Source organism: Ranitomeya variabilis, chromosome 4, assembly GCF_051348905.1.
Source record: "Ranitomeya variabilis isolate aRanVar5 chromosome 4, aRanVar5.hap1, whole genome shotgun sequence".
In the NCBI taxonomy this organism is placed as follows: Eukaryota; Metazoa; Chordata; class Amphibia; order Anura; family Dendrobatidae; genus Ranitomeya; species Ranitomeya variabilis.
In genome coordinates this window covers 252,049,883-252,194,061 of record NC_135235.1, presented here as the reverse complement: position 1 = coordinate 252,194,061, position 144,179 = coordinate 252,049,883, and the positions used below count along the sequence as shown (strand labels likewise).

General features: G+C 45.5%; 2 protein-coding genes and 1 long non-coding RNA gene across 15 annotated transcripts; 2 read left to right on the top strand and 1 right to left on the bottom strand.

Annotated features, from left to right (window-relative positions):
* The first annotated feature begins 38,261 nt into the window (after positions 1-38,261).
* Positions 38,262-80,444, top strand: CRTAM (cytotoxic and regulatory T cell molecule). 9 transcript variants are annotated; one of them, XM_077249486.1, is made up of 13 exons: positions 38,262-38,349; positions 43,315-43,452; positions 50,575-50,727; positions 51,374-51,517; positions 53,616-53,774; positions 54,460-54,510; positions 60,205-60,291; positions 62,677-62,751; positions 62,838-62,906; positions 63,271-63,360; positions 70,035-70,166; positions 75,736-75,828; positions 80,289-80,444. In XM_077249486.1, exons 1-13 carry the CDS (start codon positions 38,298-38,300, stop codon positions 80,345-80,347), a joined length of 1,302 nt encoding a protein of 433 aa, XP_077105601.1. In that variant the 5' UTR covers positions 38,262-38,297; the 3' UTR covers positions 80,348-80,444. The 9 variants fall into 9 exon arrangements, with proteins under 9 accessions (XP_077105601.1, XP_077105598.1, XP_077105599.1 ...); XM_077249483.1 differs by having other exon boundaries at positions 63,268-63,360; XM_077249484.1 differs by having other exon boundaries at positions 62,838-62,909; positions 63,268-63,360; positions 80,292-80,444.
* LOC143764176 (uncharacterized) lies at positions 40,037-80,963 on the bottom strand. Of its 2 annotated transcripts, none has more exons than XR_013213076.1 (5): positions 80,879-80,963; positions 57,181-57,350; positions 55,160-55,300; positions 43,243-43,338; positions 40,037-41,201 (listed from the first exon to the last, which is right to left on the bottom strand). It is a non-coding gene; the product is annotated as an uncharacterized LOC143764176 (long non-coding RNA). The 2 variants fall into 2 exon arrangements; XR_013213077.1 differs by having other exon boundaries at positions 55,160-55,243.
* A 100-nt stretch (positions 80,964-81,063) lies between these two features.
* JHY (junctional cadherin complex regulator) lies at positions 81,064-127,370 on the top strand. Of its 4 annotated transcripts, none has more exons than XM_077249480.1 (8): positions 81,064-81,118; positions 84,380-84,660; positions 102,049-102,511; positions 106,870-107,246; positions 108,368-108,578; positions 118,762-118,836; positions 125,967-126,086; positions 126,296-127,370. In XM_077249480.1, exons 2-8 carry the CDS (start codon positions 84,410-84,412, stop codon positions 126,494-126,496), a joined length of 1,698 nt encoding a protein of 565 aa, XP_077105595.1. In that variant the 5' UTR covers positions 81,064-81,118; positions 84,380-84,409; the 3' UTR covers positions 126,497-127,370. The 4 variants fall into 4 exon arrangements, with proteins under 4 accessions (XP_077105595.1, XP_077105596.1, XP_077105593.1 ...); XM_077249481.1 differs by lacking the exon at positions 81,064-81,118 and adding an exon at positions 81,132-81,289 and having other exon boundaries at positions 84,385-84,660; XM_077249478.1 differs by lacking the exon at positions 81,064-81,118 and adding an exon at positions 81,132-81,289.
* Positions 127,371-144,179: the final 16,809 nt, after the last annotated feature.

Here is a 144,179-nt window from a genome sequence, read left to right as displayed (position 1 = left end):
TGAAAATGGGTGATTTGAGTACTTTGATGCCAGTTTTGATGCCCAGAACCCATTTGTGCCAGGCTGTATTGACATGCATTTCATGTGGGGCATCATTAGGTATGTTAATCAGGTGTTAAATCAGTGGCACAAAGGCATTTAACCTCTTAAAAATAGCTGTTACTTATTCAAATCTGTGAAAATGGGTGATTTGTCCACTTTGATGCCAGTTTTGATGCCCAGAACCCATTTGTGCCAGGCTGGAGTGACATGGATTTCATGTGGGGCATCATTAAATATGTAAATCAGGTGTTAAATCAGTGGCACAAAGGCATTTAACCCCTTAAAAATAGCTGTTACTTATTCAAATCTGTGAAAATGGGTGATTTGCCCACTTTGATGCCAGTTTTGATGCCCCGAACCGATTTGTGCCAGGCTGGAGTGACATGGATTTCATGTGGGGCATCAGTAGGTATGTAAATCAGGTGTTAAATCAGTGGCACAAAGGCATTTAACCCCTTAAAAATAGCTGTTACTTATTCAAATCTGTGAAAATGTACGATTTGCCCACTTTGATGCCAGTTCTGATGCCCAGAACCCATTTGTGCCAGGCTGCAGTGACATGGATTTCATGTGGGGCATCAGTAGGTATGTAAATCAGGTGTTAGATCAGTGGCACAAAGCTATTTAACCCCTTAAAAATAGCTGTTACTTATTCAAATCTGTGAAAATGGGTGATTTGCCCACTTTGATGCCAGTTTTGATGCCCCGAACCGATTTGTGCCAGGCTGCAGTGACTTGGATTTCATGTGGGGCATCAGTAGTTATGTAAATCAGGTGTTAGATCAGTGGCACAAAGCTATTTAACCCCTTAAAAATAGCTGTTACATATTCAAATCTGTGAAAATGGGCGATTTGCCCCCTTTGATGCCAGTTTTGATGCCCAGAACCCATTTGTGCCAGGCTGAAGTGATTTGACTTTGATGTGGGGCATCACTAGGTATGTAAATCAGGTGTTAGATTAGTGGCACAAAGGCATTTAACCCCTTAAAAATTGCTGTTACTTATTCAAATCTGTGAAAATGTACGATTTGCCCACTTTGATGCCAGTTCTGATGCCCAGAACCCATTTGTGCCAGGCTGGAGTGACATGTATTTCATGTGGGGCATCAGTAGGTATGTAAATCAGGTGTTAGATCAGTGGCACAAAGCTATTTAACCCCTTAAAAATAGCTGTTACTTATTCAAATCTGTGAAAATGGGTGATTTGCCCACTTTGATGCCAGTTTTGATGCCCCGAACCGATTTGTGCCAGGCTGCAGTGACTTGGATTTCATGTGGGGCATCAGTAGTTATGTAAATCAGGTGTTAGATCAGTGGCACAAAGCTATTTAACCCCTTAAAAATAGCTGTTACTTATTCAAATCTGTGAAAATGGGCGATTTGCCCCCTTTGATGCCAGTTTTGATGCCCAGAACCCATTTGTGCCAGGCTGAAGTGATTTGACTTTGATGTGGGGCATCACTAGGTATGTAAATCAGGTGTTAGATTAGTGGCACAAAGGCATTTAACCCCTTAAAAATTGCTGTTACTTATTCAAATCTGTGAAAATGTGCTATTTGCCCCCTTTGATGCCAGTTCTGATGCCCAGAACCCATTTGTGCCAGGCTGGATTGACTTGGATTTCATGTGGGGCATCAGTAGGTATGTAAATCAGGTGTTAGATCAGTGGCACAAAGGCATTTAACCCCTTAAAAATAGCTGTTACTTATTCAAATCAGTGAAAATGGGCGATTTGCCCCATTTGATGCCAGTTTTGATGCCCAGAACACATTTGTGCCAGGCTGGAGTGACATGGATTTCATGTGGGGCATCAGTAGGTATGTAAATCAGGTGTTTAATAAGTGGCACAAAGGCATTTAACCCCTTAAAAATAGCTATTACTTATTCGCATGTGTGAAAATTGGTTCTCTGCCCACTTTGATGCCAGTTCTGATGCCCAGTACCCATTTGTGCCAGGCTGCAGTGACATGGATTTCATGTGGGGCATCAGTAGGTATGTAAATCAGGTGTTAGATCAGTGGCACAAAGCTATTTAACCCCTTAAAAATAGCTGTTACTTATTCAAATCTGTGAAAATGGGTGATTTGCCCACTTTGATGCCAGTTTTGATGCCCCGAACCGATTTGTGCCAGGCTGCAGTGACTTGGATTTCATGTGGAGCATCAGTAGTTATGTAAATCAGGTGTTAGATCAGTGGCACAAAGCTATTTAACCCCTTAAAAATAGCTGTTACTTATTCAAATCTGTGAAAATGGGCAATTTGCCCCCTTTGATGCCAGTTTTGATGCCCAGAACCCATTTGTGCCAGGCTGAAGTGATTTGACTTTGATGTGGAGCATCAGTAGGTATGTAAATCAGGTGTTAGATTAGTGGCACAAAGGCATTTAACCCCTTAAAAATTGCTGTTACTTATTCAAATCTGTGAAAATGTACGATTTGCCCACTTTGATGCCAGTTCTGATGCCCAGAACCCATTTGTGCCAGGCTGCAGTGACATGGATTTTATGTGGGGCATCAGTAGGTATGTAAATCAGGTGTTAGATCAGTGGCACAAAGGCATTTAACCCCTCAAAAATAGCTGTTACTTATTCAAATCTGTGAAAATGGGCGATTTGACCATTTTGATGCCAGTTCTGATGCCCAGAACCCATTTGTGCCAGGCTGGAGTGACATGTATTTCATGTGGGGCATCAGTAGGTATGTAAATCAGGTGTTAGATCAGTGGCACAAAGCTATTTAACCCCTTAAAAATAGCTGTTACTTATTCAAATCTGTGAAAATGGGTGATTTGCCCACTTTGATGCCAGTTTTGATGCCCCGAACCGATTTGTGCCAGGCTGCAGTGACTTGGATTTCATGTGGGGCATCAGTAGTTATGTAAATCAGGTGTTAGATCAGTGGCACAAAGCTATTTAACCCCTTAAAAATAGCTGTTACTTATTCAAATCTGTGAAAATGGGCGAATTGCCCCCTTTGATGCCAGTTTTGATGCCCAGAACCCATTTGTGCCAGGCTGAAGTGATTTGACTTTGATGTGGGGCATCACTAGGTATGTAAATCAGGTGTTAGATTAGTGGCACAAAGGCATTTAACCCCTTAAAAATTGCTGTTACTTATTCAAATCTGTGAAAATGTGCTATTTGCCCCCTTTGATGCCAGTTCTGATGCCCAGAACCCATTTGTGCCAGGCTGAGGTGACATGGATTTCATGTGGGGCATCAGTAGGTATGTAAATCAGGTGTTAGATCAGTGGCACAAAGGCATTTAACCCCTCAAAAATAGCTGTTACTTATTCAAATCTGTGAAAATGGGCGATTTGACCATTTTGATGCCAGTTCTGATGCCCAGAACCCATTTGTGCCAGGCTGGAGTGACATGTATTTCATGTGGGGCATCAGTAGGTATGTAAATCAGGTGTTAGATCAGTGGCACAAAGCTATTTAACCCCTTAAAAATAGCTGTTACTTATTCAAATCTGTGAAAATGGGTGATTTGCCCACTTTGATGCCAGTTTTGATGCCCCGAACCGATTTGTGCCAGGCTGCAGTGACTTGGATTTCATGTGGGGCATCGGTAGTTATGTAAATCAGGTGTTAGATCAGTGGCACAAAGCTATTTAACCCCTTAAAAATAGCTGTTACTTATTCAAATCTGTGAAAATGGGCGATTTGCCCCCTTTGATGCCAGTTTTGATGCCCAGAACCCATTTGTGCCAGGCTGAAGTGATTTGACTTTGATGTGGGGCATCACTAGGTATGTAAATCAGGTGTTAGATTAGTGGCACAAAGGCATTTAACCCCTTAAAAATTGCTGTTACTTATTCAAATCTGTGAAAATGTGCTATTTGCCCCCTTTGATGCCAGTTCTGATGCCCAGAACCCATTTGTGCCAGGCTGAAGTGACATGGATTTCATGTGGGGCATCAGTAGGTATGTAAATCAGGTGTTAGATCAGTGGCACAAAGCTATTTAACCCCTTAAAAATAGCTGTTACTTATTCAAATCTGTGAAAATGGGTGATTTGCCCACTTTGATGCCAGTTCTGATGCCCAGAACCCATTTGTGCCAGGCTGGAGTGACATGTATTTCATGTGGGGCATCAGTAGGTATGTAAATCAGGTGTTAGATCAGTGGCACAAAGCTATTTAACCCCTTAAAAATAGCTGTTACTTATTCAAATCTGTGAAAATGGGTGATTTGCCCACTTTGATGCCAGTTTTGATGCCCCGAACCGATTTGTGCCAGGCTGCAGTGACTTGGATTTCATGTGGGGCATCAGTAGTTATGTAAATCAGGTGTTAGATCAGTGGCACAAAGCTATTTAACCCCTTAAAAATAGCTGTTACTTATTCAAATCTGTGAAAATGGGCGATTTGCCCCCTTTGATGCCAGTTTTGATGCCCAGAACCCATTTGTGCCAGGCTGAAGTGATTTGACTTTGATGTGGGGCATCACTAGGTATGTAAATCAGGTGTTAGATTAGTGGCACAAAGGCATTTAACCCCTTAAAAATTGCTGTTACTTATTCAAATCTGTGAAAATGTGCTATTTGCCCCCTTTGATGCCAGTTCTGATGCCCAGAACCCATTTGTGCCAGGCTGAAGTGACATGGATTTCATGTGGGGCATCAGTAGGTATGTAAATCAGGTGTTAGATCAGTGGCACAAAGCTATTTAACCCCTTAAAAATAGCTGTTACTTATTCAAATCTGTGAAAATGGGTGATTTGCCCACTTTGATGCCAGTTTTGATGCCCCGAACCGATTTGTGCCAGGCTGCAGTGACTTGGATTTCATGTGGGGCATCAGTAGTTATGTAAATCAGGTGTTAGATCAGTGGCACAAAGCTATTTAACCCCTTAAAAATAGCTGTTACTTATTCAAATCTGTGAAAATGGGCGATTTGCCCCCTTTGATGCCAGTTTTGATGCCCAGAACCCATTTGTGCCAGGCTGAAGTGATTTGACTTTGATGTGGGGCATCACTAGGTATGTAAATCAGGTGTTAGATTAGTGGCACAAAGGCATTTAACCCCTTAAAAATTGCTGTTACTTATTCAAATCTGTGAAAATGTGCTATTTGCCCCCTTTGATGCCAGTTCTGATGCCCAGAACCCATTTGTGCCAGGCTGAAGTGACATGGATTTCATGTGGGGCATCAGTAGGTATGTAAATCAGGTGTTAGATCAGTGGCACAAAGCTATTTAACCCCTTAAAAATAGCTGTTACTTATTCAAATCTGTGAAAATGGGCGATTTGCCCCCTTTGATGCCAGTTTTGATGCCCAGAACCCATTTGTGCCAGGCTGAAGTGATTTGACTTTGATGTGGGGCATCACTAGGTATGTAAATCAGGTGTTAGATTAGTGGCACAAAGGCATTTAACCCCTTAAAAATTGCTGTTACTTATTCAAATCAGTGAAAATGGGCGATTTGCCCCATTTGATGCCAGTTTTGATGCCCAGAACACATTTGTGCCAGGCTGGAGTGACATGGATTTCATGTGGGGCATCAGTAGGTATGTAAGTCAGGTGTTTAATAAGTGGCACAAAGGCATTTAACCCCTTAAAAATAGCTGTTACTTATTCGCATGTGTGAAAATTGGTTCTCTGCCCACTTTGATGCCAGTTCTGATGCCCAGTACCCATTTGTGCCAGGCTGGATTGACAGGAACTTGATGTGTGGCATCACAAGGTATGCAAGTCAGGTGTCAGATCAGTGGCACAAAGCCATTTAACACCTTTAATACCATACCTCAGTGCCCACTTTGATGCCCATTTTTGTGCCAGCCTTCTAATATTTTTATCTGTTTTTAAGTGTATTCACAAGAGGGCACATGACCGCATAATATTATATACTTAGAATGGTTTATTTTTATTGAAAAACCTGAAAAAAACAGAAAATAAAAAATAGCCGAATAAGAAACTGCTGAATAAGAAACCAACTTCAGCCCGAATAAGAAACTGCTGAATAAGAAACCAACTTCAGCATCGTGCAGACTCCTGTGTGAGCCTTACCTCTCCTCCTCACTGGTCTCCAGTTACCCTCCCCCCGTGCTCAGGGCCCTCGGCTGTGGACATTGTTCTACCTCAGGCCTTGTACAGTGGCGGGGTGAGGAGGGTTCTCACTTATGATTTTCATAAGAGGTGTTACATGGACATGTTGAATGAGATGTAGGATTTATTTCACCTCTCCCCCCATTATTTGTTATCTGTGTGGAATTACCTCAGTTTATAGCTATTCACTTCTTAGCAGTTGAGCTTATTGATTTCCTATTTTCGTGGTTCTCCCCTATGGGTCTCTCTGCTTTTTTAAAAAACTTGTGTTTTTTGCCATTTAATAATAATTGTTAATAAAGTTTCATTCATTTTTTTAACGTTTATCGTGGAGCTCTTCATAATTTCTGGTATTACTAGGTACCATAATGCGTGGCTATGTTTGATTTGAAATGCTATTACTATAAGTTAGTGGACACCTTGCTAATTTATCATATGAACAATGGCCTATGTCTCGACCCGCCCAAAAAAAACAAAACGGTGTCATCACAAACGGCAAAGGAGAAATACCGGAAACGGGCGGCAGAGAAGGCCTGGAGACAGGTGGCAGAGAAGTACCAGAAACGGGTGGCGGAGAAGGCCTGGAAACAGGCGGCAGAGAAGTACCAGAAACGGGCGTCGGAGAAGGCCTGGAGACAGGCGGCAGAGAAGTACCAGAAACGGGCGGCGGAGAAGGCCTGGAGACAGGCGGCAGAGAAGTACCAGAAACGGGCGGCGGAGAAGGCCTGGAGACAGGCGGCAGAGAAGTACCAGAAACGGGCGGTGGAGAAGGCCTGGAGACAGGCGGCAGAGAAGTACCAGAAACGGGCGGCGGAGACAGGCGGCAGAGAAGTACCACAAACGGGCAGCGGAGAAGGCCTGGAGACAGGCGGCAGAGAAGTACCAGAAACGGGCAGCGGAGAAGGCCTGGAGACAGGCGGCAGAGAAGTACCAGAAACGGGCAGCGGAGAAGGCCTGGAGACAGGCGGCAGAGAAGGCCTCGAGACAGGCGGCAGAGAAGTACCAGAAACGGGCAGAGGAAAAGGCCTGGAGACAGACGGCAGAGAAGTACCAGAAACGGGCAGCGGAGAAGGCCTGGAGACAGGCGGCAGAGAAGTACCAGAAACGGGCAGCGGAGAAGGCCTGGAGACAGGCGGCAGAGAAGTACCAGAAACGGGCAGCGGAGAAGGCCTGGAGACAGGCGGCAGAGAAGACCTGGAGACAGGCGGCAGAGAAGTACCAGAAACGGGCAGAGGAGAAGGCCTGGAGACAGGCGGCAGAGAAGTACCAGAAACGGGCAGCGGAGAAGGCCTGGAGACAGGCGGCAGAGAAGTACCAGAAACGGGCAGAGTAGAAGGCCTGGAGACAGGCAGCAGAGAAGGCCTGGAGACAGGCGGCAGAGAAGTACCAGAAACGGGCAGAGGAGAAGGCCTGGAGACAGACGGCAGAGAAGTACCAGAAACGGGCAGCGGAGAAGGACTGGAGACAGGCGGCAGAGAAGGCCTGGAGACAGGCGGCAGAGAAGTACCAGAAACGGGCAGAGGAGAAGACCTGGAGACAGACGGCAGAGAAGTACCAGAAACGGGCAGAGGAGAAGACCTGGAGACAGACGGCAGAGAAGTACCAGAAACGGGCAGCAGAGAAGGCCTGGAGACAGGTGGCAGAGAAGTACCAGAAACGGGTGGCGGCGAGGGCCTGGAGACAGGTGGCAGAGAAGTACCAGAAACGGGTGGCGGCGAGGGCCTGGAGACAGGCGGTCTTACATGGCTGTTATTTTTTTGTTGACAAATTGGAAAACCAAACTGATGAAGTCGAGTGCTGCACCTATGGCTTACTATACAAGCACAACAGCCCGGCCGCCTATGTGAGCGCCGAGATGTCCGAAGACCCTGAATATATGGAATATCACCTGCATGACTGCAGGTCATAACATAAGGGGGCTCAGTGTACTCTTTGGCTTATTCACGAGAGCCCACCTGCCGTGACAGAGCACCTTTCTCTAGTAGGACCCTAAACCTAATATTTATCAATGTTTCCGCTTTCGGGCAAGATCAGTGCTGGATCACACTCACCTTCTTTTCTATCACCTTCTAGCTCGGGAGGCAAAAGTTTGACCCATATTAGGTTCAGGCTCCATCCATTGACTCCTCGCCTTGTTGTGGCCGGCGGGCTCTCCTGAATTTGCTAATCTGCACCCAACCTTTATTTTATAGTTATATTTTGTATAGTAGTGATGCAGATCATAGTCGTTATATTCGGTGTTTGCAGACATCTCGGCGCTGCCAGAGGCGGCTGTGTTGTTTGGATTGTGCGTTGTGCAGTCACATCCTCTTGCACCTGTTCACACTTGCTTTTATTCTGTGCTGGTCAGGGTTTTACTCTTTAGATCTTAGTATAAGAGATCAGCGGCATTTCCTGTGACAGATGTGAGGCAATGTACAGCAGCGGTGACGGGTCCTTCCCATCGGGCCCCTATTCTGTCTCCTGCCATAATAGTCATGGCGGCCGTTGTCGGCAGGAGTCAGAATGATGACTTGTTTTCACCGTTCTGGAGAGGAAAGTGACGCATAAAACTTTTCTGACCTTCATTTGTTGTCAGTGTCCACGCTAAGCCGCGACCAGATCCTACTGTTGTGGTATTACACCCTGACTGCGGCACCCCCGGGGGAAAGAACAGTGACATAACAGCAGTATTTATAGCAATCACACATTGATACATTGTGTACGGTATATAGTGGCCCGTACTGCGGTATCAGCACATGCACTATACAGCAATGCACACCAGCAGGCGGAACAGGATCCGGCCGCCATTATCAATCTATTGCTATCCACATATTGTGAGAACAGGCAGATTACCGCAGCTGTGAGAGAAAGGAGTCAGGACCCACAGAGCATCGCAGCTATGATAGAAAGTGTCAGGACATGCAGAGCATCGCAGCTATGATAGAAAGGTGTCAGGACACGCAGAGCATTGAAACTATAATCAATAGGTGCCAGGACACACAGAGCATTGCAGCTATGATAGAAAGGTGTCAGGAAACGCAGTTATGATAGAAAGGTGTCAGGACACGAAGAGCATTGCAACTATGATCAAAAGGTGTCAGGACACACAGAACGTCACAGCTATGATAGAAAGGAGTCAGGACCCACAGAGCATCGCAGCTGTTATAGAAAGGTGCCAGGAAACACAGAGCATCGCAGCTGTGATAGAAAGGTGTCAGGAAACGCAGAGCATCGCAGCTGTTATAGAAAGGTGCCAGGAAACACAGAGCATCACAGCTATGATAGAAAGGTCTCACAAAAAATTTTTTTGCCCTCAGTGTACTATCCCTTAGCCGGGGAGACAAGTACCACTAAATATGCAATACATAAATAACTTTTTTTGGTTATTCTACTGAATAGTAAAACTCCCAAACAGGTGGTACTTCAGGAATAAAATATTTTTTATTTCAACAAAAGTTTAAAACCTAATGAACATTTAACATCAATAAAACAAAAAAAGTGCAGTTCCGTTAAAAGAGGGACTGAACAACCATAGGTAAGCCAACAATATTTTCTAATGCCGTGGTAGAATGGTGTGCACAATGGTTTAAACTGCATTAAGAGTAAATTGACTGTCTGTTCTAATACAAAAAAAGGGATAATCCCCTTAACCTATGCTGACAATGTAATAAACCTATGTCTAACATGTAGACTAAAGAAATAGCAAATGCTGTAAGCTTAGGTGAGATGTTTTAGCTGATTGCTGGAACAGTTTGTTTGAAAGGCAGATAAACAATAACCAATTGCCAAATAAACTAAATAAACTAAGCACTTTACCAGGGCACTGTGATATGGCTTAACCTCGGCGTCCCTCTGCCTCTACGCACGTTTCACAGTCCGCTTCTTCAGGAGGCGCCATATCACATTGCCCTGGTAAAGTGCTAAAGGTACCGTCACATTAAGCGACGCTGCAGCGATAGCGACAGCGATGCCGATCGCTGCAGCGTCGCTGTTTGGTCGCTGGAGAGCTGTCACACAGACCGCTCTCCAGCGACCAACGATGCCGAGGTCCCCGGGTAACCAGGGTAAGCATCGGGTTGCTAAGGGCAGGGCCGCGCTTAGTAACCCGATGTTTACCCTGGTTACCAGCGTAAAAGTTAAAAAAACAAACAGTACATACTCACCAGCGCGTCCCTCAGCCTCTGCTTCCTGACACTGACTGAGCTCCGGCCCTAACAGCACAGCGGTGACGTCACCGCTGTGCTTTCACTTTCAGTTTAGGGCCGGCGCTCAGTCAGTGTCAGGAAGCAGAGGCTGAGGGACGCGCTGGTGAGTATGTACTGTTTGTTTTTTTAACTTTTACGCTGGTAACCAGGGTAAACATCGGGTTACTAAGCGCGGCCCTGCGCTTAGTAACCCGATGTTTACCCTGGTTACCAGTGTAAAATATCGCTGGTATCCTTGCTTTTGCTGTCAAACACGGCGATACACGGCGACCTAGCGACCAAATAAAGTGCAGACCTTCTAGCAGCGACCAGCAATTTCACAGCGGGATCCAGATCGCTGCTGCGTGTCAAATACAGCGATATCGCTATCCAGGTCGCTGCAACGTCACGGATCGCTGGCGATATCGCCTAGTGTGACGGTACCTTTAGTTTATTTAGTTTATTTGGCAATTGGTTATTGGTTATTGTTTATCTGCCTTTCAAACAAACTGTTCCAGCAATCAGCTAAAACATCTCACCTAAGCTTACAGCATTTGCTATTTCTTTAGTCTACATGTTAGACATAGGTTTATTACATTGTCAGCATAGGTTAAGGGGATTATCCCTTTTTTTGTATTAGAACAGACAGTCAATTTACTCTTAATGCAGTTTAAACCATTGTGCACACCATTCTACCACGGCATTAGAAAATATTGTTGGCTTACCTATGGTTGTTCAGTCCCTCTTTTAACGGAACTGCACTTTTTTTGTTTTATTGATGTTAAATGTTCATTAGGTTTTAAACTTTTGTTGAAATAAAAAATATTTTATTCCTGAAGTACCACCTGTTTGGGAGTTTTACTATTCAGTAGAATAACCAAAAAAAGTTATTTATGATAGAAAGGTGTCAGGACATGCAGAGCATTGCAGTTATGATAGAAAGATGTCAGGACCCAGAGAGCATCGCAACTATGATCAAAAGGAGTCAGGACTCGCATAGCATCTCAGCTATGATAGAAAGTGTCAGGACACGCAGAGCATTGAAACTATAATCAATACACTGTGTTCCAAATTATTATGCAAAGAATATTTCCTCATATTTTCTCTAAATTACCTATCTGAATTGCAGTCATTGCTATTTTCCAGTCATCTACTATTCTAGTATAATTGCAATGTTTTGGAACAAACTGCCTATGAAAACAGTATCCTTTAAAAAAAAAAAAATAAATAAAAAAAAACACTCAAAATGCATGTTCCAAATTATTATGCACAGCAGTTTTCAACCTTTTTTTTATTTTGAACAAAAAAATGGTCAATTGTGAAGTTACAAGCATTATCAGCTTATTACTAGGTGATGTTACATTTGCACATAGGACCCCTTGTTCGAAAGAAGCTTCTGAACTCTCTCGTCCATTGAATTTGTCAGTTTTTGGATGGTTTCTGCTTCAATTGTTTTGCATGTGGACAGAATACCCTCCCAGAGCTATTGCTTAGATGTGAACTGCCTCCCGCCATCATAGACACTCCTTTTGATGATGCTCCAGAGGTTCTCAATGGGGTTGAGGTCAGGGGAAGATGGTGGCCACACCATAAGTTTGTCCTCTTTTATCCCCATAGCAGCCAGAGATGCAGATGTGTTTTTTGCAGCATGAGACGGTGCATTATCATGCATGAAAATGATCTTGCTGCAGAAAGCACGGTTCTTCCTCTTGAACCATGGCAGGAAGTGTTGTTTTAGAAACTCCACATAGATTATGGAGTTCATCTTTACTCCTTCAGGGATCATAAAGGGGCCGACAACCTCTCCCCCAATGATTCCAGCCCAAAACATTACTCCACCTCCTCCTTGTTGGCGCCTTAGCCGTGTTTTCATGGGGTGTCCATCAACCAGCCATCCTCCACTCCATCCATCCATCTGGACCATTGAGCGTTGCACAGCACTCATCGGTGAACAAAACAGTTTGGAAGTCAGTCTTCATGTATTGTTTGGCCCACTGGAGCCGTTTCTGCTTGTGTGCAGTGGATAGAGGTGGTCGACAGGATGGCTTAGGGTACTGTCACACAGTGGCACTTTGATCGCTACGACGGTACGATCTGTGACGTTCCAGCGATATCCATACGATATCGCTGTGTCTGACACGCAGCAGCGATCAGGGACCCTGCTGAGAATCGTACGTCGTAGCAGATCGTTTGGAACTTTATTTCGTCGCTGGATCTCCCGCTGTCATCGCTGGATCGTTGTGTGTGACAGCGATCCAGCGATGCGTTCGCTTGTAACCAGGGTAAACATCGGGTTACTAAGCGCAGGGCCACGCTTAGTAACCCGATGTTTACCCTGGTTACCAGCGTAAAAGTAAAAAAAAACAAAAACGTACATACTCACATTCCGGTGTCCTTCAGGTCCCTTGCAGTCTGCTTCCCTCTCTGACTGACTCCCAGCCGTAAGGCAGTACAGAGCACAGCGGTGACGTCACCGCTGTGATCTGCTTTCACTTTACGGCTGACTCAGTCAGAGCGGGAAGCAGACTGCAAGGGACCTGAAGGACACCGGAATGTGAGTATGTACGGTTTTGTTTTTTTTTACTTTTACGCTGGTAACCAGGGTAAACATCGGGTTACTAAGCGCGGCCCTGCGCTTAGTAACCCGATGTTTACCCTGGTTACCCGGGGCCTTCGGCATCGTTGGTCGCTTGAGAGCGGTCTGTGTGACAGCTCCCCAGCGACCACACAACGACTTACCAACGATCACGGCCAGGTCGTATCGCTGGTCGTGATCGTTGGAAAGTTGCAGAGTGTGACAGTACCCTAACGCACAGCTGCAAACCTCTGAAGGACCCTGCATCTTGTTGTTCTGGGGACGTTGGAGGCACCAGCAGCTTCAAAAACTTGTCTTCTGCTATGACAAGGCATTTTTGCAGCTGCTCTTTTAACCTTACGCAATTGCCTGTTGGAAAGAGTCCTCAATTTTTCCTTATCAGCACACACACGTGTGTCCTGGGAATCAGCTACATACTTCTTGATTGTGCGATGATCACGATGAAGTGTCTTGGCAATGTTGATTGTAGTCATGCCTTGACCTAAATACTCCACAATTTGTTGCTTCTCAGCAGCCGACACATCCTTTTTCTTTCCCATTTTGGCAAAAAATGTAGGCTGCTTAATAATGTGGAACAGCCTTCTTAAGTAGTCTTGCCTTTATTTGGACACACCTGCCAAACTAATTTGCACAGGTATCTGCAATTGCTTTCAGTGATATAAAGATCCCTGATACACATCACCATCAATGAGTTTAAATGACAAACAAAAAAATTCTAACCTTATCACTCCTAAACTCTTTGTGCATAATAATTTGGAACACAGTGTAGGTGTCAGGACACACAGAGCATCGCAGCTGTTATAGAAAAGGTGTCAGGAAAAGCAGAGCATCGCAGTTATGATACAAAGGTGTCAGGACACGCAGAGCATTGCAAGTATGATCAAAAGGTGTCAGGACACACAGAGCATCGCAGCTATGATAGAAAGGAGTCAGGACCCACAGAGCATCGCAGCTGTTATAGAAAGGTGTCAGGAAACGCAGAGCATCGCAGCTGTGATAGAAAGGTGTCAGGAAACGCAGAGCATCGCAGCTGTGATAGAAAGGTGTCAAGACACACAGAGCATCGCAGTTATGATAGAAAGGTGTCAGGACACACAGAGCATCGCAGTTATGATAGAAAGATGTCAGGACCCAGAGAGCATCGCAACTATGATGAAAAGGAGTCAGGACTTGCATAGCATCGCAGCTATGATAGAAAGTGTCAGGACACGCAGAGCATTGAAACTATAATCTATAGGTGTCAGGACGCACAGAGCATCGCAGCTATGATAGAAAGGTGTCAGGACCCGCAGAGCATCGCAGTTATGATAGAAAGGTGTCAGGACATGCAGAGCATTGCAACTATGATCAAAAGATGTCAGGACACACAGAGCATCGCAACTATGATAGAAAGGAGTCAGGACCTGCAGAGCATCGCAGCTGTGATAGAAAGGTGTCAGGACACGCAGAGTATCACAGCTATGATAGAAAGGTGTCAGGAAACGCAGAGCATTGCAGCGATGACAGAAAGGAGTCAGGACCCACAGAGCATCGCAGCTACGATAGAAAGGTGTCAGGACCCGCAGAGCATCACAGCTGTGATAGAAAGGTGTCAGGACACGCAGAGCTTCGCAGTTATGATAGAAAGGTGTCAGGACCCAGAGAGCATCGCAACTATGATGAAATGGAGTCAGGACCCGCATAGCATCGCAGCTGTTATAGAAAGGTGCCAGGAAACGCAGAGCATCGCAGCTATGATAGAAAGGTGTCAGGACACGCAGAGCATCGCAGCTGTGATAGAAAGGTGTCAGGACACGCAGAGCATTACAGCTGTGATAGAAAGGTGTCAGGAAACGCAGAGCATCACAGCTATGATAGAAAGGTGTCAGGAAATGCAGAGCATTGCAGCTATGATAGAAAGGAGTCAGGACCCACAGAGCATCTCAGCTATGATACAAAGGTGTCAGGACCCGCAGAGCATCGCAGTTATGATAGAAAGGTGTCAGGACATGCAGAGCATTGCAACTATGATCAAAAGATGTCAGGACACACAGAGCATCGCAACTATGATAGAAAGGAGTCAGGACCTGCAGAGCATCGCAGCTGTGATAGAAAGGTGTCAGGACCCGCAGAGCATCGCAGTTATGATAGAAAGATGTCAGGACCCAGAGAGCATCACAACTATGATCAAAAGGAGTCAGGACTCGCATTGCATCGCAGCTATGATAGAAATTGTCAGGACACGCAGAGCATTAAAACTATAATCAATAGGTGTCAGGACACACAGAGCATCGCAGCTATGATAGAAAGGTGTCAGGACCCGCAGAGCATCACAGCTGTGATAGAAAGGTGTCAGGACACGCAGAGCATCGCAGCTATGATAGAAAGTGTCAGGACACGCAGAGAATTGCAACTATGATCAAAAGGTGTCAGGACACACAGAGCATCGCAGCTATGATAGAAAGGAGTCAGGACCCGCAGAGCATCACAGCTGTGATAGAAAGGTGTCAGGACACCAGAGCATTGCAGCTATGATAGAAATGTGTCACAACATAGCTGTCTAGTGACCTGGGACCAGGGGCTCCTTTTGTGGCCCTAACCCTAGGGGGCGCACTAACTCACGGTGTTCCCCGAAATACTTCAGATGGCGAAGATGCCGGGGCCTCCGCCCTATCTCTTTAGTTAGCCCCATCTGTCAGCTTCCCTCACCCGGGGAAGAGGGGGTGCTACTGTGCACAGCAGTACACCAACCTGACACACAGGGCATGAAAGACAAGGGGAAAACTGAAAACACACACACAGAAAATATTCACTCACATGTAACAGAGGAAACCACCAGGTTGTGCAGAAAGAGAGCAAAACAGGGAAGGATAAGGAATTACCTAGTGTACAAACCAGAAAACAGTCGCTTCTAACTCCTCCAGCTCTCCTTCTCAAAATCAAATTCCCCCACTCCTATGTCTTGCAGCAATTGCTAACTCAGACGAGGACTTGGTAATCGAGCCCAGATTTTATAGGGGAAAGGAGTGGATAACCGAGCACAGCTGCATGCATTTCCAACATGGCCGATTAACCCCTGTTCTGCTGGAAGAAATAAACACGTTTAATACACTGGAGAAGTTCTTCTCAGCGGTAAAGTAAGAGCAACCAGCCGTTGCGGTCTTCTGGCTCCTCTCTGTCGAGGTACCCCTGTGACAGTACCCCTTCTTCTGCGAGGGACCTCTGGAACCTCAGGGCCAGGTTTATCCAGGTGTGCCACATGAAAGGCCCAAACCAGTCTGGCCGCATGGACATCAGAAGGTGGTACCCTCATCCTCTCCTCAGGACCGTACCCCCCTTCCAATGTGCCATATATAGAAGCGACCTACGAACAAGATGAGAGTCTAAGACCTTTGAAATCTTGAACTCCAGATTACCATAGATAATGACAGGAGAAAGTGGTAGAGGCGAAGGTACTGCAGATGCCACATACTTCTTGAGAAGTGAACAATGAAAAACATTATGGATTCTAAAGATAGGTGGTAGAGCAAGCCAGAATGCTACTGGATTGACAACGGCTAAGATCTTAAGGAGCAATAAACCTGGGACCCAGTTTCTAAGACAGAACCTTCAGCTTAATGTTCCTTGAGTACAGTCATACCAAGTCACCAACACACAGGTCCGGACCCACCACACGTCTCCGATCAGCCACACTCATATTTGTAACCCATCTTTTGCAAATTATTAATAACCCCCTGCCATATAAAAGAAGGAGAAGAAGAAAACCGTTCCTCCTTCGGTGAACCAAAAGGGCGATCACCATTGAAAGAACTAACCTGCGGATGAAACCCATATGTCTTACCAGTTGATTCCTAACGACGATTATTTACCACAAATTCAGCCAACAGTAAGTAGGTAACCCAGTTCTCCTGATTCTCAGACACAGAACATCCGAGATACGTCTCTTGTTAACCTGTTCAGTCTGCCCGTTAGACTGCGGGTGAAAAGCAGTAGAAAAAAAACAAATGGATCCCCAGACGGGTGCAAAACGCTCCAAAATTTGGAGATAAACTGCACCCCAAATAAGAAACAATATCGGTCGGGATCCACGTAATCTAATCATTTCCCTGACGAAAATTTGTGCCAGGGATTAGGCGTTAAGCAAAGCTGGTAAAGCGATAAAATAAGACATTTTACTGAACCTGTCCACCACCACCAAGATTACAGTGTTCCCTGCTGACACGGGTAGGTCTGTAATAAAATTGACCAACAAATGAGTCCAAGGTCTGCTGGGAATCTCCAGTGGTTGGAGAATCCCTGACGGATGAGTATGAGAGGTGTTAGAACACACACAGAGTAGATCCATGTTGGTTTTATTCCCAGGATCTCCAGCCAACACTATCATGATGTTCACTGAGGACTCAAGTCGGAGACTGACTGGAACGAATAGTTTAGAAAGTGGACAGGTAGCAGGGGCATCCCCCTGAGCGTCAACAACCTCTCTTTCAAGATTGGAGCATATAGATGCCATCACCACCCCTTTTTGAAGAATAGGAACAGGTCTGCATTTTTCTCCTCCCCCCGGAAAGCAACGTGACAAGGCATTCGCCTTAAAGGCAACCTGTCACCCCCAAAATCGAAGGTGAGCTAAGCCCACCAGCATTAGGGGCTTATCTACAGCATTCTGTAATGCTGTAGATAAGCCCCTGATGTATCCTGAAAGATGAGAAAAAGAGGTTAGATTATACTCACCCAGGGGCGGTCCCGGTACGATGGGTGTCGCGGTCCGGGGCCTCCCATCTTCTTACGATGACGTCCTCTTCTTGTCTACACGCTGCGGCTCCGGCGCAGGCGTACTTTGGCTGCCCTGTTGAGGGCAGAGCAAAGTACTGCAGTGCGCAGGCACCGGGAAAGGTCAGAGAGGCCCAGCGCCTGCGCACTGCAGTACTTTGCTCTGCTCTCAACAGGGCAGACAAACTATGCCTGCGCCGGAGCGGGAAGACAAGAAGAGGACGTCATCGTAAGAAGATGGGAGGCCCCGGACCGGACCACGATGCCTATCGGACCGGACCGCAGCGGGAACGCCCTTGGGTGAGTATAATCTAACCTCTTTTTCTCATCTTTCAGGATACATCGGGGGCTTATCTACAGCATTACAGAATGCTATAAATAACACAATTTTCAGATTCATATTTGCGACAGCCATTCGTCACAACACAATCCTATTTTCTTCCTTAAATCTGCCATATCATATTCAAGAGAATTCTCTTGAATATGATTACAGAATGCTGTAGATAAGCCCCAGATTGCTGGTGGGTTTAGCTCACCTTCAATTTTGGGGGTGACCGGTTCCCTTTAATGTTTTTGTTCCCTGGCCTAAAAGTAACAAAAAAGTTAAACCTGGTAAAGAACAATGCCCATCTTGCCTGTCGTGGTGTAAGACGTTTTGCAAATTCTAAGTATACCAGATTTTTATGAACCGTGCTTACCATAACTCGGTGAACCGCTCCATCCAAAACATGATGCCACTCCTCAAAAGCCCATTTGATGGCTAAGAGTTCCCTGCTACCAATGTCAATTTCTCTGAGCTGGTGACAGTTTCTTAGAAAAGTAAGCATAAGGTTTCCATTTACCAGGAGACACACCCTGCGATAATACAGCCCCCACTCCCACCTCAGACACATTGACCTCCACAATGAAAGGCTGAGAGGGGTCAGGCTGTACAAGAATCGGCGCAGAAGTAAAACACCTTTTCAATGTGTCAAACGCCTCCCTGGCAGGACTAGACCACTTGGAGAAGTCCATCCCCTTCCTGGTCATATCTGTAAGAGATTTGGCCAGTACCGAAAAATTATTTATGAACTTACGGTAGTAGTTGGCGAAACCCAAAATTATTTGTAACTCCTTCAAATCCTCCGAATGATTCCAATCCAATAAAGCCTGGACTTTCACCAGATCCATGCGAAAACAGGTGGCAGACAATACATATCCAAGGAAAGGGATCTCCTCATCCGACAACATACACTTCCTGGGTTTGACATAAACCTTATTGTCTCAGAGTATCTGTAAGACCTGCCTGACATGTACTTGGTGTGACTCAAGGTCAGGTGAATAAATTAATATGTTATCCAGATAGATAACCATTAATCTGCCTACCAGGTGACTAAAGATGTAATTTATAAAGTGCTGGAAGATGGCGGGCGCGAAAGTCAGCCCAAAAGGCATCACAAGATTCTCATAGTGTCCTTCAGGCGTATTCAACGCTGTTTTCCACTCATCCCCCAATTTAGTGTGGATGAGGTTATACGTCCCCCTAAGGTCCATCGTAGAGAACCATTTTGCCTCTACAATCTGGTTAAAGAGGTCAGGAATGAGAGGGAGCAGATACAGATCACAGATAATGATCGTATGGAGTTCCTGGATTTCTAGGCAAGAGCATAACCCCCCATCTTTTTTCTTAACAAAAAAGAACCAAGTGGCAATGGTGGAAGAGGATGGTCTGATATGACCCTTAAACAGACTTTCCGTAATATAGTCCTTCATGGCCTGTCTCTCTGGACCTGAGATGTTATAGAGTCTGCTCTTTGGCAGCTTGGCATCAGGAACGAGATTAATGGCACAATCATATGGACAATTGGGGGGCGGAGAGTTCTTGACTCCCCTGCTCAGAGAACACTTCCCCAAAATCCGACAGGTAGCTAGGCACAGACTGGGTATCCACCCTAGCCAAGGAAGTCCCAGCACCACAGGTGAGGGCAGATCCTCTAGCACATAACAGTCTAACACCTCACCTGAAGCCACAAGTCATAGACAACTTGAGGCTGGCAAAAAAAATTGTGTCCTACCTACTGAGGTGATAAGTACACCCGGGTAGCCAACCTCCCTGCAACCCAGGCGTACTAATTTTTCCAGCGGTTGTTTAAATAGAGGTCAGGAAGGACATGTGTCCACTGTGAAGAGCGGAACAAAAATGGTTATCTCAATAAACCAAAAAGAATTTGTGATCAATATTGACCTGTCCATTCAAGGACATTTTAGCTATAGTGTGAAATCCTATTTTTTGTTTGTGAAACTGCCACTTAGGCGAAACTGTACTGTTTTGTTTGTTGTGAAACTATCACATAGCCGAAACTGTTTTTTTTGTCTTCTCTTTTCTCTCTTTGTTTAAACAAGCAAAACTTGTATAACCACTGAAACTACCTGTACAACTATATAAAGAGGGGATAGCACCTTGAAGGCAGGCGTGCATTCAGAGGCTTCCCATTGATATACTATACGAGACGTGTCTTGTGTATTATTTCTGGTGATTCCCCACTTCCAAAGGCTGCTCCGACTGAGTGTGGTCCCGACATTTCCTGGCGCCTGAACAGGGACCCGAGGTCTGTGTACTCCTTCAAGAACACCGGCAGAATACGAACAAAAAGAGAATCTGGGATAATGGACGGCAGATGAATAAAAACCTGGCCAGGTAAGAGACACTGTTAGATCTCTTATATCTGCCCTGCACTGTCCGTAAGATTTTCTGTGTCGTGTCCTTTAGCGGGTAGTTCTAGTAGAGGAGGATACCTATAGCTCGGGTTCTTGAACTACTTAGGAATTGACCACCTCACGGAGTACGGCATTGAATGAGAGTGAATGTGAATAGAAGGTGTGTGGAAGTTGGGAATAGCCCTATAAGCCGCCCAGGGTGTTGAAACAGAAGAAGTGACTGTCCCACTGGGCAACGTGGTTGCGTCCTTTCGGGGAGACCTCCGCGCCTATGTTCAATCTCTGATCCTGTCTTTGACGAAAACCTGGTGACGGATAAGTGTATGATAGTATGAGCCCAGGACAGATAAATTAGCCTGGGACAAGATACGTTGTATTTTGATCCTCTGTCTGGTTGCATTTGTGTTGTTTGCTATAGGTGTAGGAATCAGGATTTTCTTACATCAACACGGTACGCAGAAGCCGTTAAACATCCTAGCTCCTTAGGAAGAAGGTAACGAGGTATTCTCATACCCAAACGCCACCTAGGGCAAGAAAAGAAAAAAGCTCAGGATAAGAAAATGGGGAATAAGCAAACAAAGTCGGAACCAGAAGAATTAGATATCTATACTATCATAAAGGAGAGAAGTGGTGAAGATGCCACTAAGGGGCTGAGAAAGATTTTTAGTAAGTTTGGAGTTACTAAGGCAGAAGCCTTTAGTAGAAAAAAATGGGAAGGAATTCAGGAAAAAAAAAAAGGCATAATCAGAGACAAGAAATGGATAGATCAGATCCAAGCGTTGATTGATGTCTCTAGGGTAGCAGAAAAAGAGGGATGGACATATAATCAACAGAATAAAAAGTGGTGTATTAGACCCGCAGGCTATGGAGAAAAACAAAATGTGGAATATAAGAACACCCCACCCCCATACCTTAACCCACATGCCCCATCTTTTCTCCAAACACCACCTCAAAGTTTAGCCGGACCAGGAGGATGGGTATGTCCGCACTGTGGACAACAAAATCCAGACTGGAGAAATGATTGCCTAGCCTGTGGTACACCTAGACATGGCGCTGTACTTGCCCCTGTTAGGGTAGTACCAAGACCCTTTAGGGAACCTGGTGCTGACGGAGTAATGGGAACTAGATATCACCAAACTCGACAATATTTCCCTTGGTCCCCCGCTGAAGGCATGTCTCTCTTGCATAACGCACCAGATCCCACCCAGTGTCCAGTTAGATTTGCACAATATATACAGCAAATTATGCAGACTCACGCTGGAGTTTGGGCAGATGGAGAAGAATTATGTAGAATGAAAATGACTCCTGGACTCTTCCAGGAGCTATTAGCAAATCTACAGGTACATAAGCCCCAGGCAGGAGATGGTGCCTTACAAACGATAGAATCAGGTACGCAATTTGTAGATCACTTAATGGTTTTCATGAGGGAAAAACAGAGGCAGAGAGGAACAACGGGAGTGGTGGCTCAGAAATCTGGACAATCAGTAGACGAATATTATCTAAGTGTAGAAAATAATTTCAGAGATGAAGGCATGGATCTAACCGCTTCAGGAATGATGAGGTTAGTTACAAAAACCTTTATAGATGGATTGTCTCCAAAAGTGAAGGAAAAGCTTAAGGCCGCAACCCCTGATTGGAGAACCTTGGAAGACCCACACCTGGCTAGACAGAAAGCTGTAGGGATAGAAATGGACTTAAGAGAAAATTCTAAGCCAGTAAGAATTGCACAGGCTAATACTGGCTCTGCTAATCAAAAGTTTACTTGTCATTACTGTAAGAAGCCAGGACATTTCCAAAGGGAATGTAGGAAGAGAAAAGCAGATATAGATTCAGGAACCTTTGTACCCAAAAATAGGATAAATAACCCAGCGCCTGATCAAACAGACAGCTCAGAATGACTGAAGGTTATGCAGGTCTCTCTTCCTTCTAGAAGACCAATAATACAAGTTGAGGTTGAAGGTAAAAATGTACCTTTTCTGATAGATACGGGAGCAACATCCTCCATTTTAAATCAAGACTTTTTACCATATCCTGACAATATATCCTCAAAGGTAACATATGCAGAAGGGTATGATGGTAAAATTCAGGCTCATCAGTGTCTCCTATACTGTTAGAAACTGCCCCGGGAACTATTTTACCTCAGCTTAGGCAATACCCCATCAGCGCCCAGCAAGAACTGGCGATTTCTCAACAAATTCAGGATTATGTGTTACAAGGTGTTTTGGTAGAAATCAGGTCACCCACCAATACACCCTTATATCCTGTTAAAAAGAAAGTTTCCTCCAAAGAAACTATGGTGAAATATCGCATGGTGCACGACCTACGGGAAATCAATAAGGTTTTGGCACCGGTCACCCCTGTGGTACCGAATCCTCATACCTTACTGTCTCAAATTCCCAGCACTGCTGCATATTTTACGGTAATTGACTTATCAAACGCATTTTTTTCTGTGCCACTACATAAGAACTGTTGGCATTTGTTTGCCTTTACATTCAAGGGTAAACAATTAGCATGGACAAGATTGCCACAAGGTATGGTACACTCACCAACTTTGTACTCTGAAGCAATGCAGACCGTGCTGAAAAATTTCACCCCAGAACCAGGAGTAGTCATTCTACAGTATGTAGATGACTTACTTATTTGTTGCCCTGATGAGCAGACGGCAGTTACCTCAACTGTTAATTTCTTAATTTTCCTAGCGCAAGAAGGCTGTAAAGTAAATAGACAGAAACTCCAGGCTTGTCAACAAACAGTCGTGTTCTTAGGTCACTGCATATCACAGGGCATCAGACACCTCACACCTCAACGTACGGAAGCCATACGTAACATGCTTGAACCCAGGAATCACAAACAGCTGCGTGCTTTCCTGGGTATTGTTTCACACTGTAGACAGTGGATCATACATGCAAGTCAACTCATGCAGTCTTTATATGACTGTATTGCCAACACGCCATATTCACTCAGTGAAGAGGCTAAACAGTCATTTTCCTCTTTGAAAACAGCACTGGTATCAGCTCCGGCCTTGGGACTCCCAGACTACACTAAACCTTTTCAATTGATGGCAGCTGAGATATCCTCACATGCTACAGGGGTGCTCACACAAAAACATGGAAACAAACAGAGACCTGTGGCATACATATCAGCTCATCTGGACCCTGTAGCTAGAGCCGCACCTTCTTGTGTGAGGGTACCGTCACACAGTACCATTTTAATCGCTACGACGGCACGATCCGTGACGTCGCAGCGATCGTATGATTATCGCTCCAGCGTCGTAGACTGCAGTCACACGTTGCAATCACGGCGCTGGAGCGATGCCGAAGTCCCCGGTAACCAGGGTAAACATCGGGTAACTAAGCGCAGGGCCGCGCTTAGTAACCCGATGTTTACCGTGGTTACCAGCGTAAACGTAAAAAAAACAAACAGTGCATACTTACATTCCGGTGTCTGTCCCCCGGCGTTCTGCTTCTCTCCACTGTGTAAGCGCCATAGCCGGAAAGCACAGCGGTGACGTCAGACGTCACCGCTGTGCTCGCTTTCCAGCTGGCAGACGCTCACACAGTGGAGAGAAGCTGAGACGCCGGGGACAGACACCGGAATGTAAGTATGCACTGTTTGTTTTTTTTACGTTTACGCTGGTAACCACGGTAAACATCGGGTTACTAAGCGCGGCCCTGCGCTTAGTTACCCGATGTTTACCCTGGTTACAAGCGAACACATCGCTGGATCGCTGTCACACACAACGATCCAGCGATGTCAGCGGGTGATCAAGCGACGAAAGAAAGTTCCATACGATCTGCTACGACGTACGATTCTCAGCAGGATCCCTGATCGCTGCTGCGTGTCAGACACTGCGATATCGTAACGATATCGCTAGAACGTCACGAATCGTACCGTCGTAGCGATCAAAATGGTACTGTGTGACGGTACCCTAAGAGTAGTAGCCGCAATTTCACTGTTATTAGATAAAGCTTCTGAGATTGTTCTTGATCACCCACTTCTAGTTCAGACCACTCATGATGTACATGGCATTCTTAACCAGGTCCAACCTAAACATATTTCAATGGCCAGACACCTCCGTCTCCAATGTTCCCTACTACTGCCGCCCAACATTTCCTTTGCCAGGGTTCAGACTCTTAATCTCGCGTCTTTGCTCCCTTTAGAGTCTGAGGGGGGTACCATACCTGAGGAAACTGCACTCTCCAACTCCTTTGACCCATCAGAGTCAATGCATGATTGTGTACAATTAATGGAACAAGAGACTCAGGGTTTACGTAATGTACGTGACAAGCCACTCTGTAATGCTACATTTGAACTTTTCATAGATGGCAGTAGATATGCAGATATGAATGGACAATTTCATACAGGTTATGCGGTAGTAACTCAGCATGAAGTGCTGAAAGCAGAACCTCTCCCTGCTAATCAGTCTGCACAAGAAGCAGAACTTACGGCATTAGTTGAAGCTCTAAAAATAGCCAAAGATCAGACAGCAAACATATACACTGATTCTAGATATGCACATGGCATTATTTTCGATTTTGGCGTAATATGGAGAGCCAGAGGTTATATGACTGCTTCAGGCCAACCTGTTAAACATGCCTCCCTCATTAGACAGATTCTGGAGGCAGCACAAGAAACTAAAGAAATAGCGGTGATAAAGGTAGCTGCACATGTGAGACTCGACACCAAGGAAGCCAGGGGTAACGATAAAGCCGACAAAGCAGCAAAACAGGCAGCACGTAAACCCTTACATCATGCCCACACACTAGATAGCTCTGAAGATGATGAGGAGAGATTGAAGGAAGCTCAGAAACAGGTAGACGACGAAGAACGAGGGCAGTGGCAGAAAAAAGGGGCAGAAGATCAGCAAGGATTATGGAAAAAAGGAACTTTGTTATGTTTACCCAGAGCCTGGTACCCCGCAGTGGCGAGTGACCTCCACCTACCTACGCATGTATCGGCAAACGGTATGACGCTCAAGGTAAAAGAAAGGTGGTTGGCTCCAGGCTTTGGTAATTTCGCTCGGAACATGTGTGCTGCATGCGCTATATGCCTGGCACACAATCCAGGTCAGACCATTAAAACCCCAACCAAGCATCATGTAAGACCACTGTATCCCTTTCAAAGACTCCAGATCGACTACATCCAGCTTCCTAGGTACAATGGATACGAATATGTGCTTGTGTGTGTGGACATGTTCTCAGGGTGGCCAGAGGCTTATCCAGTTCGTAAAGCCTCAGCAAAAACTACTGCCATTAAAATAGCACATGAACTGATACCCCGTTACGGCATGCCTGAGGTGATCGAGTCAGATAGGGGTACCCATTTTACTGGAGAAATATTCCAGAATGTTATGAAAATGTTGGGAGTAGAAAACCAGTTTCACACTCCGTATCACCCACAGAGTTCAGGTAAAGTGGAAAGATTAAATGGAACAATAAAATTAAAAATCCAGAAGGCCATGGCAGAAACAGGAAAGCCTTGGACCGAGTGTCTACCACTTTCCCTGTATTCCATCCGAAACGCCCCAAGGGGGAAGGCTAAGCTGTCACCACATGAGATTCTTTTTGGTAGAGCAGCAAATTTGGGTTGTTATTTTCCACAACAACTGATGTTGAATACTGAGACTTTAACTGCTTATGTACAAGAATTACAAAAACGTTTAACTAAAGTGCATTCGCAAGTTTTTGCTTCCCTTCCAGATCCAGAAAATCTCGAAGGAGGCCACAAGTTGGAACCTGGTGATCAAATCTACGTGAAAAGACACACCAGAAAGACTCTGGAACCGAGATTTGACGGACCTTTCCAAGTCCTGTTAACAACTCCAACAGCAGTCAAGCTTGAAGGAAAGGCATCATGGATACATGCAAGCCATTGCAAAAAAGCAGTATAAGACTCATGATATTGATGTTAATAATGTTAACCTCAACGGAATGCATGTATGTGGGAATCCCGCAGCCGGGTACTGTAGCCCCTTGGGACAAAAACCCTCTTGGTGTATGCTTCAGAATGTATCTAGTTTTGTGGATTTGGCTCACAGATTGGTATTGCAGCACTCAGCTTTGTGGGATCTGCCTGAGGGTACATTTTGGATATGCGGAGAAGGAGCATATAAATGGCTTCCCGTAGGTATAAAGGGTACTTGTACATTAGGACGCCTAACCCCGGCTACTTTCATAATTTCGAACAAACAAGTGAATATGCAAGCCGTGCCCAAGCACACACTGTATAAAAGAGCTGCAGATAACTCACCACATCCCTCGGGGAGGCCACATATAGTACAAATGGGAATTCCCAACAAAATTGCTAGTACCATTTTTATTTATCCTATGTTAACACAGATGTGGGATAAATTAGTTAGAGCCACGGATTATCTAGATGACCAGATTTGGGATATATTGGACATATTAAATACTAGTATAGCTGTACAGAATCAGCTTATAATAGTCACTAACCAACATACCCTGGTATTGGATTACCTAACTGCCTCACAAGGGGGTATGTGTCAAATCATCGGACCCACCTGCTGTCATTATATAGACCCGAATAGTACTATGAGTATGAGATTTAAATTAGAAGACGTACAACGACTCAGGGATCAGTATGACAAAGACAATGACCAAAATAAGGATAGCTGGTGGTCAGATACCTTTTCTTTTCTTAACCCGGCCAATTGGTTCAGGGGGATCGGTGGGTGGGTTACCGGGATTATGCAAAGCCTAATACATACAGTTATAGTTATTGTAATTATATATGTATTATTCAAGGTTGTACTCAAGGGTATCTCGGTATGCACAAATAAATTTTGTGTAATGGATGCGAGAATATAAAGTTGTTTTTTTTTTGTAATATCACAAAAAGAATGACTAAAATAATCGTCTATATGACAATGTTTTGAATGGAATATGTCAAAGGGGGGATTGTGAAGAGCGGAACAAAAATGGTTATCTCAATAAACCAAAAAGAATTTGTGATCAATATTGACCTGTCCATTCAAGGACATTTTAGCTATAGTGTGAAATCCTATTTTTTGTTTGTGAAACTGCCACTTAGGCGAAACTGTACTGTTTTGTTTGTTGTGAAACTATCACATAGCCAAAACTGGTTTTTTTGTCTTCTCTTTTCTCTCTTTGTTTAAACAAGCAAAACTTGTATAACCACTGAAACTACCTGTACAACTATATAAAGAGGGGATAGCACCTTGAAGGCAGGCGTGCATTCAGAGGCTTCCCAGTGATATACTATACGAGACGTGTCTTGTGTATTATTTCTGGTGATTCCCCACTTCCAAAGGCTGCTCCGACTGAGTGTGGTCCCGACAGACATGTGTCCACAAAGTGGCCCTTTTTACCATAACAGAAACACTTCCCCCTTATGCCGGACTACAGACTATTTACCAGAGTGAGGTGCCACCCCAACCTGCATGGGTTCCTCAGTAGGCTCAGTGCTGACCTCCCTCGACCCCGGACCGCCCACACACAGCGCTTACTCCCTATGTCTCTGGCGAAGATGGCGATCAACCCGGATCACCAAAGACATGGCTGCCTCACAGGAGTCTCATACAGAGTTAAGGCATCCTTCACCCTTACTGTAAGCCCCTCACAGAACTGACTACGGAGTGCGGGGTCTTTCCACTTGGTGTCCGTGGCCCACCTCCAGAACTCAGAGCAATATTCTTCCGCCGGCCGGTCTCGTTGCTGAAGTTGGTGCAGTGTGGATTCTGCTACAGAGACGCGATCGGGGTCATCTATATATATAATTGTCTAAGGGGTACTTCCGTCTGTCTGTCCCGGATATTCATTGGTCAAGGCCTCTGTCTGGCATAAAATCCAAGTCGCTGATTGGTCGCGCCAGCTGCCTGTCATGGCTGCCGCGACCAATCAGCGACGGACACAGTCTGATTAGTCCCTCCCTACTCCCCTGCAGTCACTGCCCGCTGCCCGCATACTCCCCTCCGGTCTCCCCCCGCAGACCCCGGCAGTGCCAGTCTCCTGCCCGCAAACAGCTCAGGTGGTGGGCTCCACACTCCCACCAGCCTTGCACACAGCCTTCAGCCTCCCAGGACCGTCCCCTGCTTACCGTCACCCTGTACTTGAGAGCAAAGCCCTGCACGGTGTCCCTAGGGCAGACCGGGTGCTCTATGTACTTCTCGGCCCAGGGCGCCGTCACGCTGGCCGCGGCTGTAGCACCGGCCACAGTCCCGCCATCTTCTGCGGAGGAATACACGCTCCGGTAACGGTAAGAGCACTACATGTGCTGAACTGGAGCCTCCACTGCCAGCAGCCACCGGCAGGGGGCGCTCCTCTCATCCAGCACGGGGAAGTGCGGCCGTGTTATCCCGGGACCCCCGGTGTGGAGCACGTGTCCCAGGAACGCTCCGCCCCTGGCGGCATCTCCAGGCTGCACGGTATGCACGGCAGACATGCTGCGACCTCAGGACACAGTAGCATTCATCTTATTTACTCTATCAGTGTTGTTAGTATTTTATGGGCAGTATACTACGTGTGTGTGCTGTATACTACGTGTCTGTGCGGTATACTACGTCACTGGGCAATATACTATGTGGCTGGGCAATATACTACGTCACTGGGCAATATACTATGTGGCTGGGCAATATACTACGTAGCTGGGCAATATACTACGTGGCTGGGCAATATACTACATCACTGGGCAATATACTATGTGACTGGGCAATATACTACGTAGCTGGGCAATATACTACGTGACTGGGCAATATACTACGTGACTGGGCAATATACTACGTAGCTGGGCAATATACTACGTGGCTGGGCAATATAGTACGTGGCTGCCCAATATACTACGTGGCTGCCCAATATACTACGTGGCTGCCCAATATACTACGTGGCTGCCCAATATACTACGTGGCTGCCCAATATACTACGTGGCTGGGCAATATAGTACGTGGCTAGGCAATATAATATGTGGCTGCCCAATATACTATGTGGCTGGGCAATATACTACGTGGACATGCATATTCTAGAATACCGGATGAGTTAGAATTGGGCCACCATCTAGTCTTATATAAAAGCACAGTAGCAGAAAAAATTCCTCCACCATCTGAAGAGACACAGAGTCAGATGGGAGAGAACAAGCCCATGCTTGGCGTCCCCCTGGAGGAGCGAGATTACTATCCCCACACATTGCTCCTCTGTACCTGAGGAAACTGGACGTAACCTGGAGTACAGTTTACATTCCTACCAGAACACAGTAAACTTGTCACGGCCCCCGGAGAACCTGTCAGGCAACGCGACCTTGGGCTCCACAATAGTTTGCCTGAGAGACGAGATTCCCACACCAGATGTATCAAGGTGCTGCAAAACAACCGTGCGTAAATCCGCCACCTCCAGACTGAGCTGCCGCAGTTGCTCTGTCAGAGCAGAGATAGGATCCATCATGGATCAGAGGAAATTGATTGCGGTCAGAGTTAATGTCAAAATTTGACTGGCGAGTGATCTGGGACCAGCGGGCACCTTTCCTGGCCCTAACACTAGGGGGCGCCCTAGCTGGCCCTGTTCCCCTGGATATTTCAGATGGTGAAAACGCTGGGGCCTCCGCCCTTGCCTTATCTCCTAAATTAGCCCTTTGTCTGTCCCCTCCTCCACCCAGGGAAGAAGGGGGCACTACTGTGCACAACAGTACACCAACCCGACAAACGGGGCAACAAAGAAAGGGGAAACTGAAAATTACATACACACTAAATATTCACTCACATATAACAGAGGTATTCACCAAGGTGTGCAGGAAGGGGAAGAAACCAAAATAGGGAAAGATAAGGGATAACCAAGTGTAGAAACCAAGCAACAGTCTCTTCTAACTCCTCCAGCTCTCCTTCTCATACCAACTCCTCTCCCTCCTATTGTCATGCAGCAAGAGCTAACTCTGACAAGGACTTGGTAATCAAGCCTAGATTTTATAGGGAAAAGGAGTGGCTAACCGAGCACAGCTGAGAACAGGGATTTCCAACATGGCCTATTAACCCCTGTTCTGCTGGAAGAAATAAATATTTAAAGGGGTTGTCCACTACTTTCAATTCACCCCCCAATGTATCCCCCCAGGGCCCCTGATGAATTGTGCAAATACCTTCCGTTGCCGTTTTCGCCTGTGAGCGGCGCTATGCTGGCGGCTGAGTCCAGGTCACATGACCCCCAGGCTGCAGCCACCGCTTATTTCCGCCGACGTCATGTCAATTTCCAGACTCTGGAAATTGACGTGACGTCATGAGCAGGCGTGACCCAGCCTCCACAGTCAGCAGTCACTCATCAAGAGTGACTGGGCTGTGGGCGGGGCTGGGGGCTGCAGGGCTGTGCTGGGGGCGGGCGGGACTAGGCAAGGATGTGCGGGCGGGGCTAGGCAGGGATGATTGTGCGGGTGCCGGGGGTCTGCGTGCCGGCGCCGGTATGTGCGGGCCGGCGCCGGGATGTGCGGGCGGTGCTGGGGTCTGCTGCGGGGCGGTGCAGTGGTGGTGGCGGCGGGGGTGTCTCTGTGTGCAGGCTTTGTCCGATGGGACTACAAGTCCCATCGGGCTCTGCCTGCTACAGTGACAGTAAGTGTCACATTAGCCAATGATGGGACAATAGTAGTCCCATCATCCGGCTAATGTGTTGAATGTAAAAAACCAAAAAACAAAAACACATACACATATACAGTACATACATACAACACACACCATGTGACATGTAACATGTGACATCATGAGACAACATGCAACATACGACATGCAATGACATGCGACATGTGACAACATGCAACATGCACCATGCGACAACATGCGACATGCAACATACGACATGCAATGACATGCGACATGCACCATGCGATGACATGCGATATGTGACAACATGCGACGACATGCACCATGCGATGACATGCGACAACATGTGGCGACATGCAACATACGACATGCAACGACATGTGACATGCACCATGTGATGACATGTGACAACATGCGACAACATGCACCATGCGGTGACATGCACCATGCGGTGACATGCACCATGCGACGACATGCACCATGCGACGACATGCACCATGCGACGACATGCACCATGCGACGACATGCACCATGCGACGACATGCAACATGCGACGACATGCAACAACATGCAACATGCGATGACATGCGAGATGCAGCATGCAATGACATGTGACATGCGATGACATGCGACGACATGCAACATGTGACATGCAACGACATGCGATGACATGCACCATGCGGTGACATGCACCATGCGGTGACATGCACCATGCGACGACATGCAACATGCGACGACATGCAACATGCGACGACATGCACCATGCGCCGACATGCAACATGTGACATGCGACATGCAACATGCGATGACATGCAGCATGCACCATGTGACATGCAACATGTAGCGACATGCAACATGTAACGACATGCACCATGCGACAACATGCACCAACATGCACCATGCGACGACATGCACCATGCGACGACATGCAACATGCGACATATGCCATGCAACATGCGATGACATGCAGCATGCAATGACATGCAACGACATGCAACATGTGACATGCGGCGACATGCAACATGCGTTGACATGCAGCATGCGACATGCAATGACATGCGACGACATGCAACATGTGACATGCAACATGCCACATACAGTACATACATACAGTACATACATACAACATACATACAGACATACAGTACATATAACAGAGTACATACTCACCATCACTTGTCACCTTGATCCCCGAAGCCAGTGTCATCTGTAAAAAGTATTAAAATAATAAACAAACACTATACTCCCTGATCCGCAGAAATCCAATTAAAACGAGTGTCCCTCGACGATCTCCTGTGGAGAGCAGGAGCATCAGCTGATGAGACCGCTCTCCAGGGGCTCCAAGAATACAATGATGGAAGGTATCCTTCCACAATGTATTCCTCACAATGTATTCCTTCGCCCCTGTGAGAAAATAGTCCCTAGTCTCACTTTATGCCATTGCTGTGTGAGAAATTTTCCCAGGCAGCAATTGCCATAAAGTGAGACTTTGTCCTAAGGTAACCTCTCAGTGATGCACTGCAGGAGCCATTGTCTCCTGTCAGTGTGTCACTGAGGGTCCTATAGAGCAGTGACATCACCCGATGTCACTGTTCTATAGGGGAGATCGTTGTGGGACACTCGTTATTAATTGGACTACGGCGGACAGGTAGTATATGGTTTATTATTTTACTTTTTTGCAGGCGCTGAAGTATGGTAAGTATGGTTAAATGAAGAATATTAAAATACTTTTTTCCTAATGTGTGTGTTTTATTAACCCTTTATTACTATTGGATTAATAATGGATAGGCGTCTTATTGACGCCTCTCCGTTATTAACCCGGCTTAATGTCACCTTACAATAGCAAGGTGACATTAACCCCTTATTACCCCATATCCCACCGCTACACGGGAGTGGGAAGAGAGGGGCTAAGTGCCGGATTTAGCACATCTTACAGGTGCGCCATTTTCGGGGCGGCTGCGGACTGGTATTTGTAGCCGGGGGGAACAATATCCATGGCCCCTCTCTAGGCTATGAAAATCAGCCCGCAGCTGTCTGCGTAGCCTTTCTGGCTATAAAATATAGGGGGACCCCACGTCATTTTTTTGGGGGGGTCCCCCTATTTTAATAGCCAGTAAAGGCTACGCAGACAGCTGCGGGCTGATATTCATAGCAGGCTACAAATATTGGCCCCCGGGTCCGTCGCTATGCGTCGGGCCAACGTACTGACGCACGTTGTGAAATTTTGAAGTCTGGGGAGGAGGGGGCGCAGTTTTGGCAGCGCATGCGCGGTAGAAAATGGCGGACGCAACAGACAAAAAACGTTCACTTGAACGTTTTTTCGTGCCAACGGTCCGCCAAAACACGACGGATCCATTGCACGAGGGATGCGACGTGTGGCCATCCATCGCGATCCGTCGCTAATACAAGTCTATGGGTAAAAAACGCTTCCTGCAAGCACATTTGCAGGATCCGTTTTTTTCCCAAAAAGACGGATTGCGACGGATTGTTAAAAATGCAAGTGTGAAAGTAGCCTAAGAAACATCGACCTTTCTATTATATATCTATGGATATATCCATCTATAGATATATTTATAGATAGATATATCTATAGATACATAGATGTATCTATCCATATATCTGGCTGCTTCCACACATCAGATTTTTGCCGTCAGGCACAATCCGGCGAGTTTTGTAAAAAAACGATCCATTTTTTGCCGCCGGATCCGTTTTTTTCTCATAGAGTTGTATTAGCGCCGGATTGCGCCTGATGGCCACACGTTTCATCCGTTTTTTGCCAGATCCGTCAAAAAAGCTGTTTCTGCCGGACGGAAAACACATACAGAGGAACGTTTTTTCTGTCCGGCAAAAAACGTATGAAACTGAGATGTGAAATGATGAATCCGGCCTCTGAATCCGTTTTTTCATGCATGTTTCCATTCAAATCATGCACATTTTCCGTTTATTTATGTCCAAAAACTGCATCAAAACCGAGCAAAAACCGCACCAAAAGCAGCATCAAAACTGCACCAAAAACTGCATCAAAACTGCACCAAAAACTGCATCAAAACCTGGTGCAGTTTTGGTGCGGTTTTGGTGCGGTTTTGATGCAGTTCTTGGTGTGGTTTTGATGCAGATTTTGGTGCGGTTTTGATGGAGTTTTTGGTGCATTTTTGAAAGCTAAATAAAGATGTATTATTGAACAAAAAAAAAAAAAGATTTGTGATGTCATTATTGTCCAACATCCTCTTTTACATTTGTCCAACCCACACTCCATTACACACACAGATAGACATATAGATGATAGATGAAATGGATAGACAGATCTACATATAGATAGATCTATAGATGCATACATCTATCTATTCCTATATCTATCTATAGATATATCTGGATAGATATATCTATTGATAGATGTATGGATAGCGTAGGGTGTGTGACCACTGTCCAGATTACATCCAAATTAGCTGCAGATTGGATGCTGCGTACTTGTAGTCCCATCGGATGATGCCTGCACACACACCCCAAAAGACCCCCCGCACAGCCCCGCACACACCCGAACAGCCAGGCACCCACCCGAAAAGCCCCGCACACACCCGAACAGTCCCGCACACAGCCGAACAGCCCCGCACAAACACGTACAGTCCCGCACACATCCGAACAGCCCCCAGACCCAGCACACACATACACGCACATAGTCACTGCCCACATTCTGCCCACACACTTCCCTCCTCCCAAACTGCAGCGTTTCTCAGACCCACATCCGCAGCAAAACTGCAGATCTTTTTACATCTGCGGTTTTGCTGCGGATGTGCCCGACTCAATTAAAGTCTAAGGGTATGTCTCCACGTTCAGGATTGCATCAGTCTTTGGTCAGGATTTTATGCAAGTAAAATCCTGACCAAAACTGCACCTGAGGTCACTGGCAGGTCACCTGTGGTGTACCTGCGTGTTTTGCTCATAGTAGCAACATGCAGCGTTTTGAAAAAACGCACAACGCATGCGTTTTCGCGGCAAAAACGCATGCGTTTTTAAACGCATAGTGGAGTCTGGATTTCATAAAATCCCATCCACTATGCTGTAACATCTGGACGCTGCGTTTTTGACGCAGCAGAAAAACGCAGCGTCAAAAACGCAGCGTTTCCTGAACGTGGAAACATACCCTAAGGGTGCAGAAACGCTGCAGTTCCGCACAAAAGAAGTGACATGCTGCGAGAAAAAAAAGCTGTGTTTCGGTGCGGCTTTTTCCGCAGCATGTGCACAACAAGTCTGCGGCTCCCATAGACTTACATTGGTTGTGCACTACACTGCGGATTTGATGCAATTCTGTGCGGCAAAAAACGCTGCGGATCTGCAATTAAATCCGCAACGTGTGCACACAGCCTTAGCATTTAGTGAACCTAGCAAAAAAGCCAAGCAAAAAACAAGTGTGGGATTGCACTTTATTTGCAATTTCATTGCACTTTGAATTTTTTTCATATTTTCTGTTACACGACATGCTAAAACCAATGATGTCGTTCAAAAGTAGAACTTGTCCCGCAAAAAATACAGGTCCTTCTCAAAAAATTAGCATATAGTGTTAAATTTCATTATTTACCATAATGTAATGATTACAATTAAACTTTCATATATTATAGATTCATTATCCACCAACTGAAATTTGTCAGGTCTTTTATTGTTTTAATACTGATGATTTTGGCATACAACTCCTGATAACCCAAAAAACCTGTCTCAATAAATTAGCATATCAAGAAAAGGTTCTCTAAATGACCTATTACCCTAATCTTCTGAATCAACTAATTAACTCTAAACACATGCAAAAGATACCCGAGGCTTTTAAAAACTCCCTGCCTGGTTCATTACTCAAAACCCCCATCATGGGTAAGACTAGCGACCTGACAGATGTCAAGAAGGCCATCATTGACACCCTCAAGCAAGAGGGTAAGACCCAGAAAGAAATTTCTCAACAAATAGGCTGTTCCCAGAGTGCTGTATCAAGGCACCTCAATGGTAAGTCTGTTGGAAGGAAACAATGTGGCAGAAAACGCTGTACAACGAGAAGAGGTGACCGGACCCTGAGGAAGATTGTGGAGAAGGACCGATTCCAGACCTTGGGGAACCTGAGGAAGCAGTGGACTGAGTCTGCCGTGTGCAGGAAATGGGCTACAGGTGCCGCATTCCCCAGGTAAAGCCACTTTTGAACCATAAACAGCGGCAGAAGCGCCTGACCTGGGCTACAGAGAAGCAGCACTGGACTGTTGCTAAGTGGTCCCAAGTACTTTTTTCTGATGAAAGCAAATTTTGCATGTCATTCGGAAATCAAGGTGCCAGAGTCTGGAGGAAGACTGGGGAGAAGGAAATGCCAAAATGCCTGAAGTCCAGTGTCAAGTACCCACAGTCAGTGATGGTGTGGGGTGCCATGTCAGCTGCTGGTGTTGGTCCACTGTGTTTCATCAAGGGCAGGGTCAATGCAGCTAGCTATCAGGAGATTTTGGAGCACTTCATGCTTCCCTCGGCTGAAATGCTTTATGGAGATGAAGATTTCATTTTTCAGCACGACCTGGCACCTGCTCACAGTGCCAAAACCACTGGTAAATGGTTTACTGACCATGGTATTACTGTGCTCAATTGGCCTGCCAACTCTCCTGACCTGAACCCCATAGAGAATCTGTGGGATATTGTGAAGAGAAAGTTGAGAGACGCAAGACCCAACACTCTGGATGAGCTTAAGGCCGCTATTGAAGCATCCTGGGCCTCTATAACATCTCAGCAGTGTCACAGGCTGATTGCCTCCATGCCACGCCGCATTGAAGCAGTCATTTCTGCCAAAGGATTCCCGACCAAGTATTGAGTGCATAACTGAACATTATTATTTGATGTTTTTTTTGTTTGGTATTAAAAAACACTTTTATTTGATTGGTCGGGTGAAATATGCTAATTTATTGAGACAGGTTTTTTGGGTTATCAGGAGTTGTAGGCCAAAATCATCAGTATTAAAACAATAAAAGACCTGACAAATTTCAGTTGGTGGATAATGAATCTATAATATATGAAAGTTTAATTGTAATCATTACATTATGGTAAATAATGAAATTTAACACTATATGCTAATTTTTTGAGAAGGACCTGTAAGCCCTCACATGGTCATATTGACGGAAACATTATGGCCCTGGAAAGAAGGGGAGCGATAAACGAAAAAAGCTCCAGGGGTGAAGGGGTTTAGAAACATGGATATGGACATATCTATGGAAATAGACATATAGATATATCTGTATGTATTCATCTATCTATCTATCTATCTATCTATCTATCTATTTGTTATCTATCTATCTATCCATCTATCTATCTATCCATCTATCCGTGTGTAATGGAGTGTGGGTTGGACAAATGTAAAAGAGGAGGTCGGCCAGAAATGACATCACAAATCTTTTTGAAGATAGAGGAGGGAGAGGAGGGAGGGGTTGGGGTGTGTTTTGGAGTGGGTGTGCCTGGTGCACAGTTACAGGCGAGTGAAATGCATCATGGAACTTGTAGTATCAGAGCACAGTAAGTCAGGAGAAAGGAAGTTGTCGATTAACCCCATGAGAGCTGGATCCAGCACTAAAGATGTGCTGCTACAGCATGATAAAAGGTAATATTGCTAAAATAAACACAGTAGATGTTTTCAGTGGCACATAATAGCAAGATTTATGGAAAAAAAAAAAAGTTATAGTAGTGGACAACTTTCTTTAATAAACCGGAGAAGTGCTTCTCTCAGCGGCAGAGTAGGAGCAACCAGACGCTGCGGTCTTCTGGCTCCGCTCCACTGCGGTAACCCCATGACAAAAGGTGTCAGAACCTACAGAGCTTCGCAGTTATGTAGATAGAAAGGTGTCAGGACCCGCAGAATATCGCAGCTATGATAGAAAGGCATTAGAGTATGCAGAGCATTGCAGCTTACTGTGTATGGGGCTGTGAAGCTGCAGAGTAGTCAGTGCCCATAGTGACTCCTGTCAATCACAGAAAGCATTCGCAATGGAGATGTTACGTCAGAACTGGACCATGAAGCAATGGAAGAAGGCGGCCTGGCACCAGGTAACACTAAGGGTAGAAGACAAAGCCCCAACATGTCAGTGGGATTCTGGCTTCAGCAGGATAATGTTTCCGGTTGCAGTATATGATGCCCTTATACATGACCGGCTGTGCAGGCAGTACATGTACTTTGTGTATGGCGAGTCCATGGCCCGGTGGGAGGACAGGACACGGTTTGCTGTAGCTTTGCAGGATGACTGTATTCCGCAGGTACATACAGTAGTGTCGTTGTGGTGAGGCGCTCTACACCGCAAACTGTAACTTTCTCACAGTGGAAAGAACCGAGTGACATAGACCCGGCCTGTGATCATTTCCGCGCCCCCATAAGCCGCATATGTCACATATACTCTGCCAGTGCACAGGAAGCCGCACCAGAGAGAAGCCCTGAGCCAGACTGATGATTGTGGTGGCCGCTCTCCATGCCCTGCTGATAATGAGCCAAGTGAAAGGTAAGAAACCCAGAGTTGGGCCACACAAGACGGGGGTCCGACATACAGACAGACCGGAAAACACGGACGAGCAAGGTTCAAAGAGCTGATAATTTAGACCAGGGTATTACTAATGTCACCTGCAGTCCTATGTAACGCCACAGATAACACAGTGATAACTCTCTGAGTACAGATATTGTAGTAGGTGTCACCTGCAGTCCTACGTAACACCACAGATAACACAGTGATATCTCTGAGTAAAGAATGTAGTAGATGCCACCTGCAGTCCTATGTAACACCTTGGAGTTGGTGTCCCCATCATCATAGGCTTTGCTTTTCTCTTATACCTGAGAAAACTTTGAACCAATACAGCGCAATAGAGTCTTATGCGCTGAAAATGGGGTGTCAAAAAAGATGGACACACTCTCCTGGTTGGGTAACGGGCATGTAAAACAGCTGCTGCAAGGATACCGGTCAAGAGATAGACAAGTATACAAGGAAAAAGGCTGGAGGTATCGACCATGTGCTGCTGATGACGGACTCCGATGTATGGATTAATAACCTTTATTAGGCAGGTTTTAAATGTTAACGCATTTCGAGGTCACGCAGGTTTTTGTCCTGATGAAGGGGCCCTGTGTGACCTCGAAACCCGTTAACATTTAAAACCTCCCTAATAAATGTTATTAATCTATACATCGGGGGCCGTCATCAGCAGCGCATGGTTGATAGCGCCAGCCTTTTTCCCATTTCTCTTATACCTGACATTATCCGTTAATCACTCGCCGCTCGGTCTTAGACGCGGTCTCTCACATTGGGGAACATCTTACATGTTAATATGACGGCTGCGCTCAGCATGTCGTTGTTATCTGCAGCAATCGGGCACAGGACAATGAGCTGCCAATAATGGTGATTTTAGTTCCGACATGAACTATTCCATTACTCGGCCATTGAGCAATTGTGAGTTTGTTGCCGATTTCTGTCTTATTTACACAAGGCAAAAATCAACAAACCGCCATTCCCGATTATCGGGTCCAATGCGCCTGTACACACTCAGCTCGGCTATTCCTTCCATGGTGGAACATTCGTCACCCACTGGATGCAAATACTCAGTTCGTCTAAATATAAATAAATATAAATTCTAATAGATCTTTAATCTCCAACAATCATCTCCTTTCCGATAGCGGCCACAATCATCAAGATCAGATACACAGCCGCCATTTATCACATCACCCTCCTGCAAGAAAAAATATATTTGTATTCAGATTTAAGCAGAAAAGACAGAAGTCCAGATACCTGCGGCTGTCGCCCATCAGGAGGATGCGTTCTACAGTACAAGCACAGTGGATTTATAGGAATCTCCTGACCACTGCACTTCTATGCAACGCTGCGTACCCTCCCCGCGGTGCGGGATTACGAGCCGCAGCATGTCAATTATTATTATTATAATTATCTGCAGCGCACACGCTTGTCTCCTGTCTGTATTCTCCCCAATAAACTGTCATTAGAAGCGGGAAATCTGTATAGTCCCAAAACACAAGTGTGTAATGTAGAATGCTGCATCCAGAACACTACTATGAAGACACGGGAGAGCGGGTGCCCTGGTCCACTGGCCCGAGACCACAGGGACCATCCCACCGAACACCCAATATCCTTTCACTGTGTGCATAACACTACTTAGACAACACAGGGTGAAGGTAACACAGTGCGGCAATGCTTTATTGAACCACAAAACAGGTAGATAGCACATAGAACAGTCCCAGAAAATTACAGACTCATCCTTCTGCTGACTCACCGGGATAAGAGCAGCTGTGACTTCAGAGCTTCCAGGGCCGACTACCCCACCTGTGGCACGCACACAGCGAGGAGGTAACGACAAGCTTAGGAAGATGACAGTCCATTCAGGTAGAAGAACATCTCCATGGAGCCAGGTGAACGGCAGGTCCCAATCCTGACTGCCCCAAATGTATCCATTCTTCTGCGATGGTCAAAGGAACAGATCTGCATTCTTTCAGCTGGGGCCGTGGTCCCCTAAGCTGTCATCCTGTAGAATGTCAAATCTGTGTCCCTCGTGATGGAGCCATGATGTCCTGTAGAGGGTCCCTGACTGAGGTTTTGTAAAGAGTCTCTGGTCCTTTCGATCTCTTGTTACAGAGGGAGGCATACCTCCTTTATATAGTTCACAACGGTTGTCCTTCAAGCCATCACCCAGAGGTCAAGAGGAAGATGTGAGGAGATTTACTTGCATTGATTGAGTATTTAATCAATTTGCATAGTTTTTACTCCTCCGTTTTGCAAGTCAACAAGCCACTGGTTTCCAAACAAAGGTCAATCAATATATTATCGAACATCTATTGTTCAATTACCCTGCGTCTCTGTCATCCAGGTTAACAACATAATAGGTTGCAACAAATGTCAACTTAAAAGTCAATATTACAGGCTCATATGAGCAATAGTCTGTGTTTTCTTGAACCAATCAAAGAAAAACACATAAATTCAAGTCATCATATAGATAACAGTCTATGCCCACTGGCTTACTGAAAATAGATGTCTGGATAATTAAGATTAAATGCTGTGTTTTCACAGCTACTATTCCTGATCGTGGGCAGGAGGCATTATAATTGTACGAAAACATTGTAACAAAGTATCAGGAAGGTCGGAGATAGAGAGAGAGCTAGAGAGGCAGAGAGAGAGGTGAAGGGAAAGAGAGCGAGTGAGAGCGCTGAGCTGCTCTTGTGTTACTAGAGGATTATTCATTATACGACTAGCAATTATATAAGAGTCTAATAACAGATAGATTTTCCAGCCGATTGTTGATCTTGTATTTCGCATCATTAAAGTTGGCACTCACAATAAATCCAAGCATGACGTGGTTCCTATGCGTTTGAGAGAAAAAAAAAAGTAATTAATCATGGATAAGGTTTATAACAACATATCCTGTTTAGGTAGAAAAGCCTTCCGCCTCTTCATCCTCCTCCTCCTCTCCCCCGTGCACTTACAATTGCTCACTTTGCCTTTTTACCCAGATAATTCATCTTTTCTCTGCTCTTTGTAGAAACAGGAAGTCTCTTGTCCCTGCATTCATCATTCCCCTCTTCACCTCCTGACCCAGCTGCCCCCTTCCCCACTTCGGGCTTCGGGACTTTGCAATGACTGAGGACTCATACAGGGAAAATCGACCTCCTGTTTGTACATAGAGCTTAGAAGAATTCAGCTCCTCAGTTATTAATCATGTGATGTCATAGAACTAATGGAAAAGAGAAGAATCATCTGGATAGAAAGGAAAAATGAGCAATTGTAAGTGTACAGCGCTGTATAATATGATGACTGCAATATACTAGGAGGATAAAAATAAAAACTTTGATGGGAAAAGGAGGAGGAAGAGGACAATGACAGTGAGGAGGGCTTCTTTATTCACATATATTAGCAGCACTTGTGGAAACACATCCAGAGGAAAGGAACAACAAAAAAATATATATAAAAATAAAAACACAGAAGCACAGGAAATAAATTGTGATGAAAATACTACGACAAAATAAAGTTATCATATTATCATCACATTTAGCAAAGAAGCAAGCACAGAAGCAATGTATGTTTAGAAATCTTGAAAGCCCTCTGCAAACTCCTGACACTTCAGGTGCAGTCAGTGACATCACTAGTCCCCAGCTTCTCTGCGGTATCAGTAATATCACTGCTCCTGACTACTCTGCGGTATCAGTAATATCACTGATCCTGACTACTCTGCGGTATCAGTAATATCACTGATCCTGACTACTCTGCGGTATCAGTAATATCACTGCTCCTGACTACTCTGCGGTATCAGTAATATCACTGATCCTGACTACTCTGCGGTATCAGTAATATCACTGCTCCTGAGTACGCTGCGGTATCGGTAATATCACTTATCCTGACTACTCTGCGGTATCGGTAATATCACTGCTCCTGACTACTCTGCGGTATCGGTAATATCACTGCTCCTGACTTCTCTGCGGTATCAGTAATATCACTGCTCCTGACCACTCTGCGGTATCGGTAATATCACTGCTCCTGACTACTCGGCGGTATCCGTAATATCACTGCTCCTGACTACTCTGCGGTATCAGTAATATCACTGCTCCTGACTACTCTGCGGTATCAATAATATCACTGCTCCTGACTACTCTGCGGTATCGGTAATATCACTGCTCCTGACTACTCGGCGGTATCCGTAATATCACTGCTCCTGACTACTCTGCGGTATCAGTAATATCACTGCTCCTGACTACTCTGTGGTATCAATAATATCACTGCTCCTGACTACTCTGCGGTATCAGTAATATCACTGCTCCTGACTACTCTGCGGTATCAGTAATATCACTGCTCCTGACTACTCTGCGGTATCAGTAATATCACTGCTCCTGACTACTCTGCGGTATCAGTAATATCACTGCTCCTGACTTCTCTGCGGTATCAGTAATATCACTGCTCCTGACTTCTCTGCGGTATCAGTAATATCACTGCTCCTGACTACTCTGCGGTATCAGTAAGATCACTGCTCCTGACTACTCTGCGGTATCCGTAATATCACTGCTCCTGACTACTCTGCGGTATCAGTAATATCACTGCTCCTGACTACTCTGCGGTATCAGTAAGATCACTGCTCCTGACTACTCTGCGGTATCCGTAATATCACTGCTCCTGACTTCTCTGTGCTGTCAGTGATGTCACTCGTTTTTCTCTCTATGGTGTCAGTGATGTCACAGTTTCTGCACTTCTCTGCGTTATCAGTGAGGTCACAATTTCTGCATTATCAGTGATGTCACAGTTTCTGCACTTTTCTGCATCATCAGTGATGTCATTAATTTCTAATATTTCTCACAATATGGGAAATTCATCTTTATCATCACACGAAGCCCAGGTCTGGAGCCGTGTACTCACCACTCGCTGAGCTTAGAGGGGGCTGCACATCCTGTGTACAATGTGGGGGATTCATGACCACATTTCTTACAGCGGAATCTCACACTTCACGTCTGTCTGTGGAGGAAGGAAGAGACGTCATCCTGAGATGTGCATTTCCGAAGTGCAATGGCTCAGACATACAGTGGGTGACACCGAGGGGCTACACCAGTTACTTTAATGGAGAGAAAGGTAAGAAATCTGCTGTTAATATGTAAGTGTCCACATACTGCATATTCCTATATACGGATGGCGTAGAATATAAAACACAGTGTACTCCACCTGCAGAAATCCCCAAATTCCTACTGCCACTCCCTATCGCTAATGTATTGCTTCATGCTTTACACTGCAGTACTGCTCCATAAAGTCTGAGCTAAAAATCAATGTTTCCAGCTTACCTAAATTCTCTATTGAAATCTGAAGCAGGCAGAAAATTCTCCCACTAAGTCCCCATGGGATCAGGCATCGGCCTGGTCACTCCCAGGATTTATATTGCAGCCCTGCTTTCAGGTCTGCGGAAGCCAAAGCTGTCAATCAAGGAAGAGGATGGCGATGGAGGGAAAGCGGGCAGGTGGAAAGGTGTAGTTACATGTTGGGCTGCACCATGATGCACCAAGCGCCCGCTCTTTGTTTGAACAGTCATTCCGTGCTGACTTTTTAAACCAAATCCCTTTAAGCCCCCCATTTAATTGCCTTTCCATTTTTGCCAACAAATCTACGGCCCAGATTTATCAAATCATTTTTGCAAGAATTATAGCATAAAACTGTTAGAAAACTAGCATAAAGTTTTGTGCAACTTATAGTTGAGCAAAATCGTTGTAACTTTTGATGACTTTACACCGGACCCGGTGCAGAGCCGGCAAATCAGGACATGAACGCAGCATCAGCTACTACAGAATAGTATTCAGTCCCGGACAGGAACACGGATCATTCTGAGTGAGAAGCAAAACACTAATCCTGAGCAATCGGCCATATAATCCTCGATGGTGTTATATCAGGTTCACATGAGCGAATCAGAAATCAGTCTCATCCAGAAAGGTCAGGAGATTTCTTTCTCGTCCTCCGTGTACGATACATTTTTTTATTGACGGTTTCTGATGTTACAGAATTGCAATGTGTCCGTTACAGTCGGATGCCGAACTGTGTCTCCGTGCGGCTTCTGATTTTTTTTGCTCTCCCATAGACTTCAATGGGTGAGTCTCATCCGATTTATGGAAGAATCTCGTAAATGCTGCCATTTTGTTCACACGCAGATTCGGTCCGTGAATAATCTCACTCATCTGCCCTGCCCCTTGTATAACATGGGTCCAAGTAAGTTGTGTTTTTGAACAGACAGCTCTCAGACCAAAAATATGGTTGTGTGAACGAGCCCTTTACAAACAGGCCATTTCCTGCCAATCATTAATACAATCTCCCCACATAACAGCAGACGCTCAGTCTGAACGAGACCTTGATATGCCTTCGCTTTTCTTTTTGGCTACAATAACCTCAGACTGCTCACGGACCAGTTATTGACTTGTGTTGTTCAGATGAGAGTTTGATCGCCCGGACTGAGGATCCGCGTGAGAACAAAGAATCGTGCCAAATAAAAATGTATAATAATAATAATCTATATATATAATTGTCTAAGGGTTTAATTGTCTGTCTGTCCTGGAAATCCCACGTCTCTGATTGGTCGAGGCCGCCAGGCCTCGACCAATCAGCGACGGGCACAGTCTGCCACGAATTCTGGAATCATCATTGTGTTATACTGCGTGTGTGGGCTGTTATATACTACGTGAGCTGTGTTATACGCTACGTGGGCTGTTATAAACTACGTGGCTGTGTTATATGCTATGTGGGCTGTTGTACACTCCGTGGGCTGTGCTATATACTTCCTGGGCTGTGCTATTTACTACGTGGGCTGTTATATACTACGTGGCTGTGCTATATACTACGTGGCCGGCCGCGAACAATCAGCGACAGGCGCAGTCTGCCACGAATTCTGGAATCATAATTGTGTTATACTGCGTGTGTGGGCTGTTATATACTACGTGAGCTGTGTTATACGCTACGTGGGCTGTTATAAACTACGTGGCTGTGTTATATGCTATGTGGGCTGTTGTACACTCCGTGGGCTGTGCTATATACTTCCTGGGCTGTGCTATTTACTACGTGGGCTGTTATATACTACGTGGCTGTGCTATATACTACGTGGCCGGCCGCGAACAATCAGCGACAGGCGCAGTCTGGCCGCGAATGGGCACGGGATTTGAACCACGCTTCGCTTATTGGTCGCGGTTGGCCGAATCCTGTGTATTCAATGTATTATTCTAAAGTCTTCATAAATAAGCTACATACATATTCTAGAATACCCAATGCATTAGAATGGCCAGCCGGCCTCGACCAATCAGCGACGGGCATTGTCCTCCACTGCTGTTAAGTGCCGCCATTGTGTTGTCTAAGGGTCTAATTGTCTGTCTGTCTCGGAAATCCCGCCTTGCTGATTGGTCGAGGCCAGCCAGCCTCGACCAATCACCGACGGGCACAGTCTGCCACGAATTCTGGAATCATCATTGTCCTCCACTGCTGTCAAGTGCCGCCATTGTGTAGGGTGTGTGCCTGCGTCTCCCTGTATGGGCGGCATCTCCCTGTGTTTCTATCTTAGAATGGGTCGTAAACGAAAATACGCCAATGAGGATGACAGAAAAGCAGCAGCAGCAGCAAGAAAACGACAACATCGGGAACAGGAGACACCACAACAAACTGCCGCCAGACAAGCCCAGGATGTGGAATCTCACAGACAACGTCGCCAACAGGAGACACCACAACAAACTGTTGTACGACAGGAACAACATAATCGCCAAATTCATAAATAACGAATGCTCTACCAACTAAGGCACGACCAGGACAATATTCAACAACTTGCACATTACGTAACAGACAATGAAAGTACAATTCATGACCATTACTGTGGGGATATGAATGCAGTTTGCTCTAAATGCGACTCTCTGAATTTCATTGATGAAAATGGAAATCCAAGTCGCTGATTGGTCGTGGCAAAACGCCCACGACCATTGCCACGACCAATCAGCGACGGGCACAGTCCAGCGGCAAAATGGCCGCTCTTTCCTCACCGCAGTCAGTGCCCGCTCCATACTCCCCTCCAGTAAGCCCTCACACAGGGTTAATGCCAGCTTTACCGGAGCGCGGTGTAACGCAGCTATTAACCCTGTGTGACCAACTTTTTACTATTGATGCTGCGTATGCAGCATCAATAGTAAACAGATCTAATGTTACAAATAAGAATAATAATAAAAAAAGGTTATTCTCACCCTCCGACGTCGCGGCTGTCCTCAGCAGTGCAAGCAGCAGGTTCCGGTGCCAAGGATGCTATGTGAGAAGGACCTTCCATGACGCCACGGTCATGTGACCGCGACATCATCACAGGTCCTGCGCTCATACCAAGCCTGGGACCGGAAGCTGCCGCGTGCAGCGCACACAGGCACTAGGACTTCAAGGGGCCTTCGGAAGGTGAGTATGTTTATTTTTTATTTTGTCTTTTTTAACCACACATATAGTGCCCACATTGCTATATACTACGTGGGCTGTGTTACATACTGCATCTCTGTGCCATATACTAACGTGGCTATGTTATATACTGCATGGCTGCTATATACTGCGTGGGCTGTTATACATTACGTGGCCAGTGTTATATACTGTGGGGGCTGTGCTATATACTGCGTGGCTGCTATATACTGCGTGGGCTGTGCTATATATTACGTGGCCAGTGTTATATACTACGTCGCCGATGTTATATACTGCGTGGCTGCTATATACTGCGTGGGCTGTGTTATATAGTACGTGGGCTGTGTTATATACTGCGTGGCCACTGTTATATACTGCGCGGCCTGTATTAATGCATCGGGTATTCTACAATATGTATATATGTATATAGCAGCCACATAGTATATAGCACAGGCCATGTAGTATTTGTCTGCTATATACTACATGGCTCCTATATACTACGTGGCCTGTGCTATATACTATGTGGCTGCTATATACATATATACATATTGTAGAATACCCGATGCGTTAATACAGGCCGCGCAGTATATAACAGTGGCCACGCAAGTGTAACGCACTCCGGTTACGCAGCTATTAACCCTGTGTGACCACGTTTTTACTATTGATGCTGCGTATGCTGCATCAATAGTAAAACGATCTAATGTTACAATGTTACTAATGTTACAAATAATAATAATAATAAATAAAAAATAATAAATAATAATTAAAAAAAAAAAGTTATTCACACCCTCCGACGTCGCGTCCTGTCCGCCGGCAGGTTCCGGTGCTAAGGATGCTATGGGAGAAGGACCTGCCATGACGTCACAGTCATGTGACCGCGACGTCATCACAGGGCCTGCACGTGAAGGACCTGCCATTACGTCACGGTCATGTGACCGCGACGTCATCACAGGTCCTGCGCTGATAGTCATACCAACCCTGGGACCGGAAGCTGCCGCGTGCACCGTACACAGGAGCCAGGACTATGGTGAGTATATGTTTATTTTTTATTTTATTTCACTGACCAATATACTACATTACTGGGCAATATACTACGTGGCTGACCAATATACTACATACTATGTGGCTGTGCAATATACTACGTGGCTGGGCAATATACTATGTGGCTGGGCAATATACTATGTGGCTGGGCAATATACTACGTGGCTGGGCAATATACTACGTGGCTGGGCAATATACTACGTGGCTGGGCAAAATACTACGTGGCTGGGCAATATACTACGTGGCTGGGCAATATACTACGTGGCTGGGCAATATACTACGTGAACATGCATATTCTAGAATATCCGATGTGTTAGAATCGGGCCACCATCTAGTCTACTATATAATTGTCTAAGGGGCACTTCCGTCTTCTGTCAAGGATATTCATTGGTCGCGGCCAGCCAGTAGGCGTAGAAAAAAGGGCAGGGGAGGCCAGGAAGTATGCAGAGTGAGTCCCCGCCCACTCCGTACAGGCCCGGCCAGAATCGCTGCAAAGGGGGCGGAGTCACCATGAGGGGGCGGAGCCAGCCGGGATCATGGGCGCTGTTGGGCCTACCGCGGCCAAAAGCCGAGGACTAAATTAGCGGCCACGGTCAGTGATGACGGCCGCAGTCATTGATGACGGCCGCGACAGCAGGAAACAGCGCAGCACATGCGGCGGTGACAGCTGCGAACGGAAGGTGAGAATATACTACGTGGCTGGGCAATATACTACGTGGCTGGGCAATATACTACGTGGCTGAGCAATATATACTACGTGGCTGTGCTATATACTATATGGGCTGGGCAATATACTACATGGCTGGGCAATATACTACATGGCTGTGCTATATACTACGTGGCTGTGCTATATACTACGTAGCTGGGCAATATACTACGTGGCTGGGCAATATACTACGTGGCTGGGCAATATACTACATGGCTGGACAATATACTATGTGGGCTGGGCAATATACTACGTGGACATGCATATTCTAGAACACCTGATGCGTTAGAATCGGGCCACCATCTAGTAATAATAATAATCCTCTATTCTCTTCCATTTTACTGATCAAAGTTAACTACTCGTCTAAAGTTGCACACATAAAGTTTCCGGCACGGATTATCCGAATCACATCTGTGTTTTATTGGAAACATTGCATTTAATAACAGGAAACCATTTGGTCTTGTTCATGTTATTAGCTGTTAATGTATAAGAACAGAAGCCGTACGGATTTATAAAGCCGCCGTGCGGGTGACACGGATGATATACACATGACAATACGGACAAAGGTGTTTTATCAGTTTGTTTGCATCCAGCCCTATAACATCTCCTTCCACTGAAGATCAGAAAACCCAACTATCAGCTCCCACACTTCAAAAAAGAGCAGATCGGGTACGTCACCGCTGCCTCCACAATCTGCACGCCCCTCTATACATACGGGGGGATTTAACAAACTCTGTGCACAGGAGGATGCAGTCCAGGGCAGCTCATACTGCACTACAGACAGGGGCACAAACAGGCACCGCTCCCATCACTTATGTGGCAGAATACCTATGAAGCTCACCTGGCCGGTTCCTGCCCCCCAAGGATATGTACAATAAACAAGAAGCAAGGAGACCCTAGTGGACATACATCCGGATCACATGCACCAAACCATATAGCTATTGTGTCACCAAGGGTTACATATCTGCCACATTTCTAATGATATAAAATGATGCCGGTTTTATTATGGACAAGTGTCCCCGCTATATAGAGCAACCATGCATCAGAAAAGGGCAGTCATATATATCAAATATCAAGAGTGAAATCTCTTACCCATGGAGGAGTCAATGGTGCCAGGGACCCTGGATATCCCCATGCATGGTTTGGTGCATGTGATCCGGATGTATGTCCACTAGGGTCTCCTTGCTTCTTGTTTATTGTACATTGTACATTGGTTTTTAACTATTCTCTTGTTATAATAAATATTGTTTCTATTTAATTCTTGTATTGAACTCCATTTTTTTCTATAAATTATTCAGTATCTGGAGTATACATTACTGTCCTTATATATACATGGGTGGAGACTTATTTTCGTCCCCAAGCACACATCTTGTCAATGTGATCCATGTTATTTCTGTGGGTGTGTTCTCACCCCCAAGGATATGACAGGCCTTTCCCGCTGCAGGAGTAATACGTCACTATTAACACTGCAGAAGAAATGTGACAGCGCTGCACTTCCACATTGTAGGGCTCTGATCAGACATTGGAAATCCTCCGGGGCATCTAGTGCTGACATCTGTGACTGCAGAATACAGGAGCCGCTGCTGCTCCACCCGCCAGAGAGAGGGAGGAGCAGGTCTCTGCCTTACTTTGCACAGTTGTGCCCCTCCGCCATTTATAAGACTTCGGTTTTACTTGTAAGTACAGTAGAGACATACAGGAGTTGTTAACCCCCCCACACTTTTTTACTAATTGGGATCACCAGATGCCGCCACTTGCAAACTACCCCCTCAGGCACTGGCCTAGTGGTTACAATGAATCTGTACATTTATATATACACATGAATTACATTAAGTTTATTTGCCATGCTGTGGCCATGTCAAGTTTTTGAGCAATCAAAAGCTGAAAATACACGTTGGCATGACTGACATGTAACAAAACCCTCACATCATGGGCGTCACAGTTTATGTAGAGAACATCCTGATGCGTAAAACTTCATCTACAAACTCAGACTTCTGCTCCTCTATTTTCAGGTTCCTCACATTATATCAATGTTCTTATTAGTTTCCTTATTGTTATAGTTTTAAAAGACAGAAGACACCAGTTAGTCGGATCCTCGCAGACGACGCTGATAATCCGTCTGTCCAACGTGACGAGGGCAGATGAGGGGGTGTACTCCTGCCTGTGTTATAGCGCCCCCCTGCAGGCCAGGACAGTGCGGCTCTCAGTGTTGGGTAAGTGCAGCTGTCACAATGATACAAGAGAACACATTTCCCCCTTGGCCGCAGACTGAAAGCACGCAAGTCACTTGTGACAGCACATTTCAAAACATGAAACAAAACTTTCCTAAAAAATAAGTTCTGTAAATAAAAGCCACAAAGGAACATCTGAACTTCCAAAATCATGAAGTCACTGACGGAAGAGACAGAGCTCCTGAAGAATGATGCTGGCGGAAAGTACCGCACATCATTACCAGGGGAAATACGGAGAGATTTCACACAACACCTAACCCCTTCACAACATATGACGCACTTATATTTGCTGGTAAGGAAAATCGTCCTCAATTGTAGACTTTTTTTTTTTATAAATATCAAGGTCGCCGCAACTTTGTCCAAGTTTTTAGTTATGGCCTCTGTGTATTTGAGTTTGACATCACTGCTCCAGTGTTTTATCCTCTCTGCCTCTGCCAATAGGAACAATGGAGAGAATCGTCATAGCAACAATCAGTTGTAGAATGTTACAAAGCAAAACAAAGTAACAAGTGACGAGTGCAGGATTCTGTATGTGACAAGAAACTGACCATGATCTATTGTGATCTATTATCATGATCTATTATCTATTGTCCGGCCGTCAGTGTAACGGGCTGTGGTTCCTTTCTAGCTGCTCCATCTTCACCCTCCATAGAAGTCGTCAGGATTCCTGGGAAAGGACGGAAGGAGAAATATCTTCTTACCTGCTCCACATCAGGCGGGCGGCCGTGCCCCAGACTCACCTGGCTGATCCATGACCACACAGAAGTGCCTGGTGAGACCCCCTCAAATCATTCACTATGCCAGTGCCCCATAACAATGTTCCCCAGCTCCGCTAATCTCACCCACGGTGCCCCAATAACCATGTGCCACTGCTCCGCTAATCTCATCCACAGTGCCCCATAACAATGTTCCCCAGCTCCGCTAATCTCATCCACAGTGCCCCAATAACCATGTGCCACTGCTCCGCTAATCTCATCCACAGTGCCCCCATAACAATGTTCCCCAGCTCCGCTAATCTCATCCACAGTACCCCAATAACCATGTGCCACTGCTCCGCTAATCTCATCCACAGTGCCCCCATAACAATGTGCCACAGCACCACTAATCTCATCTACAGTGCCTCCATAACAATGTACCTCAGCACCGCTAATCTCATCCACAGTGCCCCCATAACAATGTGCCACAGCACCACTAATCTCATCTACAGTGCCCCCATAACAATGTTCCCCAGCTCCGCTAATCTCATCCACAGTGCCCCCATAACAATGTTCCCCAGCTCCGCTAATCTCATCCACAGTGCCCCAATAACCATGTGCCACTGCTCCGCTAATCTCATCCACAGTGCCTCCATAACAATGTACCTCAGCACCGCTAATCTCATCTACAGTGCCTCCATAACAATGTGCCACAGCTCCGCTAATCTCATCCAGTGCCCCATAACAACGTGCCACAGCACCACTAATCTCATCCACAGTGCCCCCATAACAATGTGCCACAGCTCCACTAATCTCATCCACAATGCCCCCATAATAATGTGCCACAGTACCAATAATCTCATCCACAGTGCCCCATAACAATGTGCCACAGCACCACTAATCTCATCCACAGTGCCCCCATAACAATGTGCCACAGCACCACTAATCTCATCCACAGTGCCCCCATAACAATGTGCCACAGCACCGCTAATTTCATCCACAGTGCCCCCATAACAATGTACCTCAGCACTGCTAATCTCATCCACAGTGCCCCATAACCATGTGCCACAGCTCCACTAATCTCATCCACAGTGCCCCCATAACAATGTGCCACAGCACCACTAATCTCATCCACAGTGCCCCCATAACAATGTGCCAAAGCACCGCTAATCTCATCCACAGTGCCCCCATAACAATGTGCCTCAGCACCGCTAATCTCATCCACAGTGACCCCATAACAATGTGCCACAGCTCCACTAATCTCATCCACAGTGCCTCCATAACAATGTGCCACAGCACCACTAATCTCATCCACAGTGCCCCCATAACAATGTGCCACAGCACCGCTAATCTCATCCACAGTGCCCCCATAACAATGTACCTCAGCACCGCTAATCTCATCCAGTGCCCCATAACCATGTGCCACAGCTCCACTATTCTCATCCACAGTGCCCCCATAACAATGTGCCTCAGCACCGCTAATCTCATCCACAGTGACCCCATAACAATGTGCCACAGCTCCACTAATCTCATCCACAGTGCCTCCATAACTGTGCCACAGCACCACTAATCTCATCCACAGTGCCTCCATAACAATGTACCTCAGCACCGCTAATCTCATCCACAGTGCCTCCATAACAATGTGCCACAGCTCCGCTAATCTCATCCACAGTGTTCCCATAACAATGTGCCACAGCTCCACTAATCTCATCCACAGTGCCCCCATAATGTGCCACAGCTCCGCTAATCTCATCCACAGTGCTCCCATAACAATGTGCCTCAGCACCACTAATCTCATCCACAGTGCCCCCATAACAATGTGCCACAGCACCACTAATCTCATCCACAGTGCCCCCATAACAATGTGCCACAGCACCACTAATCTCATCCACAGTGCCCCCATAACAATGTGCCACAGCTCCGCTAATCTCATCCACAGTGCCTCCATAACAATGTGCCTCAGCACCACTAATCTCATCCACAGTGCCTCCATAACAATGTGCCACAGCTCCGCTGATCTCATCTTCGGGGGAGATGGGGGCTGTGTAGACAATCTCTCGAGTTTTCTGCCATTGCTCTGTTATAGACCGGATGTGAACAGTTTTGCACCACTTTCCATTCCCCATGAGGCGGTTCCTGGACGTCGTCTCCAGCTCTTCCTCTTGCTTTCTGCAGGTCATCACACTCACAGGCTGGAGCATGGCGGGCGATGCACAGCGATCAGCACCCTGCGGGTCACTGCGGCGTCCCATACATCGGAGGTGAGATGTGTCGTGAGACACAAGACGCTGAGTCCAGGAAACCTCACAGCGTCCTACAGATTCCACACATCATGTAAGTAAAGGACGGGACCAGAATCTACAGCACACAGCGTGCGCCCCCCTGACGCTCTCGTGCCCACCTATGGAGAATATACTCTGTATTGTAAGCACAGCCTCCTCCTGGGGATTCACCAAAAAATATCTGCATCAGATACATAAACCAAAATAAGTCATTGGACATTCAATTCCTCGCCACATTCAAGATCTCTGCTGCCTGTCAATGAAAGGGCGGCATCAATCCCAGGGCGGCATCAATCTCAGGGCGGCATCATTCCCAGGGCGGCATCAACCCCAGAGCGGCATCAACCCCAGGGCGGCATCAATTCCAGGGCGGCATCAATCCCAGGGCGGCATCAATCCCAGGGCGGCATCAATCCCAGGGCGGCATCAATCCCAGGGCGGCATCAATCCCAGGGAGGCATCAATCCCAGGGCGGCATCAATCCCAGGGAGGCATCAATCCCAGGGCGGCATCAATCCCAGGGCGGCATGAATCCCAGGGCGGCATCAATACCAGAGCGGCATTAATCCCAGGGAGGCATCAATCCCAGAACGGCCTCTCACAGCACAATAAATCCTCCCGTTCTTGTGGATACAGAGGAGATCTGTTTTCTTTTTTCTTTTGTATTCTCTGTTCATTTTTTTCTTATTTTATTCTGATTGGAATTTTAAGACTTTTCTTATAAATTGTCATTACAGCAACAGACACAGAAGCGCACGTCACTGACAGCAGCCGTCACCTCCCATCAGGTAAGGTAATGGGGACATCCACCTCCATCATGTCACACAAAGTGTCCAGGGAAGTCTGCAATCACTTTCCGAATTACCGTAGTTCATTAAATGTTCTGTTCTCTGGTCAGGAAGAAAGTGAACGTCACATTGCGGAAAATTTCCTCTTACCAGAAAGCCGTGACATTGTGAGACCTTAGGTTACAGGAGGTGTGACTGGCGATGTAACTGGTGAAGTGACTGGCAAAGTGACTGGATGTGTGGAAGAGGATGTGACTGGCGGTGTGGCAGGCGGTGTTACTGGCGGTGTGGCAGATGATGTGACTGGCGGTGTGGCAGGCGGTGTGACTGGCGGTGTGACAGGCAATGTGACTGGCGGTGTCACTGGTGGTGTGGCAGATGATGTGACTGGCAGTGTGGCAGGTGATGTAACTGGCGGTGTGACTGGCGAAGCGACTGGAGGTGTGGCAGACGGTGTGACTGGAGGTGTGACTGGCGATGTGGCAGATGATGTGACTGGCGGTGTGGCAGGCGGTGTGACTGGCGGTGTGGCAGATGATGTGACTGGCGGTGTGGCAGGTGGTGTAACTGGCAGTGTGACAGGCAATGTGCAGATTAAATTTTCACATCAGCTCCATGAAAGGTTACAAAACTCCCCTATAATAATTACCAGCCTTTTCGCGTTCATTTCAGTGTTATTTCTCTTTGTAGCTCGTATATAAAATATTTTGAGCAGTTTAGTTTTCATTTCCGTCTGGTAGGAAAAAAGAAAGCGCACGTCACTTCCATAATGCGAAGTCCACACTGAGCACTATCAGGAAATAGGAAGAATTTCTTATTATTTCAATTACACATACAGCGTTCTCAGCTGCAGATTCCTCTGCCTGCATGTGCCTGTGTGCAATTTCACCTTCCCCCTCTCTCCCCCCTGCTAGATAGCTGTAATGTGAGACCAGTGTGCCAGCATCCTTCACTGAGCAGTTTATGGATTTAAGCTGGGAAAGGCAGCCATAGTACCATGTGCTCTTTTGTTACTGCAGAAACTTAAAGGGAACCTGTCACCCCCAAAATCGATGGTGAGGTAAGCCCACCATCATCAGGGGCTTATCTACAGCATTCTGTACGGCTGTAAATAAGCCCCTGATGTTACCTAAAAGAGGAGAAAAAGAGGTTAGATTATACTCACCCAGGGGCGGTTCCACTGCGGTCTGGGTCCGATGGGTGTCTCAGGTCCGGTCCGGAGCCTCCCATCTTCATTCCTGCGGCGCAGGCGTACTTTGTCTGCCCTGTTGAGGGCAGAGCAAAGTACTGCAGTGCGCAGGCGCCGGGACAGGTCAAAGAGGCCCGGCGCCTGTGCACTGCAGTACTTTGCTCTGCCCACAACAGGGCAGACAAAGTACGCCTGCGCCGCAGCAGCGGCGTGAAGACCAGAAGAGGACGTCATGGAATGAAGATGGGAGGCTCCGGACCACGACGCCCATCATACCCGGACCGCAGCGGGACCGCCCCTGGGTGAATATAATCTAACCTCTTTTTCTCCTCTTTTAGGTAACATCGGGGGCTTATCTACAGCATTACAGAATGCTGTAGATAAGCCCCTGATGACAGTGAGCTTACCTCACCATCGATTTTGGGGGTGACAGGTTCCCTTTAATAGTAAAGCATAACTCGACCCCAATTAGTGACAGAGATATGAAAGTTATATATTTTGTATGTGCGACAATAGGGCTACACGCCACTGCGTTTTCTGAGTGCAGCGCCTCGCAGGGACCAAGAGACGGATTGCAGTTTAAGCGAGTCATATCTACCTCGTGTTTACACTTAAAGGAACCCCCATGACGTCGGGAGCATCATGATCATTGTGTCGTCTTTCTACGAGGTTCAAACGCCAAGATATGTGGGATGATGGTTTTTCATATACTCAAGAAAGAGGAGTGCAGTCCATAGGTCTGCCCACCCCGTGAGGTCATCCAGGGGGAGAGACCCTTAGTTTGGGGCAAAGGTATAAAACTCCGAGGCCCAGACAAGGGGGTGTCTTGCCGGGGGATTCCCCCCCCCCCCCCCCCCCCGGCCACCACACGGCGTACCATTGAGTGATATGAAAGAACCGTAAGTCGATGGTCACCGTTAATCCCTCTTTATTTGTAATAGTCTGTACATACTGTACGATACTTGTCTTCTTTTATAATATCCTTTTACCCTTTTGTAAACACTGCCTACCTTTTTGGATTAAAATATGTAAAATTACTAGCTTAGTTTCTCCTTGCTCTATAACGTACTGTCACGTCTTCTGAAGTGAATTTCGCTACTAATTTGGGCTGGCTCTGGACCCGTTATTAAGGAATCTGAGCTGGTGGCAGCGGATTTGTCCTGTGCGTTTGAGAGGCTTTGTAGCGATGGACGGCGTTGATAATTATTGTTCCCGCCTGAGTGGGAGTAGTTATATCGCCCTCGCTGCAGTGTGCCCATTAGCCAGTACAAGGTAAAGCAGCCTTTCTGGTGACTAATTATCCTAGGTGCAGTACCCTGTCTGACCTAAGGGTAAGGGGGGGGCGCCAGGGAGATGCAAGTTCCAAACCGGAACTGTGAAATGGGATATAGATAAATCCCCTTCAGAAAGACCTGGGCAATCAAACAACCCCGGTTCATGACATATTAGTGTGAGCGGCGGGGATGATAAAGATATCCTACCTGGGATCCGTGACAAGCACTTTCCAATCAGAAGGTTGCAGGTAATAAAACTGTCAATGACGTGAGGTTAGCTCAGCTCTTGGATCCTCCAGGAGCATGGAAATCCATCTTGATCACACGTGGACATAGAAGAAACAGTAGATGTTCCCGCTCCAGAGAAAAAAAGTTGTCTGTCAAACAGGAGGAATAGAGCTGGAGTGACAGAGGCTTCAGATCTACCATAGGCCTTCAACCTCATTTATATATGTATATTGGCGCAAATAATTTGGGGAGTGAAATCCTGCTGACAGATTACCTTTAAAGGGAATTTAGCCACAATTATAATGTGTGTATTTTTCATGTAATATTTCATTTTCACATTTGTGACTTCTCTGCCTGCACTTGTGTCCAGCAGTTATGTCTTAGGTTGCAGTACCTGTGACTGACACCAGGTGGTGCCAGGCTGTTAGCAGACCACAGCCCAGTTCATTTCTATGTTCTACAAAACGAAAGTAGGGAGCAGCAAGACTGATGATGAGGATGATGATGAGGATTAATGGCAGAGCAAGTGCTTCTCTAAGACATTACCACACAGGATAGGATTAGATACATGGCTCAGCAGTCAGTATCACACAGGAGAGGATTAGGTACACGGCTCAGCAAACAGTATCACACATGACAGGATCAGATACAGTGCAGCAGACTGTATCATACAGGATAGGATGAGATACATGGTTCAGCAGACAGTATCACACATGATAGGATTAGATACACAGCTCAGCAGACAGTATCACACAGGAGAGGATTAGGTACACGGCTCAGCAGACAGTATCACACATGATAGGATCAGATACAGCGCAGCAGACTGTATCATACAGGATAGGATTAGATACATGGTTCAGCAGACAGTATCACAAAGGATAGGATTAATACACGGCTCAACAGTCAGTATCACACATGATAGGATTAGATACACAGCTCAGCAGACAGTATCACACAGGAGAGTAGTAGATACACAGCTCAGCAGACAGTATCACACAGGAGAGTAGTAGATACACAGCTCAGCAGACAGTATCACTCATAGGATTAGATACAGGGCCCAGCAGACAGTATCACCCAGGACAGGATTAGATACATGGCTCAGCAGACAGTATCACACAGGAGAGAATTAGATACACAGCTCAGCAAAGAGTATCACACATAGGATTAGATACACATCTCAGCAGACAGTATCATAAATAAGAATAGATACACGGCTCAGCAGACATTAGCCAGCAGGCTTAGATACATTTGATCATCAGTTCTCCGTCTACATTTCTGCTCCTGGTTGTCCCTGATGATATGAAGCCCCCTGTATGTGAGGAGTTGACCAGCGGAGCGCAGTCTATGAGAAATCCGCCATTACGTCGGGTTACAATGGGGTTTGCTTTCATAGATTGTGGTAATTGCCTCCAGGCTCCGTATTCTCTGCACTCCTGGGTCACAATGGGTTAATGCGCAGTTCGGTGGTCCGGCTGCACCCCCATCATTCTGCTCTCTGAGTCAGGGGGGCTGCAGACATGTCCGCGGTCAGAGCGGGGCGCCGGGTACAGCATTAGTGATAATGGTATTGGCGGCACAGTCGTCTCGTACATTTATAGAGTGAATTGCTTTCATTTTCTGTAAATGTGCTGAATGCCAGCTGGTGGGGCCCAAACCTCCTGGAAACAATCAATGGCAGAACGAGAGCTGAACACCTAGAGCGCTGAACCCAGCCCGCTCCACGCCACGGAAATCAATAGCGAGAGCGTTTAGTGCCTCCAGAAACAGCTCCCGGGATCTGGCCGTTCACATCGGCCATTTTAGTCAAGAAATATCCCCCCAGACGCAGGTTAGGCTTTGTGTCAGAGAAGCCGCTGACAACATGGAGGTTTATCAGAGCCGCAGCGATCGTCCCAGAACAAAATGCAGCGACATTTCATCCCATTATCAATGATAAACCAGTCAGCAGGCAACAAACAAATCAGCGCAGAAAACCGTAATGAGGTCCGGTCATGGCGGCCGACAATCCGGTGAGATTTCACCACAATCGATGGCAAAGCCGTTAACGCTCCTCGGTCCGGACCTGTGGGGTCAGTGGAACTTTCCTGTACGAATTGTAATCAAGTAATCAACGATCGAAAAACACATCATGAAATGTAACAAAGCAAAATACAGCAAACCCCCGAAATCGCCCCAATTCCGATCACCGTGGTCCGAAATCTCATTCATCGACTCGGGTTTTGCATCTTTTCACTAATGTCCAATGTGAACCTGTTCTTAAAGTGACCTTGTCAGGAGCCTCGTGCGCTCAGTGGAAGCCCAGCGACCGGCAATGGCGCCCCTGGTGGCCGGGCACATTAATACATCATTGATCCATTATGGGCATTCGGAGGTCCCACCTGCACATTTCTGCGCTGGCTGAGCTTTCTCTTCCTCCTTTTCCTCTTGTACTTTCCAGATATTTAACCGCCATATTATTCTCTTTTGCATTTACTCTGAGAGCTTAAAGTTCAATTAAATTAATTTGTCATAAAGCAGAATCTGCCTTTCATGTGCGTCACCTTTACTATGTGCCAGACGGGGACTTGAATGCGTCTAGACCGGGCAGATAAAAGCGCCTCGCCTCTGATGGCAGCCCACAAATGGCTGAATGCATCCGGTAATTGCTCAGTTGAAGCAAATAATTAGTAAATTAATTGAAAGTAATTTTGGCGGATCACAGAGCCGTGCACTGCCAGCGTGACGTACAGAGCGATCGGCAGGAAATACTGCTGGCGAGAAGTCACAAATGTGTCGTCACCGTGGATCATCACGAGTGTCCTTACTTCCTCCGCAGATTCCACTTTGTCCTGATCCACAGTTACATCCCTGTCTTATGCTCCAGCCACATAAGAAGCTGCAGCAGAGCTCACATTCCCAGCATTCTCTGCTTGCTCAGTGTCTGCAATCTGTGAACTTGCTTGATGTAGGAAACCTTAACTTCCATGCCTCATTATATGTATGTATATAATTATTGTATTGTAGCTGCTGTCACATGGACGCCAACTAGAGAGGAATCCACAACCCATGATGTGAACACATCAGAAAGAAAGAGAGAGGATGGAACCAGAGGTGAGGGATCCACACTAAGACCATCAACTCTCAGGGTTCTACCAACTCCCCTCTTGCTCCACTTCCCTTTTTCCTCTTCTCCTGTTTCTCCAGCTCATCTATTCTTCCTCTTCTCATTTTGCTCCCGTCTCCTTTCCTCCCACGCTTTCTCCTCTTCCTTTCCTCTTGCTCCTCTTCCTCACCTTCTGCTCCTCCCCTGCTTTTTTCTTCCCTGTTGTTGCTCCCCCACATCCTCCCCTCTTCCTCCTTCTTCTGTTCTTTCCCCCTTTCTTCTTGCTGTTCCTTTTTCTTCTACTCTTATTTCTATTTTTCTTCCTTTTTTTTTCTTCTCTTGATCCCTTTACTTTTTTCTATTCCTCATCTTTCCTATTTTGCTCCTCCTCCTCCACTTTTGCTATTCCTCCTTGTTTCTTGCTCCCTCTTTTACACTGTTGCTTCCAGTTCTCACCTTTTGCTCCTCCTCATCACCTCTTTCGTCTTTTCCATTGTTGCTCATCCTTTTCTTCACCTCTTGCCCCTCCTTTTTCATTGTTGCTCCTCATCTCTTGATCCCGCGCTTCCTTTCTTCCTCCTCCTCATCATGTCTTGCACCTTCTCTTCCATTGTTGCTCCTCCTCACCTCTTGCTCATCCTTTTCCATTTTTGCTGCTATTCCTCACCTCTTGCCCTTCCTTTTCTATAGTTGCTCCTCCTCTTTATTCTCCTCATCACATCTTACGCCTCCTTTTCCATTATTGCTCCTCCTCCTTCTTTCTTGATCCTCCTCTTCCATTTTTGCTCCTCTTCCTCATCTCTTTCCTCTCCTTTTCCATTGATGTTCCTCCTCATCTCTTGTTCCTCTTCTTCCATTCTTCATCCTCCTCACATCTTGGGTCTCTTTTTCCATTGTTGCTCTTCTTCTTCCATTGTGGCTCCTCCTCCCTCTTTCTTGCTGCTCCTCTTCCTCACCTCTTGCCCCTCCTTATCAATTGTTGCTCATCCTCTTCCTTTCTTCTTCCTCCTATGTCTTACCCCTCGTTTTCCATTGTTTCTCCTCCTTGCTCTTTCTTGCTCCTCCTTTTCCATTTTTGCTCCTCTTGCTCATGTCTTTCCCCTCCTTTTCTACTGTTGTTGCTCCTCCTCCATCTTTCTTGTCCCTCTTCTTTCGTTCTTCCTCATCACATCGGGTCTCCTTTTCCATTGTTGCTCTTCCTTGCTTTTTCTTGCTCCTCCTCTTCCATTTTTGCTCCTCTTGCTCATGTCTTTCCCCTCCTTTTCCACTGTTGCTCCTTGTCCATCTTTTTGTCCCTCTTCTTTCATTTTTCCTCCTTATCACATTGTGTCTCCTTTTCCATTGTTGATCCTACTATTTAATTGTTGCTTCTCCTCCTTCTTTCTTGCCCCCTCACCTCTTGCTGCTACTCTTCCTGTTATTTCTCATCCTGTCTTGCATCTCCTTTTCCATTGTTGCTCCTCCTCCATCTTTCTTGCTCCGCTTCTTCCATTCTTCATCCTCCTAATCACATCTTGCATTTCTTTTTCCATTCTTGCTCCTTCTCACCTTGAGCTGATCCTCTTCCTTTGTTCCTTCTCCTCAAGTATTCTCTTTTTCCATTGTGGCTCCTCATCCCTCTTTCTTGCTCCTCCTCACTGTGCTGCTCCTCTTCCTTACCTCTTGCCCCTCCTTTTCTATTGTTGCTCATCCTCTTCCCTTCTTCCTCCTTATCACGTCTTACGCCTCCTTTTCCATTGTTGTTTCTCCTTACTCTTTCTTGCTCCTCCTCTTCCTCATGTCTTTCCCCTCCTTTTCCACTGTTGCTCCTTGTCCATCTTTCTTGTCCCTCTTCTTTCATTCTTCCTCATCAGTGTCTCCTTTTCAATTGTTGCTCCTCCTTCCTTTCTTGATCCTCCTCTTCTAATTTTGATCCTCCTCATCTTTCCCCCCTCTTCCTTTGTTGCTCCTCCTCCTTCTCTTGCTTGCTTTTTTGCACCTCTTGCTGCTACTCTTCCTTTGTTTCTTCTCCTCATCATGTCTTGCATCTCCTTTTCCATTTTTGCTCCTCCTCTTCCATTTTTTGCTCTACCTCATCTTTTCCTCTCCTCTTCTTTTGTTGCTCATACTCACCTCTTGCTGCTCCAATTCCTTTGTTTCTTCTCATCATGTCTTGCCTCTCCTTTTCCATTGTTGCTCCTTCTCCCTCTTTCTTGCGCCTCCTCACCTTTGCCCCTTCTATTCCTTTGTTGCTCCTCTTGCTTCCTTCACCACTTTCTGGATCACCTTCTCCTATTATCACCTTCTCACCTTCAACTCTAACATGAGCAGAACATTACAATCGTCATTTCATCTCATCTTCTGATTTTTTTTTTTTAATACTTCACTTTTTGCTATTTTGTGGGTTTCTCCAGTACAAGGATCCTCGTCACCTGCAGATACACCTGGTGTAAACCCGACAAATGCACCTGATGAGATGCCATCCTCAGGTATAATCAAGTCAATAATTGAGATTTTCTGACGATTATTGTCCGACAATTGGCCCTGTAACTTCATACTTTATGACATTTTATAGGAAACACCACAGCCACAGAGAGCACAGAGAGAAACGCGTCAGGCGCAGCCGATGGCAGTGTGACCGGAGGTAGTGTGCAGGATGTGGCCCCCTACACTGCAGACACATGGGGGCTTTCATCACCTAGTTAGATTAGAGTCTACATAAGCTGAGACTTTAGATTCAATTCACGGCAGCACAGAGTGCTTCAGCAGTGGTATAGCAAGAAGAAATGCATGTGATGATGCTTGTGAGGACCCAGATTGTACGTTATGGGCAGCCATGATGTGAGGAGCCAGAAAGGAGACAAGTGGGAGGAGCAGAGGCCACAGCAGCACAGAGGATTTCCAGAGTCGTATGTTCCTGTAGGAGGCACCGTCCATTATGGAGGGAGGCTCATTTTCTGCACGTTCTCTGCATTCATCTTTTCTGATTTTTTCATCTTTTTTAGAAGTTGTGACATTTACTTCATTCTCAGAGGGATTTTTCTTGTTCATTACTGATGTCACGCCAACCAGAAATACGACTGACATCACAAAGAACGGTAGGTGGGCAGAACCAGAACACAATGGTGGGGCCTCACCTAGGTCTATCTGCCTCTGGGAAAGCTGTGTGACTACCAGTATGACTGTCCCCAAAATGAGTCATGCAGGGCCGGACTGGCCATCTGGCAATTCTGGCAAATGCCAGAAGGGCCTGTCTGGTTGTGGGCCGCCTTGTTTGTTACATTGTTAACAGAATCGGTGTTCTCAAGTCGCTGCCTCCATTACTTATCTCAGCATGCCACGGGAATCTTTAGAAATATGGTCTTGTATTAAATCTTGCTTTCCTCCATCGAGTTTAATATTAGTAATATATCCCATCTGCTGCTTGGGGATAGGGACAGCACGGGCCTGTGTGATTTCAAATGCCAGGGCTGAATTTCAGTCCCAGTCCGTACCTGGAGTCATGTATGCAGGTACGGACTGGGGATGAAATTCAGCCCTGGCATTTGAAATCACAGAGGCCCATGGTGTCCCCGTCTTTAATAACCAGATGGGATATATTACTAATATTACCCTGGATGGAGGAAAGGAAGATTTACTACAAGACCAATATTTCTAATTATACCCATGGCATGCTGACCCACGGCATGCTGAGGTAAGTGATGGAGTGACCGGCTTTGTACTCCGTCACAAATGATAACAGTATGTGTTGTGATTTTGCTTTTTGCTCCCTCTAGTGGTCATTAGTGATTTGACTCTGGAGCGTCTGTCTTTTCCTTTATCCTCACCTGGGCCGTTAGTTCAGGGGCGTTGCTATATAAGCTCCCTGGACCTTCAGTTCAATGCCTGGCATCGTTGAAATCAGAGCTAATCTGTTGTGCTCTTGTCCTCTGATCCTGGTTCCTGTTTTTCAAGCTAAGTCTGCTTCTTTGCTTTTGCTTTTGTTTTGTTTGGTATTTTTGTCCAGCTTGTTCCTATCTGTATCCTGACCTTTGCTGGAAGCTCTAGGGGGCTGGTGTTCTCCCCCCGGACCGTTAGACGGTTCGGGGGTTCTTGAATCTCCAGCGTGGATTTTTATAGGGTTTTTGTTGACCAGAAAAGTTATCTTGCTATATTCTGCTATTAGTAAGCTGGCCTCTCTTTGCTGAACCTGGTTCATTTCTGTGTTTGTCATTTCCTCTTACCTCACCGTTATTATTTGTGGGGGGCTTGTATCTTGCTTTGGGGTCCCTTTCTCTGGAGGCAAGAGAGGTCTTTGTTTTCTTCTCCTAGGGGTAGTTAGATTCTCCGGCTGGCGCGAGTCATCTAGCGATCACCGTAGGCATGATCCCAGGCTACTTCTAGTGTTGGCGTTAGGAGTAGCTATTTGGTCAACCCAGTTACCACAGCCCTATGAGCTGGATTTTTGTGTCTTGCAGACTTACACGTTCCTCTGAGACCCTGTCCACTGGGGTCATAACAGTATGCCAGGCCAGTATTAAATGTTTAATGCATTGCAGAAGTGGGATTATAAGAAAGAAAATTTTGAGGTTTTTTTTCCCTCTCTCATTTTTTTTTTTTTTTTTTCTTTTCCCCTTTACCTCAGAGTGGCTTAAGCTTGCTGCAGACATGAATGTCCAGACCTTGATTACAAGTGTGGACCAGCTTGCCGCTCGTGTGCAGGGTATACAAGATTATGTTACCAGAAATCCTAGGTCTGAACCCAAGATTCCGATTCCTGAACTGTTTTCAGGAGACCGATTTAAGTTTAGGAATTTCAGGAATAATTGTAAATTATTTTTGTCCCTGAAACCTTGTTCGTCTGGAGACTCTGCTCAACAAGTAAAAATTGTTATTTCATTCTTACGGGGTGACCCTCAGGATTGGGCTTTTTCGTTGGCGCCAGGAGATCCGGCATTGGCTGATATTGATGCGTTTTTTCTGGCGCTCGGTTTACTTTATGAGGAACCCAATCTTGAGATTCAGGCAGAGAAAGCCTTGCTGGCTATGTCTCAGGGCCAGGACGAGGCTGAGGTGTATTGCCAAAAATTTCGGAAATGGTCCGTACTGACACATTGGAACGAGTGTGCACTGGCCGCTAATTTTAGAAATGGCCTTTCTGAGGCCATTAAGAATGTTATGGTGGGTTTTCCCATTCCCACAGGTCTGAATGATACCATGTCCCTGGCTATTCAAATTGACCGGCGGTTGCGGGAGCGCAAAACCGCAAATTCCCTCATGTTGTTGTCTGAACAGACACCTGATGTGATGCAATGTGATAGAAAAACCGCAAATTCCCTCATGGTGTTGTCTGAACGGACACCTGATTTGATGCAATGTGATAGAATCCTGACTAGAAATGAGAGGAAAATTCATAGACGCCGGAATGGCTTGTGCTACTACTGTGGTGATTCTACACATGTTATCTCAGCATGCTCTAAACGTATATCTAAGGTTGTTAGTCCTGTCACCGTTGGTAATTTGCATCCTAAGTTTATTCTGTCTGTAACTTTGATTTGCTCACTGTCATCTTATCCTGTCATGGCGTTTGTAGATTCAGGTGCTGCCCTGAGTCTTATGGATCTCTCATTTGCTAAGCGCTGTGGTTTTATTCTTGAACCATTAGAAAATCCTATCCCTCTTAGGGGTATTGATGCTACGCCATTGGCAGAAAATGAGCCGCAGTATTGGACACAGGTTACCATGTGCATGACTCCTGAACACCGCGAGGTGATACGTTTTCTCGTTCTACATAAAATGCATGATTTGGTTGTTTTGGGGCTGCCATGGTTACAGACCCATAATCCAGTCCTTGACTGGAAGGCTATGTCAGTGTCTAGTTGGGGCTGTCGTGGTATTCATGAGGATTCCCTGCCTGTGTCTATTGCTTCTTCTACGCCTTCGGAAGTTCCGGAGTACTTGTCTGATTATCAGGATGTCTTTAGCGAGTCCAGGTCCAGTGCATTGCCTCCTCATAGGGAATGTGACTGTGCAATAGATTTGATTCCAGGCAGTAAATTTCCTAAGGGAAGACTGTTTAATCTGTCGATACCTGAACATACCGCTATGCGTTCATATATCAAGGAGTCTCTGGAGAAAGGACACATCCGTCCGTCTTCTTCCCCTCTTGGTGCGGGATTCTTTTTTGTGGCTAAAAAGGACGGATCTTTGAGGCCTTGTATTGACTATCGGCTTTTAAATAAGATCACTGTCAAATTTCAGTATCCTTTGCCGCTGTTGTCTGACTTGTTTGCCCGGATTAAAGGTGCCAAGTGGTTTACCAAGATAGACCTTCGTGGTGCGTACAACCTTGTGCGCATTAAGCAAGGGGATGAATGGAAAACCGCATTCAATACGCCCGAAGGTCATTTTGAGTACTTGGTGATGCCTTTTGGGCTCTCTAATGCCCCTTCAGTTTTTCAGTCCTTTATGCATGACATTTTCCGGAACTATCTGGATAAATTTCTGATCGTTTATCTGGATGATATTCTGGTTTTTTCTGATAATTGGGACTCGCATGTGGAGCAGGTCAGGATGGTCTTTAAAATTTTGCGTGAAAATTCTTTGTTTGTCAAGGGCTCAAAGTGTCTTTTTGGTGTACAGAAGGTTCCCTTTTTGGGGTTCATTTTTTCCCCTTCTGCTGTGGAGATGGACCCAGTCAAGGTCCGAGCTATTCTTGATTGGACTCAGCCCTCGTCAGTTAAGAGTCTTCAGAAGTTCTTGGGTTTCGCTAACTTCTACCGTCGTTTTATCGCTAACTTTTCTAGCATTGTGAAACCTTTGACGGATATGACCAAGAAGGGCTCCGATGTGGTTAATTGGGCTCCTGCTGCCGTGGAGGCTTTCCAGGAGTTGAAACGTCGGTTTACTTCGGCGCCTGTTTTGTGCCAGCCTGATGTCTCGCTTCCCTTTCAAGTTGAGGTGGATGCTTCAGAGATTGGAGCAGGGGCCGTTTTGTCGCAGAGAGGCCCTGGTTGCTCTGTTATGAGACCTTGCGCCTTTTTCTCTAGGAAGTTTTCGCCTGCGGAGCGAAATTATGATGTGGGCAATCGGGAGTTGTTGGCCATGAAATGGGCATTTGAGGAGTGGCGTCATTGGCTCGAGGGTGCTAAGCATCGTGTGGTGGTCTTGACTGATCACAAAAATCTGATGTATCTCGAGTCTGCTAAACGCCTGAATCCTAGACAGGCCCGCTGGTCATTGTTTTTCTCCCGTTTTGACTTTGTTGTCTCGTATTTACCAGGTTCAAAGAATGTGAAGGCCGATGCTCTTTCCAGGAGCTTTGTGCCTGATGCTCCTGGAGTCGCTGAACCTGTTGGTATTCTTAAGGATGGTATTATCTTGTCAGCTATTTCTCCAGATCTGCGACGTGTGTTGCAGAGATTTCAGGCTGATAGGCCTGATTCTTGTCCACCTGACAGACTGTTTGTGCCTGATAAGTGGACCAGCAGAGTCATTTCCGAGGTTCATTCCTCGGTGTTGGCAGGTCACCCAGGAATTTTTGGCACCAGAGATCTGGTGGCCAGATCCTTTTGGTGGCCTTCCTTGTCTAGGGATGTGCGGTCATTTGTACAGTCCTGTGGGACTTGTGCTCGAGCTAAGCCTTGCTGTTCTCGTGCCAGCGGGTTGCTCTTGCCCTTGCCTGTCCCTAAGAGACCTTGGACACATATCTCCATGGATTTCATTTCTGATCTTCCGGTGTCTCAGGGCATGTCTGTTATCTGGGTGATATGTGATCGCTTCTCCAAGATGGTCCATTTGGTTCCTTTGCCTAAGCTGCCTTCCTCTTCCGATCTGGTTCCTGTGTTTTTCCAGAACGTGGTTCGTTTGCACGGCATCCCTGAGAATATTGTGTCAGACAGAGGATCCCAGTTCGTTTCCAGATTCTGGCGATCCTTTTGTAGTAGGATGGGCATTGACTTGTCGTTTTCGTCTGCTTTCCATCCTCAGACTAATGGACAGACGGAGCGAACTAATCAGACTTTGGAGGCTTATTTGAGGTGTTTTGTCTCTGCTGATCAGGACGATTGGGTGACCTTCTTGCCGTTAGCTGAGTTTGCCCTTAATAATCGGGCTAGTTCCGCCACCTTGGTTTCGCCGTTTTTCTGCAACTCTGGTTTCCACCCTCGTTTTTCTTCGGGTCATGTGGAACCTTCTGACTGCCCTGGAGTGGATTCTGTGGTGAATAGGTTGCAGCGGATCTGGAATCTTGTGGTGGACAACTTGAAGTTGTCACAGGAGAGGGCTCAGCGCTTTGCCAACCGCCGCCGCGGTGTGGGTCCCCGACTACGTGTTGGGGATTTGGTGTGGCTTTCTTCCCGCTTTGTTCCTATGAAGGTTTCCTCTCCCAAATTTAAACCTCGTTTTATTGGTCCTTACAAGATATTGGAAATTCTTAATCCTGTATCCTTTCGCCTGGATCTTCCTGTGTCGTTTGCTATCCACAACGTGTTTCATAGGTCCTTGTTGCGGCGGTACGTTGTGCCTGTGGTTCCTTCTGCTGAGCCTCCTGCTCCGGTGTTGGTTGAGGGCGAGTTGGAGTACGTGGTGGAGAAGATCTTGGATTCTCGTCTCTCCAAGCGGAGGCTTCAGTACCTGGTCAAGTGGAAGGGCTATGGTCAGGAAGATAATTCCTGGGTGGTCGCCTCTGATGTTCATGCGGCCGATTTAGTTCGTGCCTTTCATGCCGCTCATCCTGATCGCCCTGGTGGTCGTGGTGAGGGTTCGGTGACCCCTCACTAAGGGGGGGGTACTGTTGTGATTTTGCTTTTTGCTCCCTCTAGTGGTCATTAGTGATTTGACTCTGGAGCGTCTGTCTTTTCCTTTATCCTCACCTGGGCCGTTAGTTCAGGGGCGTTGCTATATAAGCTCCCTGGACCTTCAGTTCAATGCCTGGCATCGTTGAAATCAGAGCTAATCTGTTGTGCTCTTGTCCTCTGATCCTGGTTCCTGTTTTTCAAGCTAAGTCTGCTTCTTTGCTTTTGCTTTTGTTTTGTTTGGTATTTTTGTCCAGCTTGTTCCTATCTGTATCCTGACCTTTGCTGGAAGCTCTAGGGGGCTGGTGTTCTCCCCCCGGACCGTTAGACGGTTCGGGGGTTCTTGAATCTCCAGCGTGGATTTTTATAGGGTTTTTGTTGACCAGATAAGTTATCTTGCTATATTCTGCTATTAGTAAGCTGGCCTCTCTTTGCTGAACCTGGTTCATTTCTGTGTTTGTCATTTCCTCTTACCTCACCGTTATTATTTGTGGGGGGCTTGTATCTTGCTTTGGGGTCCCTTTCTCTGGAGGCAAGAGAGGTCTTTGTTTTCTTCTCCTAGGGGTAGTTAGATTCTCCGGCTGGCGCGAGTCATCTAGCGATCACCGTAGGCATGATCCCCGGCTACTTCTAGTGTTGGCGTTAGGAGTAGCTATTTGGTCAACCCAGTTACCACAGCCCTATGAGCTGGATTTTTGTATCTTGCAGACTTACACGTTCCTCTGAGACCCTGTCCACTGGGGTCATAACAAGTATGGGTGCATTGAGAACATTGATTCTGTTAACAATGTAGCACACAAGGCAGCCCACAACCAGACCAGCCCTTCTGGCATTTTCCAGAATTGCCAAATGGCCAGTCCGGCCCTGCGTGTATGGACACAAGAGGTGACACCACAAATATCAGTTTGCATAGTAACAGCCTCAGTGCTATATCGGAGCGCCCCCATCCCCCCAGGAGAGGTGCTGCAGGGGCTCAGACTTCTGCCCTTGTTTTTCAGATGTGGAGTCCAGGAGGGAATCTCACCGCAACCTGGTCCTGGTCCTCGTGTCTCTCATGCTTTGCTTCTTGCTGATCATTGTGCACCTATTCCTGCTAAAGCTCAGAAAAGCCCATTACTCCTGGAAGAAAGGTGAGGGACCCTCGGAGTGGTCACCCACGACAGACTTGGGTGTCTCCTAGACCTACAGAATAAAGGGGGCACCTACAGCAAGGGTATTACTAATAATTACAGCGCCACCTGCTGGTAGAAAGTGGGGATTCAGATTACTGGGCTGCCTGCAAGTATATGGAGTCTTCATATTATTCATTGTGCTTGATTATATCACACCATGACATTCAGCAGCAGTTTGTAGACATTATCACTGTCCCCAATGGAAAAAAAGATGATGTGTAAATGATCCCTAGCATTGTGTGAAATGTGGGAGGAAACTGGAGTAGAAAGAAAGGCCCTAACAAACAAGCCACACTGCACTCCCCACACACACTGCACCCCTACTGCATTCCCACGCACCCCCACTGCATTCCCACTGCACCTCTACTGCACCCCCAGTGCAACCCCACTGTAACCGTACCGCATTCCCACTGCACCTCCAATAAACCCATAATGCATTCCCACAGCACCCCCACTGCATTCCCACAGCACCCCTACTGCATTCCCACCACACCCCTACTGCATTCCCACAGCACCCCTACTGCATTCCCACCGCACCCCCAAATGACCGTCATTTCATAGAAACTTTAATTTTTGTTGGTATTTTCTTCTTTGGGTCATTACTAATGTCGCCCTTGATGTCCTACGCAGGTGAATAACTAACAGGAGAAAATAGGTGACAAATATTCAGCGCAATTTTTCTTATTCATAAAAGTCAGCACAGGGCAGGAATATTATTTTTGCCAAACTTTAAAGTGTTTTCCCCCAAATCTTACGTTATCCACTATCTGTAGGAGATAACCTGCTGATAACTGTGGATCCGCACTAGAGGTTTCCAGAACAGCACTCTATGGGAGTGCTCCGCACAGTCCTGACTTGAGTGGACCAGAGGTGCGCATGTCCGGGCTCTGCTCCGTTCACCATCTACGGAGAACTATATGGGCTTGTAGGAATGGAGAGGAAGGCAGGGAGTCTCAATGCAGGCAGTCCGAATTGGGAGAGGTGGCAGGATGATGCCGGAGGGTGCCGATCCTGCGGGTGAACACAGCACTGAGTAACAGGAAGGGGAGGATTTCATTTCAGTACTCCATCCAGGTAAAATCAAATGAGTTTATATAGTCCATAATTAAAACAAAATAAACCACAAAAAAACAATGACGCGTTTTTGGCGCGATAAGCGCCCTTAGTCATAGGATTTCAGAAAGTGAATGGGGAAAGTTATATATAGAGGACGAGATCCAATCACGGTGTAATCATTAGTTAATTGAAAACAGCAGGTGATAACATACTTACGGACAATTTAACATGCAGTACGCCATTAATACATGTAAAATAGCCAATTTGAAGCGGGACTGTGATTTTTAAGTAAACTAGGGGATAACATGTTACCAAGGGCGAGTCCCCTTTTGGCAACACACCTGCAACCTTGGTTGGTAATGGCGCGTAAAATGTTGACAGGCATGTCAGTGATGACAGGCAAATATCTGCGGATGATGCTACTTAATATATTAAATTGGGGTCTATAGGGAGTCGAGAAAGTTACATTAGATTGGGTGTCGCTCCCGCGCGGTGCTTGTGTAGTAGGACATAGGGGAAATCTGGGTCTGCTAGAAATAGTCCTGAGAGCCCAGTGATTTCATGATTGATATAGCCCCCATCAATGAGGCGTTTGCTGATAGTCACACTTTCCTCCATGAATGATTTATTGGTGGAGCAAATATGCTTGTCTCAATTCAGCTCACTATAGAGTACTGCTCGAATGGTATGATGAGGGTGTGAACTAGAATGGTGGAAAACCGAGGTGATGGATGGCTGTAACGACTAAACGATGGGGAACGGTGGGATAAAGGTTCACCACATCGCAGGTTGTGAACCAGCAGCCATCATTCTCTCCTATTCTGGAACAACAAAACTCTTTGTATGCACTCACAAAGATGACCTTTCACATGTTGCGTTTTTTGGGTTGGAAAAAGTGGAACCTCCGAGAAAAGGATAATTGGCAGAGAATTTTAATGCTGAGGGATGCTTTTTGGATCTTACATTTGGATACTAAATTCCAGGACGGAATTAATTTAAAACCCGATCTATTTTACATGTATTAATTGTGAATTGCATATTAACATACTGACGAACAAGTTATCACCTGCTGTTTTAAATTAACCCCTTTCCGACATCGGGCGTAATGGTATGCCGATGTCGGACTCCCTCCCTTTGATGTGTGCCCCGGCGGTGAGCCCACATCTTTCCCAGCACATGTCAGCTGTTTTGAACAGCTGACATGTGCCCGAAACAGCCGCGGGTGGAATCGCAATCCACCCGCGGCAAGTAACCTGTTAAATGCTGCTGTCAAAACGCCAACAGCGGCATATAACATGCACTACTGGCAATCGCGACGGAAATTCTCTCATCGGTGACCCCTGTCATGTGATCGCGGGTCACCGATGAGTTGGCATGAGGTCTCCAATGAGTTGGCATGAGGTCTCCAGGAGACCTCTATGGTTGTCACTACCGGATTGCCAAGAGCGCCTCCCAGTGGTCGGTACTCATAGCAAGTGAGGTATTCTGTTACATACAGGTGATCTGATCTTCGCCTGTATGTAGCTGAGCCGATCAGGTTATGGCAGCTTCTAATCTCCAACGCAAACTATTGAAGCATGCCAAAAGTGAAAGTGTTTTAAAAATATTAAAAAAAATATAAAAGTTCAAATCACCCCACTTTCACCCCATTCAAAATAAAACAATAATAAAAAAAATCTAGCACAAATATTTGGTATCGCCGTGTTCAGAATCGCCCGATCAATGAAAAAAAAGGATTAACCTCATCACTAAACGGCGCAGTGAGAAAAAAAAAAAGTAAAAACACCAGAACTATGTTTTTTTGTTCGCCATGACACTGCACTAAAATGCAAAAACGGGCGATCAAAAGAATCTATCTGCACCAAAATGGTATTATTAAAAACGTCAGCTCAGCGCACAAAAAATAAGCCCTCACCCAACCCCAGATCACGAAAAATGGAGAGGCTACGTGTATTGGGAAATGGAGCAATACTTATTTTTTTTCTTTTAACCAAGTTTGGAAAAAAATTGCATTACCTAGTTTAAAAAGAACCCAGACATGTTTGGTGTCTATGAACTCGTAATGACCTGGAGAATCGTAATGGCCGGTCGCTTTTAGCATTCAGTGAACCTAGTAAAAAAGCAAAACAAAAAACAGCTGTGGGATTGCACATTTTTTGCAATTTCACCGCACTTGGATTTTTTTCCCGTTTTCGAGGACACGATATGGTAAAACCAATCATGTCGTTCAAAAGTACAACTCGTCCCGCAAACAACAAGCCCTCATATTGACGTAAAAATAAAAAAGTTATGGCTCTGGGAAGAAGGGGAACAAAAAATGAAAACGCAAAACCGAAAATAGCTCCGGTCATGAAGGGGTTAGTTAATGATTACACTGTAATTGGATCTTGTCCTCTGTATATAACTTTCCCCATTCACCTTCTTTATAAGCTTGTACTCGGCTTTCTCCATCAGTCCCACAGATAATGAACGGAGCGCTGTTTTCAGGGTTACGGAGTCACATTCTGGGAATCACTGGGAATCCCAGAGGTTGAACTCCAAGCTATACCCTAGGCTATGGATGGAGGATAATTTGCCATTTTGGGAAAAACCCCTTTATATACCATAAGACCCAGACCAAACCACAACATTAATTTATACCCCAAACTGATCAATGAGATCTCAGACCAGATATAGAAATAAATTCACACGCAATTCAGATGAAGAAAAAAAATAATTTTTTAACACACTGCTCCCTACATTCCCTTTTTTACAGACTGATCCCTATGCCCTATATTTCTCACACAGACTGCTCCCTACATTCGCCTTTTTTACAGACTTATCCATATGTCCTATATTTCTTACACAGACTGCTCCTTATGATCCCTTTTTCAGAAGACTGTGTGAGAAATAAAGGTCATAGAGAGAAGACTGTAGAAAAAGGGGGGAATGTAGGGAGCAGTCTGTAAGAAATATAGGGCACAGGGAGCAGTCTAAAAAAAGGGGAATGTAGGGAGCAGTCTGTGAGAAATATAGGGCACAAGGAGCAGTCTGTAAAAAAAAGGGGGAATGTAGGGAGCACTGTGCAAGAAATTTAGGGCACAGAGAGCAGTCTGTAAAAAGAGGGGGAATGTAGGGAGCAGTCTGTAAGAAATATAGGGCATAGGGAACAGTCTCTAAAAAAAGGAGAAATGTAGGAAGCAGTCTGCTCCCTATGCCTACATTTCTTACAGACTGTTTGCTACATTCCCTTTTCTGCAGATTGCTCCCTATGCCTTATAGTTCTCACAGACTGCTCCCTACAGTCCTCTTTATTACAGACTGCTCCCTATGCTCTATATTTCTTACAGACTGCTCCCTACATTTCCATTTTCTGTAGATTGCTCCCTATATTTGTCACACACACTGCTCCCTACATTCCCCTTTTTCTACAGACTGCTCCCTGTGCCCTATATTTCTCAGACTGCTACCTACATTCCCATTTTCTGTAGACTGCTCCATATGCCCTATATTTCTCACAGACTGCTCCCTACATTCCCCCTTTTTCTACAGACTGCTCCCTATGTCTTATAATTCTCACACAGACTGCTCCCTACATTCCCCTCTTTTTCTGTAGACTGCTCCCTATGCCGCTCGCTTCTCGCAGCAGCTGGGGTTTCGCCTCGCCTATTGGAGAACTTGCAAATTTTTTGATTATTGTAACTAATAAGACTAATAATATAAGTAGAAGATTATTAGGAAACAACGAATGATCCCAAATAATATGACTACTAATTATTATATTTTGGCATTTTATATTTTGGTTACTATTTATTTCTTGCTTCTTTCCTCCCCTACATTTGCCCTTGTATTGCCCTTAGTCGCATTAATTGCCATTATCTTCTGTGGCAGCGCTCTCCTCCACTTGACAACATTTTGTTAATTTTCAAGGACGTATTTTCTGCCTTGAAATTTAAAATAAAGAATCTTTTTCTATTTCTCGAATTGCTCATTTAATGGCCTACAATATTTTGTGAGGTGGAGTAATGAACGATGCGAGGCGGCATCACCCAGCGCCCGGCCCCACTAATGGGATTCTAATTAATTAATGGACGAGACCTGTTTATATTTCCACCTTTTAAGGGACAAAACTTTCGATTTAATCCACCAACCTGACACAATCAGCAAACGAGGCGAGTTTGTGGGAATGAATGAGACATGGAGCCCGGGCTGCAGCTGGTAATTCTATGCCCTGGCCGTGTCTGTGCGGCTCGCTCTGCGCACACCTGCTGCTCGCTATTCTTCAGGCTGCTGCACACAATAGTCTGATGACAAGTTGTTCCCTTCCATGAAATTATCCACAGGCTTTGTGGCCGGCAGGTTTTGTGGCCTTTGCCTTTTCTGTGTCTTTAACGAGGTGGAACGTTCCGCAGAAAACGTTCCGTGATGAAGGTTTAGAAACTTTACTGTATCTCAATGACTCATATTCTTTGTTATTGTATCTTTTGTCCAGAAAATGAAACATCGGATCAGACGCTAGAGAGCACAAAGTCCAGATCTAATAACGAGGAGACGTCGAGTCAGAGCAGGAACGCCGCTGCGCCAGGTCAGGAACGAGCTCTGGTTACTCCAGTTTACAGTGGGGGAAAAAAAGTATTTAGTCAGCCACCAATTGTGAAAGTTCTCCCACTTAAAAAAATTAGAGAGGCCTGTAAACAGGTAAACTACAACTATGAGATTCAAAATGAGAAAACAAATCCAGAAAATCACCTTGTCTGATTTGGGAAGATTTATTTTGCAAATTATGGTGGAAAATAAGTATTTGGTCACCTAAAAACATGCTGGATTTCTAGCTCTCTCAGACCTGCAAATTGCCTCTGCTGAAAAAAAGAGGACTTAACTCTATAGCGCCACCTATTGGAAGTAGCGATCCTACAAGTCACAATCAACCCTTTAACGAGTCGTGCAATATGACTTAGGATAAAAGCCAAATCAGTATCTCAATTCGCAGACACGGTGTTTCAGGCTGTTGGCCCTCGTCAGTGCGAAGTCATCTCTCAGACCTATAACTTCTTCTTTAAGAGGCTCCTCTGTCCTCCACTCATTACAAGTAGTAATGGCGCCTGTTTGACCTTGTTGTCAGTATAAAAGACGCCTGTCCACAACCTCAAACAGTCACAATCCAAACTCCACCATGGTGAAGACCAAAGAGTTGTCGAAGGACACCAGAAACAAAATTGTAGCCCTGCACCAGGCTGGGAAGACTGAATCTGCAGTAGTCAAGCAGCTTGGTGTGATGAAATCAACTGTGGGAGCAATAATAAGAAAATGGAAGACATTCAAGACCACTGATAATCTCCCTCGATCTGTGGCTCCACGCAAGATCTCACCCCGTGGGGTCAAAATGATCACAAAAACGGTTAGCAAAAATCCCAGAACCACACAGGGGGATCTAGTGAATGACCTGCATACAGCTGGGACCACTGTAACAAAGGCTATCATCAGTATGGCTGGTTTCACACTAGCATTCGGCAGGGCTGCGGATGGCAGCCTTCTTCCTCCGTTAAGCCTCGCCCACTTCCGCACCTCTTCCTTCAGCTCCGCCTACGTTTGCCTGCGTCCTGCGTACCCCATCTTTAACATTGGGTACGCAGGCCATACGGATGCGTGCGGATGCCTCCGCATGCGTCATCTTGACGCTGCGCTGATCTGCGTCAAACGCAATGTTGGATTTTGTTGCGGTCGGCGCAGCTTCAAAACGACGCATGCGGAGGCATCCGCACACATCCGCAAGGCCTGCGCACCCAATGTTAAAGATGGGGTACGCAGGACGAATGCAGAGGCGGAGCTGAAGAATGTAGGCGGAGCTGAAGAAAGAGGTGTGGCAGTGGGAGGAGCTTCACGGAGGAAGAAGACTGCCATCCGCAGCCCTGCCGAACGCTAGTGTGAAACTAGTATAACACACTATGCCGCCAGGGACTCAGATCCTGCAGTGCCAGATGTGTGCCCCTGCATAAGCCAGTACGGGCCGAGCAGAAGTTTGCTAGAGAGCATTTGGATTATCCAGAAGAGTATTGGGAGAATGTCATATGGTCTGATGAAACCAAAGTTGAACTGTTTGGTAGAAACAAAACTTGTGTTTGGAGGAGACAAAATGCTGAGTTGCAAAGATCCAAAGAACACCATACCTACTGTGAAGCATGGGGGTGGCAACATCATGCTTTGGGGCAGTTTTTCTGCAAAAGGGACCTGGAAGACTGATCCATGTACATGAAAGAATGAATGGGGCCATGTATCATAAGATTTTGACTGCAAACCTCCTTCCATCAGCAAGGGCATTGAAGATGAAACGTGGATGGGTCTTTCGGCATAATGATCCCAAGCACACCGTCAGGGCAACGAAGAAGTAGCTTCGTAAGAAGCATATGAAGGTCCTGGAGTGGCCTAGCCAGTCTCTAGATCTCAACGCCATAGAAAACCTTTGGAGGGAGTCGAAAGTCCATGTTGCCCAGCGACAGGCCCAAAACATCACTGCTCTAGAGGAGATCTGCATGGAGGAATGGGGAAACATACCACCAACAGTGTGTGCCAACCTTGTGAAGACTTACGGAAAACGTTTGACCTCCGTCATTGCCAACAAAGGATATATAAAAAAAAAAAAAATATGGAGACGAACTTTTGTTAATGACCAAATACTTATTATCCACCATAATTTGCAAAAGAAATCTTACCAAATCAGACAAGGTGATTTTCTGGATTTGTTTTCTCATTGTGACTCTCATAGTTGTGGTCTACCTATGAGGTCAATTACAGGCCGCTCATTTTATTAAGTGGAAGAACTTGCATAATTGGTGGCTGACTAAATACTTTTTTCCCCACTGTATATCATTCTGTAACTGTCTATTGTACTGTTTATGCCAATTCCTCACTAATATTGTTAACATCCCCAATCTCACTCACAGCTGAGGGTTTGTCACAACTGTGTTAATTCTAGACCAGGGGTGGGCAATTTATTTTCATGAGACACATGAGAGACCTTGACTGATATGGAGGACGAACCAATAGTCTGAAATTAATTCCGCTTAATATTAACCTATTATTTTATATTAATATTAATTGAATCACTTAATATTGAGTAGTATTAAGTATCTTGACACCCCCCTATATACAGTATGAGCCACCACATAGCCTCCCTATATACAGTATGACCCACCACATAGCCTCCCTATAAACAGTATTAACCCTCAAAGCCCACTATATACAGTATGAGATAACACATAGCCCTCTATGTACACCATGAGCCTCACATAGCCTTCATATATTCAGTATTAGCCCTCACAAAGCCCCCTATATACAGTATGAGCCCTTATATAGGCCCCATATACAGTATGAGCCCCCACATAACCTTCAATATACAGTATGATCCCTCGTATAGCCCCTATATACAGTATGAGCCTCACATAGCCTCCCTATATACAGTATTAAGCCTCACAAAGCCCCCTATATACAGTATAAGCCCTTATATAGGCCCCATATACAGTATGAGCCCCCACATAACCTTCAATATACAGTATGATCCCTCGTATAGCCCCTATATACAGTATGAGCCTCACATAGCCTCCCTATATACAGTATTAAGCCTCACAAAGCCCCCTATATACAGTATAAGCCCTTATATAGGCCCCATATACAGTATGAGCCCCCACATAACCTTCAATATACAGTATAATCCCTCGTATAGCCCCTATATACAGTATGAGCCACCACATAACCTCCCTATATACAGTATTAACCCTCACAAAGCCCCTATATACAGTATGAGCCCTTATATAGGCCGCATATACAGTATGAGCCCCCACATAACCTTCAATATACAGTATGATCCCTCGTATAGCCCCTATACACAGTATGAGATAACACATAGCCCCCTATCTACACCATGAGCCTCACATAGCTCCCTATGTACACCATGAGCCTCACATAGCCCCCTATGTACACCATGAGCCTCACATAGCCTCCTATGTACACCATGAGCCTCACATAGCTCCCTATGTACACCATGAGCCTCACATAGCCCCCTATGTACACCATGAGCCTCACATAGCCCCCTATGTACACCATGAGCCTCACATAGCCTCCCTATATTCAGTATAAGCCCTCACTACTCGCCTCGCTCCTGTTCCCGCCGGGCTCTGCTCTGGTCCCCAGTGCACTGACTCTCTTCTCAGCAGACGCGACTTAGTGACGTTATCTCGTCTGATGTCTCAGTCGCACACACTGATTGGTGGAAGAAGTGAGCTGGCGTCCGCCTCCTCCACCGAGGTATTCACTGTCATCTGCATCCTGAGGACGTGGAGGGCATGGTGTCGGTTGTGGGCCGCTGCTTTCAGCCCTTTTGCTGCACTTTGTCCTGGTTTGGTCTAGACAATGCTCTGTGAGCTAAAAACAGAAACAGCACCCTTGCTTCCTGATAGTTTGTTACAATGTTTCAGTGCAGAACATAATGTATAAGTCTGGAGTCCATTGCGTTTTCCTCACGACATTGTCTTGGGCAGTGTGTATCCCAAGTTCCAGTCCTCACGGCCCCTACAGATCAGGTTTTCAGGACTTCCTCAATATCGCAAAGGTGATAGAGTTATCACCAAGACATCAGAAATTGTGCACTACTAAGGAAATCCTGAAAATAGGATCTGTTGGAGCCATGAGGACTGGGGTTTGGGAAACATTGGAGTGAGAAACGTTAGGACTGTACAGTGTTTTAGCCTTTGGATATGTTTAAGAATGTTTCCATTCACTGACTAGAAGCCGAGATCTTGAAAACGGTAAGAAATAGAACCCACTAGAAGGCCGTAGATTTTCAGACAGGGAGGTTTTTTTTCGCCTCCCTCCTGTTTTATTTACCAATATCCAATGTTTCTTGGGTTGAAGATTAAATTCTTAACTTAGTAATTGGGAATTAAGACTACATTAAAATGAAATGCGGCTCAGCAGGCGACTGTTGTGTCTCCAGCTCGGCTCTGCCGAATCAGAGGGAACGGAAATCTGACATCTTTGTATCGTCCACAGCAGAAAACACCAAGCACAAAATCCCTGGGATCCAGTACAACACGCAGGTATCTCTATGAGGCAGCCGCACCCCAATGTGGAGATCTCCTGTACAGCTGCGGTCTACGTGTCTTATATGTTACATGTATGGAATGAGAATAAAGTATTTATACAGAACAGTATTTGTGGACTCTGTATTTCTGAGGTTATAAAAACTAAGAAAAAGGAGCACATACTCTGAGGCACAGAGGACGGCCGCCTGTGAGAATACGTCAAGATCTTCACGGTGTTACATGCAACAAAGTCACCACCGTTCTGCTGACCCCATAACTGCAGAGTCCAGACCTCCTCCGGTATCAGCACAAACATTGGGCCCCCGCAGCCGTACATCACCAAGCACAATGACAAGAGCCATATATATTCACATGCAGAGGTAAATGACACAGATTTTACCCTGATATTTGCCCCTCTACCTGCAGGAATACAATCCTGCCCATCCACCACCACCTCTCATCCCTATACACCAGATATAATAAATGTATACATGGACACTTCTATTATTGACACTCCTGCACAGGGCGGGTACATTGTGCTGCACACGCTTCATTTACCGTCATACGATGCTTTATCTGTACATCCTAGAATATCACATTGTACGCACTTGTTCACACAACACTGCACATACCCCGATATGACTATGAAATATGAATGAATGAAGAGTGAAGACGCCATATACCTCTGTGACGTGATGACGTATGGATACGGCTGCAGGTCACATGATCCGCATTCTCCTATGGCTGCTGCTGTGGAAACTTCTCTCCTTTAGTTGGCTGATTGTACATGTGTGCCAGGTATATACGGCCATTACCACTCTATGCACAGTAGGGGGCAGCATTGCCCGGCTCCCTCCCTGCTCTGAGGATGAGACCGGCAATTCTGTTCCAGGCAGTTTGTTGTCTTTTCGGTTGTTATGGAAACATCAATAGCACAAAGCAGAGCAGCCCAGGAAGCAGCAGGATAAGGTGAGGAGTTAGTCTGGGCAATATAATGATAGGACATGGGGCTATATGATAGGACATAGTTACATTGTTACTGGTCACACTGCAGACCCCAGCACTGGTTACATAGCCCTCCACTATCACATACACCGTGTATCACACATCACTGCCGCCCTCCACTATCACATACACCGTGTATCACACATCACTACCTCCCTCCACTATCACATACACCGTGTATCACACATCACTGCCGCCCTCCACTATCACATACACCGTGTATCACACATCACTGCCGCCCTCCACTATCACATACACCGTGTATCACACATCATTACCGCCCTCCACTATCACATACACCGTGTATCACACATCACTGCCACCCTCCACTATCACATACACCGTGTATCACACATCATTACCGCCCTCCACTATCACATACACCGTGTATCACACATCACTGCCACCCTCCACTATCACATACACCGTGTATCACACATCACTGCCACCCTCCACTATCACAAACACCGTGTATCACACATCACTGCCGCCCTCCACTATCACATACACCGTGTATCACACATCATTACCGCCCTCCACTATCACATACACTGTGTATCACACATCATTACCGCCCTCCACTATCACATACACCGTGTATCACACATCATTACCGCCCTCCACTATCACATACACTGTGTATCACACATCATTACCGCCCTCCACTATCACATACACCGTGTATCACACATCACTGCCGCCCTCCACTATCACATACACCGTGTATCACACATCATTACCGCCCTCCACTATCACATACACCGTGTATCACACATCATTACCGCCCTCCACTATCACATACACACCGTGTATCACACATCATTACCGCCCTCCACTATCACATACACCGTGTATCACACATCATTACCGCCCTCCACTATCACATACACCGTGTATCACACATCATTACCGCCCTCCACTATCACATACACCGTGTATCACACATCATTACCGCCCTCCACTATCACATACACCGTGTATCACACATCACTGCCGCCCTCCACTATCACATACACCGTGTATCACACATCATTACCGCCCTCCACTATCACATACACCGTGTATCACACATCATTACCGCCCTCCACTATCACATACACCGTGTATCACACATCATTACCGCCCTCCACTATCACATACACCGTGTATCACACATCATTACCGCCCTCCACTATCACATACACCGTGTATCACACATCAATGCCGCCCTCCACTATCACATACACCGTGTATCACACATCATTACCGCCCTCCACTATCACATACACCGTGTATCACACATCATTACCACCCTCCACTATCACATACACCGTGTATCACACATCACTGCCGCCCTCCACTATCACATACACCGTGTATCACACATCATTACTGCCCTCCACTATCACATACACCCTGTATCACATATCACTACCTTCCTCCACTATCACATACACCGTGTATCACACATCATTACCACCCTCCACTATCACATACACCGTGTATCACACATCACTGCCGCCCTCCACTATCACATACACCGTGTATCACACTTCATTACTGCCCTCCACTATCACATACACCGTGTATCACACATCACTGCCGCCCTCCACTATCACATACACCGTGTATCACACTTCATTACTGCCCTCCACTATCACATACACCGTGTATCACACATCACTGCCGCCCTCCACTATCACATACACCGTGTATCACACATCATTACCACCCTCCACTATCACATACACCGTGTATCACACATCACTGCCGCCCTCCACTATCACATACACCGTGTATCACACATCATTACTGCCCTCCACTATCACATACACCGTGTATCACACATCATTACTGCCCTCCACTATCACATACACCGTGTATCACACATCATTACCGCCCTCCACTATCACATACACCGTGTATCACACATCATTACCGCCCTCCACTATCACATACACCGTGTATCACACATCATTACTGCCCTCCACTATCACATACACAGTGTATCACACATCATTACCGCCCTCCACTATCACATACAGCGTGTATCACACATCATTACCACCCTCCACTATCACATACACCGTGTATCACACATCATTACCGTTCTCCATAGAGAATCATCGATTTCATGAGGGAGACGATGTCCTCACATATTTCTTATACTGCTGAAGTAAAATGAAAGCTGAGCTCTCATTAGTTGCTCTGATGTGCTTGTATGAAAACTGACCACTGATTGGTTGTTGTGGTAAAATAAAATTGAGCTGTGATTGGTTGCTATGGGTAACATGGTTTTGATGGCTAAAGCCCAATACTCATCACCTTGTACAGACCACACGAGGGGCTGGGGGCCGAGTTGTGGAGTCTGGGGAGCCCAGTCCAGAGCAGGGGCCACGAAGCGAGGAGACTGGGCCCTTCTTGTCTGTCATGTGAAAATATGTAATGGTAAGCATGATCAGTGTTATTCTCTCAGTTATTCCTCAGTGGTTTTTATGTTAGGCTGATGGCCGCATATATAATGTCCATATAATAATGGAACATCCGTTACATCCAATATGGCTGACAGGACAAGGATACAGTGTGCTCACTCCCAGCCCCGGAGTGTCTCCTTATGTGACGGGGCCATTCCTGCCTCCTTATGTGACGGGGCCGTTCCTGCCTCCTTATGTGACGGGGCCGTTCCTGCCTCCTTATGTGACGGGGCCGTTCCTGCCTCCTTATGTGACGGGGCCGTTCCTGCCTCCTTATGTGACGGGGCCGTTCCTGCCTCCTTATGTGACGGGGCCGTTCCTGCCTCCTTATGTGACGGGGCCGTTCCTGCCTCCTTATGTGACGGGGCCGTTCCTGCCTCCTTATGTGACGGGGCCGTTCCTGCCTCCTTATGTGACGGGGCCGTTCCTGCCTCCTTGTGTGACGGGGCCGTTCCTGCCTCCTTGTGTGACGGGGCCGTTCCTGCCTCCTTGTGTGACGGGGCCGTTCCTGCCTTCTTATGTGACGGGGCCGTTCCTGCCTCCTTATGTGACGGGGCCGTTCCTGCCTGTTACAGCTATTTACGGTTTATGTTTTCCCCAGTCCAGGGTGTAGTGATTTCTGACAACTCTGATGGAGGCTGACAACGCTGTGCGACCCCCTCATGGCCGTGTGAACACCGCCGCTGACCTGGATCCGATCCTCAGCTCCGATAGTCTGGAGGACAGTGATACAGACAGCGCAAGTGAGGAGAGATGGTACCAGAGCGACCTCCAGAACCGCATACACCGGAACCACGGGATTATCTTCCAAGGCACGGAGGAGCCGCATGTGAAAGGAGGAACCACTGAGGACCAAGGAGAGGGAGCGGCGGCCATCAGCAGGTAACACTGTCACATGACCGGCCAAAGAGTGGTTAATGGTAAATGCGCTGCAGATCTGCAGAGAGATGTATATGTGAAATGTTCTGCAGATTGCATAATGTAATAATATACAGAATACAGCAATATGCACCTGCATAAATGGATCAATGATCTGCAGATCTCTACAAAATGACTGAGGCTACGTTCACACGATCCTTTTTTCACTGCGGATTTTTCAGGTCCTTTTTCGGGAAAATCCGCAGTGAAAAACGGCGGTGCTTCTCTCTGCGGTTTTGTGTCCTTTTTCTACTGCGGATTCCACTGCGGGTTTCCAACTGCAGTTTCCTATTGGTGCTGTTGGAAACCCGCAGCGGAATCCGCAGAAAGAATTGACATGGTACTTCTTTTTTCTGCAGGCAAATCCGCGCGGATTTGCCTGCGAAAAAAAGGATCGTCGGCACAGCGGATTTTGTTTTCCATAGGGTAACATTGTACTGTACCCTGCATGGAAAACTGCTGCGGATCCGCAGCTGCAATTCCGCTGCGGATCCGCAGCAAAAACCGCATCGTGTGAACATAGCCTGATAGTCCACAGAATAGAGTAATGTGCACTTGCTGGAGGTAGATGGAGAGGAGCAATGCTCTGCAGATCGTTACCGAGGTCACTAATGTAATAATCTGCAGCATAGAGTAATGTCCACCTGCTGGAGGTAGATGGAGAGGAGCAATGCTCTGCAGATTGTTACTGAGACATTAATGTAATAATCTGCAGAATAGAGTAATGTCCACCTGCTGGAGGTAGATGGAGAGGAGCAATGCTCTGCTGATCCTTACCGAGGTCACTACTGTAATAATCTGCAGAATAGAGTGATGTCCACCTGCTGGATGTAGATGGAGAGGAGCAATGCTCTGCTGATCCTACCGAGGTCACTAATGTAATAATCTGCAGAATAGAGTAATGTGCACCTGTTGGCTGTAGATGGAGAGGAGCAATGCTCTGCAGATCGTTATCGAGGTCACTAATGTAATAATCTGCAGAATAGGGTAATGTCCACCTGCTGGAGGTAGATGGAGAGGTGCAATGCTCTGCAGATTCTTACCGAGGTCATTAATGTAGTAATCTGCAGAATAGAGTAATGTCCACCTGCTAGAGGGAAATAGAGAGGAGCAATACTCTGCAGATCCCTACTGAGGTCACTAATGTAATAATCTGCAGAATAGAGTAATGTCCACCTGTTGGAGGTAGATGGAGAGGAGCAATGCTCTGCAGATCCTTACTGAGGTCACTAATGTAATAATCTGCAGAATAGAGTAATGTCTACCTGGCTGGATGTAGATGGAGAGGAGCAATGCTCTGCAGATCCTTACCGAGGTCAGTAATGTAATAATCTGCAGAACAGAGTAATGTCCACCTGTTGGATCTAGATGGAGAGGAGGAATGCTCTGCAGATCCTTACCGAGGTCACTAATGTAATAATCTGCAAAATAGAGTAATGTCCACCTGTTGGATGTAGATGGAGAGGAGCAATGCTCTGCTGATCCTTACCGAGGTCACTAATGTAATAATCTGCAGAACAGAGTAATGTCCACCCCTGAAGTAGATGGAGAGGAGCAATGCTCTGCTGATCCTACCGAGGTCACTAATGTAATAATTGGCAGAATAGAGTAATGTGCACCTGTTGGATGTAGATGGAGAGGAGCAATGCTCTGCAGATCGTTACCGAGGTCAGTAATGTAATAATCTGCAGAATAATGTCCACCTGTTGGATGTAGATGGAGAGGAGCAATGCTCTGCAGATCCTTACCGAGGTCACTAATGTAATAATCTGCAGAATATGGTAATGTCCACCTGCTGGAGGTAGATGGAGAGGTGCAATGCTCTGCAGATTCTTACCGAGGTCATTAATGTAATAATCTGCAGAGTAGAGTAATGTGCACCTGTTGGATGTAGATGGAGAGGTGCAATGCTCTGCAGATTGTTACTGATACATTAATGTAATAACTTGGGTTTTACGCATTGCATAGTTCTGAACCGGAGACTTTTCTTAAGAATTTGATAGCACTAAACATCAGAGAAGAATTTTTTTTGCAGAAAGCCATAGAGGAAATAGATAAATAAATCCTCCCCCGGCTGAATGGCTTCTGCAGAATGGATTTTACTTCCACTGAGCTGAAATCCTTGCACTATGGAAGCGCTGAATAGACCCCTATAAAAGACGTAGCCTGAAAGACCCCCGCAGGGCAGCATTGCTCTCATGAAAACTAATGGAAGGGGATAATAAAAATATCGGCAGGACGCTCGGCTCGCAATGATCACTTACACGTCCATTTTCTCTGCCTGTAGAGCTATTACATAATCCATGAAAAACCGAATACAGGACATTAATCACATATTCTGTACTAAGCGATGTTAGCTGCCAGGTATTAAAATAGCAAATGGAGGAGACACTTGGCACATGATCCACAAACTAAGGAGGCACTCAGCCCGTGATCTACAAATTTGGGCAGACATGAATGGAGGAGGCACTCGGCACATGATCCTCAAACGGAGGAGACACACAGCGCGTGATCCACAAATGGAGAAGACAGCCTGTGTGTGTGATCCACAAATGGGAAACACACCCGGCGCGTGATCCACAAATGGCGGAATCAGCCTGTGTAGTGTCCACAAATGGTGTAGGCATTTGGCGCATGACCACGAATGGAGGAGGTGCTCGGTGCATAATCCACAAGTGGTGGCAACACCAGGCGCATGAGCCACAAATGGAGAAGGCATCCACAAATTGAGACGCGTGGCGTGTGACACTCAAAACTACTACCGTATATGAAAAACTAATAGAACCATTACCATAGTATCTAAAAAAAATATTGCTGCTTACAAAATCTATAAAATATTAGGGTACAATAAAGGCACCATTTAAGGGCCAATATTATTGCCACCCAAAAAAAATCTATCCATCTCCAAAGACGGCCCTGCTTTGGCTCATTAGTATACAGTAATAGTATAGTATTGATGCAAGTGTTGTGTACTGCAGATATATCAAAGTATTCCCCTGCTCTGAAACTGGAAGCTGTTTTGAAAGATTGTTTTATCATCAAAGACACCATAAATATTCAGATTATTGATATGATTGCAGTTATCTGTCATATATGCAAATTATCAACTGTAAACTCTTTTATTGGTCAAGTATCAACAGGACTTTAGGGTACAGTAATGGGGCCTATCACTACCCTATTCAATAGTAAAATGATTACGAAGATCAGCCAAATTATTTTTACGAGGTTTCTAAAATGAGAGATCAAATTAAAACCTGTTGTAGTGAAAACTTAATAAATATTGCTGCTTTGCAGAGGAAATCAGAATGTATCTGTTGGAGGGAAGAAATGTAATTATTTTTTATATTAAAATGTATAGTTTCGGTTAAATGCATGTGTCTCTATAGGGGGCAGCAAAGTAATAATCCCCTGAGTCTATCACAATGTGCTGTATCTATTATGGAGAAAAGTTCAATAATTTTCATATCCCCAGAGAGGTCTGTAATGTAATAAACTGGAGAATATGCTGTACTTCTGAATAAAACCGATCCAACCAACTTCATCAATTAATTAATAAACCAGTCCATAAATAAGAAGCTCAATGGCAGCCAGATTAAATAGTCATTGTTGTTTCAACTTTGCTTAAATCAGTAGTACGGTCACATTTGTGTTTGGACATGCTACTGCAACTTCTGCCCCGGTGCTAGGTGGCGCTGCACTAAAACATAATTTACTGCTGGTTGACGGTGGGCAGTTTACTTCAGTCAAACCTGGTTACTCTGATCCATTGGTCCTGTTTCTCTACTTTGTATATTCCATTTTCTATCTCCGATATTGTGGGGGTTTTTAATTTGTTCCTGACGTGATTTCTTGGTATCAACCTCATGTAACAATCCTTCTTGTCTCCAGCTTTCTCCATCAGTTAGCATCTGACTCATTGATCATTGCCCTGGAATCCCTGTGTAAGTCCTGAGGGTGAAGGCCGGGGCAACCCCAGGGATCTGGTAAACGGAGTGGCTTCTGCTAAGCCTGTCGGTGGAAGCCCCTTTAAAGCTGCCAGGTTTCCACAAACAGTGCATCTGTGATAAGTTCAAGTGAATATGAAAATATTCAGAAAAACCTCTTCTTTGTCCACTTATGAGCAACTCTTCCCCCTCCAACCTTCTGACCTCACCATCCAATCAAAAAAAATGCTAAAAGCCCTTCTGCTCAAGATGAGGTAGATATCAGCACACTGAGGTATGAAATTACAGATGCTTATTAACATCTACAGAGAGGGAGGGGGTAACACAGTGAGAGAGGGAGCCAGATACTCACACAGATGGTGCAGTTGCTCTTATGTATTTCACCTCAGAGCTGGATTCACAGCTACATTTCTTGGTACTGCCGTTTAATGTCCTCCATGGTGCTGCTTCTCGTAAGTGTTTTCTCTCAACCAAGTGCAAGACTTACAAATGTATTGCCCATTGCCGCTATATAATGCCTTCCATGCTGCTGCAGCTTTCTAAGAGCTTTATCTCATTTCAGTGCTTGATTCACAGATACACAGCTCTGTACTGGTGTATAATATCCTTCATGCTGCTGCTGCTTCTGAACATGTGCTACAGGAAATCAGGAGCCCCCATGACTGTGTGTGCTGTGTATGGAGACATGATAGCCGCTAGTTCCCACCCACCAGCTCAGAGACAACTGAAAATTAGAGGTAGAGTCTGCAGAAGGAAAAACTGATGAAAATGCAGAATACAATTTATATTACGGCCAAAAATAGGGTTATTCTTCACGTACACAGAGGGCGGCTTTTTCAGAAGTCACCTGGAATAACAGGTATATCTTAAAATTCTATTTGCATATCACAATAGGTGTAATTTTTCCTAATCTTTAGTCATAAAAACGTTCATAAATTGTTATTTTTTGTATTATAATGGTTGTTAAGATTCATCAGACCATTAGTAGCTGGGAGGCGATCACATGGCGGCTTTTTACTGTCATGAGTGATATACATTACCATAATAAAGGCTGTTTGTTTGGAGATATTTTTAGAACATATTTTACATGTAAATCTGGACGGTTTTATCCTTCTCCAGTGCGGACGACCCACCGAGCCGAGTGCTCCCCGCACATAAAGAGGTGATTGTGCCTTTGTAATTCGTGATATGTGGGGTGGGGCGTCACTGCGGAGAGCTCAATGCTTTTTATTTTAATGGCTGCGAAACAAAAATGTTTTCTGCAGAAAACTCCTAATCTACACGTCGTAAATAGAAATGAGTAAATGCGGAACATATGGAGAGCAATTAGCGTCCTCCAAGGTAAATTGCAGAGGGCAATGATGAATATTGAAGAGATGATTCAATTTAGTGATTAGTATGGCAGGCTGTTAAGAAAAGATGGGGAACGCTAATTATTACCTCGCCGCCATTCTACTAATAATTTAAATAGGCAATTGTTTCCAATTTACCGACTATTAAAAGTGCATGAAAATGAGGAACCGCGAGACATAGATGTGAAAGCAGAGATTGCATGTCTTTACTGAGCAGCTTGTGTGCAATGTTACCGGGAGATATATATATATATATATATATATATATATATATATATATCGGCTGTATATATATCTGTGTCATGTACCGGGGCTGTATATATAGCAATGCAATGTATCGGGGCTTTATATATAGCAGTGTGATGTATCGGGCTGTATATATAGAGGTGTGATTTACCAGGCTGTATATATAGAGGTGTGATGTACCAGGCTGTATATACAGGTGTGATGTACCGGTCTGTATATATAGAGGTGTGATGTACCGGGGCTGTATATATAGAGGTGTGATGTACTGAGGCTGTATATATAGAGGTGTGATGTACCGGTTTGTATATATAGAGGTGTGATGTACCGGGCTGTATATATAGAGGTGTGATGTACCGGGCTGTATATATAGAGGTGTGATGTACCGGGATGTATATATAGAGGTGTGATGTACCGGGCTGTATATACAGAGGGGTGATGTACCGGGCTGTTAATACAGAGGGGTGATGTACCGGGCTGTATATACAGAGGGGTGATGTACTGAGGCTGTTAATACAGAGGTGTGATCTACCGGGCTGTATATATAGAGGTGTGATGTACCAGGCTGTATATACAGGTGTGATGTACCGGGCTGTATATATAGAGGTGTGATGTACTGAGGCTGTATATATAGAGGTGTGATGTACCGGGCTGTATATACAGAGGGGTGATGTACCGGGCTGTATATACAGAGGTGTGATGTACCAGGCTGTATATACAGAGGGGTGATGTACCGGGGCTGTATATATAGAGGTGTGATGTACCGGGCTGTATATACAGAGGGGTGATGTACCAGGCTGTATATACAGAGGGGTGATGTACCAGGCTGTATATATAGAGGTGTGATGTACCAGGCTGTATATACAGAGGGGTGATGTACCGGGCTGTATATACAGAGGTGTGATGTATCGGGCTGTATATACAGAGGTGTGATGTACCGGGCTGTATATACAGAGGGGTGATGTACCGGGCTGTATATACAGAGGGGTGATGTACCGGGCTGTATATACAGAGATGTGATGTACCAGGCTGTATATACAGAGGGGTGATGTACCGGGGCTGTATATACAGAGGGGTGATGTACCGGGGCTGTATATACAGAGGGGTGATGTACCAGGCTGTATATATAGAGGTGTGATGTACCGGGCTGTATATACAGAGGTGTGATGTACCAGGCTGTATATACAGAGGGGTGATGTATCGGGCTGTATATACAGAGGTGTGATGTACCGGGCTGTATATACAGAGGGGTGATGTACCGGGGCTGTATATACAGAGGTGTGATGTACCAGGCTGTATATATAGAGGTGTGATGTACCGGGCTGTATATACAGAGGTGTGATGTACCAGGCTGTATATACAGAGGGGTGATGTATCGGGCTGTATATACAGAGGTGTGATGTACCAGGCTGTATATACAGAGGGGTGATGTATCGGGCTGTATATACAGAGGTGTGATGTACCAGGCTGTATATACAGAGGGGTGATGTACCGGGCTGTATATACAGAGGTGTGATGTACCGGGCTGTATATACAGAGGTGTGATGTACCAGGCTGTATATACAGAGGGGTGATGTACCGGGCTGTATATACAGAGGGGTGATGTACCAGGCTGTATATACAGAGGGGTGATGTACCGGGCTGTATATACAGAGGTGTGATGTACCAGGCTGTATATACAGAGGGGTGATGTATCGGGCTGTATATACAGAGGTGTGATGTACCAGGCTGTATATACAGAGGGGTGATGTATCGGGCTGTATATACAGAGGTGTGATGTACCAGGCTGTATATACAGAGGGGTGATGTACCGGGCTGTATATACAGAGGTGTGATGTACCGGGCTGTATATACAGAGGTGTGATGTACCAGGCTGTATATACAGAGGGGTGATGTACCGGGCTGTATATACAGAGGGGTGATGTACCAGGCTGTATATACAGAGGGGTGATGTACCGGGCTGTATATACAGAGGGGTGATGTACCAGGCTGTATATACAGAGGGGTGATGTACCGGGGCTGTATATACAGAGGTGTGATGTACCAGGCTGTATATATAGAGGTGTGATGTACCGGGCTGTATATACAGAGGTGTGATGTACCGGGCTGTATACATAGAACACCGGTGCTGTATACTACATGTTGCAGCTGTCATTTTCTGCCAGTCACGTCCAGTGCCAGTCTCAGACTGATGGTGCCCTCTGTGCTTTCTGTTTCTGCCCCAGTTGTGGATTACCATATCCTGTCCACGTGATGTTGCGCCCAGCAGACACTGCTAACCTATTGGCCACATAAGTCTCCCAGTCAGAGGCCTAATATCACTTTCTAATAACTTTGCATAGGTCAATAGATTCAGGAAATGATAAGCTCTTGTGCAGGCGGATAATCCGCAGCTGATCTGCGCCCACGCCGTCGCCCCGACACATCCGGTGACTCCAATAAACTGCATATTGTATGAGCCTCGTGGCTGGTACGGTGACTGCAGCGCATCAAGATAACTAATAACTAGGAGGAATGACAGCGCACCCCATAAACATGGATGTCTCATGCCAAACACACAAGGATTAAATGTCGCTAAATGTTTTAATAGGATTCTTCAATAGTTTGGCGAAGAATGGGCAGACTTGCGCCCGAGGAGCATCTGGCAGCGTTGCCTTGCAAGTGTTTACATTCATTTACTGCGGCTCTTGAAAATGATTCTTGTGGACGAGCGGCAGATGCTCCAGTGAAGCCATCTGTAATCTCGCCCCCATCTCCTTCACAGTAACATTTCCTCCATCTCCATCCCAAATCGGCAATGTATCCACTGCTGTGACAGGTTAACAATGTAACGGATCCTTAGCGAGGCTGCTCTGTCATCAGTGAGCCTCCCACAGACACTGAGCAAGGAAAGTTGTCGCCCGCCCAATGGATCAATGGATGGACCCCAAAAGGGTTAAAAGGGGGTGTGGCCAAACATTTAAAAAATTGTCACAAATGTATCATCATACTCTATCTCCTAGCAACCAGCTACAGGGGTGGAACTTAAAACTTCTGGGACCTAAGGTTTCAAGAAATTTTGTACCTGACAATATTACCCTTTCCTGCTATGTGGCCGGTCCAGATACCAGTGTAATCCCTGCACCCCATATAATAGCATCTCTATCAGAAAGGCGGAGCCCAGATAAGGAGGCAGCAGTCATAGTTAGCTGGTTCTAGCTCAGTTCTTCACCATTTTTAAGATCTCTGTTTGCTGTTAAAGGGAATCTTTCAGTAGGGACCACCCTCCTTAAGATGTGTATATGGGCTTGTAGAATATAGAAAGTTGAATAACATGATGCCTTGATATTTGATGTCTTATTCCAAAGTAATCCATGTTTTTCTTAATATGCAAATGAGGTCTTAAGATCTATCGTCAGGGGAATAGATCTCCCTGAGATTCCACCTCCAGAGCTTATCTATATATATAATTGTCTAAGGGTTTTTCTGTCTGTCTGTCTGTCTGTCCTGGAAATCCCGCGTCTCTGATTGGTCGAGGCTTTCTACAGTATAAACCGATGTGGATTTCTCTTTAATATATGTACTAGATCACCTTAATAGAGCCATGGATTTATTATGATGTACTTTGCTGTAGTTTGTTCCGATCATTCTCCTGGACACTTAGTCTTTCTGATATTGCTTGGCCTTGTTGTTGTTTTTATATTTTAATGACAAATAAAGATTTATACATAGCTCATTGTTACTGTATATGGTTCTCTTCTTGTGGCTAAATTGATTTAAGCCCGCTTTGGATTATATACAGTTGTTTGAAGTGCCATAGAAGTTTAATAAGGACAGTTCTTGGTGTTTGGAGTAATGTCCCACAATGGTAAGACCCTCTTTAATTTGAAATAAGCCCTGGAGACGCAGTCGTAGGAAGATATATGTTCCACCCATAGATCGTAACAGCTCATTTACATATTTTTATTTTTATTTTTTAAATTAATTTGTTTGGAACAAGACAACAGATTAAATATACCAAAGTGTCTTTTAATTCAATTTCCTATGACTTGCAAGCCCATATACACGGCTTAGGGGCAAAGCCTCCTGCTCCATAATAGTTTGCTACAATGTATCAGTGGAGGTAAAATGTATCAGTCTAGGGTCTACACAGAGAATGGTCCAGTCTGGAAACTATTGTATTAAACCCTGAGTGCAAGTATTAGGTCAGGATCGGTTTTCTGCTTCTGCAGTAAGGTATTGACTGAGAATTAAAGTTTATTGGAAAGTTGTGGAACTTTTCACTTTAAGGTGATGGATATGGTGTTATATACTAATAATGTAGGAACACTCCTCCGGGTTGTAGGGAAAGTCTGTGTAGGGTCAGATGTAGAGACCTACGGGGTCACATCTTCCCGGTAGTGGCGCTTGTCAGTAACCCATGTAATGAATAATAATCACCTGATCATCTGTGATGCCAAGCTACACGCACAGCGAGCACAGGCAATAAAAGGGTAAAATCTATAAGATTATTCAGAAAAAAACGCATTTCTGACTGGAACAGTTTGAGGTGTGAAAATTCAATATCCCTCGCGTTGCATTAAAACCATTTCTTTACTTTAATTAAACGATCATTTCCTTAATGGCAGCGGCTGCAGACAGGCTTATAGCACTCACATTACACGAGCGGACCATTAGAAAGTGAGACGCAGCCCCACGCCTTTCCCTGGAGGAAGGAAATTAATTATTATTATTATAGTCTGAGATTCAGCATCAGAGGCGCTCTATCTAGTTGGTATGATCCAGCTCCCTGACGCTGGGGGACCCTACAAAATCGGCGCAGTCTTCTCCTGACATACTCTGTGCTGCTGGGAGGCCTGCTCCTCATACACATTGTGGAAAATGAGTATTGGATACTCTGCTGATTTTGCCAGTTTTCCCCCCTACAAAGAATGGACAGGTCTGTAGTTTTTATCGTAGGTACACTTCACCTGTGAGAGACAGAATCTAAACATAAGAAACAGAAAATCACATTGTGTGATTTTTAGATAATGAATTTGCATTTTGTTGCATAAAATAAGTATTTGATACCAGGGCTGCCACTAGGAATTTCAGGGCCCCGTACTGGCAACATTTTCAGGACCCCTTGAGATTCCGTCCAGGCTCCGCCTCCACCCCTCACATCTTCCACAGTCCCACCGCCCTCTTGGAAAAACTCCACTTCTGCACCACGTCCTCCCCAATCACACATTAACAGTTCCCATCACCAGATCACATACATAGCCAGCAGCTTTTGTTTTGGCCAAAAGATTTTTTAACCTGCCACCACAACAAGGTAGACTCTTTTTGGCCTGGCCCTACTCTAGCCTATTAAACATTTCTTAGAATACAAAAAACAAACTACAATAAATCAGAATCCTAGAAAACACCAACAAAACCAAGGAAACAACAAGCATCCCTAAAATATAACCTTTAATAGAAAAAGTTAAAAAGAGTAAAATACTCTATTTTACTTAATAATGCTACAAGTTTGGGAAGATAAATTATAAATTATGTACCTCTTGGACCCTGTAGGGTATTACAATATACCCTGCCTAACAGTGGAGGTTGGCACCCTAATTTACGGCGGTAGGCGCCCCCACTCCTCGACGACTCACCCTTTACATCCCTGAAAAACCCTGCAGTACAGGAATACTGGTGAGCCCTATAACTCTTCCCTATAGTCACACCTGCCTGGCAGTGGAGGTCGACACCCTAAGTTTTAGCGGTAGGTGCCCACACTCATCGGTGGCTGACCCTGGGGTCCCTTAGAATCCCTGCAATGGAGATAAAGAATAGAAGTGTCCCAAATACACCCTGGTACCCGTAAAAGGAAGAAGAAAAAATCAAAACAAAGAAAAGAACACACAGAATCACAAAATAGTAATAATTCAGATGTCTCTCAAAAGGGTAATAATCACCAGAAAAAACTAATAGATCACTCAATGATTTGATCCAAAATAAATAAACGGGTAGACAGAATGCAAAAAATGTTTGTCCCAGCAAAATATGTCACAGCATACGAGTCCATAATGTGAAGGCACAATCGTCCAATCACAAGTAAAGAAGCAATGTTGTAATACATGCACCCATCCATTTGCTATGGTGTCCCATCCTGTTCACATAAACAGCCAAATACAGGGATAAGGTAATAAATCATGCGCTAATTAGCGTCTGTTATACCATCACAGGATGTGACAAGTTTATAAGAAATTGTTTCAATAATAGTAGCCATATACAGGTTTTCCAGATACAAAGAAATCAATTAAATGCAAAATACCACAGCACAAAAAACATATGATGGAAAGACACAATCGTCTTTTTCAATGAAGAAACAATGCAACATCTCAAATCTGTACTCATCTATTTGTGTGGTGTCCCGTCTTGTTATCCACAAAACCCAGATGTAAAGATAGTCTGATAAATAAGGCGATGATCAATGTCTTTTAAAAAGTCCCCAAGTAATGCCCAACGCGTTTTCCCCCCCATTGGGGATGAAGGGGGTTCATCAGGGGTTCAGCAGCCACGCATATGACAGCTCTTTCATCATACTACAAAAAAGTGATATGTCACTGTGTAGTTGTGCAGCATGTAAAAGGAATAAATAGGTGGAGTAGAGCAGTAGATGCAAGACCTGCAAGAAAAAAAATTAGGATACTAATAAATAGATATAATGTCTATAGTGTCAGTGTACAAATAATACAGAGATCACCGGTGACATTGCACATTGTATACATGTCACGGGGATACTGGGTAGACTACAGCTGATTACCCGGGCCCCTGCAATATCCCTCAGGCTAGGGAAACCCTGTCTGTCCCTCTCCCAGAGTTTACACTGATGGTGTGCATGTCTGGGCCGCCAGGCCTCTCCCTGATTCCTGCTTCAGAACTAAGCTGAAACCTCCACCCACCACCCAGTGATAAGACCTCACACCAACCCCTACAGAAAGCACAGACAGGGAAAACTAAAAATGCAACACGCCGCATACACACAGGAAAACACTATAATGTGCACAGGGCAAAACAATACAAATATAGGAAGGAGAAATATGACAAAGGATAATACACCACCAGATACAATATTTCCTCTCCCAAGACCACCACTCCGAACCGAGATCACCAGGCACAAGACACAAGCTATAATCGGCGACGCCCAAAGCCCAGCAAAACTATTTAAAGGCAGTGGGCGTGACCCAGCCTTCAACCCGAGTACCAGCCAGATTAACCCCGGATAATCTGGATCAAATCTAACCGGCGCCACTGAGCATATAGTGGACGAATGAGGAATTACCGCTGTCTGTCGGACGCCCTAGTGTGAACAGCGTCCGACATGACAATACAGGTGCTTTGTATATAGTGTAACTGTACAGGTAATACCGGCATCACCAGTGACATATGTAGGAGCTCTGTATATAGTTGTTGTGAATTCCGCTCTTGGGCTCCCTCCGGTGGTTGTAAGTAGCACTTTTGTGAATTCTGCTCTTGGGCTCCCTCCTGTGGTTTTGAGTGGTATAGCTGCTTCTTGGATTTAGCATCAGCAGCTGCTTCCACTGATCGTCTTTCTGGCTCGGCTATTTTAGTCTGGCCTTATCCCTCAATCAATGCCAGTTGTCAATTGTTCCTGCTTGGAGCCACTGCTCTTTTGGATTTCCCTGACACTCTGTCCAGTTCAGCAAAGATAAGTCCTTGCTTGTCCTTTTGCAGTCCACTTGTTGTGGACTTATTTGTTCAGCACATTCTATGTTTTGCTCATTTGTCCAGCTTATCAGTATGGATCTATTCAGCTAAGCTGGAAGCTCTGGGCTGCAGATTTTGCCCTCCGCACCTTTAGTCAGGTGTGGAGATTTTTGCATATCTCTGCGGTGGACTTTTTCTAGTTTTTCTCAGGAGTAAGTGGAACCTGTACTGGCCGCAAACCCTAAACTGACACCGCAACTAGAAGTAGCCGTGGGGTGTACCTAACACATCCTAGACACCTCGACACAGCCGGAGGACTAAATACCCCTATAGATGGAAATGGGAATTCTATCTTGCCTCAGAGCAGAACCCCAAAGGATAGGCAGCCCCCCACAAATATTGACTGTGAGTATTAGAGGAAAAGACACTCGCAGGCAGAAATCAGGATTTAGCAAAAGAGGCCAAGCTAGCTAAATAGGAAAGGATAGGACAGAATACTAAGTGGTCAGTATTAAAACCCTAAAAATATCCACAGCAGATAATACAAAAATTCCACCATCTAACTAAAGACATGGAATTTATATCTGCTTCTCCTGAGAATCCAACTTGACTGAAAATATCCAAACACAGTCTAAGCTGGACAAGAAAAAACCATGAATTGCACTGAATTGTAAAGCACACAGCATGTGTGCTGTAGAAACAAAAACCAGACACTTATCTTTGCTGATTTGGCAGCAGGGCAGGAGGAAGCAGACAGAGATGCAAAACCTCCAAGAACAATGGACAACTGGCAAGGGCTAATGAATCCTGCACACCTAAATATCCCAGTCAGAGCTGCAATCAGCAGGGACACCTGCCCAGGATTGCAACCCAGGGACAACTGCATCACTATCAACAACCATCGGAGGGAACCCAAGAGCAGAATTCACAACAAGGAGCTCTGTATACAGTGTCAGTGTAAAGGTAATACAGGGATCACCAGTGACATTATACACATGAACTCTGTATACAGTGTCAGTGTACAGGTAAAACAGTGATCACACTTGACATTACACACAGGAGCTCTGTATACAGTGTCAGTGTAACGGTAATACAGGGATCACCAGTGACATTATACACAGGAACGCTGTATATAGTGTCAGTGTAAAGGTAATACAGGGATCACCAGTGACATTATACATAGGAGCTCTGTATATAGTGTCAGTGTACAGGTAAAACAGTGATCACCGGTACATACACAGGAGCTCTGTATATAGTGTCAGTGTACAGGTAATACAGTGATTACCAGTGACATTATACACAGGAGCTCTGTATACAGTGTCAGTGTACAGGTAAAACAGTGATCACCGGTACATACACAGGAGCTCTGTATATAGTGTCAGTGTACAGGTAATACAGTGATCACCAGTGACATTATACACAGGAGCTCTGTATACAGTGTCAGTGTACAGGTAAAACAGTGATCACACTTGACATTACACACAGGAGCTCTGTATACAGTATCAGTGTAAAGGTAATAGTGATCCCCAGTGACATTATACACAGGAGCTCTGTATACAGTGTCAGTGTAAAGGTAATACAGGGATCACCAGTGACATTATACATAAGAGCTCTGTATATAGTGTCAGTGTAACGGTAATACAGGGATCACCAGTGACATTATACATAGGAGCTCTGTATATAGTGGCAGTGTACAGGTAATACAGGGATCATCAGTGACATTATACACAGGAGCTCTGTATATAGTGTCAGTGTACAGGTAAAACAGTGATCACCGATGACATTATACACAGGAGCTCTGTATATAGTGTCAGTAAACAGATAATACAGTGATCACCAGTGACATTATACACAGGAGCTCTGTACACAGTATATAGTGTGTTGTGTAGGATTACAGGTAACACACTGACTCATTGATGATGTCTCTAGTCGAAGTCCTTCATCTTCGCTTTTCTCTTTCATTCAGTGCAGACCACCATCACTTCTTCCAGTCAGGACTCGTCTCTACATAAAATAACAGTTATCTAGAGCACTGCTTTCAGAGCACATTTCCCAACTTCTACACAACGCAGTTGAATACAGAGGTGCACCCATTATTAATATATAATTAGTTATTATGCAACCCACCATTCCAAATATAAACTGTAATCTACCACAGTGCCCCCACTAACTATAAATAGCCACTTTCCCCAACCAATAAATATATAAATTAATTATTCCCTGTACTCTTTCCCCAATTCATTAGCAGTCACACTCCGTCATCTTCAACACTCCCCACTCTGTACCTCCTGCTCCCCCAATTCGTTATATTTACATACACCCAGCTGCCCCAATTCATTATGTCATGTCCTCTCTCTCAAACCCGCACCCTCTATTCATCATCGTTTACTCACCCCCCACCCCAATTCATCTTCATTTTTTGTACCCCACCTTCAAGTTATTATTTGCTCTCCCATCCTCCACTCCCTATTTGTCATTTGCTCCCCCGACTCCCAATTCGTCATTTGCTCCCCCCCACTTCCAATTCATCATTTGCTCTCCCCCCACTCCCGATTCATCATTTGCTTTTCCCCTTACTCCCAATTCGTCATTTTCTTCCCCCCACCCTCAATTCGTCATTTGCTCCCCCCAAACTCTCTCTTCATCATTTGCTTTTCCCCACTCCCAATTAGTCATTTGCTCTTCCGCACACTCCCAATTCGACATTTGCTCTCCCCCCACCCTCAATTCATCATACGCTGTCTCCACCCCCACTGCCAATTCATCATTTGCTCTCCCCCTACTCCCAATTCGTCATTTGCTCTCCCCCACCCTCAATTCATCATTTGCTCTCTCCACTCCCAATTCATCATTTGCTCTCCCCCTACTCCCAATTCGTCATTTGCTCTCCCCCACCCTCATTTCATCATTTGCTCTCTCCACTCCCAATTCATCATTTGCTCTCCCCCTACTCCCAATTCGTCATTTGCTCTCCCCCACCCTCATTTCATCATTTGCTCTCTCCACTCCCAATTCATCATTTGCTCTCCCCCTACTCCCAATTCGTCATTTGCTCTCCCCCACCCTCATTTCATCATTTGCTCTCTCCACTCCCAATTCATCATTTGCTCTCCCCCTACTCCCAATTCGTCATTTGCTCTCCCCCACCCTCAATTCATCATTTGCTCTCCACCCCCACTCCCAATTCCTCATTTGCCCCCACTCCCAATTTGTCATTTGCTCCCCACCACCCTCAATTAATCATTCGCTCTCCCCACTCCCAATTCGTCATTTGCTCTCCCCACCCCAACTCCCGATTTGTCATTTGCCCCCCACTCTCAATTTGTCATTTGCCCCCCCCCCACTCCCAATTCCTCATTTGCTCCCCGCTACCCTTAATTCATCATTTGCTCTCCTTACCCCCACTCACAAATCTTTATTTGCCCCCACTCCCAATTCATCATTTGCTCTCCCCACTCCCAATTCGTCATTTGTTCCCCCCACTCCCAATTTGTCATTTGCTCCCCCCACTCCCAGTTCGTCATTCAGTTTTTATTTTTAGATTCTGTCTCTCACAAGTGGTGTACCTACAATAAAAATCAAAGAACTCTCCATTTTTTGTAGGGGGAAATTTGCAAATCGGCAGAGTATTAAATACTTATTTTCCCCACTGTCTGTAACTCTGTCTGTGACCTCCCACAGGATTAGCACCTTCCTCTCCTGACATACTCTGTGCTCATGGGGGACAGTGTTCCTCATATATGTAACTCTCAGTCTGTGACTTGCCATAAGATAGCGCCCTCCTGACATACTCTGTGCTGCTGAGGGCCCTGTTCTTCCACTATGTAACTCTCGTGTATGTAACTCCTCTTCTGAAATGCCATATTTCTCACTAGCGCTTCTTCTCTTTCTTATAAGCGTCTAGAGCCGTTCCTCAGACACGGGTGGGGTTTCCGAGGACCCCAAGAGCTCCCAAGTAATTAATAAGGATGAGGATTACTTTGTGATTCCTTGATTGATGCTGTGGGATCATCTTCTGCAGGAAGATACAATTGTCACCATAGAGTCATCACGGGCAGGATATTATACAGATACTCAACTCAAGTAGAACACCCTAGAATATATGGAAAGATCTAATCTCCTTCTAACATTCCCTTTAGACCCCCAGAGATCCGCTCATCCTATTCTGAATTAAGATACGACCCGAACTGGAGGAAGCACCAGACCCGGCTCCACAAACCGGACACAGACGAGGAGGACGCTGTAGACATATCCTCCATTGATTCGGAACAATGGTCACCTGATGAAATAACCCTCAACATCTCAGAGGAGCAGGAAAGTCCAGATGGTCATCCGTATTGGAAGCCCCTCACTAATGTGACCCCCAAGGACAAGAAGATCAAAGCTACAACAAAACAAAAACTGAAAGAAAATGGCCAGAAAGGAAAACAGGGAGCTCATCAGGAGGCATCGGATAAGAGGAAGCTCCTCCCGACACAAGGGGAGGTGTCCAATAAAGACATTGTAGAGAAGAACAAGGTTACTTTAGGGGTGCGAAAAGAAAAAAGCCGATCATACGTCCACATTCACAAAAAGAAAATGGAGGAAGGCACATCTGTACAGGTGAGACCACCAGAACTGTCAAGCGTAATAAGAAGCCTAATATAACATATTGTGAAAATGATTCATGAGCGCTACCTGCCTGTGTTCTCCACCACAAATCACCACTATAATTTGATTACTGTGCTGGTGAGATGAGGAAGTGTGAGAGGTATTTATGAGCTTGTGTTGTCCAAGATTACAAAAATCTGGCTGCTTTTCTCCAAAACCAGCAGTAAACAGTCCACAGATTGAGCGTGGTATTGCCAATCGGCTCCGTTCACTTCAATGTGGTTGACCTATGGTCACCAGACTATGGGCAGGTGTGGTGCTGGTGTTTGAAAAAACAAAACATGGTTTTCAGGGGTGTTCTAGTTGAAGGAAGTTCTCAGCTATTTATCCGATAGGTGATAACTTCTAGATGCGTGGAGGTCCGACTGCAGGGTCCCCACTAATTTACAGAATGGGGCACTTTTATCTACCACTGCTCCATGTATTCCCTATGGGACTGCTGGAGAAAGTGGAGTACAGCGCTCCGGTAGTCACATAGAGAGTCAATGAGGACGCAGTTCACTGACGCTCCGATCTGATGGAGGAAATTGGTGAATGTCCCAGAGGTCGGCCCCCCCACTGGTCTAAAAGGTATCGCTTATCTTGTGGATAAGTGATGACTTCTTTCAACTCTCTTTATTCCCAGAGGTCAAAGATGGGGCATCATTCTTGAGATATGTTGTAGAGGTGGCACCCCCATGGGTATGCCATCAATGATAGAGAGGGGAGTGCCCCTTTATATCACCCTTATCTTGAGAATGCCTTCCATCAGAGCAAGGCAGGGTGGATAAAAATCAATGTTTTTTAAAAAAAATCAAAAAAATCGGATTTTTTTGATTTAAATCGGATTTTTTTTATTTAAATCGGATTTTTTTCAATAAACTGCTTTTTGAGGAAAATATTTTACCATCCAAAGGTTCTTCCATCATGAGATAAAGCTGAGTTGTTTAACTCAGTAGAATAAAGGCTGTATATGTGTAACATTCACAATGCCATGCTCTTCCAGAGGTTTCTGTAGGATTAGTGGGCAGTTTCTCTCCTATATTATCACAGACGCTCGCTTTACTTACGCAGTTCTCAAAACTGAATTTGACTCCGCAGAGGTCCCAGCCTCTTCTTCATGGCAAAAATGTTACAACATGAACAGAGTTGAGAAAAAGACCTTAATCCTATTGTTCTACAAACCTATGAATACAGAATCAACCCCTTCAGTGCCAAGTCCAAGAAGTTAGACAATATGTTTCTGATTGTTTGGAGTGGAATAGATCTGCACAACACAAGAAGAATGTGAATCTAAGTGTTTTGAGGAGGAAGGGCAAGCAGACAAAAAAATGAAAGTGAAACTTTGAGCACAATACTGCAGCATAGCCACAGACAGACAAGTCTGGATCTGTTTGTGTGTACGATCTGAGGTTTATTACATTCTTTCCTTATAATGGCAGCAGGCCGTAAAAGAGACCCAGTTTGGGAATATTTTAATGAAGCTCCTTCGCCTATCGGTAAGGCAGGCATGCGTGCAAAATGCAAACGATGCAACAAAGAGATGCAAGGCCTGGTGGCGTGAATGAGGCAACATCATGAGAAGTGCGGTGATGAAGATGACCAAAGAAACACTTCACTATCAACATCTTCATTTCCCTTCTGGTTGCAGTTTTCATAATGTGATTTCAAACGGCAAACAAGTCCTTGGATATCCTTTTGACAGTATTTGCACTTTGCTCTTGCACCTTTCTTTCCAAGATCTGCTGCTGGCATCTCAACAAAATGAACCCAAATAGGGTCTCTCTTACGACCTGCCATGGCTCACACAGATCACTTATGAAGTTTGATTGTTACTACAGCCAAGTACTGCTGACTATCCAACAAGTTTGGGCATGTCAACTGAATGGAAAAAGAAACTAAACCAAAAGTGAAACCAAGCTAGAAGTGTGGAATTAAAGGGGCAGTATGAACAAAATGTGGAGGCTATTAATAGTTTATACAATTAAGACATGCTGCTTTTAAACACCTACCTATTGCCATATAGTAAAACAAAAAAGATTTTTACTTACTTTGGGGTCCCCCCCTCACCCTGGCGTTAGATCGTTGCCCCTAGTTTCGTCCGTGTAACTATGGGCGCACATGCGCACTGCTCTCACTTCTCATTTTAATCGTGATTTATATTAAAAAAACCTTTTGATTTAAATCAGTGATTTAAATCATGATTAAAATCATGATTTAAATCGATCCGATTTAAATAGAAAAAAATCTTTTGATTTAAATCGTGATTTAAATCATGATTTAAATCGGCGTGATTTAAATCAATCCACCCTGGAGCAAGGAGAACTCTGTATCGTGGGGGAAAGGGAGTGACAACTGCTGTGACCCGGCCTCTGGCTCCGTGCTGTTGTTGTCACTTTCCCACATCTACCAGAATTTACCGTAATTGTCAATTACTGAATATCCTAGAAGCTGATTTATTAATCCAGAATGTAAGTGATAAGTAGAACCCCAATATTTGCATTTTGTTTTCAAGTTTTGGAAATTTCGTGCCATGTTTCCTTCAAATTCCGCAAAAGCATAATTGTTTCTTTCTCTCGGCGGTTTCCAGATGCTAAGTGCATTTGTGGGTTTGTTTTTAGGGCTCCTAATATTCTCCATAAAATGAACTTTTTAGTGTTTTCCTATTGTCTAAGAACCTTCTGTTTCTTTGAGAGAGAGAATGACGAGCAGACAAGCAATCTCACTCAGCCATACTCCATGCGACTTGCTTTCCTACCTACAACATCACTTCAAAGGCAGGAACATAATGTACAATTTTTTAATGGCCCTAGACCAAGGCACTCAGACTCTCTGTGCACTACGGCTTGGCTCAGTATAAACACCTCATCCAGATTGTCTGCGCTTCCACAATAGTAGCCAAATGCAATTCGAGAAGCACGAGGCTTTGATGTCCCAGCTCCTAAGGCCGTTTCCTAGTCTGGGATAATGACATGACATGATTGCGGTCTTTGTTGTACCTTTTCTGTAGAGAAGCAATTATGGGCCTCAATTTAACAGAATAGACATTACACAGCTTATGATGCTCAAAATGCAATTTCATTTGATCATTTTCTCAATTTGATTGGTATTAATAGAACAGTTCACAAACAGGCAAGCAGAGGTTGCGTCCTGTTCCTCTTTTCAAAGGGCTAATGCAGAAGTATGTATCATACTGGCCCCGTAAACTACATCTCTACTGATACAATGTGTCTTCCAGAAGAACACGCGCTCCATAGACAATGGAGCCAACCAAAGCGGAGGGATGGGGTGAGGTGGGATTATTGAGTTTCTGTTACATAGATTGCTCTGGACAGGAATCACTTTATGTAAAATAGGTGCTAATTGACTGTTCCCGTGATGAAGACCGCCCAGAGTCATGACCAGATCACACCATGGATGGAAATGGTGGTGGAGGTCCTAGAAGAATAGAAAAGAGTCCTGATGAGTAGATGGAAATGGTGCAATATCCATGGCACCCCATCATTTATCCATTGAGCCTCTGAGATTCCCATTGGGCGTTGGAGGGTCATCATTGGGGGGCTGTATATTGTGAAGGATGAAGCTCCGCTGGGGTCCAGAAGGAGACATGGCAGCAGCTCCTACCTGGATGTACATCACGTGTGAAGACTTTTCCTGTCCTAGATTCTGGTCTCCAACATGAATGACATGGAAATAGGTCTCCCACTACCGATTTATAACCGTGTATTTCTCAGTTATACTGTATGGCCCTTAAGGGGGATGTCCAGTTTTGAAACCCCCTTAATAGGTAATACTGGGTTGGAAGGTTGTAATCCATGCAGGATCCTCATCCCTTGGCCAGGGTAGAGAGTGGTGGCAAGGAGTGTCCATCACTCAGGAGGCACTGTCCTTCATCACACAGACAAGCAATTGCAGGGAAATAAACTACTTACTCCCAGCATTCCCCAATGCCCTATGTTTATTTCATGATGGTTGATGGATGGCTGTGCACAGCGGTAGCGAGAAAACTAGTGCTAGTACAGTGCGCTCGTCACAAGGAGACAGTCGATAGTGGCCCAGCAGAACCTTGCAGGGCTCAATACTCATGTGTTAAAGGGTTACTAAGAGTTGCCCCCTCCTTATACACTGGTGACCACCAAAAATGGCCACCAAGCTCTAGATTTTTATAGATAATGGATGTTTTATTAATCTGTGCAGAAATGAAAATCGGGGTGGGAATCACTCGGGCTCTGTAATGGCGGTTATCACCCAGCATCTTTCACCTGTATACCAGATATAATGCGCTAAAGATTCTTTCCTAATTAGATTTTAATTAATTGACTCTTTTCTAGCACAATGAGAAGTCAGATTTATGTCCTGTGGTGGAAGACTCACATCTGATAAAAGAAGCAAAATTATCTGAATCCATGAATGACTCGGGATTGTCTAGGAGCCGGATCCATAGGAAAACTCCTAAAGATATAGATATGGCAGGAGCTTTACAGTGGGACGGGATGACGGTCTACTCTGGGGAGTATGGCCATGAATATATGACATTCTCCTCTTCCCCTGAGAGATACAGGGATTCTCTGAATGTTGGGGGTCCCTATTCCCCTGAAGAACTTCTCCAGATGCGCAATGAAGGATTATATCACCAGATGAGACATGGCCATCATGGAATGGAGACAGTGGAAGGAGAAGATGTGATGGAGATGTATATGTACCCCAGGTGAGAAGGAACAACATGAGTTACTCCATCTGGGCAAAACTGATCCAAGTCCTGGTGAATCCGAGTATCTCCAGCGTGCTCAAACAAACAGGCAATCCCTGTGCTGCTGCTGTCTAACAGCCTCGAATCATGCAGACGCGGGGACTCCAACATATTGTTCGAGCACGCCCGAGATAACTCGGATAACACCCGCGCATGCTTGCTCATCACTATTCCTTAACAATGAAATAATTGAAGCTTGAAGTTGAAGCTTCATTTACATAAATCTGGAACACCCCCCCCCCCCCCCATTAATTAGCAGGATGTGTTTTTTTAAGTTAATGTGGTATCTAGTAAGACGATAGTGATAAGTCACCAATTTCCAATCGATGGGGGTCCAACATACTCAAGAGAATAGATGAGGTTGCTGTTCTGCATGACATGTCAGTGGCCCGGTTTATCATGACCAGTGTTTTTCATGTCGGTCTTCATGTGCTGGAGTCAGGCGCACCTGACTCATGAAGAGGCGCACACCACTTTATGAATCAGAAGCATCTGATAAGTGTGTGCGCCTCTGTGTGCACCACCCCACAAATCTTACTCCTGAGACTGGCAAAAGATTTGTAGCCAAAGAAAATCCGCCACTCATCACAAATCTGACAAGCGAGTTTGTCAAAACTGTGTCCTCCCCCGCTCTCTCCACGTCTACATTGTTGGAGCGGGGAAAAAATGGCGTGAGACTGGCAAAAGTTGAGCCTCAAGTTGCATAAAATTGTGCTACTTTTCAATGCTTTTTATGCCAAAATACTGATACTTATCTGAGAGCAGCTTGATGTAGAGAAAAAGACACTGATTCCACGTTAATTCCTTCAGTTCTAGATCACGGGGGTTTCCAAAGCTTCTGGGCCCTGATACAAAATCTGTGCTCGGCCCCAGAACTCTCAGGCTCCATATCAAGTACTCGATTGTCCTATGTAATTGCAGCAGTCAAGCGTCTTTGCCCGGGGTTGCGGAAAGCTCTGGACCCCCTGCAGCTGCACCCCCGGGGTCTACTCTTCTTATCACCGTCTACATGACACTATTCTAGCCACCATTTTGAATGGATGTAATAATTTCTATGTATTTTGTATTTTTCTGCTGAGGTTGTCCCAAGTTGGAGCTTTAACCTTTCCAGAATCGGGAATCACCTTTACCACCCACAATGACGCCCTCCCACCTGGCCAAATCCCTCCACAGACACAAGGGCTAAGATCCAGCAGTGAGGTGGACACCGGTGCCAGGGATGGAGGCGGCAATGAAGGAACCAGATTGGGCTTTTCAGGGATGAGGAAGAAGGAAGGAAAACATCAAAAGGTACAATCCTTATAATATCCAAGAGAGCGTAATAACGGGTCTATAAGCTCCAGTACGAAAAAACTGTATGAATCGGGGCCTGTGGGGCCATCACAAATCTTTACCAGGGACCCACAACAGCTGTTGTCACTTATGATAGTAGACGTCGGACAGGAGCTCAGTCTTTTACACCCCGTCACACATAGTGAGATCGCTAGCGAGATCGCTGCTGAGTCACAAGTTTTGTGACGCAACAGCGACCTCAGCGATCTCGCTATGTGTGACACGTACCAGCGACCCGGCCCCTGCTGCGAGATCGCTGGTCGTGTCGGAATGGCCTGGACCTTTTTTTGGTAGTTGAGGTCCCGCTGACATCGCTGAATCGGTGTGTGTGACACCGATCCAGCGATGTCTTCACTGGTAACCAGGGTAAACATCGGGTTACTAAGCGCAGGGCCGCGCTTAGTAACCCGATGTTTACCCTGGTTACCAGCGTAAATGTAAAAAAAAACAAACAGTACATACTCACCATCTGATGTCCGTCAGGTCCCTTGCCATCTGCTTCCTGCTCTGACTGAGCCGCCGTACAGTGAGAGCAGAGCGCAGCGGTGACGTCACCGCTCTGCTCTCACTGTACGGCGGCACTCAGTCAGAGCAGGAAGCAGACGGCAAGGGACCTGACGGACATCAGATGGTGAGTATGTACTGTTTGTTTTTTTTGGTAACCAGGGTAAACATCGGGTTACTAAGCGCGGCCCTGCGCTTAGTAACCCGATGTTTACCCTGGTTACCCGGGTGCTGCAGGGGGACTTCGGCATCGTTGAAGACAGTTTCAACGATGCCGAAGTCCTTCCCCTGATCGTTGGTCGCTGGAGAGAGCTGTCTGTGTGACAGCTCCTCAGCGACCACACAGCGACTTACCAACGATCACGGCCAGGTCGTATCGCTGGTCGTGATCGTTGGTAAATCGCTATGTGTGACGGGGCCTTTAGTGAGACGGGGGCTTTAGACTTTCTTAGGTCCTAGGCTGTGATTAGTGATGTTATCAGCACTGCGATGACCTCATACAGCCATACAGGGTGACAGCGGCTGGAATGAGGTTTAGGGTTAGCCTGCTATTTAAAAATCGGATTACATTCAGACCAATGTTATTGTATCACTGTGTTCATCTGCGTTTTTACCCTGCTCAGATTGGATCACAATCGGACTGGAAAAAACTTGCCTCATGCCGCGATTGTAATCGGAAATCGGATCACATCCCGCAATAGAAATCAATGGGTGCAAGAAAAAAAATCGCACAGCACTTGGACCATGCGAGTGCTGTCCGATTTTTACACACCGATCTCATGTGAACAGCCGGCAATTCATGTGCCGTGTACAGTAATATCACACTGACAGGTTAGAATATATACAATATATATATATACGCATAGAATACATAGATATATAGATGTCAGACATACACACATACAGTATATGTATTTATATTACATAGATAGATTGAAGAAAAGCTGGCAATTCAGCAGCCGCATACTGTAAAATCACAGCAGGAGCCAACAGGATAAAATAGATGGATTACATATAGTAAATACATATAGAATAGATTTATAGATGTCAGTGACATATACAATTAGTTCAGTGTGTGTGCAGTTTACTGTACATGTAAATAATTATTAAAAGATTATTTTTCTGAAAAAAATGGCGTTGGCTCCCGCATAATCTTCTTAACCTGCAGAGGGAAAGCCGAGGGCTGTGTGTAGATGTTTATAGCCTTGGAAGGGGGTAATAGGAGCTTCCCAGGTTATTAATATTAGTTCAGAGCTGTATACTTAGCCCTTACAGGCAATTAAAATGGGGGACCCCCCAAAAATGACGTAGGGTCCCCCTATAATTAATAACCAGCAAAGGCTATGCAGACAGCTGTGGGCTGAAATTAATAGCCTAGGAAGGGGCCATACTGCCCCCTCCCCCCAAGCTGAAAACATCAGCTCTCAGCCTTAGAAAAGGCACATCTTAAAGATGCGCCAATTCTGGCACTTAGCCTTACTCTTCCCACTTGGCCTGTAGCGGTGGCAAGTGAGGCGATAGTTGGGGGGGTTGATGCCCCGAGGATAGTAATGAGACACCCCCATTACTCTCCCCATAGTCATATTGTTTAAAAACATACACACCCAGAATAAAGTCCTTTAATTGAAAGAATGACACAGACTCCTTTAATAAATCTTAATTAAACCATACTTACGACCTGGCCCATTCCACCGACGCCATTGTCTTGTGCAAAACAGTTAAAAAAAACAAGAAACCATTTTCCTCACCTTTCCGCAGAGATGATGATAATCCATTTGTCCCACGACGGGTCTAGCTCTGCTACATCTAGATGGCAGGCTGCATGGTTGCATGATGCGACCATACAGCCTTTCATCCACCAGAGACACTGAGCAGCATGTACTCAGTGTCTCGCTGTGAACTCCTATTCCCTGTCTGATGGCACTGCGAGAGTGAGAAAGTTCTGCAGCTCTTGGTGCCGTCAGCCAGGTCATGGGAGTTCACAGCTAATTAACTCACTTCACTTATCTGACGTCAGCGCCAGCACAGTGGGAAATTTTTGCCCAGTTTATAGTATCGTGCATTAGCGAATGGTAGAAGTTGCAGCCCTCGTGCACTATAATGGATTAAGTACTTTCCAATCAGGAATATGAGAAAGCTGGGTGACAACTGCAGCTGAACCTGTAATGGCAGTCATATTGGTTGTCACGCAGCTTTCCTAGAATCAGATACAACAAAGAAATACCAGTATTGAGCATTAGAAAAATATCTGGCCAATGTGGGCGAGGGACCATGTGTGCCGAGCTGCCGTCCTGCTGGTCACATTCACGCTACTACACCCAGCAGTCACGTACACTATGTTTCCGTGCTCTGGTTGTCTCTTGGGGCAGTGTACCGCATGGTGTCAGTCCATAATCCAGATTCTGCTGGGTCCGATCCTGAGACGTTACAAGCAGTTCCACCATTGTCAGAGTGCAGTCCACACCCGCTGGCATGGGCTTTTCTCCACAGTGCCCCCTGCTGGCTGGGCTCACTCACTGGTCACATGTGCAATTAAAACTTACAAACTTTGTCAAGTTAAAATAAAAAAAAAAATCATTTTCACCACTTTCACCACATTTCCACATTTTCACCACTGCCTGAATGATCCTTAGGGTTCAGCTCATGCGTCTTCCGGATGAGTCTCACTCTTCTGCCTCTCAGCACCAACAACATTCGTCTTGAGTATCTCATGTGCCGACATAATGAGAGTTTCACGATAAATCCAAGCACACTTCACATTAGCAGCGTATACACTTACCTGCAGCAATCGGGCCTCTCCAAGGCTGCGGACACGTCGTGACCGAATGCACACGCTCTGCCTTGTGTGTGACGAGCAGCTGGGGAATTCTCTACAGTAACAGCACAGGGCGAGTATCAGGACAGTAGTGCCCCCCGGACCCATTACAGGGCATGCACATAATCTGTAATGATTGTTCAACACAAGTGCAAGTGGCGGATAAAGTGAAGACATCTAGAAAGAAGCAACGCTAAGGTTTCAACCCACTCGAGCCTCCATCACAAAGTATGTGGTGAAACTATTTACTATACGATCCAGGAGTTTGGCGCTCCCTTCCACTGGCACCTCTTCCTCCAGCTGTGTGCTCACCATCTTCTTCCACATTACAGGGCAGTCGACCCAACTACCCTTCAGCCAATCATTTGACTGACAGCCATCTTGGCCGTCTCTCCCATATACAGGAGCAATGGCTTGGCCCTTGTTCTCTATGAGAAACCCACTGGCAGCCATCACTGCCTGCATTATCTATGGAGAAGAAAGCAACCAGCAGTTCGAATCTGGAAATGTATGATTGACAATGGAAAAAGTAACAGATTTTGAAGCCAATTTGATGCAAGTTATAATTTACAATGGCAAAATTTTCAGTCTGCAAAATGCCGACCAAATCGGCACCGTGTCATTATGACCTAAAAGACTTAATAAAGGAGGCTAATTCCCAGGCCCTGATGCAAAATCTGCACACGGAGGTCACGTCACAGGCCACGTCACGCTATCAGCCCTGCTGTTCTGTGATGGCGGAGCTCCTCTGCTGCTGTCACTGTGGTTCCCAGACATGGACACCTGTGGGCACTAGTGGGGTACTGGGGTACCAGGCCAGGCCTGTGGGCATGGGGTTATGGGGTGCAGAGATCTGCCCCATACTGAGGGCAGATAATTTACAGTAACCTGCATAATGGTTGAATGGCAATAAAAACCTGCAAATAATTCTGCGCTTTCCTCAATTTTCGGATCTCCCCCTCTTTTTATTTTAATTTATTTTACTTAAAAAAAAAATCCTCACGGACCTGTTGTTATCCCAGCATTATGGTTGTGATCTCCCGATGTCATGTCCAGTGTAACCCCTCCCCCGCAGCGGGACGGACCACTCGTCTCATGTTTTTTCATAAATTAATATGTACTCAGTATGTTCTGTGAAATCCTTGTTTAGTTTCATTAGGAGAGAACTTTCTTGTAGCCGCGCTCCCTGTGAGATAGAAAGAGGAGATATTATAGTAACTTGCCGCCAGCGTTACATCTCTGCTCGCTGACATTATCGCTATTAACTCCTCGCCAGCCTGTGTAATGAGATGATAGCCCCATCATCTGCAGCGTTGTGATCACACACTGGAGATTAGACGACGGAGCAGCCACCATAAAACTACTAATACTCAGCAAATTATGGTATCAAGGAAACTATCACTCCCCATCGGGGCTCACAGTCCTGATGGAGGGTCGGTGGGGAGTGAGAAAAAATGTGATAGATACAGGAATACCGCAACAAACGATCAGGACACGGTATGCAGCAGGTCTTGTGGGATGTTCCCAGTATATGGCAGGTCTTGTGGGGTGCTCTGCATATACGGCAGGTCTTGTGGGGTGCTCTGCATATACGGCAGGTCTTGTGGGGTGTTCCCAGTATATGGCAGGTCTTGTGGGGTGTTCCCACTTTATGGCAGGTCTTGTGGGGTGTTCCCAGTATATGGCAGGTCTTGTGGGATGTTCCCAGTATACGACAGGTCTTGTGGGGTGTTCCCAGTATATGGCAGGTCTTGTGGGGTGTTCCCAGTATATGGCAGGTCTTGTGGGGTGGTCCCGGTATATGGCAGGTCTTGTGGGGTGTTCCCAGTATATGGCAGATCTTGTGGGGTGTTCCCAGTATATGGCAGGTCTTGTGGGATGTTCCCAGTATACGGCAGGTCTTGTGGGGTGTTCCCAGTATATGGCAGGTCTTGTGGGGTGCTCTGCATATACGGCAGGTCTTGTGGGGTGTTCCCAGTATACGGCAGATCTTGTGGGGTGTTCCCAGTATACGGCAGGTCTTGTGGGATGTTCCCAGTATACGGCAGGTCTTGTGGGGTGTTCCCAGTATATGGCAGGTCTTGTGGGGTGCTCTGCATATACGGCAGGTCTTGTGGGGTGTTCCCAGTATACGGCAGGTCTTGTGGGGTGTTCCCAGTATATGGCAGGTCTTGTGGGATGTTCCCAGTATACGGCAGGTCTTGTGGGGTGTTCCCAGTATATGGCAGGTCTTGTGGGGTGTTCTGCATATACGGCAGGTCTTGTGGGGTGTTCCCAGTATACAGCACATCTTGTGGGATGTTCCCAGTGTACGGCAGATCTTGCGGGGTGTTCCCAGTATACGGCGGGTCTTGGGTGTTCCCAGTATACGGCAGGTCTTGTGGGGTGTTCCCAGTATACGGCAGGTCTTGTGGGGTGTTCCCGGTATACGGCAGGTCTTGTGGGGTGTTCCCAGTATACGGCAGGTCTTGTGGGGTGTTCCCAGTATACGGTGAGGTTGTGGGGTGTTCTGGGTATACGGCAGGTCTTTTGAGGTGTTCCCGGTATACGGCAGGTCTTGTGGGGTGTTCCCAGTATACGGCAGGTCTTGTGGGGTGTTCCCAGTATACGGCAGGTCTTGTGGGGTGTTCCCAGTATACGGTGAGGTTGTGGGGTGTTCTGGGTATACGGCAGGTCTTTTGAGGTGTTCCCGGTATACAGCAGGTCTTGTGGGGTGTTCCCAGTATATGGCAGGTCTTGTGGGGTGTTCCCAGTATATCGCAGGTCTTACGGGGAGCTCCCAGTATACGGTAGATCTTGTAGGGTGTTCCCGGTATACAGTGAGGTTGTGGGGTGTTCCCGGTATACGGTGGGTCTTGTTCGTTGTTCCCGGTAAACGGTGAGGTTGTGGAAGACAGTTATATGTCACAGGTCATACACCACAGCAAAACAGCATAGAAACAAGGTAGTTATACTGCGTCAGCAAGGTCTCTCCCAAGGCAAAGATGTCACAGGAGACTGGGGTTTTGATGTGTTGTTCAAGCTATTTTGAAGAAGCGCAAAGAAATGAACCGCAAGGAGGACTGTACATGCAGTGGTCGCTCAAGGAAACTTAGTCTAAGAAATCAACGACACATCATGTTCCTTGCCTCTGAAATCAGAAAATGTCCAGCAGTACCATCAGTTCAGTACTGACAGCAACCAGTGGGACCCAATTACACCATCTACACCAGACACTGATGATTGAGGTGACGGGCGGTCACCAAATACTGATGATGGAGGTGACGGGCGGTCAACAGACACTGACGATTGAGGTGACGGGTGGTCAGCAGATACTGATGATGGGGGTTATGGGTGGTCACCAGATACTGATGATGGAGGTGATGGGCGGTCACCAGATACTGATGATGGGGGTTATGGGTGGTCACCAGATACTGATGATGGAGGTGATGGGCAGTCACCAGGTACTGATCATGGAGGTGACGGGCGGTAACCAGATACTGTTGATGGGGGTTACGGGTGGTCACCAGATACTGATGATGGAGGTGACGGAAGGTCACCAGATACTGATGGGATTTACATTTCTTATTTCTTCATTTACTTTACACTTTGTTAATTCATAAAAATAAACTATTAACTCTTCTATTTCTGGAAGCTTCTTTCTCTGAAGTATTTTTGTCACAGATGCCTAAACAATGTATTACAAGTGTCAGACTGGAGCAGGGCTGTGATCAGTACAGGCTGAATATCACTGTACGCTCTCCTCCGCACGCCCGGCCGCTGCAGATTATTGACTTCCATTAATGTGTGTTACTGAGTGTTCCTGCCTGGGCTGTTATTACAGCTGCCCGACATCCACTGCTGCCTGCACCAGAAAGGCAGGAACGGCCGCCAGGAGGTGCTTTGTGGGTCGTATCACCGGCCTCAGATAGTACTGTCCACAAGGCCTTCTCTGAGGACCTACCACACGTGAGGCTTAGATACACGGCTCAGCACAGTATCACACAGGACAGGATTAGATACACAGCTCAGCAGACAGTATCACACAGGACAGGATTAGCTACACGGCTCAGCAGACAGTATCACACATGAGGCTTAGATACACAGCTCAGCAGACAGTATCACACAGGAGAGGATTAGATACACAGCTCAGCAGACAGTATCACACATGAGACTTAGATACACAGCTCAGCAGACAGTAGCTCACAGGATAGGATTAGATACACAGCTCAGCAGACAGTATCACACATGAGTCTTAGAAACACAGCTCAGCAGACAGTATCTCACAGCATAGGATTAGATAAACAGCTCAGCAGACAGTATCACACATGAGGCTTAGATACACAGCTCAGCAGACAGTAGCTCACAGGATAGGATTAGATACACAGCTCAGCAGACAGTATCACACATGAGGCTTAGATACACAGCTCAGCACACAGTAGCTCACAGGATAGCATTAGATACACGGCTCAGCAGATATTTATATACATACTGTAAAATGGCCGCCTGACAAGTCCTTGACCGCTTTGTCAGGTTAGTATATAGTACTAGATGGTGGCCCGATTCTAACACATCGGGTATTCTAGAATATGTATGCGTAGTGTATAGCACAGCCCACGTAGTATATTGCGCAGCCCACGCAGTACATTGCGCAGCCCACGCAGTACATTGCGCAGCCCACGCAGTACATTGCGCAGCTAACGCAGTACATTGCGCAGCCAATGCAGTACATTGCGCAGCCAACGCAGTACATTGCGCAGCCCACGTTGTACATTGCGCAGCCCACGTTGTACATTGCGCAGCCCACGTTGTACATTGCGCAGCCCACGTAGTACATGGCGCAGCCCACGTAGTACATGGCGCAGCCCACGTTGTACATTGCGCAGCCCACGTTGTACATTGCGCAGCCCACGTAGTATATTGCGCAGCCCACGTTGTATATTGCCTAGCCCACGTTGTATATTGCGCAGCCCACGTTGTATATTGCGCAGCCCACGTTGTATATTGCGCAGCCCACGTAGTATATTGCGTAGCCCACGTAGTATATTGCGCAGCCCACGTAGTATATTGCGCAGCCCACGTTGTATATTGCGCAGCCCATGTAGTATATTGCCCAGCCATGTAGTATATAGCACAGCCCATGTAGTATATTGCCCAGCCACGTAGTATATAGCACAGCCCTTGTAATATATTGCCCAGCCACATAGTATATAGCACAGCCCATGTAGTATATTGCCCAGCCCATGTACTGTAGTATATTGCCCAGCCACGCAGTACATTGCACAGCCACGTAGTATATTGCCCAGCCCATGTATTATATTGCCCAGCCACGTAGTATATTGCCCAGCCCATGTAGTATATTGCCCAGCCCACGTAGTATATAGCAATGTGGGCATCATATACCTGTTAAAAAAAAAAGAAATAAAATAAAAAATAGTTATATACTCACCTTCCGGAGCCCCTGGATCCAAGCGAAGCGGTTACCGACGCTGCTCGTGCGCTCTGGTCTCAAAAGTGCATTGCGAGATGATGACGTAGCGGTCTCGCGAGAACGCAGCATGGACCGCTTACCGGAGCGTCGCGAGCGGGAAAGGCCTGTTGTCGATCCGGGGGCCTACGGACGGTGAGTATATAACGATTTTTTATTATTTTTAACATTAGATCGTTTTACTATAGTAAAAAGTCGGTCACACAGGGTTAATAGCAGCGGTAACGGAGTGCATTACACCGCGGCATAACGCGGTCCGTTACCGCTGCCATTAACCCTGTGTGAGGGCAGACTGGAGGGGAGTACGGAGCGGGCTCTGACTGCGGGGAGGAAGGAGCGACCATTTTTCCGCCGGACTGTGCCCGTCGCTGATTGGTTGTGGCTGTTTTGCCACGACCAATCAGCGACTTGGATTCCATGACAGAGGCCGCGACCAATGAATATCCGTGACAGACAGACAGAAGGACAGACAGACAGACGGAAGTACCCCTTAGACAATTATATAGTAGATATACTGAGGAAGCGGCAGTGAAAACGTACGTTGGAGTGGTGTGTGCAGGGGTCGGTGGAGTTTCAAACTGGTTGGTATCATGAATTAATGGTATACTTATTGCACCAGCGATTCTTTGCCCTTTGATCTCTTGATCATTGGCCTTTGTATCTAATATTTGATATTGTTTGGGCATCAGTTTCTTTTATCCGTATTGGTTGATCACATATTTTGATGCACTTGTTAATCACTTTGATTTTCACTAATTATTTTTTTCTTATTTTTTCAAGTATTGCACTATTACATTATATTCATTACTTCACTATATTATATTGAATTTTTTACATCTTATTTGCACACGGTTGTTGCTATAATCTTGTACACGTAGTGATGTCCTACAAGATGGTTATACATTAGTCACTGGTGCATATGTATATGTATATCTTACTTTTTATGGTCTACCATACGGTCTGGTGTTCCAAGTCCCCTGCTACACATTTGTTATATACTTATTGTTGATTTTAAATCAATTTTAATTAAAAAAATGTATCTCATCAATTGTTTTTTGTATGTGCATAATATTATTATAATATTTTTAACTGATTTTTGTGTAATCATGATTTTGTAATTACTAATAAGATCTAATAAACCAGCCTGGACATTTCAGTAATACTGCTCCCTGTGCCGACCTCAACCGCAGCCAAGTGACTGCAAACCTCACAATACATAACCCGGCACATCCAGCTGTGCTGCACCATGATGACTGCACAGCGCCACCTGTGACTGTGATGTGTCATTACATGCATAGTGAACACCTCTGTGTGATGATGGAGTAATAATCACTGATTTCACGGTTTTGTTCTAGGGGTTAAAACGTTTCCTCAATCAAGAGGTGAAGTTAGGAGGGCTCGGACCGACACACACTGTCAGTGAAGAGAAGGTGAGAAATCTCCCCCCTGCAAACTGTGCTAACCGCACCACCCACACCGCTGTATACTGATCCCTACTATGGTATATACTATATACTGACCTCTGCTATATACTATATACTGACCTCTGCTATATACTATATACTATGGCTGCTCACTTTCCCCAGTTCCACACGCCCAGTGCCTCGGGATGATCCTCGACTCTGTCCTCTCTTTCAAGCCACATATCCAAGCACTTGCCTCCTCAAACTCAAAAACATTTCCCGGATCCGCGCATTCCTTGACCGCGACACCACAAAAACACTAGTCCATGCCCTCATCATCTCCCGCCTTGACTACTGCAACCTCCTACTCTCTGGCCTCCCCTCCAGCACTCTGGCACCACTCCAATCCATCCTACACTCTGCTTCCCCCATACTCTGGAACTCTCTACCCCAACACATCAGACTCTCACCTACCATAGAAACCTTCAAATAGAACCTGAAGACCTACCTCTTCCGACAAGCCTACAACCTGCAGTGATCTTCAGTCTACTGAACCGCCGCACATCCAGCTCTACTTTCTCCTAGTGTATCCTCACCCATCCCCTGCAGACTGTGAGCCCTCGCGGGCAGGGTCCTCCCTCCTTATGTACCTGTGTGCCTTGTTTTTTGCTCATGTTTAGTTGTGTTTGTCTATATTTGCCCCGTATTCACATGTAAAGCGCCATGGAATAAATGGCACTATAAAAATGTATAATAATAATAATATACTGACCTCTGCTATATACTATATACTGACCTCTGCTATATACTATATACCAATATATACTTTATACCGCTATATACTGACCTCTGCTATATACTATATACTGACCTCTGCTATATACTATATACTGACCTCTGCTATATACTATATACTGACCTCTGCTATATACTGACCTCTGCTATATACTTTATACCGCTATATCCTGACCTCTGCTATATACTATATACTGATCTCTGCTATATACTGACCTCTACTATATACTTTAAACTTCTATATCCTGACCTCTGTTATATACTATATACTGACCTCTGCTATATACTATATACTGACCTCTGCTATATACTTTATACCACTATATACTGACCTCTGCTATATACTATATACTGACCTCTGCCATATACTATATACTGACCTCTGCTATATACTTTATACCACTATATACTGACCTCTGCTATATAATTTATAACACTATATACTGACCTCTGTCATATACTATATACTGACCTTTGCTATATACTGACCTCTGCTATATACTTTATAGTACTATATACTGACCTCTGCTATATACTGACCTCTGCTATATACTTTATACCACTATATACTGACCTCTGTCATACACTATATACTGACCTCTGCTGTATACTATATACTGACCTCTGCTATATACTTTATACCGCTATATACTGACCTGTGCTATATACTATACACTGACCTCTGCTATATACTTTATACTGACCTCTGCTATATACTTCATCCCAATCCTCGCCACAGTCTTCATCCCAACCCTAACCCATCTCTTCAACCTATCACTAACAACTGGTGTTTTCCCCTCAAGCTTTAAACATGCCTCCATCACACCTATCCTCAAAAAGCCCTCTCTTGACCCATCCTCTGTATCTAGCTATCGCCCCATATCACTTCTCCCCTATGTCTCAAAACTACTGGAACAACACGTCCATCTTGAACTGTCCTCCCATCTCTCTTCCTGCTCCCTCTTCGACCGCTTACAATCTGGCTTCCGGTCACAACATTCCACTGAAACTGCCCTAACTAAGGTCACCAATGACCTATTAACCGCTAAGAGCAAGCGACACTACTCTATCCTCCTCCTCCTCGACCTGTCCTCTGCCTTTGACACAGTGGACCATTCCCTTTTGCTGCGGACCCTCTCATCCCTTGGCATCACAGACTTGGCCCTATCCTGGATCTCGTCATACCTAACAGACTGGACATTCAGCGTCTCCCACTCACACACCACCTCCTCACCTCGCCCCCTATCTGTCCCACAAGGTTCAGTCCTAGGGCCCCTGCTCTCTATGACTGACCTCTCTATACTGACCTCTACTATATACTTTATACCACTATATACTGACCTCTGCTATATACTGACCTCTGCTATATACTTTATGCCACTATATACTGACCTCTGCTATATACTATATACAGACCTCTGCTATATACTTTATACCACTATATACTGACCTCTGCTATATACTGACCTCTGCTATATACTTTATGCCACTATATACTGACCTCTGCTATATACTATATACTGACCTCTGCTATATACTTTATACTGACCTCTGCTATATACTTTATACTGACCTCTGCTATATACTTTATACTGACCTCTGCTATATACTTTATACTGACCTCTGCTATATACTTTATACCACTATAAACTGCCCTCTGCTATATACTGACCTCTGCTATATACTTTATACCACTATATACTGACCTCTGCTATATACTATATACTGACCTTGGCTATATACTTTATACCACTATATACTGACCTTTGCTATATACTATATACTGACCTCTGCTATATACTTTATACCACTATATACTGCCCTCTGCTATATACTGACCTCTGCTATATACTTTATACCCCTGTATACTGACCTCTGATATATACTATATACTGACCTCTGCTATATACTTTATACCACTATATACTGACCTCTGCTATATACTTCATCCCAAACCTCGCCACAGTCTTCATCCCAACCCTAACCCATCTCTTCAACCTATCACTAACAACTGGTGTTTTCCCCTCAAGCTTTAAACATGCCTCCATCACACCTATCCTCAAAAAGCCCTCTCTTGATCCATCCTCTGTATCTAGCTATCGCCCTATATCACTTCTCCCCTATGTCTTCAAACTACTGGAACAACACGTCCATCTTGAACTGTCCTCCCATCTCTCTTCCTGCTCCCTCTTCGACCGCTTACAATCTGGCTTCCGGTCACACCATTCCACTGAAACTGCCCTAACTAAGGTCACCAATGACCTATTAACCTCCAAGAGCAAGCGACACTACTCTGTCCTCCTCGACCTGTCGGCTGCCTTTGACACAGTGGACCATTCCCTATTACTACAGACCCTCTCATCCCTTGGCATTACAGACTTGGCCCTATCCTGGATCTCATCATACCTAACAGACCGAACATTCTGCGTCTCCCACTCACACACCACCTCCTCACCTCGCCCCTTACCTGTCCTGCAAGGTTCAGTCCTAGGGCCCCTGCTCTTCTCCATTTACACTTTTGGCCTGGGACAGCTCATAGAATCTCACGGTTTTCAGTATCATCTCTGTGCTGATGACACACAGGTCTACATCTCTGGACCAGATATCACCACCCTACTAACCAGAATCCCTCAATGTCTGTCCGCTATTTCATCCTTCTTCTCCTCTAGATTTCTAAAACTTAACATGGACAAAACAGAATTCATCATCTTTCCCCCATCTCACGTGACCCCCTCAACGAACCTATCCATTACAGTAAACGTCTGCCCACTCTCCCCAGTCCCACAAGCTCGCTGCCTTGGGGTAATCCTTGACACTGATCTCTCCATCAAACCACATATCCAAGCCCTTTCCACTTCCTGCCGACTTCAACTCAAAAATATTTCACAGATCCATACATTCCTAAACCAAGAATCTGCAAAAACCCTAGTCCATGCCCTCATCATCTCCCACCTCGGCTACTGTAACCTCCTGCTCTGTGGCCTCCCCTCGAACACTCTCGCACCCCTCCAATCTATTCACCTATACTCAAAACAAGGCTTAAATAGTGGCACTTCCCACAGCAATATATAAACCAATCTGAGAAAAACGGAAGGAAATGCCAGTATAAAATTTTAAACACTTTATTGTAAACAATTTTAATACAAATAGGTTAAAAGATGAAGATACTAGTGCACAATATAGCCGCCCAACTGGGTAGTACACCCCTTATGTATCCTAAGCACCCCTATTGGTTAACGCCCATTTGGCTAAACATCACATATGTACTGAGGGCTGTTATAAATTCTTATGGTGCCCCAATCTATAAATTACTTCTGTTCAGAGTGGCTTATCCAAGCCTACACGTTATTATGAAGACCATGAAAAAAGTTATAAGTGGTGCCAATAATGTACATAGGTAATTGCTAATAAACTAATACCACATAATAAAGTGCATAGTGCTGATATAGGGTCTGTCACAAGTCATATATAATTAATAGGGCAAAACAAACCTCAATATAATTAAAATGCGGCAGACAGAAATGAGTCTATAAGGTCATTTTTACATGAGTATTCAGTTGCTTCAAAATATACTGCATATACTACTGATAATAGCAACACCAGTCATAGATAAAGTGTATCATGCTAAACAAGGCAAATGCCTAAGAGTAATCCCAATGTGGCGGGCATGGACAAAGATTACATGCACTCAGTAAGTTAGAGCATGCATCTATAGTGTAGCGGTATTAGCAGCAACCACAAATGGGCACAAAGAAATCAGTCTAAATAAACATAAGGATGGAAGGGTACACGACCTAGTTTGGCAGCGTGGGTCCCCGACTCGCGTTTCGCGTTCCGCTTCTTCCTGGGGGGTTTACCTTATGTGTGAGCATATCTAGCGTGCTTTTATCTACCCATGGATCAGTGGTGGCAGTGGTTTTAGCGGCGCTTCCGCCTACGTATCGGGCATGACGTCAGCCCTTGTCGGCGTCACGTGTTGCCGGCGCACACCCCCCCATCTGACGCGTCAAGATAGGGGGACGGAGCTAGCAGCAGTCTGGACACGTCTCCAGGACTACCCATACCCGGAAGTCTACAGAAGCGCTCACCGCTGCATAACGCTGAACCTGCATGTCAGTGTCCTCCATTATGTAAACAGCCGTATCAGTTCTAAAGTGAATACTACTACCTGTAGTCCCTAAGAGCCGACCTTAAAGCTTGGAAGTGAGATATATCTATTTGCTTTTGTGTTTTTATTAAACAGCAGTTGTGCAACCCCCTGAGAGTCTGAATTAACACATATGATATAAGTGAATAAAGTGAGATGGATGAGTGTCTAAGCTATCAATTACATTGTATTAATGAATAGTGCAATGGGCATGAAAGTGATTGCAATAAGCCTACCACATGTAGACCAATAATATCATTAATGTAAAGATTTATTGTAAAATCTATAAAAGTGTATCCTGGGAAGTATTAATTAGTGTGTATCTATTAAACAAAAGACTTATAGTGCTAAGATAAAAAGTAATATATCAATAACCAATATTTCAAAGGGGATGGTTTAATTGTATTTAGACTGATCTCCTGAAGTGCATGAAACAGTGCTGCCTAAAAATAAGGCAGAAATTTAAAATAAACCATGATAATATAAATAAATAAATTTTAACATCCATAGTATCCCAAAAATTATTTTACAAAGGTATTTTTTATATAAACAAATACATATAGTGTTTAAACACCTTAGTGCTTAAACCTTTAGATTGTGTCAAAACATTAATGACAGGGCATGTAAAACCAGGGCCTTAAAAATAGGCCAAAGTCCAATATTAACCCAGTATTTCAACTGGTATATCATTTATTTAATTACACCTGGGTAGTCACTTATTTTAATAAGTCGGCTCCAACGAAGACACAGCTTAAGGGTGAGCTTTTCGGCCTGGTTCCTAGATTTCTATCAGCATATGCAGAAACACTTGAAATCACCATGGGTTAGAAAAAAGCACGGTAGAGACAATGTGTACTAGAAAAATAGATAAATAAAACAATGTTAAAATATATGACATTAAAACACGTAAAAAAGACAATAAACACAGTAACAGAGCAGAGCACACATTAGAGAAACGGGGCAAAGCTTAAGACCTCATTTAGACCTCTAGGTTGCACGGAGTCAATTTTGGAGATCCACTTTGCCTCCAGTTGAGCTAGATCTCTCCTCCAGTTCCCACCTCTCTGATCTATACGTACCTTGTCAATCCCTATTACCTTCAATAGTCCGCCATCACAGTTGTGAAATTGCCTAAAGTGTCTGGGTACTGGTTTCAGGCTAGTTGTATCCTCAGCCTCTCTGGCATTGATGATGTCCCTATAGTGTTCCCTTACTCGAATTTTTAGGGGTCTAGAAGTTAAACCAACATAAATCTTTTTGTAGGGGCAGATAGCATAATAGTACTATTCTAAACTCAGCTGCCCGACTAATCCACCTGTCCCCCCGCTATTCCCCGGCCTCTCCCCTCTGTCAATCCCTTCACTGGCTCCCCATTACCCAGAGACTCCAAAACCCTAACCATGACATACAAAGCCATCCACAATCTGTCTCCTCCATACATCTGTGACCTCGTCTCCCGGTACTTTCCTGCACGCAACCTCCGATCCCTCACAAGATCTCCTTCTCTACTCCCCTCTTATCTCCTCTTCCCACAATCGCATACATGATTTCTCTCGCGCATCCCCCCTACTCTGGAACTCTCTACGACAACATATCAGACTCTCACCTACCATCGAAACCTTCAAAAAGAACCTGAAGACCCACCTCTTCCGACAAGCCTACAACCTGCAGTAACCACCGATCAACCAAACCGCTGCATGACCAGCTCTATCCTCACCTACTGTATCCTCACCCATCCCTTGTAGATTGTGAGCCTTCGCGGGCAGGGTCCTCTCTCCTCCTGTACCAGTTGTCACTTGTATTGTTCAAGATTATTGTACTTGTTTTTATTATGTATACCCCTCCTCACATGTAAAGCGCCATGGAATAAATGGCGCTATAATAATAAATAATAATAATAATATACTGACCTCTGCTTTATACTGACCTTTGCTATATACTGACCTCTGCTATATACTTTATACCTCTCTATACTTTATAACACTATATATAGGCCTCTGCTACATACTGACGTCTGCTATATACTTTATACAGCTACATACTGACCTCTGCTATATACTGACCTATGCTATATACTTTATACCGCTATATACTGTCCTCTGCCATATACTGACCTCTGCTATATACTGACCTCTGCTATATACATACTGCTGATGAATGTTCTCCCGTGAGCAGATTTATCTCCGCCCTCCATGACATGACACTCTGCTTCCAGAAAGAACAGCTGAAACAGCAGAAGGAATACGCCAAAGAGATCCTGGAATGGAACCGCAACAAGCCGGCGAAACCGCGAGAAATCAGAGTGCTGCACAGTGACAAGAGCACGAGGCAGAAGGTGCGATTCAATCACGTAGCTACATAGTGGACCTGATGTTACTGATACATGATTATTAGTTTTATTATTATTATTATTATTATTATTATTATTATTAATAATGGTGGCTTTGGTCACATGACCAGCAATTCATTAATGGTGCACACAAGCCTGCAATGCTAAAATCAGTCTAATCAAACTTTATGTTGTATTGTCTTTGTCTTTTTAAGAGCCTAGATTACGCCAAAAATGTCCCCCGGCCACAGCCTGTACCCAAAGTGTCCAGTGAGAAGAGAACGAGCGTCCCGGAGAAGCAAGCAATGAGCTGCGAGTCTCTGCTCCCACAGATGAGGTTACTAGAAGATCTGCAGCTCAGGCACAAGAAGGAGAAGATGGCGGTGGCCGCCCTGAACGCCCTCCATATCCTGTAAGTCGCCTGCATGATGAGAGACCGCCAGGCCAGGCTGCAATATGGAGGCAGCAGACGTCTCCCAAGCTCCAAAATAAACAGACTGAGCGCTGCCGACATTCAGAGCCATTGTCACATCCCCTCACCCATAGGAAGGATGATATTGCCTCCCCTGGACGGGAAGGATGGTATTCCCTCCCCTGGACAGGAAGGATGGTATTGCCTCCCCTGGACGGGAAGGATGGTATTCCCTCACCTGGACGGGAAAGATGGTATTCCCTCCCCTGGACGGGATGGATGGTATTCCCTCCTCTGGACGGGATGGATGGTATTCCCTCCCCTGGACAGGAAGGATGATATTCCCTCTCCTGGATGGGATGGATGGTATTCCCTCCCCTGGACGGGATGGATGGTATTCCCTCCTCTGGACGGGATGGATGGTATTCTCTCCCCTGGACGGGAAGGATGGTATTCCCTCCTCTGGACGGGATGGATGGTATTCCCTCCCCTGGACGGGATGCTTGCCGGTGCGCAATGCATTGGAGAAAAACTCCCTACACATGTGATAATGTGCAAAGGGTGGACACGATTATTACATGTGCAAAATAAAAATATCTGCAGAAACCATGTCTCTCATCTAAGATATTTTTGTCTTCCTTTTTACTATGGCGAAAAAAACCCGGAAACCGTCAGCAAGTAGGTTACCTGCTGTCGACAGATCATTTTAGACGGACTCCCCAGCACCTGTCATGTCCACAATGACACAGAGTGGATGATAAGCCCATGACTAGCCGGAGAGCGTTCTTCATACAATTACTAAATAGAGATGGAAAAGATCAGGACACAGAAACTTGTTGATGGTTTCCATGAATAAACTTGTTCCACTGTAAAATGTCACGGCTGGAAGGTTAAGACTAGGGTAAGTATAGGAATATGATCAGGAAAAGCAGGACTCTCCCATCCAGCCCGCCAGGTATCCGGACCCCCTAAGCCGCCTATATGTCGTATATGTACCATAAGGTGCAGGCGGAAGGTGTCAGTCGCCCGGGATCGGATCCGTCCGCAGAGCGTTCGTATCTAATCTAATTTTGATAGTTAATTCAAACCGTAAAATAATATTATTGAAAAAAGCCTTGTAATGGCCTCAAATTGTTAATGGCCTAATTTTAAATTGCCATTTAAGTCTCAATGCACGGCTCGGAAGGTAATGGGGTCCCGCTGCTCTGCAGCCATTTTAGCAACACGCTGGAAATCATTTTTTAATCCTGAGCCTGCAGGAGCCACGATCTCCCAGGGTTAATGCAAAATGCATTAACAATTAATGGTCGCCGGAGCGGCCATATTGTAAGCGGCTCATTGAAAGCAGCACCAGTCCTAACAGGTTGTTTTTTTATCACTTTTTATGGGGGGGTGGGGGGGTTCCATATAATGGCTTTCTCCTGCTTCGTAACACAAGTTATTTTCTTACAAATGTCACAAAAGCCGTAAAGGCCTCGTTCTCCGCGTCCCCACTGTGGAATCAGACGAATGCGATATTGTGTTTTACCAATAGGGAAAAAAAATATTCTTTTTTTTCTGTCACAATCAGTTTTAGCAAAATTTAAGCGGCCGCAAAATCTTGGAGGGGGGGATTAATTTACGCAATTTACTTCTTATTCAAGCTGGAAAACATTTTAAAATGTTACAAAAAAAGTGAAAAGAGTGTAAAAAAAAAAAGAGAGAATACTGAAAAAAAAATCAAAGCACTAAAAGGGTAAAAAAAAATGTAGCATATTTGTGCATTTGTTAGATCTTTTTAGACTGACGTCAACTTTTCTAGTATCTTCTCTTCTTGGAGTCATCAGTTTCTTTCCTTCCTTTGTCCCTCCCAGAACCCTAGAAAACTAAGAGAAGTTGGGGCGCCATCACTTTTGGGGTTCCCTAATGTTAAAAGTTAAGACTATTATGGTTGCAGCAACTCCAAATGTGTTCTTTTTATTATTTTAGAATGACCAAAGAAGGTAGTTATTTATATATATATATATATATATATATATATATATATATATATATATATATATATATATATATATATATATATACACAGTACAGACCAAAAGTTTGGACACACCTTCTCATTTAAAGATTTCTCTGTATTTTCATGACTATGAAAATTGTACATTCACACTGAAGGCATCAAAACTATGAATTAACACATGTGGAATTATATACTTAACAAAAAAGTGTGAAACAACTGAAATTATGTCTTATATTCTAGGTTCTTCAAAGTAGCCACCTTTTGCTTTGATGACTGCTTTGCACACTCTTGGCATTCTCTTGATGAGCTTCAAGAGGTAGTCACTGGGAATAGTTTTCACTTCACAGGTGTGCCCTGTCAGGTTTAATAAGTGGGATTTCTTGCCTTATACAGTTAAGTCCATATATATTTGGACAGAGACAACATTTTTCTAATTTTGGTTATAGACATTACCACAATGAATTTTATACAAAACAGTTCAGATGCAGTTGAAGTTCAGACTTTCAGCTTTCATTTGAGGGTATCCACATTATAAAATTGGATGAAGGGTTTAGGAGTTTCAGCTCCTTAACATGTGCCACCCTGGTTTTAAAGGGAACAAAAGTAATTGGACAATTGACTCTAAGGCTATTTCATGGACAGGTTGTCACAGGTTTACTGGGTAGACTACAGCTGATTACCCGGGCCCCTGCAATATCCCTCAAACTAGGGAAACCCTGTCTGTCCCTCTCCCAGAGTTTACACTGAAGGTGTGCATGTCTGGGCCGCCAGGCCTGACCCTGAGTCCTGTTTCAGTACTAAGCTGAAACCTCCACCCGCCACCCAGTGATAAGACCTCTCACCAACCCCTACAGAAAGCACAGACAGGGAAAACTAAAAAACGCACCACGCCGCAGACACACAGGAAAACACTATAATGTGCACAGGGCAAAACAATACAAATATAGGAAGGAGAAATATAACGAAGGATAATATACACCACCAGATACGATATTTCCTCTCCTAGACCACCACTCCAGACCGAGATCACCAGGCACAAGACACAAGCTATAATCGGCGACGCCCAAAGACCAGCAAAACTATTTAAAGGCAATGGGCGTGACTAAGCCTCCAACCCGAGTACCAGCCAGATTAACCCCGGACAATCTGGATCAATCTAGCCGGCGCCACTGAGAATATAGTGGATGAATGAGGAATTACCGCTGTCCGTCGGACGCCCTAGTGTGAACAGCGTCCGACATGACACAGGTGTGGGCAATCCCTTCGTTATGTCTTTCTCAATTAAGCAGATAAAAAGCCTGGAGTTGATTTGAGGTGTGGTGCTTGCATTTGGAAGGTTTTGCTGTGAAGAAAACATGCGGTCAAAGGAGCTCTCCATGCAGGTGAAACAAGCCATCCTTAAGCTGCGAAAACAGAAAAAACCCATCCCAGAAATTACTACAATATTAGTATTTGGTACATCCTGAGAAAGAAAGAAAGCACTTGTGAACTCATCAATGCAAAAAGACCACCTGGGCGCCCACGGAAGACAACAGTGGTGGAGGATAGAAGAATAATCTCCATGGTGAAGAGAAACCCCTTCACAACAGCCAACCAAGTGACCAACACTCTCCAGGAGGTCGGCGTATCAATATCCAAATCTACCATAAAGAGAAGACTGCATGAAAGGAAATACAGAGGGTTCACTGCACGGTGCAAGCCACTCATAAGCATCAAGAATAAAAAGGCTAGACTGGACTTTGTTAAAAAAAACATCTAAAAAAGCCAGCACAGTTCTGGAAGAACATTCTTTGGACAGATGAAACCAAGATCAACCTCTACCAGAATGATGGAAAGAGAAAAGTATGGCGAAGGCGTGGTACAGCTCATGATCCAAAGCATACCACATCATCTGTAAAACCCGGCAGAGGCAGTGTGATGGCTTGGGCATGCATGGCTGCCAGTGGCACTGGGTCACTAGTGTTTATTGATGATGTGACACAGGACAGAAGCTGCTGAATGAATTCTGAGGGATTCAGAGCCGCCATACTGTGTGCTCAGATCCAGCCAAATGCAGCCAAACTGATTGGTCGTCGTTTCATACTACAGATGGACAATGACCCAAAACATAAAGCCAAAGCAACCCAGGAGTTTATTAAAGCAAAGAAGTGGAATATTCTTGAATGGCCAAGTCAGTCACCTGATCTCAACCCAATAGAGCATGCATTTCACTTGTTAACCCCTTTCTGACCTCAGACGGGATAGTACGTCCGAGATTAGAATCCCCGCTTTGATGCGGGCACCGCGGTGAGCCCGCATCAAAGCCGGGACATGTCAGCTGTTTTGAACAGCTGACATGTGCCCGTAATAGGCGCGGGCAGAATCGCGATCTGCCCACGCCTATTAACTAGTTAAATGCCGCTGTCAAACGCAGACAGCGGCATTTAACTACCGCTTCCGGCCGGGCGGCCGGAAATGAGCGCATCGCCGACCCCCATCACAAGATCGGAGGTCGGCGATGCTTCTCCATTGTAACCATAGAGGTCCTTGAGACTTCTATGGTTACTGATCGCCGGTAGCTGTGAGCGCCACCCTGTGGTCGGCGCTCACAGCACACCTGATTTTCTGCTACATAGCAGCGAACATCATATCGCTGCTATGTAGCAGAGGCGATCGGGTTGTGCCTGCTTCTAGCCTCCCATGGAGGCTATTGAAGCATGGCAAAAGTTAAAAAAAAAAGTGAAAAAAATAAAAAAAATATAAAAGTTTAAATCACCCCCCTTTCGCCCCATTCAAAATAAATCAATAAAAAAAAATCAAATCTACACATATTTGGTATCGCCGCGTTCAGAATAGCCCGATCTATCAATAAAAAAAGCATTAACCTGATCGCTAAACAGCGTAGCGAGAAAAGAATTTGAAATGCCAGAATTACGTTTTTTGGTCGCCGCGACATTGCATTAAAATGCAATAACGGGAGATCAAAAGAATGTATCTGCACCGAAATGGTATCATTAAAAACGCCAGCTAGGCACGCAAAAAATAAGCCCTCAACCGACCCCAGATCATGAAAAATGGAAACGCTACGGATATCGGAAAATGGCGCAAATTTTTTTTTTTTTTTTTTTTTTTTAGTAAAGTTTGGAATCTTTTTTCACCACTTAGATAAAAAATAACCTAGTCATGTTAGGTGTCTATGAACTCGTACTGACCTGTAGAATCATAATAGTAGGTCAGTTTTAGCATTTAGTGAACCTAGCAAAAAAGCCAAACAAAAAACAATTGTGGGACTGCACTTTTTTTTGCAATTTCACCGCACTTGGAATTTTTTTCCCATTTTCTAGTACACGACATGCTAAAACCAATGATGTCGTTCAAAAGTACAACTCGTCCTGCAAAAAATAAGCCCTCACATGGCCAAATTGATGGAAAAATAAAAAAGTTACGGCTCTGGGAAGGAGGGGAGCGAAAAACGAACACGGAAAAATGGAAAATCCCAAGGTCATGAAGGGGTTAAAGACTAAACTTCAGACAGAAAGGCCCACAAAGAAGCAGCAACTGAAAACCACTGCAGTAAAGGCCTGGCCGAGCATCAAAAAGGAGGAAACACAGCGTCTGGTGATGTCCATGAGTTCAAAACTTCAGGCAGTCATTGCCAACAAAGGGTTTTCAACCAAGTACTAGAAATGAACATTTTATTTAAAATTATTTAATCTGTCCAATTACTTTTGGTCCCTTTAAAAACAGGGTGGCACATGTTAAGGAGCTGAAACTCCTAAATAATAATAATAATAATTTTTATTTATATAGCACCAACATATTCCGCAGCGCTTTACAAATTATAGAGAGGACTTGTACAGACAATAGACATTACAGCATAACAGAAATCACAGTTCAAAACAGATACCAGTAGGAATGAGGGCCCTGCTGCTCGCAAGCTTACAAACTATGAGGAAAAGGGGAGACACGAGAGGTGGATGGTAACAATTGCTTTAGTTCTTTGGACCAGCCATAGTGTAAGGCTCGGGTGTTCATGTAAAGCTGCATGAACCAGTTAACTGCCTAAGTACAGTATGTAGCAGTACAGACACAGAGGGCTATTAACTACATAAAGTGTATGAGAACATGATGAGAGGAACCTGATTATGTTTTTTTTTTTTTTTATGGGCCACACAGGGATGGTTAGGTTAATGCATTGAGGCGGTAGGCCAGTCTGAACAAATGAGTTTTTAGGGCACGCTTAAAACTATGGGAATTGGGGATTAATCGTATTAACCTAGGTAGTGCATTCCAAAGAATCGGCGCAGCACGTGTAAAGTCTTGGAGACGGGAGTGGGAGGTTCTGATTATTGAGGATGCTAACCTGAGGTCATTAGCGGAGCGGAGGGCACGGGTAGGGTGGTAGACTGAGACCAGAGAGGAGATGTAGGGTGGTGCTGAGCCATGGAGTGCTTTGTGGATGAGGGTAGTAGTTTTGTACTGGATTCTGGAGTGGATGGGTAGCCAATGTAATGACTGGCACAAGGTAGAGGCATCGGTGTAACGGTTGGTGAGGAATATGATTCTGGCAGCAGCATTCAGGACAGATTGGAGCGGGGAGAGTTTGGTAAGAGGGAGGCCGATTAGTAGAGAGTTACAATAGTCCAGACGAGAATGAATAAGTGAGACAGTAAGAGTTTTTGCAGAGTCGAAAGTAAGAAAAGGGCGAATTCTAGAAATGTTTTTGAGATGCAGATAAGATGAGCGAGCCAGTGATCGGATGTGGGGGGTGAATAAAAGCTCGGAATCAAGGATGACCCCAAGGCAGCGGGCATGTTGCTTTGGAGTAATGGTGGAACCACACACGGAGATGGCAATGTCAGGCAAAGGTAGGTTAGTAGAGGGAGAGAACACGAGGAGTTCAGTTTTTGACAGGTTCAGTTTCAGATAGAGGGAGGACATGAAGTTAGGCTACCGTCTCACAGTGGCACTTTGGTCGCTACGACGGCACGATCCGTGACGTTTCACCGATATCCATACCATCTCGCTGTGTCTGACACGCTACTGCGATCAGGGACCCCGCTGAGAATCGTACGTCGTAGCAGATCGTTTGAAACTTTATTTTGTCGCTGGATCACCCGCTGTCATCGCTGGATCGGCGTGTGTGACGCTGATCCAGCGATGTGTTCGCTTGTAACCAGGGTAAACATCGGGTTACTAAGCGCAGGGCCGCGCTTAGTAACCCGATGTTTACCCTGGTTACCATTGTAAATGTAAAAAAAAAAAAAACACTACATACTCACATTCCGGTGACTGTCACGTCCCTCGCCGTCAGCTTCCCGCACTGACTGTGTCAGTGCCGGCCGTAAAGCACAGCACAGCGGTGACGTTACCGCTGTGCTCTGCTTTTACTTTACGGCCGGCGCTCACAGTCAGTGCGGAAAGCTGACGGCAAGGGACGTGACAGTCACCAGAATGTGAGTTTGTAGTGTTTTTGTTTTTTTTACATTTACAATGGTAACCAGGGTAAACATCGGGTTACTAAGCGCGGCCCTGCGCTTAGTAACCCGATGTTTACCCTGGTTACCCGGGGACTTCGGCATCGTTGGTCGCTGGAGAGCTGTCTGTGTGACAGCTCTCCAGCGACCACACAACGATTTACCAACGATCACGGCCAGGTCGTATCGCTGGTCGTGATCGTTGGTAAATCGTTTAGTGTAACGGTACCCTTAGAGACAGCGGTAAGACAATCACTGGTGTTTTCTAAAAAGGTCGGCGTGATAACAGGAGAAGAGGTGTATAATTGGGTGTCGTCAGCATAGAGATGGTACTGGAAACCAAATCTACTGATTGTTTGTCCAATAGGGGCAGTATACAAAGAGAAGAGGAGGGGGCCTAGGACTGATCCTTGAGGAACCCCAACAGTAAGGGGAAGGTGAGAGGAGGAGGAACCAGCAAAACATACAGTGAAGGATTGGTCAGAGAGATAGGAGGAGAACCAAGAGAGAACTGTGTCCTTGAGGCCGATGGAGCGGAGCATAGTGAGGAGGAGCTGATGATCCACAGTGTCGAATGCTGCGGAGAGATCCAAGAGAATTAGCATGGAGTAGTGACCATTAGATTTAGCTGTTAGTAAGTCATTAGAGACTTTAGTGAGGGCAGTTTCAGTAGAGTGTAAAGAGCGGAAGCCAGATTGAAGAGGGTCGAGAAGAGAGTTATCTGGGAGATAGCGGGTAAGACGGGAGTGGACCAGGCGTTCGAGGAGTTTAGAGATGAAGGGAAGATTAGAGACAGGTCTATAATTAGCGGCACAATTTTGGTCGAGGGAGGGTTTTTTAAGTAATGGATGTATGATGGCATGCTTAAATGAGGAGGGAAAAATACCGGAAGTGAGGGAAAGGTTGAATATTTTTGTTAGGTGAGAGGTGACAGCCGGGGAAAGGGACTGGAGGAGATGTGACGGAATGGGGTCACTGGTGCAAGTGGTCGGGCGAGAAGATGCAAGGAGCCTGCTTACTTCTTCTGTAACTGGTTCAAAGTCAGAGAGTGAACTAGATGCAGTGGGGGAGGGAGGACAGTGCATGTTATGAAGAGATTGGGAGATGATTTCCTATCGAATGTGGTCAATTTTTTCTTTGAAGTAATTGGCCAGATCGTCAGCGCGGAGATCTGTGGTTGGGGCCTGCTCTCTTGGGTTGAGTAGGGACTGGAAAGTGTCAAAGAGACATTTAGGGTTATTTGACAGTGAGGTGATGAGGGTGTTGAAATAGGTTTGTTTGGAGAGGTGAAGGGCAGAGTTGTATGTTTTTAGCATGAACTTATAATGGATGAAATCTTCGGGTAGATTAGATTTTCTCCACAGACGTTCAGCACACCTGGAGCACCGCTGCAGGAAACGTGTTTGCAGCGTGTGCCACGGTTGTCGCCGTCTGTGCCAAGTTGTTCTATGTATAGGAGGTGCCACTTCATCCAGGGCACTTTGCAGGGTTTCATTGTAATGCTTCAGAGCAGAATCAGAACATGAGATGGAGAAGATTGGGGCCAATGAGGACTGCAAGTTCTTCATAAGTTTCTGGGTGTTAATGGCCTGTATGTTTCTATAAGTGTGGAAAGTGGGGGTGACCTGAGCGGGGTGGCAGTTCTTGATAGAGAATGAAAGAAGGTTGTGGTCAGAGAGCGGGAGAGGGGAGTTTGTGAAATCATCCACTGAGCAAAGCCGGGAGAAGACCAAGTCAAGGGAGTTTCCATCTTCATGCGTTGGAGAGTTAGTATGCTGCGAGAGGCCGAAAGAGGAGGTTAGAGATAAAAGGTGAGAAGCAGATGGGGAGAGGGGAGAAGCAATGGGGATGTTGAAATCACCCATGATGAGGGTGGGGGTGTCACAGGAGAGAAAGTGTGGAAGCCAGGTGGCAAAGTGATCCAGGAACTGATGAGAGGGGCCGGGAAGGACAATACACCACAGCCACTCGCATGGAGAAGGGGACGTAGAGTCTGACAGCATGGACCTCAAAGGAAGGGAATACAAACCCTTCACCCAATTTTAATGTGGATACCCTCAAATGAAAGATGAAAGTCTGAACTTCAACTGCATCTGAATTGTTTTGTTTAACCCCTTAACGACTGCCGATACGCCTTTTAACGGCGGCAGTTAAGGGTACTTAAACCACGGCGGCAGTTAAGGGTACTTAAACCACAGCGCTGTTAATTAACGGCGCTGTGGAAAAAGCAAATATCGCCCCCCAGATTTGGATTTTCTCTGGGGTCTTAGTTACCGGAGGTAGCCGAGACCCCAGAGAACATGATTCAGGGGTTTTTTACCGACCCCCATGTTGCGATCACCGGCAATTAACCGTTTACCGGCGGTCTTAAAAAAAACCAAAACGCGATTTCCCATTTAATTTCTCTGTCCTCCGATGTGATCGCGCATCAGAGGACAGAGAAATGGGGTCCCCGATCGCCCCCTGATACTCACCTGTCTCCCCCGGTGCTCCTCGTGGCTCCCGATGGGCGCCGCCATCTTGTTCTGGCCAAAAAATGGTGGGCGCATGCGCAGTGCGCCCGCTGGCCAGCACCCAGAAGATCTTTGGGGTCTCGGCTGCCGGGGGTAGCCGAGACCCCAAAGAACATGATCGGGGTCGGTTTTTACCGACCCCTGTTTTGCGACCGCAAAAAAAAAAGCGATGTGTAATTCTCTATCCTCTGATGTGATTGGGGCTAAAGTTAGGGTTAGGGTTGGGGCTAAAGTTAGGGTTAGGGTTGGGGCTAAATTTAGGGTTGGGGCTAAAGTTAGGGTTAGAGTAGGGTTAGGGTTTGGATTAGGGTTGGCATTAGGGTTACGTTTGGGATTAGGGTTAGCTTTGGGATTAGGGTTAAGGTTAGGGTTGGGATTAATTAGGGTTAGGAGTGTATTGGGATTAGGGTTAGGTTTGAGGTTAGGGTTGAGATTAGGATTAGGGGTGTGTTGGATTTAGGGTTCTGATTAGTGTTATGGTTGTTTTGGGGTTAGGGTTGTGATTAGGATTATGGATCGGGTTGGGATTAGGGTTAGGGGTGTGTTGGGGTTAGGGTTGGAGTTAGAATTGGGGGGGTTTCCACTGTTTAGGTACATCAGGGGGTCTCTAAACGCCACAGCCAATTTTGCGCTCAAAAAGTCAAATGGTGCTCCCTGCTCCCTCCCTTCTGAGCTCTGCCGTGCGCCCAAACAGTGGTTTACCCCCACATATGGGGCATCAGCGTACTCGGGATAAATTGGACAACAACTTTTGGGGTCCAATTTCTCCTGTTACCCTTGTGAAAATAAAAATGTGGGGGCTAAAAAATCTTTTTTGTGGAAAAAAAATATATTTTTTATTTTCACGACTCTGAATGCCCAGGTGCTTCACAGAAGTTTATAATGCAAAGTTCTCACCACACATCTAGATAAGTTCCTTGGGGGGTCTAGTTTCCAAAACGGGGTCACTTGTGGGGGATTTCTACTGTTTAGGTACATCAGGGACTCTGCAAACGCAACATAACGCCCGCAGACCATTCTATCAAAGTCTGCATTCCAAAACGGCGCTCCTTCCCTTCCGAGCTCTGCCGTGCACCGAAACAGTGGTCCCCCCCACACATGGGGTATCAGTGTACTCAGGACAAATTGGACAACAACTTTTGGGGTCCAATTTCTCTTGTTACCCTTGTGAAAATAAAAACTTGGGGGCTAAAAAATCTTTTTTGTGGAAAAAAAAAAATTATTTTCACGACTCTGCATTATAAACTTCTGTGAAGCAGTTGGGGGTTCATAGTGCTCACCACACATTTAGATAAGCTCTTTGGGGGGTCTAGTTTCCAAAATGGGGTCTGTTGTGGGGGGTTTCTACTGTTTAGGTACATCAGGAGCTCTGCAAATGCAACATGACGCCCGCAGACAAGTCTGCATTCCAAGCGGTGCTCCTTCCCTTCCGAGCTCCGATGGGTGCCCAAACAGTGCCCCCCCCCCCATATGAGGTATCAGCGTACTCAGAACAAACTGGTCAACAGATTTTGGGGTCCAATGTCTCCTGTTACCCTTGAGAAAATAAAAAATTGCAGGCTAAAAAATCATTTTTGAGGAAAAAAAAAGGATTTATTATTTTCACGGCTCTACGTTATAAATTTCTGTGAAGCACTTGGGGGTTTAAAGTGCTCACCACACATCTAGATAAGTTCCTTAAGGGGTCTAGTTTCCAAAATGGGGTCACTTGTGGGGGGTTTCTACTGTTTAGGCACATCAGGGGCTCTCCAAACGCGACATGGCGTCCGATCTCAATTCCAGCCAATTCTACATTGAAAAAGTAAAACGGCACTCCTTCTCTTCCAAGCTCTGCGGTGCGCCCAAACAGTGGTTTACCCCCACATATTGGGTATCGACGTACTCAGGACAAATTGCACAACAACTTTTGTGGTCTAATGTCTCCTGTTACCCTTGTCAAAATAAAAATTTTGGGTCAAAAAGATCATTTTTGTAGAAAAAATGCGATTTTTTTATTTTCACGGCTCTACGTTATAAACTTCCGTGAAGCACCTGGGGGTTTAAAGTGCTCACCACACATCTAGTTAAGTTCCTTAAGGGGTCTAGTTTCCAAAATGGTGTCACTTGTGGGGGGTTTCCACTGTTTAGGCACATCAGGGGCTCTCCAAACAGGACATGGCGTCCGATCTCAATTCCAGCCAATTCTACATTGAAAAAGTAAAGGTACCTTCACACGAAGCGACGCTGCAGCGATAGCGACAACAATGTCGATCGCTGCAGCGTCGCTGTTTGATCGCTGGAGAGCTGTCACACAGACCGCTCTCCAGCGACCAACGATGCCGAGGTCCCCGGGTAACCAGGGTAAACATCGGGTTGCTAAGCGCAGGGCCGCGCTTAGTGACCCGATGTTTACCCTGGTTACCAGCGTAAAAGTAAAAAAAACAAACAGTACATACTCACCTGCGCGTCTCCCAGCCTCTGCTTCCTGCACTGACTGAGCTCCGGCCCTAACAGCACAGCGGTGACGTCACCGCTGTGCTTTCACTTTCACTTTAGGGACCGGAGCTCAGTCAGTGTGATGAAGCAGACGCTGGAGGACGCATGTGAGTATGTACTGTTTGTTTTTTTTACTTTTACGCTGGTAACCAGGGTAAACATCGGGTTACTAAGCGCGGCCCTGCGCTTAGTTACCCGATGTTTACCCTGGTTACCAGTGTAAAATATCGCTGGTATCGTTGCTTTTGGTGTCAAACACAACGATACACAGCGATCGGACGACCAAATAAAGTTCTGGACTTTATTCAGCGACCAGCGACATCACAGCAGGATTCTGATCGCTGCTGCGTGTCAAACGAAACGATATCGCTAGCGAGGACGCTGCAACGTCACGGATCGCTAGCGATGTCGTTTCGTGTGAAGGTACCTTAAAACGGCACTCTTTCTCTTCCAAGCTCTGCGGTGCGCACAAACAGTGGTTTACCCCCACATATGGGGTATCGGCGTATTCAGGAGAAATTGCAGAACAAAATGTATGGTTATATTTCTGTTTTTACACTTGTGAAAATAAAAAAAAATGGTTCTGAAGTAAAATGTTTGCAAAAAAAAGTTAAATGTTCATTTTTTCCTTCCACATTGTTTCAGTTCCTGTGAAGCACGTAAAGGGTTAATAAACTTTTTGAATGTGGTTTTGAGCATCTTGAGGGGTGCAGTTTTTAGAATGGTGTCACACTTGGTTATTTTCTATCATATAGACCCCTCAAAGTGACTTCAAATGTGATGTGGTCCCTAAAAAAGAATGGTGTTGTAAAAATGAGAAATTGCTGGTCAACTTTTAACCCTTATAACTCCCTAACAAAAAAAAAATGTTTCCAAAATTGTGCTGATGTAAAGTAAACATGTGGGAAATGTTATTTATTAACAATTTTTTGTGACATATCTCTCTGATTTAAGGGCATAAAAATACAAAGTTTGAAAATTGCAAAATTTTAAACATTTTCGCCATATTTCTGTTTTTTTCATAAATAATCACAAGTAATATCAAAGAAATGTTACCACTATCATGAAGTACAATATGTCACAAAAAAGTAATCTCAGAATCAGCAGGATCCATTAAAGCGTTCCAGAGTTATAACCTCATAAAGTGACAGTGGTCAGAATTGTAAAAATTGGTTGTGTCATTAAGTACCAAATTGGCTCTGTCACTAAGGGGTTAAAATTACTTGTGGTATTGTCTATAACCAAAATTAGAAAAATGTTGTCTCTGTCCAAATATATATGGACTAACTGTAAATGGGGTTGGTACCATCAGTTGTGTTGAGCAGAAGTCTGGTGGATACACAGCTGATAGTCCTACTGAATAGACTGTTAGAATTTGTATTATGCCAAGAAAAAAGCAGCTAAGTAAAGAAAAACGAGTGGCCATCATTACTTTAAGAAATTAAGGTCAGTCAGTCCGAAAAATTGGGAAAACTTTGAAAGTGTCCCCAAGTGCAGTGGCAAAAACCATCAAGCGCTACAAAGAAACTGGCTCACATGAGGACCGCTCCAGGAAAGGAAGACCAAGAGTCACCTCTGCTTCTGAGGATAAGTTTATCCAAGTCACCAGCCTCAGAAATCGCAGGTTAACAGCAGCTCAGATTAGAGACCAGGTCAATGTCACACAGAGTTCTAGCAGCAGACACATCTCTACAACAACTGTTAAGAGGAGACTTTGTGCAGCAGACCTTCATGGTAAAATAGCTGCTAGGAAACCACTGCTAAGGACAGGCAACAAGCAGAAGAGACTCGTTTGGGCTAAAAAACACAAGGAAAGGACGTTAGACCAGTGGAAATCTGTGTTTTGGTCTGATGAGTCAAAATTTGAGATCTTTGGTTCCAACCACCGTGTCTTTATACGGCGCAGAAAAGGTGAACGGATGGACTCTACATGCCTAGTTCCCACCGTGAAGCATGGAGGAGGAGGTGTGATGGTGTGGGGGTGCTTTGCTGGTGACACTGTTGAGGATTGTGATGGTGTGATATGTTATATGGGTATCATTTTTGTGTATATTTATATTTTACTGATTATCATGGTGTTCTCTTGTAGTACGAGTTAAGGTACCTTCACACGAAACGACATCGCTAGCGATCCGTGACGTTGCAGCGTCCTGGCTAGCGATATCGTTTCGTTTGACACGCAGCAGCGATCAGGATCCTGCTGTGATGTCGCTGAATAAAGTCCAGAACTTTATTTGGTCGTCCGATCGCTGTGTATCGTTGTGTTTGAAAGCAAAAGCAACGATACCAGCGATGTTTTACACTGGTAACCAGGGTAAACATCGGGTTACCAAGCGCAGGGCCGCGCTTAGTAACCCGATGTTTACCCTGGTTACCAGCGTAAAAGTAAAAAAAACAAACAGTACATGCTCACCTGCGCGTCCCCCAGCCTCTGCTTCCTGACACTGACTGAGCTCCGGCCCTAAAGTGAAAGTGAAAGCACAGCGGTGACGTCACCGCTCTGCTGTTAGGGCCGGAGCTCAGTCAGTGTCAGGAAGCAGAGGCTGGGGGACGCGCAGGTGAGCATGTACTGTTTGTTTTTTTTTACTTTTACGCTGGTAACCAGGGTAAACATCGGGTTACTAAGCGCGGCCCTGCGCTTAGCAACCCGATGTTTACCCTGGTTACCCGGGGGCCTCGGCATCGTTGGTCGCTGGAGAGCGGTCTGTGTGACAGCTCTCCAGCGATCAAACAGTGACGCTGCAGCGATCGGCATCGTTGTCGCTATGGCTGCAGCGTCGCTTCGTGTGAAGGTACCTTTATTTGCCAATTGATGAATTGCTGTTATTTGCCATCTGATATCAGCCCCCACATTCCTGTACTGTTATCTCTCCACAGGGTCAGTGAATAAACCTGTTTGCTAATATGCTAATGACATATTGAACTAGCTTGTTGAAACAATGACCCCCTGTAGTGTCTTAATTCACCAGGCACCTTTGTCAGGTTTGGAAGGCCTGAAAACCACCCCAACCTGTCTGACTACTCGTGGACATAAGGAGAGGACAGGAGCTGGGGGAAATTCGGATCCTGTGTAGAACCATGAGGTGAAGAGCATATCATAGAGAAAGAAGAGTATATGGACTATGCTATCCTCTGCTGGATTGTTGGACTTTTATCCTGTTACTGAACTGCATTCGTGTTCTGGACTAGTGTATCCTCAGTGTGCTGGATCGTATTTATGGACCTTTTGTATTTTTGCGTAAATAAAGGTTCTTGGATCTTTTCACTCATCTCTCGCTCTGTTGATTGTGTGGTACCGCAGTAGGACCCTGTGACAACTGGTGGCAAGCAGCAGGATCAACAGAGCATAACCTAATGGAGAACCTCCCACAGAGTGAGTACAGATATTGGACTGTATCCAGTTTACAGGAGAGAGCCAGAGACTTGGACCTGAACTACCAGGGACTGACTAAAGATGCCTTAATTGACCTACTGGTGGGTGCCAGCCCGACCACCTCCCCCCATATGTCTTAAGGACGAGCACTGGAGACGAGGACCCCCACCCCAAACAGCCAGTGGGTGATGTGGTACGAAGAAAAGATGGCGGTTCTGGGCCCAGGCGTCTCTCAGAAGTACAAGGAGGAGGCTGCCCGCCTGGCACAGCAGAGACAAGAAGCAATGGAGCTTGAAAGAGGGAGTAACGCAATGTGGAATGTAAACCCAACGATCCGGGAGCCTGTACGGATCACCCGGACAGAGTTTAAGCCATTTGATGAGGCTTCCAGAGATGTGGAGGGGTTCTTCAAGGACTTTGAGCAGCAGTGTGCTGTGATGGAGGTGCCCCAGTCTAGCTGGATGCGTTTGTTAGTGGGACTCCTGAACGGTAGCCTGGCGGAGGCTTACCGAACCATTGACTCACAGCGGAATCGGGATTATAACATTGTAAAGCAGACTATCCTGGATTACCATGCTATCACCCCAGACTCATATAGGGCCAAGTTCCAAGACCTCCCATGCACTACAGGGGATCGTTTAGCATGTATGCCCATAAGATGTCCCAGGCATGTCGGAGATGGCTGGAAGCAGAAAATGCCTTTACTGTGGAAGATGTTATACAGGCGTTCCTTATAGAACAATTTCTTGCCAAATGCCCCGCAGAGGTACGGGAATGGGTCCGGGAGCGCAAGCCGTGCACCGTGGATAGAGCTGCAGCCCTGGCCAATGAAGCCCTTACTATCCAACAATAATGGAGGAGGCTTCTGGACAATGAACCACGGCCTTCTCCCGTGCCCCGTCCCCCTCCGATTATATCTGCCCTTCCACCTAGTCGCAAGCCGATGACAATCACGTCTCACAATCCTGGGCCCCAACAGTTCCGACCATGACCTGGGGGTATCACAGAGAGGAGATGTTATGGGTGTGGGCTACCTGGACATTTGCAGTCTGGCTGTCCCTCAAGGATTCGGAGGGAGCTCCACGCAGCCCCACCTCGTCCAGTGCATCTTGTGCACTCCATCCCACCTGAGGAATATCTCCCACCACCCCCACCAGACTGGACCACCAACCACGGCACCATAGATACCCCTGCTGGAGTGTACGGACTCTGGCCTTTGTCCATCAGAAATACAGAGCAATGGCATTGCCACCTGCAGGATGTCTTAATTGATGGATACAAAGTGTCGGGATTTAGAGACACTGGGGCATTCCTGACTATCGCTGACCCCCGTGTGGTTCGACCCGAGGCAATTCACCAGGGCCCGGGAATTCCCATTGTCCTGGCGGGGGGGTGTCCGCAAATATATACAGCGAGCTTTGGTACATTTGGATTATGGTTTTGGAGAAAAACTGTGTTGGATTGGTGTTATGGGAGGACTTCCTGCAGATATCCTCCTTGGAAATGACATTGGGGAGTTGTAAAGTCATTTTGTGGGAGCAGAAGGTCCGTTGGCCTCTCGCTCTTCTGAAAGAACAATTGGAGGGAGATATCGCAGATACCGGAACGCCCATCATTCCCTACGTTCTAGAGTTCAGAGACTGTCTCGCCCAGCTAGCTACCTAGGCTAATGAACATCAGCGAACGGCCCAGTCCAGACAAAAAAACCTGGTATGACCATAAAGCCAGGACCCGGGAATTTATGGACAAGTGCTCATGATTATTGCAACCCCTGCCACTGTACAAGGAACTATAAACAGTGGAGCAAAGTGGACTAAAGTGAGCAGGCTACAGGTCTGTGTAGACCTAATGACGTGCTCATTTATTATGAG

Excerpts from the sequence above, each read along its gene's own strand:
- CRTAM (XM_077249482.1), top strand. The coding sequence starts at position 38,298 with ATGATTGTGGTGGCCGCTCTCCATGCCCTGCTGATAATGAGCCAAGTG. Across the intron at positions 54,511-60,204 it reads CAGCCGTCACCTCCCATCAG|CTGCTGTCACATGGACGCCA; the intron begins GTAAGGTAATGG and ends ATTGTATTGTAG. Across the intron at positions 62,752-62,837 it reads TGATGAGATGCCATCCTCAG|GAAACACCACAGCCACAGAG; the intron begins GTATAATCAAGT and ends GACATTTTATAG.
- JHY (XM_077249480.1), top strand. The coding sequence starts at position 84,410 with ATGGAGGCTGACAACGCTGTGCGACCCCCTCATGGCCGTGTGAACACC. Across the intron at positions 102,512-106,869 it reads AGGAAGGCACATCTGTACAG|CACAATGAGAAGTCAGATTT; the intron begins GTGAGACCACCA and ends ACTCTTTTCTAG. Across the intron at positions 118,837-125,966 it reads ACACTGTCAGTGAAGAGAAG|AAAGAACAGCTGAAACAGCA; the intron begins GTGAGAAATCTC and ends CTCTGCTTCCAG.